Source organism: Xenopus laevis, chromosome 3S (assembly GCF_017654675.1).
Source record: "Xenopus laevis strain J_2021 chromosome 3S, Xenopus_laevis_v10.1, whole genome shotgun sequence".
In the NCBI taxonomy this organism is placed as follows: domain Eukaryota; kingdom Metazoa; phylum Chordata; class Amphibia; order Anura; family Pipidae; genus Xenopus; species Xenopus laevis.
Window position 1 is genome coordinate 90508946 of NC_054376.1, and position 138186 is coordinate 90647131.

Below are 138186 nucleotides of genomic sequence, written 5' to 3' on the forward strand. Positions count from 1 at the left end.
CTTTCTATGGGACCTTATAGCAGCCCCTCTGGCATTTGCCAGAACCCACAGATTGCCAGTCCGGGCCTGATCTTCACTGCCCTTTGCCATCAGTGCTAGTGAAGCAGAAACAGAATGATTTGGGTGTTTGGTGTGACTGAAGAGGTGAAGGCAGCGAAAGGAGAACCCAGACATTATACCACTAGATATAACCATTCCAAAAGATTTTGCAAAGCTGGTATATACTTACCCTAATGACTTGTTATTGCTGCAGTTTTTTTTCGAATTATACGTTTTATAATCCAGTGCTTTGAAAAAATTTTTTTTTTATTCATTAAATTTAATTTGTTCAGAGTTTTGCTTAATTGAGAAAGACCCTACCCATGTGTACTCAAGCACATGTCCCAGCACCGACATTGCAGTATTGCTAGAATACAATGCAAACACATACTGTAAGAGACAACACAAATCAGAGAAATAAGATAGGGGCTGACAGAACTATATCATTTATTATAAAGAAGTACTAGGAACAAACCTGTATGGATACTGAAGCCTGCAATGGTACATGCCAAAATGTACAGTACTATACATAAAAGTGCATCATCACGACAGATTAACAATACATCTTTTTTAAGGTTTTATTTTTAAACTTGAGGTTTTTTTTTTTTTCTTTGAGAATGCAACTGAATGTCATGGAAATGTAAAACTCAGAAATGAAAAAAATCTGAAGTTCCTCTAAAAGATTAAAGGCACTTTCACATGTACATACTACAGATGTACACTGACACAAAGTTAACAGTCAACAGAAAAGAACACTACAGTACTGCAGTTCATCAAGCTGACAGTAAAAGGCCAATGCTGACAATACGCTGTGCGTGAGCTTCCTCGTTCCTGGGAATTTTGAGTGTGCGCAGCACAGGATTTCCCAGCATCGGCCTCTGGGTTGCAAATGTCTGCTTCCCATTATACGAATCCACCGACAGTACTCTACATACCTAGAACCATCAAACTACGCACAAAACTTGAAGCTCATTCAGCAGATACACTGTTTTCAACATATTCTTGTACTACACTAAAATCTAATATAAGCATAACACAATCCATAACAATTATGTAAATACACTAATTCCCAACTGTTTCTGAAGATGTATACACTTTGACATGTTCAATCATAGGAAAGAACAGTACCAGGTTAGGCTTGCACTTGAATAACGGACAGCAGGTTATTCCAGTTTGTTCCTTACTTTGTTGTTACTGGGCTCAGCTTAAATGAAAGGCTCGAGACTGCAGGGAAGAGGTATAGCACTAACATGTAAACCACAGAAAATAAGAGACACATGATCTGGTTACCTTATGCTGGGAGTTCCATTAATGTGACAGTTAATGAGCCATGGGTTGATTATTGTACATGGAGACGGCTGCTGCTCGCTGCAATTGGTTGGTTAATGTTAGTGGTCTTTCTATGCCATGCTCAGTACTACAGTAGGACTGCAGAAATGCACAACTGTGTTACAAACAACTTCTCTTCTATTTAGATACAGGAAATGCCCCCTGTAAAAGAATGTTCCCAGTATTTGAGTGGCTCTGTGACTTGGTATATGCAAAGCATACATCTCAATAACATGTATACAAAAAATAAAAAGTCTTAAATGTCTTGTAAGACACAGTAACAAAATACATACATGTGGTACCAATGTATGTTTCTCAGCCTTCAAAACAATGCAAGGCCCTTGAACCTTAAGGTATGTGCTGCATAAATTTATAAAATGAATACTAGTATTTGTATCCTATAATGTTTGTTATTATGTGCCCTCACATATTTCAAGAAAGGATATAGCTTCTGTAAATATGTCCTCTGAATTCAACACGATACACACACGAAAAATAAAAGAAAGAATGAACAGATTAAATATATAATAAAATTGCAATATATATAAATATAACAATGCCAATATAACCAGCCATGCTGACAGGACTGAGATTCACTGCTAATACTGTGGCTGCATAATTTCATTTCTCTAGTACTGAGCTAACTCCAAAGGATAAGCAACTAGAAAATGATTTTCTGCTTTTGCCATCTTTATGGCAAAGGACATGCTGAGGAAGTATTTGCTCCCCCATGTACAGTGTGTACATTTGTGCCTCTTTGTATATCTATCAATATAAAAATACAGAGGTACCGTACATTGTATGCAAATTGTACATGCAGCATATACCTTATACATTTGGACCTCTCCTAGATGCAAGAAACATCTTTTCCAGGCAAAAACAAACACACACAGCTACATTTTATTAAATAATTAACTCCATTTTCATTATCCAAAACAAAAGCTTGCTTCTTTCCTTATTTTCTCTAGATGTGTAATTATTTGCAATGAGTCAATGGCTACTTTGAAATGTATAGACTGAGCAGTAAGGCCCCAGAGGAATGTTAAGAAGAGGTGCTAAAACCACAATTCGCTTTTAGGTTACCCCTCAAACCTGACAGACAGCTACAGATTCCATATTCACTATGAGTTGTAAAATAAAAACACCTATCTATGTTTCAATCCTGCTGAAATATATGCATAAGCAATGGCAACATTTGATATATTTTAGTGGGAAGTGGGAAGCCATCTGTGATCTGTGTTGCATTCTATACAAATTGTGCAGCATTAAATCTTCAAGTAATATCTATGTGTCTCTAAGGTTGTAAACAGCACATTTAAACAGTCCAGTTGGTTTCTAAATGCCCTAGTGTATTTACAGAGGTTTGACACTACTAACTAAAAAAGCATGGCAACTCCAGTTACTAACATGTTCCTCACACCTTGATCCAAAGGTTTGTAACATAAGATTACATTGTGCAGGATTTGTCTGCTGGCCCTTGTGCAGTTTGAGATGGCCCTATTCCAGGGTTAGTCTTTGGAAGAACGATCGGTTTTGGCCTTAATGCAGGAGGTTTCAGCTGGATTCCCATCCTAGGTGTCATCATGGGCTTAAATGTACTCATGGCATCACTAGAAGTACTGGTGCTGCGGCGAATTTGAGGCTCAACATTCTTTAGTACAATATTGTGTAGTGGACTTAGGGACTCTGTGGATGATGCTGTTGTAGGACAGTTCTTGACTTGATCTAATGTATCCAGCACAACGTCTGGAGCATACTTGGCAGAACTCTGACGCTCAAGCTCACGCAGGTCATTCAGGGCTGTGTTCATGGTTTCTTCAATATCCTGCTTAAGAACAAAGAACAAACACTAGCCAGCATGCCCACACAAAGAACATATACATAAAACAAAAGATCATTTATTCTTTCCAGGATAAGGCATATTTTTTCTTGTTAGGATAATTACAGGACTCGTATACTATAAATTTAGCACACAATTCTTAAATGTGCACAGAAAAAAATGCTATACATAACATGATTAGGCTCATGAATACCCTTGTATGGTGTAAACCAATAACCAATAAAATTCTTGGTGTAACTGACAAGAAACAGAGTTCAACTAATTTCTACTGTGTCCTTTTATTTATGGTACTGTGGTACAAGCTGTTTTGGACATAAGCCCTTTCTCATCTGTACAGACAAGAGGGAGCTGGACTCTGTAAACCCACAGTGATCTTTAACCCAGAATGAAATCATGCAGAGTATTTTACAAATAAAACACCCTAACAAATCCCAGAGACCCCATTATGCTCACATGAAGTTTGGACAAGTCATACAGAAGTTAAAGGGACAGCAAAATAAACTAAAAGGTGTGTCTAATATAATGCGCAATACAGCAAAGTTATCAAACATGAAAGTTTCTGGAACTTTAAAAAAAAACCTATTTGTAGGTTACTGCACATTGTGATCCAGACAATAACTTATGAGTAAATGTGAAAGCTTGCATAAATTGCATGGATTTATTCATTTATATGAAATGAGTGGTTGCTCCTGGACTGAGGCCAACTCATTGTGGTCTCCCGAAAACCACTTAAATCTCCTGTGCCCCAGGCACCAATCTACAGGGCAGCCACTCCCCATGTCTAGAACATTTGTTGTAAAATATAAAATTGGTAAAGCTGTATAATTATAGTAAACATAATTATTTATACATACTTCTTTTTACATGAAAATATCCCATCAAAATATACAGGTATGGGACCCGTTATACAGAATGCTAGGGACCTAGGGTTTTCTTAATAACAGATCTTTGGATCGTTAGACCTTAAGTGTACTATAAATTCTTGTAAACATAAAATAAACCCAATAGGCTGATAAATTATCTTAGTTTGGATCAAGTAGATACTGTTTTATTATTACAGAGAAAAGGAAATATTTTTTTTAAAATGTGGATACAATGGGGTCTATGTGAAACAGTCTTTCTGTAATTTGGAACTTTTTAGATAACAGGTTTCCGGATAACTGATCCCATACCTATACATTATAGGGCACACAAACAGACAGATAATGTATATAGGACAGTTGCTTACATAATTCAGGGCTAAAAACTTCATTTATTTTTTGTTGCCAAGCCTAAAATGCACAGCAATGCACAAGATGCAAAAAGAACTTACAAAGGAAGTTACACAATGCACAAGAATACTATTCATTGGACTGTGAACACAGACAACATTCATGGATTTTGAAAGCATGATGTCCAATATTAAACAGGAGCGCCGAGAGCTGAAGTACTTTGGACTATGAATAATAATTCCCTCTACATACCTGAGCAATAGTTTCTGGGTCAAGAGGTTTGTGATCATTAAAACTTGTATATTGCCCTGATGATGTGGATCTTCTTATTGGCGGGCTATCTATCTTTTTTAAAGACTCATGCCTACTGATGTTGGTCAAACTTCCGTGACCAGGTTTGCGTCTACGTTCTGGACTGTCAGTGTTTAAGTTGCGATTCTGCAAAAGAGCGCGTGGGCTGCAATGACTTGACAGGTTCATATTGGAAGTTCCAATTTCCACTGAAGTGTGATTGCTTACAGATTTGCCAGACTGGCTAGGGTGCACGGGACAGTGGCTCTCATTTGTCCTTCCCGAACGACGAGAAGAAGGAGGGGGGTCAGCTCTCCGTCTTTGCCTGAAATAGAGACAAAATAAATTATGATTACCAAGGTGTATACTTACTATATTAACAACATTATATATACTTTTCAGTGAAAACAGATCCGGTTGGAGTTTTGGCAATACAACAGTGCTGAATAGTTAAGATCACCATATGGAGTTTACCTTGACGTGGGATGGTGGTCTGTCAATTTTATGATCATAACTTTGTAACTGAAAAGCCATGTTTTTGTAAATGCATGCACTTGCACAGATACTACATGACTAGTGAAACAGGGAATGTGCATTGATCAAAGCCCTTCGTTTCTGTAGGTTTGTTGCTAATTTGGGCAAATCAGGACTTTCATTGTACTTGTGTATTTTATTTAGCATTGGAGTGCTCCCACAACACCGCTTTTTATATATTTTTGTTCAGTTTGTATATATGTACAGTGTAGGGTGTGCTCTTGCTCATTCCGTATATTTCTTCACTTAGAAACATGATCAGATTTGGCTTTCAGGACCAACTCTGTCTCTAAATATTCCAGTCTTTGTCTCCAGCATGGTGTCACGGCCTCTGCAGATGAACTACATGTGTTTTCAAGAACTCATTATGTGTGTAAGCAGCACCACCAACCAATATCAAAAGAGGATCGTTGCCATAATAGCTCACTAATACACACAACCCCATATAAAACTCTGTTTTTGTTAGCAATAGTTTTTCTCCAACTAGTCTGTATCCTATAATTTACTTATAAATGCTTCCTCTCAGCTTACAGAGATAGATTAGAAGTTTTCTGTCCATTAGACACAGGCTGGGCTATGTTACATTGCAAAAGGAAGAGGAAGTTTTACATTGTAGGTATCAGTCATACTGCGTCCGCTTATAATAAGCATTATTACAAATGCAACAGAAAAATATCAGTCGGCTAATATTGGCCAGTGATTTAGCAGTTATTTCTGAATTTTTAAGGATGGTAAAATGACTGTTTAAAAACAAGAAACTAAAAAGCCTTTAAAAATCAGGCCCATTCCGTCCTATTTCTTTTTATATCGGGCTTTACACAGGCATAGAAGCCAGACTTACCGGGCTACATAGAAATCAGGGTGATGGTCAGCTGGAGAAGTCAAATCTTTGGATGATGACTTATCCTCTGTTAGAGGCTCACTGCTTGCCTCGCTGTCTGCTTTCTGACTCAGCGTATCAGAAAAAGTATCATCCCTAACAATTAGAAACAGAGACAGACAAACCTTAGAATTCAGTATAAAGAAGTGAAAATATATTAAAAGAAGAGAGAAATAATATTCATATTCCACATTCCTCCACCGTGTAAACAAGAACTTGCAAAAGTATGTGTCACTCATTATAAAAGCATGTTTTTGGCATAGTCCCACTTATCAGGTTTCCAATAAAAGTAATGAAAGACAGAACAGGTTGTTTTACTGATGCAGAAAACACAGTGTGCCATAAGCCTATGCGAGGTCCATGGTCATAAACATAAGTAAACAGATGTGCCCCAGCAAAGCACTGCCCCTGTGTCAATCCTAGGCACATGTGCTGGCTGCTTGAAGGTTTATTCAGTTGTGTTATTTATAACATGTATTATATAACTAAGCCACATCTTCTATGAATTCAATTAAATTTAACAGAGACTCTATTCCTGATGCTTTCTGAATAATTCTACATAGATACATTTCAAATGTTCACAAATAATTTAATATATAGATACATATGCAATATTTGGAGCCTTATATCTGTACTACAGAAATATTACACAACAGTGCAGCTTCCTCTGCTAATATGACATACATGTCTTGCACCACAATATACTGGTGGGGTACCAAGCCATCTATCCCATTGTGCCTTCCTTCCCACCAGTCTTCGGATGCGCGGTGATACAAGAGAAGCGAGGCCCCCTTTTTAAACGACAGCTCTCTGGCAGATCTTCCAATGTAGTCAAACTTAGCAATTGCTTCAATTGGCTCACATTCTGCAAAGGACAAAGGCAGCATAGTTCAGGAAGAAAAAATGGACTAATGTGTTACAAGGACTTGCTTTCATGTTGCAAGAACAGCTTTAACAATATGCTGCAGAACAAATTAAATATATAATTAGGCGCCTGAACCACATCATCTGTTTTTATGCATAAGGTGTGAACAGAACAGCTCAGTTTATATGATATGGAAGGTAATACCACAAAAAGTAAAACTGAAAAAAAATCTCTTGGATAGGTTTGATAGAAAGGAGACAGCTTTGCCAGAGTTTGCAATATATATATTTCCCACTAACATCAATATTTGTTTAAACTTAAAATACAGACTTCCCTAAACAGATTGAATTTCTCCTGAATTCTATATAATCTGGAAACACTATAAACTTGGCATTAAAAACCTCTATAAACTGTGCAATTGCTTTTACTGAATGCAACAGTTTATTAAAGGGGTCCTCCAATATACATTAATTATAACATTTACATGTTTCAAAAGGTATTTTGAAATGTTTTTGCTGTTAAAAGCTGTGCCTGATTGGCTGTTTTTTATCCTCAACAAGCTGTCAACTCAAGTGTATGGCCACCTTTAGGGGCAAATTTACTAAAAAGCAAAGTGGCTAACGCTGGCGAAAATTCGCTAGCGTGAAGTCATTTCGGCACTTTGCTGATTTACTTATGGTAGCTGGCGTAATTTCGCCAAGGAGATAGACTCTGGCGCAACTTCGCCCTCTAACACCAGACAAATTTTCGGTAATGTTATTACGCAAATTCACTAAGTTTTTGATATTACTGAACGTTACCTCTATCGCCAGACTTGCCTTCGCCACCTCAGACCAGACGAAGTGCAAAAAAATTGAAATTTTTTCTAAGTCCCAAAAAACGCTGGCGTTTTTTCCTATTTAAAGGGTGATAGACTGAAAAAGATCCCTCCTTCCCCCCTACATTTGCTAACATATGGCACCTAAACTATACTGTGGGCACATGTGTAGGGCATTATAACAACTTTATATAATTTTATTAAGGTTCCCTGGCCTTGTGTAGTGTAGTGTATTTGATGCAGCATATACAGCCATTGTACTTTAACTGCACGCCGTATGCTAATTAGCCAGCGCTAGCATAACTACGAAGTGCTGAGCATCATTTCGCCAGCGTTCGTTACCCTGTGCACAACTTCGGATCTTCGTGAATTAGCGTTGTCCAGGCGAATTTACGCCGGTTAGTGAATTTGCCCCTTAGACTGAAGAAATTGAGGAATGAATGATCACAACTGGGAGATGATGTAGAGAAGAGTGCATTTGCCAGTGCATTGGTACTGCTCACCCAGTCCTTTCATTTTGGCCATAGTAGGCTACAAGCTCAAGAAAACAAAGTTGAGAACCTACAATGTTTTGCACAGAGACTAAACAGCCCAAGCTCAGAGCAGCACAGCAAGACATAATTAGCTCAGTATTTTCTAAACACAACATCCAGATGGTTTCATTGGCATGCTTTCTGCTTCTTGTTTAGGCTTAACTGCTTATATGAACCAGTACATAAACACTGATAAACACATACACTTGCTATTGGATATTAAAGGCTGCCCTTAAATTCTATCAAGGATATGTTTAGTGTAACTCTGAAACTGGCTTCCAAATAGAGGGTGCAGGTCTGAGCCAATCCTGAATCTGAGAAGGATATATGATGAGCCACAGGGTGGAGTTTACATTCGATGGCATGCTATGTGACTTTCTGTGCTTTTACATAGTTCAATAAGCTCATGGTCAATAGAACACTTTTTATAAAGACAGCGTACTCTGCATCTTACCAGTGAAGTATGAGGTTCACCAGGATGTGTCTAAGTTGGAATCATGTATCTCACCTGACACTAATGGGTCAATTGATTGTTTTCTTTCATTTTTTGCTCGAGTAGCTCTAAACTGTACTGCTCATTAATTCCTGATTTAACAATTAATTTTCCATGAAAGAACAAACTATTCAGTGTAGTCAAACACGGTCGTAAGAATTTACATCTTTCAGCTTTAATAAATGTGCCACTTAGTTAAAATGTTGGGGAAAAAATGCTACTGACTCTAGGGAAAATACTGTTTAATAAGAACTGCTGAGAATTCTTTTGGATTCCCCAGTCTGAACTTTCATAAATCTGCCAATAAATTGTTCACCAAAGAGCACAGGGGTGCATGGGTAATACAACCCTATTTCCAAAAATGTTGGAACACTGTTAGTTATGGGCGAATTTGCCCCGTTTCGCTTCTCCGGAAAATTCGCGAATTTCCAGTGCCCATTTTTGACGCCGGCGTTCATTTTTTTAGATGCCGGGGACATTTTTTTTGACGCCAGTGAATTTTCGCTGGTGTTTCGCCCATCACTAAACACTGTGTTAAATGGAAAGAAGAACAGAATGAGACTATTTGTAAATCATTTAAATTCTGAAGGAGGATTGCAAATTTAGGGGGTTATTTACTAAACTTAGATTTTTTTCTGGTCGGACTTTTAAAGGAAAATATCTTTTTTTTTTTACAATTCTGAATTTTCCCCACACCAGATTTTTTTGTAAAATGTATTATTATATATAAATACAGAAAAAAGTCAGCGGGAATTTGGTCAAGCAGTTTACGCAAAATAGTGAGAAAGTTTCGGAGTTTGATAAATAACCCCCTAACTGTTAAAACTGAAACAATATATAATAAAATCAATACAATTTGATTCCAGCAACACCGTGGCAATTAAATATAGGGTTTAAACATTTTAAATTATATTTTACACAGTGTCCCAAGTTTATTTATTTTTTTTAAACTGGGTTGTACTGGTGTGACGCATTACTATAACAATTAACTGAGGTGACAATGTAGCAAGTCTGACATAAACCATGAGGTAAGCTGTATATTTTGGCAAAAGGGATAAAGTGACAAGTAGGCAGCAGAAATATATTTGTAGAAAGATAAAGCGCTTTTTTGTATGTTTTCTAGTAGTCCTAGTTCTTCCATGTACTCCTTGACTTTCAAAACACGTTACACTTCAAACTGTTTTTTCGTTAAATATCCTTGTAACTCACCTACCAGTCTAGAATTACATTTGGGCTCTGGCATACCAATATGCTGTATTAGCTCCAGGTATTCCATTTGTGCAAGGCATGCTGAGCTGGGTCTTTAATACAACTGCAAGCGGTGCTCCAGAAAACAGAGTCATCCAAAGTGCAGTGTGACCGATAGATCCAGCACTTTAGCTGAAGCATACTGCTTGAGGTTAATGCAGAGCTGGTGGGTGGAGGGGTTAAAAACATATCTGCAGCAGCCCAATTCATTTCCACGCAAATTTCTCTTAAGCATTCCTTATAATAGATCCCACACCATAATAAAAACATGTGTAGTTCTAACTCTAAAAAAAATTCAGCTCCAGTGTCAATATGTGCTGACTTTATGGTCCTTACATGGTCCCTTAAACAGAAAATTGCGCATGCACCGACACGCCGGTCTCATTCCAAAGATTTTCGAACAGAAGAAGATGGCGTCTGTGAACTCTGATGCCTTAATTGGCACCGAAGGGTAAGTAAAACGTTAGGGGCATTTGCCCGGGTCAACACTTAGGCTGGGGGGAGGGGGGTCTACGTAGGGGACGGGGGTAGGGGTTTTTTTTTTTAAAGTTAGTGTTGAATTCTCCTTTAAGGCAGTGCTGTGTATATGGCACAAGGCATGTAAATACCTTCTGTTTTCAGAAAACCTTATGCTGCATATCTTGTCTTTCAGGTTTTGGTTGCCATTATAAAGTATTTGAGATCATTTTAGCCGAGAAGCCTATGATTTTCTGCACTAATTGACACCTGTTTTTTCACAGAATGAAAGACCTCACTAATTGAACTCCACGCTGCTATTATTTCGAACAAGATATTAATAATTTGAACACTGCTATTATTTCGAACAAGCCTCAATTAATGATTCAATTAATCAGAATCAGCAGCATGTCATTACTGTTGGTTTGCTATTACTCTACTACACCTACTAGTAAATGATGTGCCATGTAGAAATATAATTTATACAGAAAACAGTAATCGATCAGGTTAGGGGTGTCGGACTGCTATTACCAAGTAACATCTGGTTGTAAGGGTTACATCTTTATCATTGCTGGTCAGTTGGGATAGTATTTGCTAATGACAATGACTGATGAGAAGAAGCAAGCAGAGAAAAATCAGAGATATACAACCGTGAAAAGAGCATACCATCATCACTAGTGTGGGTTTCATTACCAGCATCCTGATCCACTTCATCCAATGTGCCATGCTCACTGTTTGGGCTATCGCTGTTAAAAAGAAAACATACATTAGGCACTTAAAAGCACTACTAACAACTATATTCCAAAACAACAGTTTGAACAGAAGTAAATAAGGGACTACAGAGTAAGCTTATTGGGCATCATTTAGCATGGGCAAACAATGTTTCTCTTTGTTCTTCCATGCAACCTGAATAACGATTGCCTGCCACAGTACGAAATCTGGTCTGCAAGGAAAACCCACTTTTCAATATGTTTTGTGCTTTAAAGCCCATTATTTTCTTGGGTTGTCTGCCTGCTAACTCTGCCAGTACAGAAACAAGCATGCCTTCACACAATAATTGAATGGATAATCAGCACCTTTTTGAAGCAGAAGTAGATTGCCAGTTCTGTAAGTTATAAGAGACTATGCATAGGCTGGCTAAGATTATAAGTGATCTCTCCAATGTAACCTCCCCTCGGTCATTGGTTCCTGTTCAGATTTGTGGCAAGTATTCTGCTAAAATTATTTGTTGTGTGTCGGTTTTGGAAAATGGAAATGAACACAGATCACAATGTGTGACTTTCTGATGATTCGGTTTTACTCTACTCAACTAATTGATGGAATTTTTGTTACATTATTCTGCCTGACTTTATCTGACTACAGGTTCAGCTTCTCTTTGATTATATATACTACAAACAAACATGTGTGGGACTAAGTTTAGGATGTGAATTTTTCTACAGTCGGTTGTGGTGCCAAAACACTGGAAAATACCACACATTACAAGGAGCATATACATATAAGAGAGAGCACCGCTTAATGCTTTAATGCCACTGAAGACAATTCACACGTAAGAAAAAGAAGTTATTTAGAGCAATTTCCTGTGGCTTTTAACCAGGAATGTGTCATGTGTGTAATACATAAATAAATATACACGTACATGAGAAGTGAGGAAAAACAAAGGGGTTGACTTCCATTGAAAGAGAGCAACATTCATTTCAACATGAACTATGAAACTAATCTTTAAAAATCATTCCTCTGATCACTTCTGATGAGAATGTGTATTGACCTATAGTGTAAAGGTGGCCATACACGGGCAGATAAAGCTGCCGATATCGGTCATTTGGACCGATTTGACAGCTTATCTGCCCGTGTATGGGGGCTTCCCGATCAATATCTGGCCACGATATTGATCGGGAAGGTTTGATTTTTAACCGACCGACCCGTCGGAGCCCCTTGGCGTATCGTAATTCAATCATTCGGCCATACGGCCGAACGTTCAAATTACCCCCGATATAGCCATGCCGTTAGTGGCATATCGGGAAAGATCCGCTCGTTTGGCGATCTCGCCAAATGAGCAGATCTTTGAGTCTATGGCCAGATTAAGACAGACAAATTACAAAAAAACTAATGGAAGCATTTAGCAACATTACAGTTATGAACCATATGAAAAAGCTTTATACTGTATACTAAATAGATGTAAGGCTTTAGTTTGAGCTTGGCTAGGCACTCTTCACTGAATCCAGGAAAGCTTATTGCTTGTGAAAACTTCAGTTTTCTTGATTTCAACAAATTGTTGAAGGGGAAACAAGTTATGATTAATTGTCTAAAATATTCATCAATGGATAACACACCATCTGCTGACAGGTCAATAAAGAGCCATTTAAAGTTAGGCTAATATTTGAAGAGCACAAGCAGTATGAAGCTACAAATGTGCTCCATTCCAGGTATGAATAGCAGCATTATTTTACAAGGCAGAAGGTATATTACCATTTATAAAATTCTGACACATAATGACATCATTTCCAGCTCTAGACTCATTTTTGTTAAAGGACTCCTTATTCAGATATCAGGTCTTTTATAACACAATAAGGTTACTTTACACTGCAAATGGCACAAATAAATTCTATATGTAAAATTTGACAATGCAAAGGGGAATGTATGATGTGGCCACCATTTGAAAAATATGGGATATACATTTGATTTAATGCTGAACAGATTTCAATTTCAATTACAAACAAATATATCTACGGAGCCCTTGGGTAGTACTAGGTAACACATTTCCCTTAAAATGCACACTCTGTTTTTATTTATCAGTTTTTTTCTCTGCTATAATTGATGTCCAAATTGGTTACAGATAGGACCAGAATAGTTGCAACAATATAAGAGGTTAAATAGTTTTAGCTCCTTACTGCGGTTTTCTGAACTTCCCAAAGTCTATATTATTATGACTGTGCTAAAAAAAAAAGATGTAAATCAGGGCTTAATTGGCAGAACTGAAGGTATACCAAACAGTTAGGCTAATGACTAGCAATATCCAGGAATAACGTTACATAAAAAAACATAAACAGGACCCTTGTAAATGTGCACATATGTCCTTGTCCTCTCCTATCACTTCATTGTGGCAAGGAACAGGACAATTTTTAGGTAATAAAATAGATTAATCTTCTTACTCTCTGTGCATTGTGATAAAGAACCCCATATCCCTTGCCTAAAACCAAAAAAAAATAAACAACAAAACTGGGGTCAATATTAATTGAAACATTCCCCTCTTAACAATAACTCCTGTGACATCTACTTATGCTAATTAATCAAACTTTAAGGGGGATTAAAGAGGGATTATCAATCAGTTCCTGAGGAGTCTAGTGGTGCCTGCTTTTTATTTTTCCCCCAGCCACAGGGCCTACTGCAAGTAGTTTATTCAGACATTCATACAACAGCTTTTATTCTACCTGCCTTCAGTTCTTGGACTGTATGATGATAAACATGCACAGCAGTACTGAAGAACAGCTGGTCCCCAAATCCCTGCTCCAGTCATTTTAAAACACTTCAATAGGATATAAGTGTTTTAAGAAACTATTTCCCTACTGATAACTTCAGCTTCAGAGCGTCTTTGAGGCATGCTGAGATCTTTCACCAAAGGAAATCAGGTCATTGGATGGTCAGAAAGAAACAAAAGCCAATGGGGCGCTACAGCTACAAAGCAATGTTGTTTCTTTTATATCCAGTGAAAACATTCTAGTAATAAATGGTTGAGTCACATGTAAAAAGTTAATTTAATACTTAAGGAAAAATACTTTACTTAGTAAGGCATAAAAGTCTGGTCCATGTGAAAAGAGGAGGTGGAAGGAGGAAATTTATGAACTTACCAGTAGTCATCTCCAGCCATGCATTTCTCATAAACTGGACCCTCCAGCTCTTTAGCATCTGGGAAAATTGTCTCATGGTGAATGATGATGGTTTTAACAATTTCATTCACATGAGCCTGACAGGACACCTGGTCTTGTATATCTGGAACAGGCATTAAAGTAGGCCCAAAGCAAATTGCCAGGTTATAGGAATCCATCATATTCTCGTCGCTGTATTGGGAAAGGCTGTGAGGAAAAAATAGAGAATGTCTGATAAAGAAATCAGGGTTCATAAGGACCATTCTGCATGAGTTTAATGACTAAACAGGATAGAATACAATTATAATACTAGAAGAGTCCACATACAGTAAACAGTCTGTACATTAATAGGTCTACAGAAAAAAATGTGAGCATAGTGAAGAATTACTACACAACAAACTACCAATATTATAAATTTAGTTAATTTTGGTAGCAAGGGCAGGCCTCTTTTACTAAGATAAGACCATCATTACATTTGGCAACTCTTTTTGTGGGGTTTGGGGGGCAGCTGTACCCTGCCTTTGTGAAACTGAGTGTTTCCAGATGTGATGCACTAAGAAGAATCAATACAGCTAATACTGTACGTACACACAAAAGCCCTGTTACTGGACACCTGCAATGAGTACAACTAGCAGCTGCATGAATGCATAAGTGCTATGTATGACACCTAGGGGTTATACACAAAGGTAAAGTAAAGCAAATCTAGGTAAAAAAGATGAATGAGTACACTGTTGTTTAAAATAATGTCATATTCAGTATATATTTAGACGCACATGTGCTGCCTTGTATTCTGAACTGCACAGACTTGGCAGTCTTGGTTTTCATGCAGAATCATGGAATTGTGGGATTTTTAAAAATAGAACTTAGCTTTTATTTTGTTTTACTCACTGCTGATCACAGAAATGGCTAAAAAAATCTGCGAACTTGATCCCAAGCATAACAAGAGCAGAGGTATGCCTCTCAATGGACACAAGTGTATTATTGTAATTGCTTGTCCTTTAATAAAGTGTTTTAGATGCTTTTGTTATAAACTGCAATTCTGAGCAACCCTTTTATGAATCTGTAGTATAATTTATATAATTCTTATATAAAACATAGCTGGCAGAACAACTTAAAAGAGAATTTAAATTAGTTACTTTTTTGATACAAACAACATCACGTTGCTGGTATTAATGTAAAATTAAATTGATGATAAAATGATGAGGATATTGGTATTCCAACTTTTTGACTTAGGCTGGTGTAATATATCTGACCTTGAAATTATGCCATGAATGAATGATACCATTTCTGGTGTAAATCAGCATTTTATTCATTTTTAAAGGTGGCAATACAAATAAAAGCTGCTGACTCTTTATTGGCCAGTGGATGGTGTCAACAGGTCTGAACAACTGATATCTGGCCAAAACGTAGGCAGATATTGATTGGTTTAATTTTCTCATTGCATCTAGGGCCACATCTGTTGACAGTATGCATAGCTGCAATTATAATGTGATCGATGGCCCAAAGGGCAAACAATTGAATAAGCATGATATAGTCCAACTCCAAAGTTCAGTAACACCTTTAGTGTTATTGCGTAAACACTCATTGATTTTAAAAAAAATTTGTAGGACTGGCATTGCAACCAGGTTAATATCATTGGGTGAAATTTAGCTATGCATATGGTAGGTCATTACAAACCCAAACCCAGTTATTCGACAGTTGCTGAAGCAAGTAATGCACCAGTACCTTAATCGCCTAAAGGAACTATCTACTCCCATTGCCATACAAAATAGTACTAAAGAGGGGGAGGTGGCTGAGTGACCTTGTGTGATTAGTAGTGCTCACATGATAGCAATGAAATCAATATTAAATGTATGCAATTTAATCCAGTCATTATTATGCTAAGGAGCAGTAAATAAAACAACAACAAAAGATAGGAGTTTTCATAAACAAGGGGGTTCACATAAAGTGGATTATGAAAAAATCCATTAAAAAAAGCTATTAAAAGAACCCCTACAAAATAAACAGAGATGAAAATCAGGGCAAAGTCTCCATACTTAAGAGCAGTACTGGTCTGCTTGCTTTGTTTCTGTATAAGCTATAGCTGTTTCATGTAGATCTGTTCTTATCATTGTGGCTCAGGCTATGTTTTTATATGTGTGCTGAAACAAAAAGCCAGGCAGGCAGGAGGAATAGAGAAAAAATGTACTCTTCGCCTCACACTATCTGACATAACCTTTGACAGGGGAGCCTGTTTATGTCTGCACTTATCTATTCCATGCAACAGCTGAATTCGCAGCAGCTGAGGTCAAGCAGGGATTCAGACTGAGTGGCAGATTTTTTTTTATCCACAAGTCAGAATTCCCCCTGTTTTTCATAGTGATCACTGCTTGAGCTAGACCTTTGATAAATTAACTTTATTTAATAATTGGCTTTGCATTTAATGAAATCCTCTCTTTTTTGTACTGACAAGCCTTAAAGACAAAACAAGTTTACACTATCTATTCTGATCAGCACTCTGTACAGTCCTTCTGGAATGGCATTTGTTCATGTAACATTATCTAAACTATGTTCATGTACTGCAACTAAATGTAGTAATAGGGTTTCAGGGTTTAAGAGCACAGAGTAAGAATAACTACATATTGTTGATAGGTTTATGACTGAATTAATACAAGTCATCGTATTTCTGTTATTGAAGAACTTAGGCACACTGCATTTATGAAATAAAAGGCTTCGATTTTTGTTTTCGGACAGCTGACCAGTAAAAACTGGCTGCTAAATGGTTGCTACTCTTGTCTTACTAGTAGCCAGCTTTGTACATTTTTTTACGTTGTGAATAAGGGCCTTTGACTCAGAAATCTGTTATATACAACCATACTTACTGGTTCAGGAAGGCAAACAAGTATCTCATGACTATAAGCACAGTCCTGGGCAATGTCAGAAGAATCTTGCGAATGTGACCAGCCCTCTCATAGAGATTTTCTACTCCTGAAGAATAAGAAAAAAGGTTTTAGACTGAAACTGATGGGGGAATAATAAAGACATATAAGGCAGAATATGGAGAAAATATGGAGAAAATATTCTTTACTGTTTATGGGCTTCTGATAAAGCTGACCCTAGTGTGAGTTAGTAGAGAGACAAAACTAAAATGTAGACTGGGGCAGGGACTGATGAGAGTGTTATACAATCTCTGTAGGCTTAAGAAATGTCCCAAGGAGGACCAAAACTTTTTTTCTATATTTTAATTCCCTTGAGTGCACAATGCCTTTATGGATAAATGTTAATTCATTTTAGTAGCACTGGGGTAGTTCCTTGTTTGAGCAGTGAACTTGTATGACAACTTATCTGTTTATGGACAACAGTGGCAAATCTGGTGGTCACATGGCATAAAATAGAACACCCCTTCATAAATTCTCCATTTATTTTAGACAGCTTTTTACACAATTTTTTTTGCGCCCAATTTATTTTTGCACAGCATAATAAATAGGCCCCACAAGATTGGTAAGTAGGACTAGGAAGAGGGCCCAGGATGGTAGGTGTAATACTTTGCTTAAAATGGACTCTATGGTAGATGGCCTTCCCATAATTTGGAGCTTTCTTGATAATAGGTTTACATGAAAGGGATCCCATACTTGAAATGCCAAAGCAAAAGCTAAAAAGTACATAAGTTATGAATGTTGTAGTTGAGGGTTGTCCAGCTGGAATGACTTGAGATAGATGTGGCACTGCAAGCGATTCAAATGCACAATGGCTTCACAGAATCCTGTGTATGATACCACCATTTCAACACAGTTTCTCCCAGTGTACTAAGCCTATATGATATACTGAATGTTTCAAACAGATTGACATTATTGCTCTTTTGCATCAAAGATTCCCTACAGTGTCCACACCTGGACTCCTCTAGCAGTTGTTGCAATGAACGTCAGCAGCTACAGAGGGCCTTTGGGGAAGGGTACTTTGGAAGGTCCAGTAATACAAGTTGCTCACTATAAAGTTTGAGAGGCTCACACACTTGTAATTGCAAACAGTGTATTTAGTGCAGGAACAAAATAAATGTTACTATTAGAGGAAACATTTACACTGCCCGACTACATTCATAAAATAAAAAATTTTAAATATTAAACTCCTTAGGTCATTTCACATAAAAGACTATCTGGCTTTATTTATTTTTATTCCTAACTTTTGTGAGAGACTTCCAATAGTGTGTAACATATGTTTTTACCTACTACAATCCCGGGCAAAAGATTCATGATTTTTTCTGTGATACGCATGCCAAGGCCCTGCTCAGTGGCAAGATAGTTAATTAAAAACAGCACAGCTCTTGATCTATGATGTGCCAAGGTTTTCTCTAGAGGCCCATTTATGTTCTTTGGCAGAGGACAACAGCATATGTGATGCAAGCAGAAACACTACTGAGCAATGGTCTCTTGTGTTGTGAACACATTTCCGGGTTACTGGAAATGTAATCTGCTTAGCTAGACATGTTACCATAGCAAAAATGTTATCATATCCCTACATATCTTCATCTCAAGTATTAAGATTTAGTTAAATACATAATTTGGCTGAAAAACATAAAAAGCATTCACAGAAACACATGAAACTCAAATGCATGTGTTGCTTACTGCACTTTATAAATCCGAGAATCTTGACAGAGACATTTTCTGTGGGTAGTTAAAGTGGTGGAAAGCAAATAACTGGTTATATGCTCAGAGGAGATCTGAGCTGCTCTCACAAATCCAATGCTTTCCTTGGTGCCTTGAACAAATGCAAATGAAGAGGCTCCTGAGAAATTAATGAACTGAACTTGAAATTAGTTTTTAGCCCTCAGCCCAATACTATAATATTACCTCCTAAATCTACCTGGACCTAAATCTACCTGGGCAAGGTGTCCAAATAATTTTGGCTATAAAGTGTCAGTTGGAAATTTATGGGGAAAAAAAGAAAATACAAATTACCTGGCAGAAGCCACATTTCCACTCAATAATTGACACACTACATGGCCAAATGTATTTGGACACCTTGCCCAACATCTGATTTCCAACCCATATTTATTAATATGAAGTTTGTTCTTCCCTTTGCTGCTAGAACAGCCTCAACCATTGTGGGAATGGTTTCTACTAGATTTTCGAATTCATTTGGAGAGATCTGCTTCAATTTAGGCACTAGAGAAACAGTAGAGCAGTGATGTTGGGGATTAGGTCTGGCACTTATTTGGCATTCCAAAGGTGCCAGTTGGCTCTGTAAAGTAAAGTTCTTGAACTCCAATTTCAGCAATTGTTTTGCCTAAACAGAAAGGATCTTTGCCCATACTTTTGCTACGAAGTAGGAAGCAAAGATTCTGAAGGATATCATTGTATGATGTAGCCTTAAAGGGGCAGAATACCCAGTGTCAACATGAATGAAATGAATAGAGCTTGGGCTCTATGAAAAAGCTATGGTTTTGTTATTTAATGAAACAGAGAAACTGAAGCTGCTCCATGTTTGGTGACATGTGAGGTAGGTAATTAGATTCTGAGTATACAGCCCTTCCCTTCATCCTTGTGTTGCAACTGTTTAAGCTCACAGATAAGCAGCAGTCCACTAGGGAATTATCTATGCATTGGAAATCAAATTATTTACTTTGCAAGCACTGGGGTAACTATAGAGGAAGCAGATGCCCGCGGTTGTGGGGGGCTGGGGAAAAGGGAGGCCCAGACTGCAGGATCTGTTAAAAGTGAGAAAGTCAGACAGGCTTGTATAGATTAATACATACAGGGGGTTATTTATCAAAATCCGAAAAGTTCTCACTATTTTCTGAAAATTACTCCAACCAAATCCGCACAGACTTCCCCCCCCCCTATTTATTAATACATTTTTACAAAAATTTCTTGTGTGGGGAAAAACCCCACAAAATCTTTGTATTATTGACATCTGGACATCTGCCACTGAATTTTACATGAACTCGGCAGGTCTGAGCTGGAGTACTTTTTTATTCTGACTTTTAATACCATCGAACTTTAATAAATCCCGAAAAATTCAAGTGTTTTTTTTTTTTTTTTTTTTCTACGAATAAATTTCGTTTTTCCCCTTTAAAAGTCTGACCATAAAAAAATGGGACTTTGATAAATAACTCCCACAATGTGTACAAACTGCAGAGAAAGCTCAACACTTATTCACGAGGCCCTAAACAAAGCCTAACAGAAGAAGTAAAACTGTAATTTTATCAAACCAGAAGCAAAACTCGAAAGGTCAAAACATTCCTTAGGGTATATTCTTTCATGACAAAAGAATGGCAGCATTGAAAAATGACCTGAACATTTGCAGGGTATGTTTAAAAGGATGCACCTCATTCTAACTCATCTTTGCCTCTTCATGCCATTGTCCCATTGAAGAGTGTAGAAGAGTGCAAAGCCATTCTGAAGAAATATTTTATATGTGTTTGTTGTCCTGGAGTAACATCCAACTATACTGCAGTAAATACAGTATAGTATATTAAATAGAGACTATCTTAATCAGAAAATGAACAATAGCTAGAAGATGTCATTTTCCTTGCTTTAAGGATGTATTAGGTATTTGGACATCTGGTGTATACACTGAAAATAGCAAACACTTGAGACATAGTGTATTCTTTATATGTATGCATGTTTTTCCCTGAAGGTTCCCCTTCTGATGCTGGTGGCCCAGGGTTAATTACCTTTCTGCTTTACCCTAAGGCCAATTTTAAAACTTACATGTTTTATTAAATTATTTGTTTATTAATGTCTTATTTCTCAAGCTAAGGATACAGTGGATTAGCAGACACATTCTGAATTAAAATCCTAATAGAACCTTCCTCTTCCTTGAGACTTTTTTCCTCAAGTCTCTGAAAATGACTTTTCTTTGCCGTCTTTATAAACAACATTTTTCAGGACTTTTCTTTGCTGTCTTCCAATGAATTGTAAAGTGCTCTGACACAGAGGAAGCTGAAAACAACAGCCAGGGACTGAATCAGCAGATTTAATTTCCTAGACAAGTTATTTTAACTGGTAAAAAATAGTGAACTGTGTGAAATCCGGGAAAAGGATGCAAGTCAAATAATATGAGGAATTGGCAGGACTGCATGCATTGTACAGGTTTATTTTTTTCCTTTTTTGTGAAATTGCTCCTTTAGTGTATATAGTACTCAAACAACAGGTCACTTGGCTGACCTTAAAAACTACTCTCTCAAACACTGTAGTTTCCTAAAGCTAACCGACATTACCATGACCTTTATCCTACCACAAGACCAGATTTTAAAAGTACAATAAAATATAAATAGGGGAAAACCCGGGAGAATCTAAAACACTATGAGACATAGAGCTAAATAGGAAAACTGACCCTGAGGAATTAAGAACATTTTGTCCTCTGGCCTGGAATTTTTAAAAGATATTCAATCCCTATTCTGTGCAGATTGCGACTTGCACTTTGCTAGCAGCTAGGGAGCACACAGTGTAAGATTTCCCTGTAGAATACATTATCAATTTTTGGTATGTCAGGATAAGTAAAGGCCTTCTATTCATCATGACACAATAGTAAATTATATTGCCCCGAGGAACACCTCTTATATTGACACTTTTTTTGAAAATACAAGAGATATTTGTAAGTTTGCACAGCTTTGTATCACAGTTGGGCCGAGGAGAAATTTTATAGTTATCATATATATCATAAATTCATAGGGGGAGACAACACATCAACATTTAACCCAAGTGCATGGGGTAAATAAGTATACACTTCAAAAAAAAGGCCAGCAACACAAGGATTTTATATTAGTCAAAAAAGTATACATGCAGCCAACATGACTTTTCTCAAGTTCAGAGTAAATCCAGCTTCCTTTCATGACAGATGTTTCAAAAAAATTACAAATACGGTGAAAATTATGATGAAGGTAACCAGATTTCTCAAATATATAAACACACTGGAATTAACCATCAGAATTCCATTAATCAAAAAGAAGATTTTGACTCTACACACAGAAACCCCTTAATAGAGAAGGAAAGTCTTCTTCCACTTGGGGGTGCCAAATGTTAGGCACCCCCAAGTGATTGTATATACTTACCTGAAACCCCAGAAGAGGGTCGCTTTGTGGTGCTCACTGGAAGAACCCCGGGCCGGTCAGTTTTCTGCTGATAGGAGCACCGGCCCGTGGTTTCAGGTAAGTATGTACAATCACTTGCAGGTGCCTAACATTTGACCCCCCCCCAAGTGGAAGAAGACTTTCCTTCTCCTTTAAGATTAAATGATTATTAAATAAGGCTTTTTGACTTTTTTGAACTACCATTTTGCTCTTCAAAGCATAACACATAGGACTTGGTCCTTGTTCACACAAAATATTTTCTGACTGTATACCACTAATTTAACAGACACTTGCTGAAGGACAGTCAAAGTCTGAGGCCTATATCTTTGGTGGTACCTTTTAAAGGAGTTCTTCTGGCTTGGAAATATATTTAGGATTTTTAATTAGTCAGAGATGGTTATTAACTTAAGAACAGGAAATTCATGATATTTGCTTCCTACTCACTTTCCCAACTGTGTTTGATATTTCATTCCAACAGCTGCAATCATAATGACCAAATACCCAGCATCTTGGGTTTCACAAAAGTCTGCAGTGATCATCCCCATTAAGCCCTTAGAGGTGTAACTGTTGTCAGAACATAACTGTGATTGGCTTCCCAGGCAAGCACAAAATATGAAACTGGATTTCACTAACATCAGTGTGCCATTGGCCTTAGCAATCAAGGTTACAAGTTACATGAGAATATTGCAAAATAATTTTGCCCCAGTAATCAGTTGATACGTCTTCCACACTGGGCAGAGCAGCCTGGATATGGATTCCTTGTATTTGTTACTGAGCTATATTTAGAGCAGCATTTCCTCAGGATTTCCATACAACAGACACTGACTAGCACACCCAGCCAACTGCTTACTAATATACAGTACACAATGCACAAAGGAAAAGATGATGGTGAGCACAACTATGAGTGATCTAGAAACCATATGATTGACTTTATCAGATAGCCCTTTATCAGTATATTTTATAAAAATAATATGAGCATAATAATAATAATAACCATAATATATAAAAAGAGAATTGCTGTGTGTACAAAATGTGTTAAATAAATGAGAAAGAAATGCTGAAACAAATAGTATGGCTGCCAGACAATGCTCCTTCTTTCCATTTTGCATGCGCACATTTTAAACTTGTGTGTGTGTATATCAAAACTTGAGTGTTCAGATCAAAATAAATACAACATTTTCTGTTATCAAACAAATTTCTTTGTGCGCACTACAATTTGTTATGTGTGCACTAGTGCACACCCTAGAGTGAACATTGCTGCCAGGAATATTTCGGGTTTTTTAAAACGAGGAAATACTAGAATTCAATAAAACTTTGGCCAAAATATCTTTAAGCTGTCTAATTAAAAATAATATGCCATCTTTTTATAGTGTGAAGTAAAGATAAAAAATAAATGTAAAAAGTATTACAAGAAGAATCAGTGGTGAAAACTAGTGATGGGCGCATCTTACCCGTTTCGCCAAACATTTGCGAAAACTGTGAAAATTTTCAAATGCATTGATGTCTATGGACGTCAATTTTTTTTGTCGCCCAACAATTTTTTTCACCCATTGAAGTCTATTTGGCTATTTGTCAATTTTGAAATTGCTTGACTTTTTGTTCAGAATAAAGTTATTCTTCTGTGTCTCATTAAAAGAGGCCCAGAGAAAATTGGCTAAAGAACTCTGAGGTGTTCAGCAGCATAATATGTGTAAGCATGTGCTTGTTATGTGCTTTAGCATTTTGTGCTGCCTGTCTGAACCTGATCTCAGCATAAAAATTAAGGCAATTACTGAAGTGTATAAAAGCCTTGATTATGTGGAGAGGAATGTTTTCCTGCTGTGGTGGAATCAAAGTGTTATGCATAATCCAGATGAACAAAAAGGGAGCGGTCACAGCTGCAAATACGAACAAACACTCTGAGCCTTAGATGTGGGACCGTTTGCCTTTGAGAATTATAGTAGTTCCTTTCTCTCCTTTTTAAGGAAGTGTATTGCAGGATAGAGCAATCCTCTCTAAAGGAAGAAGCAGTAATTCTAAAACATAAGCGAGAAAATGGGATAAATTTGCAGGGAAGACAAAAGTAACAAATATTGACTTACGGATACATGATATTAGGTCATTAAATCTTTCCTTAGGAAAGAGTGGGTTTTCTAAACCCCGGAAGTATAGCTTCAGTACTCCTGCTACCGAGTTGATGTCATGGTTGTTTTGGTCATCTGTCAAAGGATCCTCACCTGAAACAAGATACAAATCCTAAATTATTAAAATTATACAATTATTCCTAAAAAAGTTACATGAGAATGTTGCAAAAACTTGAGTTTTCTTCTAAAAAAGTGTGTGCTTACTTTATCCGGAGCCTTTGTACCACAACAACTATAGAAACATCAATAGTAAGACCCACATACAAACTATGCATTATCAAAGGCATTTAAAAATACATAAAGCCCATATAATTGCATGTTAACCAAATGAGTTATATTTGTAATACAGTATTAATAATAGAAATAAAAACAAAAATGAAAATGAGACTCAATGATATAAACGTTTGCACACATTATAATTCATGCCAATAAGTGTATTTTAGTTTTTAAAGTTTTTATTGGTTTAAAATTCCGCTTGCTTGATATACACCCTTTAAGCTGTCAAAGAGGTTGAATTAACATTAACAGTGTTGAACATATTTTCTGTGACTAACATTACTTTCCTCTTGCTTCTGTTACAAAGGCTAAACGAAAAAAAGCATAGAAAACTTCTATTATAGCAAGCATGAAGAAATAAGAGGATTTCAAATAAAATGGATGAATAGGGTCCATTCAATCAAATTTGTCTTGCCTACATTCACCAGATCTCTCCCAAGGCTGAAAATAAGTCAAGCTGGCTTTATGAAGGGGTGAAATAATACTACACAAATAATATGGTATTGAACCAACACAAAAAATTACAAAACATCTCTGTCCACTCTAGACAATAAACCATATGCTGTATAAAAGAAAATCAAAATTCTTATCACAGAATATAAAATAATCTGTTAATATAATCAACCTATTCTAGACCATTAGGGGAATGTAATTTAAGTTGCAAAGAGCAAAAGAATTCGCACCAATAAGAATAAAAATCCACATCTCCCAATGTAATATTGTTCCTTAAACAGATATTGCATTTCAAATTTTAATTGCGCTTTGAGAAATTTTAATTGAGCACTCTTAAGAAGTGCATGAAGGCGTCGTAATCTTTTGGAGGAAACATAACTTTTTCTGTAAGAAGTTTTATTACATTTACTGCGCATTGGCGCAAACTATAACATTTGCAAAGGGTCTTTCACTGTCGGAAGTGGTCTCTCAACAGTTTCCGGGTTCGCAAATGCTATATTAAATTTGCGCAAAGCAAAAATTGTTCGCACAAAGGCATAAATTTTGGCATTGCTAATAATTTTTCCGTTACCGACTTTTATTACATTCCCCCGCATATGTAAAAATATATACAACCATAAATGGCATGTTTATGCTAAAGACCAAAAAAAGCATAAAACCAATGCCTTACCTCTTTCAAAGGCATTTTTAATATCATTGACTTCTACCTGGGATCCAGATACTCTGAATATGCCCTGATGCTGAAGCCCTGATAAAGACATATAGGAAAACAGACAGAGTGAGGAGGTGCAGATGTGACAATTTAATAAACAATTGTCAAAGCATGACCACATATATACAAAGACATATATATATATATATATATATAACAAACAAGGGAAAGTTGTGCTCACCACTAGTTTTTAAAATCATTAGGTGGGGGTGCAATGAGGCTGTGACCACAAAATACATATAGACAAATACAAGATTCCTCTGCACTCAACCCATTATCAATATATTTAAGACAGAGACATTTTGTGCATACTGCTACTGAAGAATGCCTTACCCTTTAAACAAAACAGGGATTGTTTGTCCATATATTGCAATATATTTAAGCTGGCCAACTACGTCAAAGTCATCCCATATCTGGCCAGTCCTATGCTCAATTTTCATCTGATTCATTAAGAATTCTATGGTTTAATTATACATTTTATAAAAGGGACGAATACGTTTTACCTGCAACTTACTAGCTGCTTTCAAAGTAAAACTCCCAAACTTGGCTGCCCTTTTATTAGACACCAGTGGGATCACCTGACTATAGTTGGAGAGGGTGGGAGCTACAACATGGAGCTGGTCACTGCTCTTGTAGAACTATAACAAACAAGGGAAAGTTGTGCTCACCACTAGTTTTTAAAATCATTAGGTGGGGGTGCAATGAGGCTGTGACCACAAAATACATATAGACAAATACAAGATTCCTCTGCACTCAACCCATTATCAATATATTTAAGACAGAGACATTTTGTGCATACTGCTACTGAAGAATGCCTTACCCTTTAAACAAAACAGGGATTGTTTGTCCATATATTGCAATATATTTAAGCTGGCCAACTACGTCAAAGTCATCCCATATCTGGCCAGTCCTATGCTCAATTTTCATCTGATTCATTAAGAATTCTATGGTTTAATTATACATTTTATAAAAGGGACGAATACGTTTTACCTGCAACTTACTAGCTGCTTTCAAAGTGGTGAGCACAACTTTCCCTTGTTTGTTATAGTTCTACAAGAGCAGTGACCAGCTCCATGTTGTAGCTCCCACCCTCTCCAACTATAGTCAGGTGATCCCACTGGTTGGCTTGTTTGTTATAGTTCTACAAGAGCAGTGACCAGCTCCATGTTGTAGCTCCCACCCTCTCCAACTATAGTCAGGTGATTCCACTGGTGTCTAATAAAAGGGCAGCCAAGTTTGGGAGTTTTACTTTGAAAGCAGCTAGTAAGTTGCAGGTAAAACGTATTCGTCCCTTTTATAAAATGTATAATTAAACCATAGAATTCTTAATGAATCAGATGAAAATTGAGCATAGGACTGGCCAGATATGGGATGACTTTGACGTAGTTGGCCAGCTTAAATATATTGCAATATATGGACAAACAATCCCTGTTTTGTTTAAAGGGTAAGGCATTCTTCAGTAGCAGTATGCACAAAATGTCTCTGTCTTAAATATATTGATAATGGGTTGAGTGCAGAGGAATCTTGTATTTGTCTATATGTATTTTGTGGTCACAGCCTCATTGCACCCCCACCTAATGATTTTAAAAACTAGTGGTGAGCACAACTTTCCCTTGTTTGTTATAGTTCTACAAGAGCAGTGACCAGCTCCATGTTGTAGCTCCCACCCTCTCCAACTATAGTCAGGTGATCCCACTGGTGTCTAATAAAAGGGCAGCCAAGTTTGGGAGTTTTACTTTGAAAGCAGCTAGTAAGTTGCAGGTAAAACGTATTCGTCCCTTTTATAAAATGTATAATTAAACCATAGAATTCTTAATGAATCAGATGAAAATTGAGCATAGGACTGGCCAGATATGGGATGACTTTGACGTAGTTGGCCAGCTTAAATATATTGCAATATATGGACAAACAATCCCTGTTTTGTTTAAAGGGTAAGGCATTCTTCAGTAGCAGTATGCACAAAATGTCTCTGTCTTAAATATATTGATAATGGGTTGAGTGCAGAGGAATCTTGTATTTGTCTATATATATATATATATATATATATATATATATATATATAGAGGCAATAAATGTCTTACCATACAAGTTTATGAACCTGATACAGCTTTCAACGATAACAGGAATGATCTGCCCAGATTCCTGAAAAACAATGTGGTAATATCATGAATGTCTGAAGTAAACAAAGGAAAAGGAAAGTCATTTTAACTTGGGGGTGCCAAAAGTAAGTCATCCAAGTGGTTGTATTAACTTACCCGACACCCCGGACTGGTGCTGCTATCAGTAGATAACTGCACTGACTCTGGGTTCTGCCAGTGACCACCACTGAGTAATTTTCTACTTCACTCTTCAAATTTCCCAGGACAAACGCAGGTGCAATAGAATGAAATAGCCAGATTTTTCATTCAAGTTTAGCTTTTCACTCTAATGCGCATGCACAGCCACAAAAGAAATAACAAGCAAAGAAGATGATCGCTCGGTGGTGCTTGTTGGAAGAACCAGGGCTGGTGCAGTTTTCTGCTGATAGGAGCACTGGCCAAGGGTGTCAGGTAAGTAAATATAAACACTTGGGCGTGCCTAACTTTTGGCACCCCAAGGAAAAAAAAAAAAAAGACTTTCCTTCTTCTTTACCATATTTGCTTCAAATTATTTATTGAAAATGTAATATGGAGTGAAAACTTTGCTACTGGTCTAGTCACCCTAGAACCCATTCAGCAGAAAGCATTTACTGGGCAGCTGTTTAAAAACAAATTGTCTGATTGCTGTGGGTGACTATAACTAAACAAACTTTGCACCTTTTACTGCAGTCCCCTGAATGTGTCTCACAGTTTTCTTGGTCTGAAGTCTTAAATGGTTATTCCTGCTTGGAACTAAAATAACTACTGTATAACTGTATATATACTGTATATATACTGAAAATGGCATAATTTAAACAGTAATTAAGCCATCTGGTTTACATGACTTCTACTACAAACAAACTGGCTTGGGCAGTACATAGCCTTACTTAAGTCCTTAATGAGAAAAATGTAGAAACAAGACTACAATTTTATATTTTAAAAAATATTTACCCAAAGGATTTATTCTGAGGACTCTGTTTATGTGTGTGGCTAATTGAAACCCCATAATCACTACAGTCTTTGCTTTGCCAAGGCAGAATTGAAGCCAAGGGAATTTATAGTAAAGCAAGCATTTTGTGGCAGGGATATGCTTGGTTGTATCCATTTCTTTTTACTACAAGCTTGTGTGTTTTCAACCAAAGAGATCTTTTATTTTGGCTCTTCCTGTTACAGTTAGAGTTGTAGTATTTCTGGTCAGGTGATCTCTGAGGCAGCACAGAGAATATAATTATATGTGGGCTCAAGGTAAAAGATGAAAAAGGGCAATATTTACTTAAATATATATTCCAGTTTGAGAAGATTCTTTAATATGCCAATTAATTTGATATAAACTAATCTGCTGCTCAAGTATTCATTTTGGGGGTATATTTTTCATTTAAAGAGATCAGCAACAATACATGCATATGTTGGTAAGCACATGTTTAGTTCTGGTGTGTACCATTTCTCTACACAATAATCACATTTGTGTATTAAGTGTGATTGTGATCCATAGAACTGTAATGTGGTCACACCAAGTTGTGACAGCTGTATGAAAACACATTCCACGTCTGTGTCTGTGTGGGTTTATGTACACTATGCAGTTTGTGAGTATTGGGATGAAGGAACATCGGACTACAGTTCTGGTATAATCTGTGTTGCATGCAACTCTCCTTTGAACTGCAACAGTTAGAGGCCAAATGCCACATGTGCATAAATGTATAGGCAAGTCCATACACACATTTGAATTCTACAAAGCAGACATTCTTTTGCAGAGATCTTTAACGCAACGCAAACTACAAGTAACTGCAATCTGATACATACAGGCAAAATTATTAAGGACATGCTAGAAGCACCATACCTGATGCCTTGTGTGTGAATTTCTTCTTCCACGACTAGAAGCATTGTTAGAAATACAGGATGAAAAAAAAAGATAGAAAGTAAATGTAGTAAAGATATAAGACTGAGCTTAGAAATACTTTATTCCCAGTTCTATACTCCTTGAGGCACAGAAGAGGATGGAATTTCTCTTTATCAGTAGAAAATTTGAGCCCCGTCTCAAACAATTTGCAAGGGTGAACTATCTTATCTCCATGGTTTTCACTTTAGCACTGTTTTCTCATCAAAAGTGCTGCTCTCTTTATGGTTTGGGTGGGTTTATAGTATTTTTTGAAATGCAGTTAAGAAACCAACTTCACATAAAGTGTAAGCACATTTAATGCTATGCAAAGATTAATTGGCCTTCACTTGCCAATACAGCAAATGTAAGTGTGACAGCCAGGTATAGCTTGCTTAAACATGCATTTTCTTATTTTTCAGTAAAAGATCTCCATCTCTCTGTGCCTTTAGGAAAGCTTGAATCAGAAGGAAGAAATAGCCCACCACAACTAAGAGTGCAATGACCTTCCTCAGGTGTTGTGAGGTTCTGACCATTGCAGCAGAAGCATCTCATTTAGCCACCAGCATTGCAAGTGCCAGTACCTTGATGAAGGTTTCCAGTTCCCCGTTAAACAACTTAGTAATATATTGGGATTGGGGTCTGGGCTTCTTTTGTTTCTGGGGCTTAGGGGGTACATTTGGAGGCCTGGAGAAATAAATACGAGCAATGAATGAGGCAGATGCTATAAACTTTATGAGGAAAAAAAAAAAAGCAAAACAAGATATGTAGAAAGAAACTTTTGACAGGTACTTAAAATAAACCGGGAAAAAGTAATTTTGTAAATTAACATTTACAGGTGTTGTTCACCATTATTATAACTTTTATCGTAATGCCCTGTTCTTAGCAACTTTTCAATAAGTCTGTGAGGCTTCAATTTTGTTATTATTGTTACTTTTATTTACTAATCTTTCCATTTAGGCCTCTGCTATTATATTGCAGTCTCTCATTCGAACGACGTGCCTTATTACTATAATAAATTGCACCCTAGTAACCATCCAGTTCGTCAAACGAAAAGTTGTCAGCACAACAGAACTTCAATTTCTCACGTAGTGCAGGTTCCCCAATGGCCACTTTTCACTGGTATATACAAATAATTTGAACAATGAACAGCACCACCTGTCCTTTTGAATAGTAAAAAAAAAGCCTTTATTGTATAATTTTATAGGGCATTGCAGCAACGTTTTGGGCCATCCTTTGCCCTTTATTAAGCACTTGATGCAGACCAAGTGTTGCCTGAAATGTTGCTGTAATGCCCTATTAAATTATGCAATAAAGGCTTTTTTTACTATTCCAAAGGACAGGTAATTTTATACAGAGCTGCTGAATAAAAAGCTAAGTGATCAAAAAATAACAAAATTGCAAATAATTTTTTAATATGAATGTCCACATCATACCAAAAGTTAATTTAAAAGTGAACAACACTTTTAATACTTTTACTGCCAGGTACATGTTGATTTGATGAGAAGAATTATTTGCTTTCATACATACTCATACAAGCCCAGCTTTCAGGTCAAATAAGAATTGACGTGAGGTGAACATTCATTTTATATCTTAGGTAGATTAGATTTACAAATACACAATAATATTAATTGATTGATTATCAGGTGGTCGATTATACCATAATGATGATGTCACACCAAGTTATAAAGCCCATAGGCAGGAATGGATTAAGATTTTATATCTATCTTCCTAAGTATATGTAGGATGTACAAATATTATAACAAGATACTAGTCATCAGCTCAAGTCTAGCTTACCATTCTCTTTGGCATGATATGTAATGTCTGAAACAGGATATTTGAATCAATAGAAAGCATATTAAATAATGAAAGGTCACTGCCATTTTAAGAAGATGAAATGAACTGTGCAGTGATATGCAAGAAATCTGTTTTAAAGGACTCTCAGAAGACATCAGAAGACATAGTGATATGTAGAAGTATTGAAAAAAAATGACTAAATTATTAGATATAATCTAAACCTGAAACACAAATCTTTTTCTGATTTTGGGGAGATATAGTATTAGAACGGACATCCCACAGGTTAGAGATCTCTGTAACATGTATGCATCACAAATCATTGCATTCCATTCTGGGGATATAAAAATTTATTATTTCATAAAAGAAAAAAAAAAGCTCTCCATGTTTGATGAGAAAATGATCACAGCAACAAGAGAATGCAAAAAAATACAAAGTACATTATCTTACAGTTGTAATATCAGTATAATCCACAAGTAAAATATCTCAGGTTATAAAATGTTACCATGGAGTCGCCAAATCAACTAACAAAGGGTTGTGATAACACAAATAATGTTAAAGAGCAGAGTCTTACCTAGTCGTCATGTATTCTGCTCTGTGACCTGTGACAAAAATCAATGTACAAGATTTTAAATGAAAAATTCTCAGACCGTGCTTAGAAGTACAATAGATACTGTGCATTGCAAAAATATGCATATATCAAAGCAGAACTCACTGAGAAGAGAAATCAGAATATTCAATACAACTTGTAAAAATGAAAATACTGTGCAGGTATACATTAAAATGAGTTAGCAGTTGGTAGGGAATACAAGCAATTTTTGAAGGAATCAAATTAATCTTGGTGGAAAACAACAATTATCTCAATTACAATTTTGGTGTATTCATGTATTCATAGTAATAGGACAGCAGATTGGAGGGAATTCCCAAGTTTTCCTTTGGCTTTTAAAAAATAATGTAAAAAGATTGATCAATTAGTGCTTATATACATGTGTAGAAGTACATGGGTCATATCAACTGTTTGTTTTAGGAAAATCAATTTAATCCCTGCAGCAGCAAGCCTAACACAGCTTTTCACAGATCCATTGACATCTTTATGTAGTTTAGTGAACATCTTCATATAAAGATAATTTATCATTTAATCTCATGATACAATTTATAGAACAAAAGGATTATGAACACAGATGGCTGTGTCTGAAATGCCCAAAGAGGCTGCAGTCAGCCCTGTCTGGCTAGTGATTGGTTTGTAAAAAGAATTACAGTACATACCCCTATATCCAGAATTCAATGTAACACCTTATTTCCTGTTCACCTATATTTAGCTTTTCAGGGTATAATATACACTGTATCCTAACATTCATTTTCCTACGGTTACTAGTTGCTACCAGTTGCTTACAAAAAGGTTTTCATACTAAATTCACCCTTATCTAAGATCAGAAATATTCCCCTGCATGTCAAAATTTGATTTACAAATCATATTTGTCCCAGTAATCTAAAAAAGCAACGAATGTACTTATTAAACATCAGCTACAGGGAAAAAGATCTTGTGTGCCTAACAGTGGCCTATTTAGCAATGGAGTATCCCCTTGCTTACCTCCTCTTCCCTCCCCAAGAGTTCTCTGTAGTAGATCATGCTTAGCTTGAAGTTTTGTGATGAGATTGCTTCCTTCTAAATGTTCCCTGAACTTCTGCAAGAAAAGAACAGAGGGGTGACATATTTTAAACACTGCCCTGGTTGAGGCCATAAACAACAGTCATGTTTGAGATGATCTTACCATGAAATAAAACTGCTCTGTCTCTTGTTGGTTTGCTCGTCTCTTGGCTATGCTTGGTTTACTTAAATACGTTTCAGACACTGTAGATTTTACAGACTCGGTGGACCGGCTGTGATGAAAACATTCAGCTACATCATAGTCCTCAATGGTGACCATATCTTGAATAGTCTGTTGAGTGGCTTCTGTTGTTTTCTTTACCTTAAAGAACAAACCCTCACTATATTATTAGAGTATTACAACTGAGCAGGTTACATGAATTCAGCAATACTATGTAGCAATACTACAGAACTATGTTCTGCACATTACAATCGATTAGCAATTTATGTGTAATAAAACATTGTTGAAATTTTACAGCAAGGAACAGCACAAGGTGCAATTATAAGAGGTTTCATAGACCAGTAACAAAGATTTTATGATATTTGTCACTTCTGAGGATGGTAAAGGAAGAAATTAATTGACAATCACTAAAGATTTTTGAATTTAAAAAAAAAAATACAAATAGACAATTTTCAAGGCTGTAAGTTCACTGAAACTACATCTTAAAAATATACCGTTATAATCTTAATAATAAGTAACAATATAGCATATCCACATTAGAATAGAGCTCTAATATAATAATAGTATTGCTATGCTCCAATATAAATGCCTATAATAAACTGTAGGCAAGAAGAAGGCAACATGGCAGAAGAAAAAACAAAGCAGTGAATAGGCCGAATGTAATGCTTACTAGACTTGTGAATAATTTAATAGCCAAAGTAATCTGGCCACAGCTAGAAAATCAGCAGTTAATTATTCCATGCACAGCAAGCAGAACCAACAATAAAATCCAGGCTGGTATTATCGGAATAAAATGAAAATAAATTAACAAGAATAAAGGATATTATTGTGCCTTTAATCAAGATGCAGAGAAGTGAATGAATTTAGTAAAATGTGCCAGGTGAAGAAATGCCTAAATTTGCTATTTATGTGCTAGATACCCCATAGAAAGATTCATCTCGAGATATACTTAAATCAGGGATGCCACATAAAAAGTTCCCAAGCAGTTCCAAACAATAACTCCCAAGATTCTTACCCAGATAACGGCTGAATACATTGTTATGTAGCTTTTTTTTTTTTTTAATTTCCAACAACACCTGGAGGGGCTTGTGTGAATGAGTTTGACATGTGAACCAAATAACCACACAAAAAAGGAAGATTAAAAAAAGAAACAAAATGCCACATAACAAAAATAAATTATGGTTACCTCTTCATTTTCTATCTTTAGAGTCGCCAGTCTTGACTGAAGCTGCTGATAGCGCAGAATAAGTTCTCCCTGCAGTGGTTGCTGAGCACTAACCTGGCAAACCTTTGAAGAGAAACAAAATGACTTTCAGTAGTTATATCAGTAATAGGTCCCTGCATTTCAATTAACAGTCCCACTTAAATTTGCCATTTCACTTTCTACATTCTGTGATTTCCGAAAGGAGCAATTATGTTTAGGGTCTTCTGAGTTATTTAATTTATTGTAAATTGCTGGTGCCCTATGCAGAACTATAGAATAAACCCGTGAACATATTTGTTTCTGTGTAGAACTGTTTTAAGGACATCACACTTTAACCCTTTCACTGCCAGCAATCAGAACCTCTCCAGCAACATGCATTGGTTAGCAATGTATTTTCTGATAAATTTGAATGGAATGTGAGAATGTATAATTTATGTTGTGTACGCTAAGGTCAGTACTGGCCTGTGCCCCCAGGCACTGAGGTCTACATCTTGTGCCAGATGTATGTACTGTATCTGGTGTGTGGTACAGACTGCAATGAGACAGACTAGTGGAAGATGTGCTTGAGGTCTTGCACTACTAAGTGCTCTGCACTTCTTCCCTCAGCCTGTCAAAAATTATTCTTCCTTCTAAGAAGTTTACATTTGTGATCCGTAAAGCGATTTGGTAGTGTTTTACCCACCCTTCAAAACACTGGCTTTGATGGAAACCTACTTGAAGAGCGTGAGGGAAGGATTTTTATGAAGGACATATGGAAGATAAACTTGATTATTTCAGACACATTTTCAGACAAGTGTTTTCATAGTTGCTGCCCAGAAATATAAGAAGAGTTAACAAAAATCTATCCGTTAATACACTTTGTCTTGTGGAGTTACCTCATCACCAAGATGTGGCTGAAATTCATATTTCATTGGTGGACAAAAAGCAGTAGGGTACATCTCCATAAATCTTTGCTTATCGTTTCTTGGCTCCAAATTGTCTACTGCATTCTCTATAATGTCCAGTCCTTCATGTCGAGAAGTTTCAAGGTTGTACTCTGCTGAGAGATATGTTCTCAAAGCCCGGTTTAAGCTTGCATGGTAGCCAAGGTCACAACACTGCATAAATAAAAATGTATAAGCACCAAACATGTGAATGACTGATTCAAGTTATCTACCTTCAGTTACACTTGGTATGCTCAATAACACCCAGAATTCTCAATAACCCGGTTTTCTCTGTTTAGCGTTAACATCAGACTAGTGCATTTGAAGTGGCACAGTGGTCAAGCAAATATGGGCTATTGCAAATGACAGAAGAGACTCATTTTCTTATGCTCTCATACTTTTTAGCGGCGTGTACTTAAACCTTCGAATTACAGGGAGGCCAGTTCCCATAGTAATCAAGTAATTCACAAATCACATGTTTTTTCTCTGTAATAATAAAACAGTACCTTGTACTTGATCACTTGATTCTAACTAAGCTATAATTCATCCTTATTAAAGAGAAAACAATCCAAATGGGTTTATTTAAGGTTTAAATTATTGATTTAAAGCATGTGATAGAAAGAACCCTTATTCAGAAAATCTCAGGTCCTGAGAATTCTGGACAACAGGTCCCATACGTGTATATAAAAAAAAATCAGGATTGATTTCTCACTACTGAAGATCACAGGTCCTTTCCATTATTATACTTTTTAATTTGTGGTGTTGCGCCTCTAACATTTTTAAAATTTTCTACTTTTAAACCTTATGTGCTAAATATTAGCAAATTATAAAATAATGCAAATATTGCATGTACATTTATATAAAGCACATGTTCAGCTGCTTTGAGCACCTGAATATCATTCTGCTATTAAGGTACATTGAGAGATATGCTCGATTGGCGATGTCGCCAATTGATCGGATCTCTCCCCAATATGCCCATCTTGAGGTGAGCAATATCGGACTGATCCAATCACGGGACCTATCAGTCCAATAAGCTGCCGACTTGGTCTGTCAGCAGCTTTTATCGGCCCGTGTATGGCAACCTTTAGGTATTAGAACTCCAAAGAGTTGAGCTCTACCAGCCTTCTAAATCATTTAGCTCAACTGCAAATGATTAAACATTGTAAAATGTTCTCCCCACAATGAAATCAATCATGCCAGTATGGAAATGAAACAATTTGGGGATTTATTAATAAAGACAATTGTAAGACGCGTAAGCTTTCTTTTTTTGTGTTAGGCTGCACTGATAGATGGATGTTGAACATATAGGGACCAATGTGCAAATATTTTTAAAACTTGGGTTTGTGTTTACGGCATCTTGCTTGCCCAGTAGAATTCCAATTGAACAGCAGCTGTAGATGAAGATGTTTTTGCGGAGGTGGTTGATTTACAGTAGTAAAATAATGGCCAGTTTTGAATCAAAGTGACAGGCTAATTTGTAAATTCTAGCAAAGACTAACTGACTAAGAATAGGAATGGAATTCTCCATTCAATCATTGATAAATGTGCCCTTAAGTGTTACAGAGAGATAACTCTGTCATGTAAGCCATTTGTTAATTTGAACTGGCAGGAATAATTGTTTTTCACGATTTGGTCTAGACCTCTTTGGATCCAGTCAAAGCAATCGTTAATATTTCAGGATACAATTAAATTCTTAATATTCTATGCTTTTTACTTGGAACCAATTTTGGAAAGGTCCTTTTATCACACCATAATGCACAAAGCAAGGTTCATAAATAATTTGTTTGTGGAGATGGGAGTGGGGGAACTTAATGGCCCTCACAAAGTTCTGACCTCAACGCAACTGATTACCTGCAGTGTAAGCCAAAATTATACATGCCATCCAAATATGATTATCCAGCCTCACTAACGCTCTTATGACTGAATGGAAACAGTTAGTTTGCTTTGTGGCCATGCAAAGTTAGTAACAGTCTTTGCTTGAAAAATGCTTTTCATAAAGGGACTTGCTCCTTCATATAGTTGCGCTCAGTATCGCTACTTCTGTTCTTCTTCCGACTGGAATCACATGCAGCGATGTGGGAGGGAGCGATGTCTCCAATTAGATTGAGGAGTAAGGCTAGCAGATCCATTGGTATTATATAGGCTCGATTTGACTTGCCTCCACTGTTACTTTTTTCCAGTAATGTTGTATTGGGGGACATTGATATACCATGCAGAAAAAGTTAGCTGGAGAAAAACCTTGTTTGTAATGGCTGCCATTGCATCAGAAGCATCGTCAATGAGTAAAAAATGCTGCATTGTGGTTAAAAAACATGGCAACTTGTGACCGAAATTGCACTTTGAACACAGCAGCTGCAGTCATAAAAGAACAATCTAATGTACAGTCTTCCCTAAAGAACAGAGACTAGCAGTCCAATATGGGTTCCTTTACGGATTGACATGATGGTTTATAAAATGAGAGGTCTAGCATATTATGCCAGGTAACCAACAGGACTTGTGCCCAAGACCACATGAGCATTACTGAAATTAACTTGATGTAAAATATAATATTCCCCTGCAACCAAAACTAGACGTTAAGGTGCCAAATTATATACTTTACTTGTAATGTAAAACAAAAGCTGTATTTATGCAACACAGTCCTCTTTGTTGAAGACCATACACTATTAGTATTTTGTACTGCTTCTGCAAATCTATTCTGTAAGATTTCTCTTATAAAGTAATGCATAGTGCACAGGAATTCTGATTAAATCATCTGTAATATGCACTGTGCATTGTTTGCATGTAGGTCTGTTTAAATTTGAAATATTAATCCTTTAAACGGAGATCTATGTTGTTGCTAGACAATCAGTAGGAGAAATGTTGCAGAAGTATAGCTAATGTGCCTTCTCCATATATATATATATATATATATATATATATATATATATATATATATATATATATATATATATATATATATATATATATATATATATAGACAAATACAAGATTCCTCTGCACTCAACCCATTATCAATATATTTAAGACAGAGACATTTTGTGCATACTGCTACTGAAAAATGCCTTACCCTTTAAACAAAACAGGGATTGTTTGTCCATATATTGCAATATATTTAAGCTGGCCAACTACGTCAAAGTCATCCCATATCTGGCCAGTCCTATGCTCAATTTTCATCTGATTCATTAAGAATTCTATGGTTTAATTATACATTTTATAAAAGGGACGAATACGTTTTACCTGCAACTTACTAGCTGCTTTCAAAGTAAAACTCCCAAACTTGGCTGCCCTTTTATTAGACACCAGTGGGATCACCTGACTATATATATATATATATATATATATATATACAGATAAATATGTGAAGATATATAGTCATGGTTTTATATCTAACATTACATGGGGTTCATTTTTTGTAAGGAGACGAAAATGTCTTCAGAAAACTGGTAATATCTGAATGGTCACATGAATATTTTGAGATGTTTGACCTTTTGCGGTAAGCTATTTTTATTCTTTTGGGTACTGAGAATATGAACAAGCTCAGATTTCCAGCTTCAAATCTATAATATTTTCTGTCCGGATACATTTTGGAGAGAGGTGCGGGCACATTATAAGAGACTGTGATGAGTCACAGAATTTGCAGAATTAGACTACTAAGCTGGGTTTCCAAATCCTGTATCATCAAAAACTCTGCCACTTTTTGTATTACCTACTAAAAGAAACAGGAATGTTGCTCAAAAACAGCAATATAGACGTGCCTCTTACTTTTTTGACTTGTACAGGGAACATCTACACTTTTGTGGCCTGTCCTGAGCTTGGAATGGAATTAGTTTGCTTTGCGCTGTGCATTTTTTTTTTTTTTTATTTCATTGCATTTTTTTTCCTTTGCTTAATTCAGAGTTAGAAGGCCTAATCTGTAATTGCAGTGATCAATCTCTTTGCAAAAATAAAGCACTACATAATAAAAATCCCTTTTTTATTCCCTTTTGAAGTTGTGCTCACAAATAGCTTGAAATTAGTAGGCAGGCAACTTCATCAATGTGCTTTTAATATAGAATGTGCTCCCAGGGTTCCCTGTAAGTATTCTGGCAATTGTTTTTGAGTGGAACGTGCTCAACTGAAGCTGTATAATATACAGTGCATGCACGCCCCGCACCACAGCCGTGTGACATTTAAGATGGTATCAGTATAACTTATTTACCAATAGAATTACATTTTGGCAAAGCTTATAACTAGTGGCTTGTTAATAAGTTTGCAGTTAGTCTGAGAGATGCAATTACATTCAAGATTTAGGCAGAGAAGGATACTTGCTGTTTAAAATTTCATATAAAACCTTAAAGGCCTTGGGCTGTTGTAAGCATTAGTGTCTGAGGCATCTGCACTTTGTGCTGATAAGTGCAGAGTATAAACCCTCTCCTTTCCACCTGGTGGTTGGCGCTGTTATACTGTTTGGAAAGGTGCATATAGTGCAAAACATGGCTGCTCGTGCCTGTGTATTTTGTTGTTGTTGTTTTTGCATTTTGTACCCTGTGCCATAGCAATAAAAGAGAACTGTTGAGTTTTTAGAGAAAAAAAGTATTCAGTCTTTTAAGTTACAGCCTCCGTGTAACATATACATTGTTTTAATAATAAGGGTAATGTTTCTGATGGAAAGGAATGCACATTTATTTGGGGTACAAAGCACTACCTGAAGTAACATGTGAAGTGTAAAGCATGGTGGTGAGTAAAGCGTGTGGTGTTGAATCAGAGTAATAGTTAAAGGGATTCTGTCAGGATTTTTAAGGTGTAGTTTTTATTTTCTAAATTACACTGTTTATACTGCAAATAATTCACTCGACCATGTAAAATTGAATTCCTAACCCAACAAGTTTTTTTTAGTTGTTATATTGGTGTGTAGGCAGCCATTTTACCTGCTCATGTGCTTTCAGAAAGAGCCAGCACTTCAGGATATAACTGCTTTCACTCTATTGTTTCTCCTTCTCAATGTAACTGATGGTGTCTCAGTGGTATATGGATTTTTTACTATTGAGTGCTGTTTTTATACCTACAAGGGAGCTGTTATCTGGTTACCTTCCCATTGTTCTGCTGATGGGCTGATGGGAGGGAGACGGGAGGTGGGCGATATCACTCCAACTTGCAGTATAGCAGTAATGAGTGACTGTAGTTTATCGGAGCACGCCACATGACTGGGCCCACCAGGGAAACTGACAATATGTCTAGCCCCATGTCAGATTTCAAAATTAAATATAAAAAAAATCTGTTTGCTCTTTTAAAAAATTAATTCCAGTGCAGAAGTCTGCTAGAGCAGCACTATTAACTGCATTTAGAAAAAAAACTAATTTTCCTATGGCAGTAACCACATCAAGTACCACATCATTTATTTTTTAGCTGTAAGTATTTAGCCAATAAATAAGACAGTCACATAACAGTAAAATAAAGAGAAAAGACAAATAACTTACATCAATTAAATCTGAAAGGTCGTGTATGTAATACTTGAAGACTGAAGCATTTGTGGCTTCCAGTGTTAATAAGTATTCATTTCGTGATTTAATGGATTTTAACTTGTTCTCCGAGTATTTGGCTTGCCGCTGGAGAGGAAAGAAACGTGATAAATAACACAACATTTGCAGAGCCTGCACATGCATTCACCATACAGAAACGCTTAATGTAAGGGCTGTCTGCTCTTCTGCTACCAGCATAATGAAATCATTTACTGCATTACATGAACATATGCCTCATTGGTAATTTATTCTCTGAAGGCCATTTCATTATGTAGGGCAGGCTATATAAATCACTCACAGCCAGGACACTTACTGCATAGCTGAGTAGTATTACTGTGAGTACATAGTCCTCTAGGACACTAAAGAGAGCCCTTAACTTTTGATCCAAATATGGTCTCACATTTCTATGAACAAGACCAGACTTACTTTCTCCTTCATCTTCTCTATCTTCTTGACAGAACTCCGTCTTTGGTGCTTGTCCTCTAGCCGTAAATGAAACACAGGGTCTGCTGATCTTCCTATTTGTTTCTCTTCTTGCTTTTCTGCTTCTTTCAGCTTACATTCAGCATTGAGGCTCTCTGCGTGATACATGTGGTATGTTTTCATTACCTAAAAAACACAATGTATTTTGTTGTTAAATACAAAAATGGCAAATAAGTTGTTTAGAGCAGGAGTCACTTATCATTAACACTACTCACTACAAAGCATTAAGACTCTGTAATAACTGTGTGATTATAGTATCCCTATGCACACTAAATTCTTATTACTAGGTAATCATTAAGGGCAAAAAAGTGAGTTCTATACTGTACCGCAATCAGAGAAATACTGAACATGATAAACTGGCCCCTTTTTTCAGCATTTATAAGAATAATTTGTCTCTGATCGTCAATGAAAATGAGCCTGCAGGGAATATTGTTACATCCAACTGATCATCAACCGAAGGACTTAAGGTTTACAGTTAGACGGTGTTCAATTAATTTGTGATGAAAACTTATTTTAACCTATTTAAAACAATGTGGTTTTTCTCTGTCCACTGTGATGCCTGCATCCATTAAAATAATTAGTTGCTGTATTTATAAAGGGGTGTACCTCCTTTAAAATGACCTAATCACCATAACTTACACCAATATTTTACACCACTTCAGACATGGCTTACGTCTATGGGATAATACAGGCAGTAGTACGGCAATAACAATTTTTACACAGCATTTCCAATCAATTTTTACACTGGCGATCATGTAAAATCAATATGCAGCTTAATATGTTGTAGTAAGTCTAGTAGTGAAGCTGAGGAAATGGGGGTAGCCCATAACATACAAAAGCAGATGTTTTTTTATGATTTCTATAAATTTACATGACTTTAGCTACAGGCATGTATTATCAAGAAACCTAATATGCAGAAAGCTACCACAATGTCCTATTTAAACAAACAATACGTCATTTGACAGATTACTTTTTCTTTTACACAATAATACAGAATTTTGTACTTGATGCTAGTATAAATCCATGCTCATAGTAAAACCATCATATTGTTCTTCCTAAGGTTATTTTTAGTAGATATTAAATTATAGAGCTTCGCATTACAGAACATCTAATAATACATCTACACCTGCATTTTGAAGTTAAAATAAAGTTTGGTGTATTTCCTTATCTGCAAAACAGAAAGATGCCCATGGACCCACCTTGTTGAAATGTCTAATTATTTAATTGATCTAGTAAGCCTATATTAAAGATCAATTTCCAAATCAGCAACTAGAACCTCCAACTGCTATAATACATAGAACCCACTTTTTTAAGTTTTTTTGCTGTAAAATCCAGGAAAATGTAGTCCTAGTACAAGAAGTCAGAAGAGAAATTGGCCTGACATAACTTGAAGCCCTGTGCTAATAATAGGACACTTCAGTCATAGCAGCAAGTGAAATCACTTGTCAAGACACATACCTCAAATTTAGACAAATTGGACTGATAACTTGTTGTTTTTATACAAAACTGCAGACTGCAAATCTGTGTGTAATGGGGCCTAAAGCAACATATCAGAATGATAAAAGTCTCTTCTAAACATCAAAGAACCTTTTAAACCCTGAATTCCTGTATATTATATTAGGGGTAGAGTAGTGTTGTAAGGTAAAAAGATAAAAGGTAAAATATATAGAGGGCATATTGGATGGAGGAGCAGGCTTTTGTAGGAATTATGACAGGCTGGATCAAAAAATGGTGGAGACAGACATAATTTACAGAAGAATTTATCATACTTGATAAAGCCCTTAGGTCATATTTTACAGCTAGGCCATGAAAGGGGCATTATTCTTTCAACACAGTTTCAAAGAACAGGGCTTGTACTGAACATACTTTTTGCCTATTGTTTTAATCACAAAAAAATCTTTCTTGGGCTAAACAGGACAGACAGGGAAACTGAAGCTACATAATGTTTGGTCCTTGCTAGGTAGATAATACATCTATTATGCAGAGGATGGTCTGTATTCCAGTAATCTAATTACCTTGCAAGGGCCAAAAATGGAGTAGCTTGTTTGTTCTGTTTACATGTCCCATAAGAGAGCAATAGGGGTTGCTGCACTCCAAGCATAATATATACAGTAAACACAGTGGGTTCAGTAACAAAAAACACATTATTTTGTTTGATATGTAGAGGGCACCCAAGCAGGGGCGATCCTGGCCCCTCCGCCGCCTGAGGCAGCAGCAGTTGCTGCTGCCCCCCTCCCCCGGAAATTCGCTCTTAAAGGAAAACTATACCCCCAAAATGAACACTTAAGCAACAGATAGTTCATATCATATTAAGTGGCATATTAAAGAATCTTACCAAACTGGAATATATATTTAAGTAAATCTTGCCCTTTTACATCTCTTGCCTTGAGCCACCATTTCGTGATGGTCTCTGTGCTGTCTCAGAGATCACCTGACCAGAAATACTTCAACTCTAACTGTAACATGAAGAAGTGTGGAAGCAAAAGACACAACTCTGTCTGTTAATTGGCTCATGTGACCTAACATGTATGGTTTGTTGGTATGTTTGTGAGTACAGTGAATCCTACGATCCCAGGGGGCGGCCCTTATTTTTTAAAATGGCAATTTTCTATTTATGATTACCCAATGGCACATACTACTAGAAAAGTATATTATTATGAAAATGGTTTATTTACATGAAGCAGGATTTTACATATGAGCTGTTTTATGCAATATCTTTTTATAGAGACCTACATTGTTTGGGGGGTATAGTTTTCCTTTAAAGTACCAGGAGCAGCATTTTTGCTGCCCCTGGTACCTAGTGGGGTGCTGCCACCTGAGGCGACAGCCTCAACTCGCCTCATTGGCGAAGCACCCCTGCACCCAAGTAGATTATACATAGAGAAGCAGTGGGTAAAGACATTACAAGCATATTGCATGAAGTAAGACCAGTGGGAACTGGCACCCAAGAACATTTTACACTGCATTGCAGGTAAAAAAACAAACAAAAAAAAGCATGGCTACTTGAAGCTTTGCACTGTAGCTGTGGAAAATGGGCCCTATAGACTTTTATTTAAAAAATCCATTGTATTACTGTTTTAATTTTTGGATAGCAAGTATTTATTCAGTCCTCTATCAGCTTGCTGTTTTCAAAAGCTAATTCTGTCTTCTTTAGTGTTCAACAAGATGAGTAAGTTTTTCTTTTTGGTTAGCCCTTATAGCATAGAAATGTTTAGTGGTGCCACAACTAATCAAAAACTTAAATGCAGTTTTTTATGATGGATAAGTCACCTCAAAATGTCAGACCCAATGAAGAAGTGAAAAGAACATCTGTCCTATTTTGCAGTCAAAGTCAACTAATTTTCTAGTCCTTATCTGTTGATTATTTATGCTTACTGTTTGAAGTAGTTATTTTGTTTTGCCATGCAAAGGCAAAAGAAAAAAAAAGCAGTTACTAGAACTTTGCTGCATTTTAGGATTCAAAGAGTCTTTGGAAGCAGAAAAAAGTAAAATGATATTAGGTGCTTACCGTATACAGTTCATTGAGAACTTTCATTAGATCCTCATGTAGTTGAAATGCAATTTCTTTGCTCTGCAATAAAAAGAAACAAAAATAATTACATATGTCTGTCTGAGTCTTGTATACATTGTCCATCCTACTTCCAGAAATAACACAGACCTCAACTGTGCACACTCCATAAATACAAAATCAAAATATTCCGCTGGTTCTGAAGTAGCAGAATTATACACCAAATAATACTAATGGACCTGGAAAAAAATATGGCAAATGCACCATCTCAAAAATGCCATCTCCAGCAGAGTACTTGATCCCAGCAAAACAATCCTATTGGGTTTGTTTAAATGATTTCTATTAGTAGAACTGGGGTATGGTGATCCAAATTACAGAAATATCCCTTATTTGTAAAACCTCAAGTCCCAAACATTCCAGATAATAGATCCAGTACCTCTAACTATATAGCTATATAAATATATATATATATAATATACACACATACAGATATATGAGATACATAAGTCATCTGCGTAATCTTAAAAGAGATTGATAGTTCTGATGCTGATGTTTAAACTTTCCCCCTCCATATTTTTAGAGAATTTTATTCAGAAAAAAAACATTCTTTAGAGAATATTTTGGACATCAACATTAAAATTAAATACAAAAAGCGGTCAGTATTCCTTCATAAGAAAGTAGAGAGCAGAAAATGAATAAAGCAGTGTTCATTTAAATATACAGATGCAAGTACAGTACTCTGATGTTGCTTTTATGCAAAGGACAAATGCTGTACTATTCATAGATCCATTCAAACACTTACATAACTTAATAAATGTTGATGCCTGTTACCTGCCCACACACTTTATAAATAAGGTATGACGGAACTCTGAGTTCCATCGTGACTTATTCACGTAATTCGAAGAAAAACAATTTCAATATCCACAAATTATATTGTCAGTAAGGAGTTACAAAACGTCAATTAGATAATTACTTGCTTTTTAACAATCAGCTTATTTTTAGCCTGTCACAGTTTCATATATGAATTTGATCTTACTTGCTAGCCTGTAGTTATATTTACAGTTTGTAACATTGTGTACAGATTGAGGATATATATAGATTATGCCACAAGGTTGAAAGTCACGAACAAGCACTGAACAGACTACTATACAATAATTTTCGTAGTCATCTAGTCACTCATTTTGAATATTACCACTATATTTAATTTTTTTTTCTAACACTACAAGGGGAATGCAAAACATTGTTGCATGTTTAATAAAGAGCCTATATTTAGCTTTTATCATTCTTTGATTACAGATTCATGTAATCAAAGTTAAAAAATACATATGTATTTAGCCATAGATAAGAAAATCTAGTATAGCACAATAAACACTGACAGTTTATAATATAAATAATTACTCTGTAGGGTTTCCTGTCCATTTATAAACATTTCTGACTACATTAATATTATTATTGTTGTTGCTATTCTTTAACAATATAGCACCAGCATATACCACAATGATTATATTGCACAGTGATTATACATCATTCATATCAGTACCTGCTCCAGTCGAGGTTACAAACTATGGGGTCCCGATCTCATTTACACATTAGGGGCAATTTTACTGGGAGCCAGTAAACATGCCTGTAAGTTGTTGGGGTGTAAAAGGAAATTGGAGTACCAGGAAGAAACATGTGCAGATGTACGAACTCTAAAGTAAAACTCGGGGCATAAGATGTTCACAAAAATACAACGGACTAGCATCACTGCTTTATAAGTTTCTTCCAAAAGAGAACTCATGTTTTTGCTTCAGTGTATGGGGTCCACTAACAGGCCTCCCAGACCTATATTTGGCCAAAAATCAGTCAGATCTCAACTAGTGGATGTGGCCCTCGTCCCATTGGCTGGTACTCCTGTAATAGCAATGCAATCTTTGGCCCTAGGGCCAAACAACCGTATTAGCCCAATATCACTCGCCTTTGGTGGAAATAACAGGGGAAAGATCTGCCCATTGGGCAACCTCGCCAAACAAGTGGATCTTACAGTGTATGGCCACCTTCAGGGCAGGGCAAAAAGATGAACAGAAAGAAAAATATTAAAAGGAAACCAGAAGAAATGTGCAAAAGCACACATGGCATTTTGCTCAGGAAAATCACTGTGACAAATAGCAAGACATGTTTTCAAATTGCTTCCCTTTATAGGGAATTGGAACTATTGTACTTAGGCTAAGATAATAAGGGTCACCAAAAGTTGATAAAAAAAATACCTCCCTAAACTAGATTGCCCATTTATTAAGCTGTTTAGTAGACTAAACAGGAAAATTAAAACTGATTTAGGAAAATCCCATATGTTTAAACAATTACAAAACCACGTTATTTGTATATTTATAAAATAACGTCATCATTTTCCAGAATGCAAAGATTACTGCCAATATTTTGTAAACTAACATTAATGGGATAACTGGAAAAATAAATAACTGGAAAGGGATGAGGACACTACATGAAGACAACGATGCAAACAACCTTTTCTTCAATTGAAAATCACAAGCCTTGAGAAAGTCGCAATAGACGAAACGCGTCGGCTGAGCAGTGACGTCATCAGAGGGGGACCAGGATCAGCGTGTCTTACCAACAAACGCCAGGCAAATCGTAACACCTTAATGGACCGCAGGACTTGAGAAACCCTAATGCAAACTGCTTTTTATGCTTATATTAAGCACACACATGTGAGTGCAATCTATGTTTTTATCTTTTTAATCTATTAAAGAAGTTTTTACACGATTTTAGCATATGCTTTTTAGAAACCTGGAGCTTACCAAGACTGGGATAAAGGATTTTATTACATGCTGATGTTAATTTTAAACGTCTGTAAGTACCCACTGCCCCATATACTCACCAAGAATAGGACAAGGGATTTTATTATATGCTGGTGATATTTATAAACGTCTGTAAGTACCCACTGCCCCACACAGGAGGTGGCCACATTATTTATCAAAAGCACGGAAAATGGCCTTTTAACCCCTTGGTGGAAGACCCCAAAACCACATCGTTTAACTACCGCACAAGGGGTTATATATATTTCATTCGATCTAAAAACTACTACACTATATTGTGTTTGCATTTCCTTCTTGTGTCTACCCTGAGCTTTTAGCGCTGGTATATCTTCAATTGAAGAAAAGGTTGTTTGCATTTTGGTCGATCTGAGGGAGAACAGGTCATATACCGGCAAAGGGAGTGAACTGCAGAACCTTGGGATCTTGCCTTCCATTTACATGAAGACAACGGACATATCTTCTCTTTAACCAAGACTGAAACGGATAGCCGAGAAATTATCACCTTCATAGAACACAAACAAAACACAAGTTACCTCTTAATATTTGTATAAGATAAATACAAAGGGTACATGAAACAACATATAGTGGTCCTAAAATACAAACCTAAAAAAAAATTACAGGTATGGAATGAATTTTCCAAAAACCCATTACAGGTGTAGGATCAATTTACCAAAAACTCATCATACAGAATGCTGAGAAATACAGGAAAACCATTTTCCATAATGTCCCATTCAAGCAAATTATTATTTTTATGATTTCCCTTTTCTATGCAATAATAAAACTATCTACTTGATGGTAATTAAGCCAACATAAATCCATTTATAGACAGAACCAAAGCAGTATCTGTTTTTCTCTCTTTTCTACACAGCTTGTTCATAGTCAGATCTACTCCAACCAAAACTCCAGTTCCCACAATGCCTTTGCTTGTTCTGTGATTAATAGACCTGAGAAACCCAATAATAGAAGCACACAAGGCATGCTAGGAAATAGATTCTTTCAAAACTGTTTCAACACACATACAGTATGGGATGTCCTAGACATTGGGATGTCCTAGACATTATTTCCAATGGTGTTCTACCTATGATGCCCCACTAATAATACTGTTGGGTAATATTGTAAGGTGGCGACCAAAGACAGACCTGCTAAAGTGCGGTAAACCACAACAAATGTTTTCTCAATGGCCCTATTTTAAGTGAAATGGGTGGTAGGGAATATAGGAAAGTATACTGGATACAAAGGTTAAAAATTTTACAACTGGAAGGACTGAATATGGATTATGATTTATATGTTTTTCTCTTATCTTATTTTCTCAACTAGGTTTTCTAATTTCATTTATTATATGTCTGCAATATGTTTATATTTTGTCATGTATAGTAACCCTATAGGATATAATGATACTGATATTTTTCTGTGTATATTGGCGCATGGGACACAATGAAATTTAATTTTATCAAGTTATAATTCTTCTTTGTAATAGGGCTGCATTACCCTGTGATTGAATAATTGGATGTGTTAAGTGTTTAAATATCAGGTGAATCTGTGATGCTTCTGACACAGTAATTAATGTTAAAGGGGTGCGGATTATAAACACCTCAATGAGGAATTTTGCTTTACAGCAATGGTGTCTTTCTTAAACATGTATGAGACCTGTAATAAAGAAAATCTAGGTAGATATCACTTAATAAATTTGGTTCGTCATACCTTTTTAAGTCTACTAGAAAATCATGTAAACGTTAAATAAACAAAATACACTGATTTTGCTTGCAAAATGGATTAATTATATCTTAGTTTGGATCAAGTTCAAGGTACTGTTTTTTTATTATAGAGAAAAAGGAAACCATTTTTAAAAACGTGGATTTTTTGGATAAAATGGGTTCTATAGGAGCCTTTCCATAATTCGAAGCTTTCTGGATAGCAAGTTTCCGGATAATGGATCCCATACCTATATAGACTGGTATAATGATCACACACACAAGCATACATACACTTCAGCTGAAATTGCTTATGCTCTTATGCCAGTACTTGTCAGGCAAACAGCATCCTGGCAAAGCATAGTGATGCATTTGTCATTTGCTGGGCCCAACGACTTTTAAGGTCATGTTGTGGTTCAAGCAGGAGTATGGAGCAATCGGCAACAAATGGTCAATAGGGCTTTTGTTCTCCTTTAAAGCAATAAAAAAAATATTGAGTAAGTGAAATAGTATTAATATATTTGCATGTGTGCATCCATATTCAGAACCCACTCTATGTCATTTAACTGCCTGTCTATCACAGTCTTGATCATTATTCCATGTCATTCTGTGACATGCATGGAATGTGAAGTAGCAATGTTATTTTGGTCTCTATGTATGGCTGATTTATTTCACAAGCAAGCAGACCCAAGGAGTGCCCTGAAACAACTAATTAGCATGGAAATTGAAAGTTGTATGCTTATTTCTAGGCTTTTCACACACAAAAGGCCATTCACTAGGCTGGATACAGTTTGCTTACAGACAATAAAAGTGTATTCACTCTTGAAGAAAGAAATTGCCCATTTAATGGAATAAAATATCAGAATCAAACAGACAGAATTCACAATAAGTTATTTTTCTTCGCCAAGATCTAGAGCTTCTTGGTTTTGAGATCCTTGGTGAAAATTATGCCACATATTACTTTTTTTTTAATTTTTTTTTTAGCATTTCTGAGGGACCCTGCAGAAAATGTGTAGGACACTCACAAGTGATTATTTTCTAAAGATTTAAATATTTACCTTTAGAGAGGATAATCAATACAGTGAACCTTTCACAACCTATCACTGCAGTTTTTTTCGCTGTCATTTCTGATTGTTTGATGTAGTCAACTTTTTCCACAGGAAAAGTCAATTAGACATATCTCACGTGCCAATTTACTTGGAAGGGCAGCTTTCATGGAACATAAACAATGTATAAAAGGCTAAAAAGTTAAAAGCTATAATCATCATTAGTAGGGCCATCTTAAATGACACGTTACTGTAAATACAGTGGCACCAAGGTTCTGTATGCTAACAGGGTAAATAACTGCTATGGGCAGACAGCTGCTTTCTTACAACCAAATAATTATAATATGCATTTTTGACCCTGCTCTGTTATGACAATCACCCAAAGAAACGTATCAGATACATTATTCATCTGGCAATTACTGTATATAGTGTGTCAGTACAACATTCACTAGACTAGAGTCAGTCAATCTGGTCAGAAATTGGCCAACAAATCTGCCCTTGAGTACCCAGCCTAGCTCCTTTTTTCCATTTTGCCTTTATAATGTTTCCTTTTATATTTGTCCTCTTTAGGCTAATATTACATAGGAAATCTGAAGAACTTATGCTCAATAACTGGATCAGAGTCAGGACTCTATCCTTATATAAAAAGGTTAGTTCACCTTTATGTTAACTTTTTTATTGGCCTTCATTTCTTTTTTATTTGTTATAGTTATTCTTTGCCTACTCTTTCTGCCTCTTTGCCGCTTTCAAATGGGGACCACTGATGAAAAACACAAAAGACGAAGAAAATTTGCAACTAATCTCAGAATGTTACTGATTAGCATCAGTATATGGCAGTGACAAATACATTGTACCTGTTTTTAAAAAAATATAATATTGTCACTTAAAATGAAGCCCACATCAGAATCACTTAGTTGCACTGCTAAATATAGCCATTACTGTTTGTATGACTTTAACAATGCCATGGATCACGTACTTACTCCGCTATAAAACTGCACTTTTACACTTTTTCATTCAAGACTCTACATGACATCCAGAAAAGAGAAACAATATAAAATATTATCAAACTAACAAGCAACAGATCAAGGCTGCCATAAATAAATTTACTGGCAGTTTTTTATGAGTCACGGCACTCCATGCAGTGCTAATATAGTGGTAAAGGCATTCACAAAAAAAAAAAAAAACAGCAACGTTTTTATTGGAAATAACGAGCACAATGTTCCAATCTGCATGGCTTCTCACTGCAGCCACAGGAAGGGAAGACAGGTGCTCTAAAAAAAAGCTGCTGGAAGGATGTAGAGGAATTCCAAGCAAGAGAGGCTCTTGGAAACTCTACAATGAGAGTAAAACTTGCTGGATTAGTGCCTGGAGTGTGCATTGCTTTTCTAATCTCTATTCAAGACGATGCAATGTGATGTGAAAAAGAGACAAGGCAATTTAATTGAAAAGAGGTCATTTCCATTTATAAATGAAAGACCTCTAATGAGGTTTAGCAAAACAAACAGGAAAGGACACCATCCAATGCAGTATGGTAGCAGCTGAGAAGATTTTATGTAACCACTTGCTGAGCTTTTCAGCCATATGAACAAAGGTGTTAAAAAAACTGTGGAAGCTTATCAGTCCCATGAGTACCGTTATATTCACAGTGAGTTTATTCTGAGCAGTTCCATTTTGCTTGCTTTTCTGCTTTAAAAACTGGTTGATATAAGTGGTAGTTTTAATAAATCATACATACGTCCCCTTGAGGGCATACTTTATAACTTTAAAAACCTCTCCCGTAAGCAAAAGAATGTATTTTTAGCTAATTTTGTTTTAGGTGATCTAAGACCTACTACTTGCAGAGCTCTGTATATAACCTAAAAAAAATAATCTGTACTCTTAAATGGAAAAAGACAAGCCAATGCCCATGTGAGTTTTGGGCAAACACATGGATTACCATTTAGACTGATGTATAAGGCTAAAGGGTTAGCTTTGACTCTTAGGAACCATTTATCAATCCATTAAAGAAATACTATTATTATTAACATGTATTTATATAGCGCCAACATACTGTGTAAATAGTCATGACTTTTGCCATTGTGAAGTGATGGATTCTTGGACTTGAAATCCCTCTGCTTTCCATACTGTGTGGTACAATGATTCTTAAATAAGCAGAGACTAGAAGTCCCAGAATCAATCACATCCCAATTGGAAAAGGTGGCAGATGGGTTTGCAAGGTCACCAAACAAGCGATTCTTTCATAGATATGCCCACCTTAAGGTTGGGTCAGCCTGTCAGCTGGCACTATACATGGACCAATAAGTTTCCAACAAGGTCCGGAAGGATCTTTTATTGGCCTAAGACTTGAAGGGGTTGTTCACCTTTCAGTTAACGTTTAGTATGATGTGATATTCTGAGACCATTTGCAGTTGGTTTTCATTTTTTATTGTTTGTGGTTTTTAAGTTTTTTGACTTTTTATTCAGCAGCTCTTCAGTTTGCAATTTCAGCAATCTGGTTGCTAGGGTCCCAATTACCCTAGCAGCCATGCACTGATTGGAATAAGAGACTGGAATATGAAAAGGAGAGGCCTGAATAGAAAGATGAATAATAAATACAGAGCATTTGTTGTTAGATGGGGTCAGTGACTCCAATTTGAAAGCTGGAAAGAGTCAGAAGAAGGCAGCAAACAAATCAAAAACTATAAAATATAAATAATGAAGACCAACTGAAAAGCTGCTTAGAATTGTCCATTCTATAGCGTGTGTGTGTGTGTGTGTGTGTGTGTGTGTGTGTGTGTGTGTGTGTGTGTGTGTGTGTGTGTGTGTGTGTGTGTGTGTGTGTGTGTGTGTGTGTGTGTGTGTGTGTGTGTGTGTGTGTGTGTGTGTGTGTGTGTGTGTGTGTGTGTGTGTGTGTGTGTGTGTGTGTGTGTGTGTGTGTGTGTGTGTGTGTGTGTGTGTGTAAAATCCAAAAAGATAAGGTGCACACTGGGATCCTTTGTAGCTTTTAAAAAATGAATTTTATTAAATACATGTTAAAAGGAGGTATTTAATAAAATTCATTTTTTAATAGCTACAAAGGATCCCAGTGTGCACCTTATCTTTTTTGGATTTTGTATGCAGCCGTAATTGGTAGCACCTGGGTCAATTGCTTATATATTTGATCAAACATACCTTTTTGAACATTCTTGTTGAGTCTTCACTGATCTGCATAAAGCGCATTATCACATTGTTTAGGTAGATGTCACTTAATGTTGCATGATCCTTGCTCTCTCTTCTAACTTGATTCAAAAGTAAGTACCAGCAGTTCACAGGAGATAGTAGGTTTTGGTCTTTCCTATGAATTAGATATACATAAAACATATACTAAGTCAAATACAAAGCTGTAGAGAGAACATAAAAAACATGAATAAATACGTATAAATTAGGGGACATAACCAAAATTCTCTAACCATATGGACTGCAGAAACAATAGATCTCTATGGCATGATACTATCTGTCCCAGCCATTTTCACAACAGACAAAACAGACAAATACTGCTTTATTTTTCAAATAACTTTGATACCACTGAAAATCAAAAACAAATTTCAAAGTTGCTTAAAATTATAGTTTTATTAATTGTTTAAAAATATAACTAAATACATAAACCACATAAACCACTCAAAATGCCATCAATAAAAGGATATGTAGTTCTGAGATACTTTCCAATATATATTTCAATATATATTACTTACAAATTGTCATTGGTTGTAAAATTATTTATAATTATTATTGCATACCTCCCAACATTTTGGAAATAAAAAGATGGACAAAAGAGTTGGAGTGAGTAGCGCGGCAATTTTGACCATACCCATTTTTGTGGCCACACCCCCAATAAGCATGTTCATTTTACAAAGTTTGGCAGGTTATGAAAGTTTGGACATATTTCTGTGTTTTTTTCTAGTTATTATATTTTTTCTAATGAAGGTGAATTGCCCTTTAAGCTTTACCCAAGAGACCCGTTATCTTACTTTGTTACAATTAATTATTTCCTTTTCTTGAAATTGTTACAAAAGTATTTTATATGCTGCTGTGGCTGTTCTGGGCTCTCTGCCAACAGCCAATTAAGTAAGAAACTGTTTCTTTTTCTGGCTGTTCAGGCAGAGAAAAACAGGATTTTTCAGTACACATGAGGGACTGCAGGTTGAGCTGTCAAACGAGGGACTGTACCTCTAAAAACAGAACAGTTGGGAGGTATGTTATTTCTATTGAAAGATGTATGCCTGTTCCTTTATATCTTCTGCCTTGGTGGGAGAGGGAGAGGGAGATCATGAATTACTGCATTGATTGCACCTTATCGGTCTGTGCAATGCCTCTGCACCTAAAGGAAGCTAGAGGGAATACTTATGAATACATGTATAGGTTCTTACACAACAGCATTCACTTGTTCATTCCTCCATGGGGTATATTTATCAAAGAGTGAAGTTAGAGGTCGTCACAGTCGTCGAGTGAAATTCCGCCACTCTCCATTTATTTCTATGGGATTTCTAAAGAGTATTTATCAATGGGTGACATTCATCCTTTGATTAACTTCTATGCTCCCTTGTGTTAGAACTCATAAAAAAGTAAAAGCTTGTGTTTAAGAGCCAAAAGTGACTAGCAAATCAAGGCCCAGAGCCTATCAACAAATGTTATGTTGTTGTGCCTGTCAACCCCACAGTAAACATACATGCCAAATATAGCTAAGAAATGTTATTCCGTAATATACAAAGAACCAATTAACCATGAAGGGTAGATTGCTGGATTTAATGATTGGCACATGAAGGATGATTGATTGAATATTGACATTGATGGGATGAAGCACTTGCACAGGATGGGGACATTGACCATATAAAGGAATGACACAGGAGGCGAACACTCACGAGTTGGATCATTTGCACAAAAGGGAGACACTTGCAACATGAAACTTTGTTGAATTTACCAAATGGAAGACAGTGTGCAAAGTGCAAAAAGAATGATGCAACCTGCCATTTTTTTCACTTGCACGCTGCTTTACACTTTATTTGAACTGCCACTGGAGTACAGAGACCACATCAACACAGTGCTGCCTGCACTTGGCAGTGCTGTATTTATAAAGAGCAAGTGAGGGGGGGGGACAGGTAGGAGTCCCCCTGCCCGCAGTCAGCAACAGAGAGTGTGAGGTGCAGAGTGCAGCATGTCTCCTGGCTGAATGCTCTGTTAATGAGTACTAAGGGTATGCTTTGTAGATGAGCTCTATATTATAAGCTGATAACTTGGAATCATTTTGGTGTTTTGTGGTGTATGAAATAATTTGCACAACAGGTTCTACATCCCTATGTGCATTAAGTTTTTGAAGAAACTACAATTATACAATTTTAGTTATCCTATGTCTGTGTGTACTTAAATGTAAAAGCTTGTTGAATACAGGTATGGGACCTGTTATCCAGAACCTTAAGTCTACCAGAGAATCGTTTAAATATTAAATAAACTCAATAGGCTGGTTCTGCTTCCAATAAGGATTAATTATATCTTAGTTGGGATCAAGTACAAGGTACTGTTTTATTATAACAAAGAAAAAGGAAATCATTTTTTAAAAATATCGACTATTTGATTATAATGGAGTCTATAGGAGGTGGCCTTTCTGGATAATGGGTTTCCAGATAATGGATCCAAAACCTGTACTAAAAATGTGACAGAATACATTTGGCATTAAATCCCACTGCATTTTCAGTAAAAACTATTTCACACCTGAGAAAGTAATGACCTGGTTTATTTCCTTTCTACCGACAGAAACATTTTTTTTCTGCAAGTGTGAAGGAAGTCTGTGAAGTCTGTGAATGTGCCATATGGGGAGAGAAATCAAGGAGTCAGACACAACTGCTAACGGAAATAAAACACATTTACAAGCTGTTATGCCAATTCTGCAAAAAATACACTGAAAATAGAAAACTGCTCCATCTGTTAGAATAAGCCTGAACCAGAATCCAAGACTGGCAACAGTGCATTAGTACAGAAGAGAACAGAAGGACAACCAAAGTTCTTTGCTCTTTTATACACTATGGGAAACATTTATTAAAACTCTCAAAGGGCAAAACTTTGCAAATAAAAATTCGCCTGTCGCAATGTAATATTCTTTGTTAGGCTTTTATTGCATTGCCACTCTTAGTTGCGCATCGCAAACCTTCAACACCTGCTCTGGACTTTTGTTAAATATTTTGTCGCAAAAAATGGTTTGTGATTGTGAAATTTTATAACATACACTGCGAACGTTCGCAAAAGCAATTTTTGTGAGAAAGTTGTTGAGGTCTTTAATCAGTCATTGCCCCATATAAATGTAAAAGGGCTGTGCATCCTTTACCACATGCAGCAGCAGAACCATTAAAGGGGTTATTCACCTTTGAATTCACTTTTATTATGACGTGGAGAGTGATATTCAGAGTCAATATTATTTTTTTTATTTTTTTTTTTTAGTTATTTCACTTTTTATACAGCAGCTCTTCAGTTTGTAATTTCAGCAATCTGGTTCCTAGCAACCATGCATTGATCTGAATAAGAGACTGGAAAATAAATAGGAGAGGGCCTGTATAGAAAGAGGACTAAAAAAGTAGCAATAACTTTAAATGTGTAACTTTACAGAGCTTTTGTTTTTTAGATGACCGCCATTTGAAATCTGGAAACAGTCAGAAGCAAAAGGCAAATAATCAAAAACCTATAATAAATAAATAATAAAGAACAATGAAAAGTTGCTTAGAATCAGCCATTTTATAACATACTAAAGTTAATGATAAGGTGAACCACCCCTTTAAGTTATTGTTCTCGGCTACATGCAATAAAAGCAAATCACATTAAGAGAGGGCTAAAACAATCCCTGCTGGACACAAAATAATAAAGAAATAAATCTCTTAATTAAAAGGGTAAGTATACCCCCTTGCTCAACATGAGTTAATTAAATAAGACAAACACAATTTTGGTCTATTGTTGGGCCCTAGGGCCCACGGTCGGATCAGGCCAATATCGCCACCTTTAATGTGGGCATATCGTGGAGATAACTCAGGGATCAAGTGTAAGTTAATAGATCATTACTAATCTTTGACAATGAAAATCAGCTCATATCAAGAGTTTTTACATTACATTGTTAGAGTACAACTTTACTTCTCTTTTAAAATGTTTTATGAATGTATTTATTCTTGCACTTGAAATGGAATGAACAAAAGAAGAGGTATTTTAAAATATTGCCTTTGGTTCTAGCAGTGGTAATATTTCCAAATCATATTTTTAGAAATAAGAAAGATACTTTTTTGCGCACTGCTGTCCATTTTTTCAATACATTTGGCATATCATCTGAAAATAAAAATATATTTATGGAATGGCCCACACACATTAATTCATGGTTCAGCTCTATGATCTTAAAAAGGACATATATAGATCTGGTACAAAAATACAAGGACTAACCAACTAGTGCTGACATTTTCTGATGTTAAAAAACTTTAAAGATATGTTAACTAGGCCACAATAAAAGGCATTTAGATGGGTATTATCTGAAAAACCCGTTAATCCCAGCACAGCTTTTTGATTCAGCTGTTCTTGCTCCAATGAATATATTTACAATGGCAAGTCATGTGTTGGTCAACAGCTGGCCAGTGACAATCCTTTGTAGGATCCAGAGCACTATATAACTGCAACCCAGATCTCATTATCCTTCCTGTCTGGAGTTGTTCAGTAACACATGCTACAATACTGTAGCTGCCGCAGGTCTCAGCATTGCACTGGGTGTTTGCACATCAAAATAGCCACAGGGCTGAATCTTCATACACAGAACATTAGCAGATACAGTGTCTTTTTAGAAAAAAATAGAGACGTAGGGGCATATTTATCAAAGGTCGAAGTTAAAAAAAACTTCGAACTTCGAATTCAAAAACACCAATCAAATGGTGGTCGAAGTTTTTTGGGGTCGAAGTGGGCAGAAGTTTTTTTTAACTTGTAACTTAGATCTCCCAAACTCCCCCAATTGCCTCCATACAGGTTCTAGGAAGTCTAAAGGCTAAAACAGCACTTCGACAGCTTTTAGGAGACAGTACTTCAAAAAAGAAAATTCGACCTTCGAATTTCAAAATTTTTTCAAATTCGAATTGAAGTTGAACTATTCCCTAGTACCTAAAAACTTTTTGACTTCGAAAATTCACTTCGACCTTTGATAAATCTGCCCCGTAGTGTGTGTGTAGAACATGCCAACATCGACGCTCTCTTACAGAAGACTTAGTGATACACTAGAATATATATAATTTATATATATGTATAATTTATACAAACTCCATTAGTTTTCTGCTCCCAATAATGTATCTATTTTTCTTTCAAAACTATATACGTACAATCTCACACTGTGTGAGAAAACTAAAAACATATGATGGGGGTTAGGAAATTTAGATAACCAACAGAAACAAGTTTTCTCTATAAAATATCCTACTTGTATTGTTGATGGTCTTTAGTGCTTCTTGTTTTGGCCATAAATCTCTCAGCCAGTTTCTCCAAGTTCCGTGAATACTCAGTCTCTATTTCTGCTTTTTTACGAAAGAAGTCCTGCAGGTCCTGAAGGAGTTGAACTCTCATCTCTGTCTGCTGCTCCAGACATTTCTGCTGCTCCACTAGTTGGACTCGTATTTCTGAAAAACAAAACAAAACAATTTTTTTTAATTATAATTAATTTAGGAATTTTCAATGTCAATATAAAGTTTCTTTCTGAAAGCTTTGCCAAAAGACACTAAAACAGATACTTATGGAAGTTTTATGTGTAAAAAGCTAATTGCAAACTTTACTATACCTGAGCTATTTTGTAATCATGTGCTTCTAACAAGACTGTAGGTCTGACAGACATGGATGCATCTTAAAATGGCCAAGTGCATTAAAGTGGACCCATCACCCAGACAATAAAAATCTGTATAATAAAAGTCCTTCTTAAATTAAATATGAAATCCAATTTCTTTTTTTTATTAAAGCATTCATAGCTGTTGTAAACTCATTTAAAAATATCAGCTGTCAATCAAATATTGTCTGCCCCTCCTCTATGCCGGGGCAGGCAATTACTTTCACTTTCCATTCAGCACTTCCTAGATGCATTCCCCCAGCTCTCTTAATGATTTAATTGTGTAACCAGGGCATGGGGATGGACATTGGGTCCCTGTCCCCTGGTGCACAAACAAGATTCTGAGATGATACAAGGCTTGTCTTAATAACAATGTCCACAAAATGGCTCCTTCCTGGTTGCTATAATTATGAGTTCCCAGACTGATGGAAACAATATTCAAATAATGTATACAGTGTAATTAAAGTTCATTTTGCTTGACTAACATGATAAAATAGGATTTGGAATAATTTGGTTTGGGCGACGGGTCCCCTTTAAAAATGGGTACAGCAATTTAATTACTCTGTGCCCATTTCTATCCCATATATAAAGAATGAAACAAACATTTAGCGCAGATGGGGCACACAAATGTATGCAACAAATGGAAAAGCAATTTCAAGTGTTTGTGTATAAATACCTAAGGACACATTGGTGTTTTGAGCATAATATAAAAGTACAATACCATATAGATGATTTTAATAACATTACTCCAACTGGACTGATCACTTGAACTCATCACATCCATTTATAGACATTCTGTTTTATACATTAACTTCCTGAGGTCCAAATAAAATCACCTATTAGAAAGATCACTTGAAAGGAGTTCAGTTGCAAGCAAAATCACAAATAACTGGCCATTTATCTAGGCTTGTTGCCTCATTTGTTTAGATTTTTTGTAAACAAATAAACTAGAAAATGACTTGCTGATTTAGGAGTGCACCAAATACTGCATCCATGATTCATCTAATTTTATCCATTAGATCATTTTTATAACCAAAGGAATATAAAAGTCACATACTGTACACTTAGCATAGATCATGAAATTATAGTTTGCCTTAAAAGATACAATAAGGGGTGCATGCGTGGCTACATCAGGAGCAGACACCCCTGATGTGAACTCAGCATCAGCAGCTGCCAATCTTTGCATGTTCAGTGTTGTGGAGCTTTAGAATAACCTTTGATTGCCAGAGTCTTGCTTTTAGAATTTACCATATTATGCCTTCAAAGCAGAAAAGCTTTTTCTGATAAAAGAAACACAAATAATACATATAGTAAATCTTTTCAGGATTCTAGCAAACCAACATCTCAACGTGTCATCGATATTCGAAATCCTGCTTCCATGATCCGGCTTGTCTGAACAACTGAATGAACTGAATGCGACTAAATAATTTTCTGATTTTTGCAGATTAGGACTTGGATTTGGCTGAATCTTTTGTGTAGGATTCGGTATTATTATACCAAAAATTTGATTTTCTGTATCCCTATTTAACATACCACACAAAGTTTGTGGTCAAATGTCCAGGCCCCACGTTGGCCCCCTAGTAATAGTAGTAGTTTTAAAAGAAACAATTTCTGTGCAGCAGGCGTATGATTTGAAGATTTTCACGTCTTTGATTGCACTAATGTATACTGGGACACAGACAGAACCATGGCAGGCGTAACTTCCATTGTGCTGTATCTACTGTAGCTGAATATTTTTCCCCTGAAAGCAATTGCTCTTGCTTTTGTTAAGGACATCTAGACACAGAGACACAACCAACTGAGTTTTCCTTCCGCACTGTACAATAACATAACTTTCATACAAAAACATTCCCTTTCCCTTGCCTCGATTTCCTGAAATACAACACTAGTCTCATAACTACAAGGTGATAGGCATAAAGCATGGACAAATAGCTGTATTGTATCAAAAAAAAGGAAATGCCTTACCAGCATTCAGCTGAACAGCTGCAGGTTTTTTGTGTGCATGATATAGGCATGTGGAAAGCTCTATCTGAGCAAATGTGACACTATTTTACTAATTTTTTTAAAGAAGTTTAAATCTAGAAGATTGGCATATTTCTTCTAGCAGGTCTAAGCTAGCAAATTATGAGAGCCGTATATAAAATTGGTTAATGTTTGTTACAGCCTAAAATTAATATTTATCCTTTTTAGGGCCACTTACATGGCTGTTTACTAACGGAAAAATAGCATAGCAATCGTAAGAAAACTGTTGTTCACCCATGTTCAGTCACTGGTATAGATTACAAATACAAATCCAGTGTGTTCCCCTACTTTTACTCAAGTGCAAATACCCCCATCCTTTCAAAAACATCATAAAAAAATACACATTAAATGATTCTGGCACACCAGCAATAAACACTGCTGGCATTTTTCATCCAGCTATCATTAGCGGTGAGGCAGATTTTAGCCATAAACATTAATGTCCATCTTCATTTGTTTCGTTTCTTTTAACTAATTTAGGCCATATATCTTAAATGTATACCGTTTAATCACAATGTTATAAACATCAGGCTTAGCATATTGATTTAGCAATTTTTTTTTCTAATTCCAAATCCAACTTGGCAAAACAAAATCAATGATTCATTCTGAGGTAACATAATGAGATTAAAGCTTTACAGATTTTCAAGCAAAGGTTTTTAAGTAAAATAAGTACACATTACACATCTTACAGATGTTTTTAATTGAGCTGTGGTTTATGTCCACAGCATAGGAGTTAAATGAACCCATACTTCTCTATGGAGAATGCTTGAAGATAAAATATGGTATACAGCATTTCATCTGCATTCTAGTTTGTTTGCTCCAGTGGCTACAGGTGCTCAATCAACGTTTTTTTTATTTTGTTCTCTTATACGGTGGTGGAACTACAATGGGGCCAGGGGCTACAACTGCACCAGACTGCTGGGGGAACCAGCTTTATCTTATCTTACAATGTATGGCCAGTGTGAGTGTCTCTGTGTGGATAGATAGATAGATAGATAGATAGATAGATAGATAGATAGATAGATAGATAGATAGATAGATAGATAGATAGATAGATAGATAGATAGATAGATAAATACAATGGTACTTACACAGTGTTAAAAGAATTTGGATAAAAAAAATGTAACCATAGGGTATGTATATGTATATAAGTTAATAAATGTACAAACTGTAGTGCCAATGTTGTGCATTTCTGCAGCTGGAACATGTGTAATAAAAAGTTAGAGATGCCAATGAGCGTGTATACTATATTTATTTACACTCTGCTAAATCAAATCAGAACCCTTAATGGCATATGGTTTCCAAATGATGCCGCCATCTGAATTTAAAAATAATGTGCCCAGTTCAGTTTAAAAACATACAAAAAATAAATCAATAAAAAGATCAATGGAAGAATATTTACCCTTCAAAACCCTCTACCTCAAAAGGCAGATCTTTATTTACTGTACTATTGCATATGGAACTAGGTAGATTCAGACATTTTAAAAATGATTGTAAATGTCTATTAACTCTCCTAAAATTGTTGTAAATCTTTTTTGTCAAGGATATTTTAATATAAGCACTTCTACAATAAAACCTTAAGGTCTTTAAAACCTTAAAAACCTTAAGATAAATCAATGTTATTGTTTCTAAGGCAACGGCAGAGAATGACTAGTCCAGACTTAATGAAGAAGCCATTTCATTCATTAATATTGACTTGCCTTCCATTAGGTCACAAATTCAAATTAACAAGATATCACTAGAGGATAACTAGTAGCACAAAGTTTAATTTCACTATTACTTTCTGACTACCTGCATCTGGTAAAAAAAATTCTGTAATAAAACATATAAAATGACCTTCTGAAGAGGTGTGGCGCAACACGCAAAACGCGCTATTAGGAGTAGTGGCAATTGTCCTGTTTTAATTGTAGAAGGTTCTCATTTTCCTGTTATTTTGTGAGTATACCCAGTTGTTAGGGCACATTAATTTTAAATAAATACATCTGCTCTATTAAATATTTTTTCTTTTAATGAATATTGGGTGAAAATTTGCGGACACCTTGGTCTTAGCATGAGATTGCTTGATGTGTAGTTACTTTGAAAGTCTGGTGAGTAGGTAATTTTCACATAGGGTGGCTGATTTATCATCCTTGGTCTAACTCACCTGAAGGGTCTATAGCACATGGCACTTTTTAAACAAGCCTCACAAAATTAACACAGCACAGTGTGTTGCACTTGGCACTTTATTATATGTAATTAAGGGTACTACACTATAGTATCCATTTTGTGCTTCCCTACACAGATTTATATAAAATGACTTGGTTTTAATTTTAATTCTGCAACATAGATGCAGAGAAAGATAGGTAAAAAAAAAAAAAAAAAAAAAAAAAAAAGGAAAGAATGACTAAACTACATTCCTTCATATGTATTGAGCTTTTGCACTCAAAACAAAAGCTTTTCTATTATAACTTGTATGCATGTGATACCAGTTTCCCAAAAGCACATTAACACTGCAGTTGGAAGTGGCATTAGTGGCTGCTGGGTTCTCAAGGTCTTATACAGTTATATTGACTGTTAACACACTTGCAAGAGCCAATATTCAAAAATCCCTCTCATAATACCTGTTCCATTACAGCACATACAAGTAACAAACCCAGTTAAAAGCCATCTGGTCACCAAATGCAAAAGTTATAAGTCAACTCTTTCGTAAACAAGATCTATATAGATTATACACAAATCCAGCAGCAAATTATATGCAAATGTATATACCGGTATGTAAATCCTCACTGTAGGCAACTGAATCCTTTGCGTGTTTAGCATATATATACACATACATATGCAGCCTTTTCAGAGGACAACTCTGAATGTGTGTCACAATGGTGTGGATACTGTCCAGAATGAGTGAAAGTAAACAATTCCATATATTCTGCTGACACTACTTAGGTAGATGTTAAAGTCCCATTACACTGCAGCCCTTATATCCCAACGCACAAAGCAGCCATGCCTACTCATTTTATAAACTTTGCTTATTTGATAAAACGGCATTTTTTAAACCATGAAAATTCCTACTGCAATATATAAAATATTTGCTATGCTTTTACTAGAAGTAAGAATTTCTAGTTTTAGACTGATCATTTTAAACGGTTTTGCACACCAGTACGTGATCATTTCATATCTGCATTTTTGTTATGCTTAACAACATTGTGTTTACTAATCATAATGCATTTCATTTGTTAACTACAACTTTGAAGGCATTATTTTGAAATTCCCAGTGGAGAGTTGGTTTCCAAATGTCATTGTGACACTACCACCCCCACCCCCACCCTTCATGGTTTCAGACTAAACTTGTAAAAGAACAGCTGAATCAATAGGTGGATGAGTAATTTTGACATGCTGACAGGTTATCGCCTGCTTCTCTTCCAGGAGTATGAAAAGATGCATTGCTGGAGATCTCCTGAGGGCATATCTAGAAACTAATGGTATAGTGAGAAGCAACTGTGCTCATCAGGAAAGCAATACCACAAAAATAACAAACCTTTTTGTGATCATATAGAAGCTAGGAAAAGGTAATAATATTAACAATTTACTTGAAGAATTTAGCACTACCTTTTAAGTCTCAATATTTTAGCTTTATGGAGATAACCTCCCAAAAACTATTTTGTTTTGGGTTTTTTTTGTATAATGAAATAAAATGTAACTCTAAACAGTTCTCCGATATATTTTGTTTAAACAATCACTGTTTATATTAAAACATGGCTGTTTATAATCTTAGTGCAGTGGAACACGTGAAGATTTGTCGCACAAACGACAAATCTCCCGAAAATGTCTCTCCATTGCAAGTAATAGGAATCGCTAGCGGTATATCCAACTGATCGCTAAATTGCCAGAAGTTTCCTCTGGAGGCATCTTCACACGATTTAGCAATCAGTTGGGCATATCCACCAGTGATTTCAATTACTGGAATTGGAGAAGAATTTTTGGGAGATTTGCTGCCCACAGTCGTGTCTAAAGAAATTGCGGGTGACTAATGCCCCTGCCCTTACCACTTCTGAAAAACATAATCCCTGCTGATTTACAGACCAGGACAAAAATATCTGCAGAGAAATGGAAAGACAAATAAAAATAGCAACTACTATGACATTCGCAACTTAAACAGTAAATAATGTTATTCATATACATGGTAAAGCAGTTCCAAATTACATTTTCTTTTACTATGCAAAAATGTTTGTTTAGAAGAAAAGGGATTCAAAGTGTTTTGCCCCCCCCAAGTAAAAATATACTTTTCAATTCAAACGCCCCCCCATCATTTTTATGGCACATGCCTATACCTCTATCCTTTTCTACATAGCTGTACAAGGGAAAATAGAAAATGTTAACTAGATCGCCATGCTTCTCAAAAAAAAAAAAAAAAAACAACAAGTAAATGCTGTTAGATATGGGTAGAATAATATTCGCAAATCATATAAATATGCAATTTCCAACAATGAAATAGAAATGTAGCAAGGTTTACCAAAGGGTGAGTTGTGTTTTCTGGCCTGAGCATTACAGAGAGTTTTCCCTACACTATGCAACAAAACTCATTAACAGCTGAGATGCAAAATCTGACAGCTGCTGTTGAAAGCTGTTAAGATTTGGGTTTTGGAGAGATTTATTATATTTTTACAGACGAGTTCACAGAGAACCCTTTCATCCCTTACCAATTGACCAATTGACCAAGATAGGAAAATATGTTATCTCCCTGTTCCCTTAACAAATGACGTAGCACCTTAGCACCCCAATGCTTGGCACAAATATATTGTTTGGCACAAATACTGGACTTCATCTTTATGTACTGCATATAGGACATTTCCAGCCAGTCTGTACTATTGCTTCCTCCTTGGTCCTGACTCCAAACTGGATAAGGGCCACTAGGTCCTGACAAAGGACCTCCAAATACAGTCGTATGAAAAAGTTTGGGAACCTCTCTTAATTCTTTGGAGTTTTGTTTATCATCGGCTGAGCTTTCAAAGTAGCAACTTCCTTTTAATATATAGTTACATAGTTAGTTACATAGTTAAATTGGGTTGAAAAAAGACTAAATCCATCAAGTTCAACCCCTCCAAATGAAAACCCAGCATCCATACACACACCCGTCCCTACTTTCACATGAATTCTATATACCCATACCTATACTAACTATAGAGCTTAGTATCACAATAGCCTTTGATATTATGCATGCTTATGGAAACAGTAGTATTTCGGCAGTGACATAAAGTTTATTGGATTAACAGAAAATATGCAATATGCATCATATCAGAATTTAACAGGTGCATACATGTGGGCACCCCAACAGAGATATTACATCAATGCTTAGTTGAGCCTCCTTTTGCAAATGTAACAGCCTCTAGACGCCTCCTATAGCCTTTGATGAGTGTCTGGATTCTGGATGGCAGTATTTTTGACCATTCATCCATACAAAATCTCTTCAGTTCAGTTAAATTTGATGGCTGCCGAGCATGGACAGCCTGCTTCAAATTATCACATAGATTTTCGATGATAAACAAAAATATAGTTCACTTGTAATTAATAGTCACTTACTTGTATTACCCAATTTCAGGCTGTGTAGAGGTATATAAACCAGAATAGGGATACTAAAAACAAGAGAAAGCAGTAAAACCCCACACTACCTTACTAAAATTAATTGAGATCTAATTATATAAGTGCTTAGTGCTATTATGTTTATAATAGCACTAAGCACTTATATAATTAGATCTCAATTAATTTTAGTAAGGTAGGGTGGGGTTTTACCGCTTTCTCTTGTTTTTAGATTTTCAATGATATTCAAATCGGGGGACTTTGACAGCCATGCAAAAATATTGTACTTCTTCCTCTGTAGATTTCTAAGTGTGTTTAGGGTCATTGTCTTGTTGGAATATCCAACCCCTGCGTAACTTCAACGTTGTGACTGATGCTTGAACATTATCCTGAAGATTTAACAAGGGCCCCTTGTCCCTGAACTAGTCACACAGCATGATAGAACCTCCACCAAATTTGAAGTAGGTATCATGTGTTTTTCTTGGAATGCAGTGTTCTTCTTCCACCATGCAAAACGTTTTTGTTAAGACCAAATAACTCAGTCTCATCAGTCCAAAGCACTCTGTTCCAAAATGACAGTGGCTTGTTTAAATGAGCTTTTGCATACAACAAGCAACTCTGTTTGTGGCGTGAGTGCAGAAAGGGCTTCTTTCTCATCACCCTGCCATACAGATATTCTTTATGCAAATTGCGCTGAATTGTAGAACGATGTACAGATACACCATCTGCAGCAAGATGTTCTTGCAGGTCTTTGGAGGTGATCTTTGGGTTGTCTGTAACCACTCTCACAATCCTCTGCATATGCTTGGGTTTTACATCAACTGTGCCTGTGGCCTTCCATTTCCTGATTACATTCCTTACAGTTGAAACTGACAGTTTAAACCTCTGAGATAGCTTTCTGTAGCCTTTCCCTAAACCATGATACTGAACAATCTTTGTTTTCAGATCTTTTGAGAGTTGCTTTGAGGATCCCATGCTGTCACTCTTCAGAGGAGCATCAAACAGAAGCCCAACTTGCAATTGGCCACCTTAAATACCTTTTCTCATGATTGGACACACCTGCCTATGAAGTTCAAGGCTTAACAAGCTAATCCAACCAATTTGGTGTTGCCAGTAATCAGTATTGAGCTACATTAGCAAAATTACACATTTTTTCATACAACAGCAACTGAATGCTGCTTCACTAAAAATCTTTGTTCAGAAAACACCGCAGTACTCAGATGTTCCTGGGAAATGAAAGCCATACCACTGTTATCTTTTTGTTGAAAGTGGAGTAAATTATTATGAAGGCTGAGAGGGTTTCCCAAACTTTTTCATATGACTGCATAAGAATTTCTGGTTTAGTTACTTGATTGCAATAATGACCTCATTGTTTTACTATGAATTAAAAAAAAATCTCACCATGAAAAACACACCAACAAAAATGACCTAAACTAGAATAAAATAAGTGAAAGGAAAACTACAAGTGGAGAAAAATGTTGTTGTGATGAAGTGACAAGTGATGAAGTGATGAAATGATGAAATGGTGAAGTGACAAGTTACCACACATGTATATCCACCAAAAAGAAAGCACTGCAAAATAACCATGCAAAGTCGAGATATAAGCAGTAACTAACACCAAATCACAACTAGAACTGATGAATTCAAGCACAACTCTGTCGTTCCACCCTCCAATATGAGGAGCAGCGTCATATGAAAACAATTAGAAGAGATGGTTTCCCAGTATCTATTTCTTCAGCTGAATAGAGGTTCAGGCTCAAGGCTCCATTAAATCTATTCTGCAAGGGATATTGATAGGTTTTTCTGCATAATAATTACCCAGCTGACATTCTGATAGAGCCAAGAAATAGAAATCGCAAATATTACATGTTTTAAACAATAACTAAGAAAATATTGGGACTAGTATCTGAAGGAACAGGTCTAGAAACTGGAGGCAGACAGCCTTCCAAATAAGTTTTTTGCTGGCATCATGAAAGAGACAGAAAATATCCATGTGAAATATTTAGGGAATTCATTATTGGTGCGCATGGACTTCGCCAAACAAGCAAATCTTAATGTATGGCCACTTTTATAATGCCACATAATGACATTGCATATGTGGTGGGCATATTTCTTTTCTGCTGTCTTGTTTCATTTCTCAATCAAACAAATGTGTATACTTCCAGGAAAATATGCACAAGGGATCAGCGCCTGTGGCCTCTGATGAAGCTGTGAGTAACAGCGAAACGCGTTGGGCGACGGAGAATTCTTACCAGTTCAGTACGAGTACCACAAGGAGGTCTAAATCCGGCTGGAAACCACCATCCTTGGGGACTTTTGAAAAATCACAACAAATTGGACTGAATGCGATTTTAATGAGAACAAAATGTGAGTGTATTTATTGTTTTTAAGAATTTTTAAAATAAAACGTTATTATACTATTTCCGGTTTTTCTATCCCTCCCCTGGAACTCATGGAGGATGCAAGGTTAAATTAAGACCACTCAGGAGGAGTTAATGAACACGCTTGACCACGAGAGTGGTTTGTAAGTAGGCAATTCTTCCAAATGGTGGAGGTGTGGTTTTAAAACTGTGTTGACCCATCGCTGCACTGAAGAAAATTGCTATTGCTTTTACTGTGCACCCCTCCAACACCTGTTCCCTTTAACCAATTACATATAAGAGAAATTGGAGCACTTACGGAATAAGCTAAACTAAAAAAAGGGGAGCACTTATAGAATAAGTAAACTAAAAGCACATGGTGACATTTACCATCTACATTGAACGTATTACGCTATGGGAGTTCCTTATTTCTGTTGCCACAGGCGCTGATCCCTTGTGCATATTTTCCTGGAAGTATACACATTTGTTTGGATTCTTTTTCTCTACAGCTGAGAGACTGTGAGGTGATCGGCAAGAAATAACCTAAGGGACTGACATTTTTTTCATTAATTGTATATATAAAACAATTGATTTGTCATTGTGATATATTCTTTCAGTTTCTCATTACAACAGGTAAAATCCAATTAAGACTTAAGCTTTTGCAAACTTTACGGTATATATATTTTGAGATAAAATATATCTAATCTATATAATATATAAATCTGACCTTTTACAGTTGCAGGACAATGACTTTAACTTTACCAGCTGTGACTAAATATCAACTCATCTGAAACATGATGTAATCAGTTTTGACAGCAACATTATGAAAACTGTAATGAGCCACAACTAACTTGTCCCCCATGACAGGCCAGCACTAATTGTGCCTTATGTCACTGAGGCCTAGCATGCTATCAGACATCCTGATTGTCAAAGTTAGAGAGAGGACAGTGCAAAGCCTTTCTAAAACAGTTTATTTGCCAAAATGTAATGGATACATATATTATTTATTGTGCACACAGGCCAATCAGCAAATTAAGTGGCAGTAGGGCTTGACAACAGAGAGCTGAATACCCTTTTTCAAAAGCTGCCATGGAATAGCATATTCCATCCATTTCTTTACTCTCTATCTCAAACCAAAAACTGTTACAGTTTGTGAACTTAATACAACACACAATCTATCTTAAACGGGCCTTGGCCTCCAAACTGTTATTTTCATTTTCTTTAGCGTAAATACAGTAAATGTAGTTCTAACCAACTTTACCATATCTAAAGAACATTTTCAGCAAATGTAGTTAGTAAATATAACAGCTACTGAAAGCTGTATGTCTGATCAGGTTCAACGTTACTCATTTATATGTTTTATTCTCAAAGTTAGGCACTTCGTTTTCTAAAGTCGCCCAAAGTTTCCTTATGAGGCAACTTTGGAAAGTAAAGTGCTACATATGTTTTACCACTTTTTGTGAGATTTGCCACTCGTGGTAGCACAGATTAACCTGCGGGCAACACTTCTACGCATCTGCCAAATGCATTTCAATATTAGATATTTTCTAAAATAATATTAGTATGTATTTATAAAGCACCAAGAGTTTATGTACTGTTGTACACTGAATGGATGTTTAACTCAAATACAAACATACTACAGAAAAAAGGCTTTGTTCATTAGAGTTTATAATCTATACTATGATTTTATTTTTTTTTAACTTTTTTTTTTTAATTTAGCATCACATCTACTTGATTTTTTATATTAAAACATATATGAGCGTGGATTGATCACTGATCATATCAGCCAGTATATACAGTCACTGGACTGTCAGTCTGAGAGGGCACCAAGTGATTCAAAGATAAATTTGTTGGTTTGGCCTGTACAAGTGTTAAGGTCCCCATAGATGCAAAGATTTTTCTTGAACGACCGATTTTAGTGCAATCCGACAAATCCGTCAAATTATCTAACGATTTTTCGTCCGACATCGGTCAGAAAATTGAGCAGCCAGGTTAGAAAATTTTATTCGGTCACAGTGAAATGTATCCATTGTCCAATTGTTTGCAGGGCCAAGCAGGCAGCTACTCTCGGTTTTCCTGGCTTCAACTAGACAACATCACTTTAAATGGTCTTTTTAGTTGATGGACAAATCGTACATTTAAACGATCGTTTCAAGATAACCTTGGTCTAACGATAACGAAAAGATCTTTTAAAAATCTTTATATCTATGGCCAGCTAAGAACTAACAGGCGTTTGCTGTTGATGCTAATGCAGCAATGGTAGTGTAGCTGTTGAGGATCTAAAACAGGGGTGTCCAACCTGCGGCCCAGGATGAATATAAATGCGGCCCAGCTTGAACATCCACTAATCCAGGAAACGTCATGTTGCAATGTCACTCACAGAGAGCTAATTGTGTGCATGTGTGCTTTAAATTTTACATGGGGTGTACGGTGTGTGGCTTCCTAGAGCTGGAAAAGCATTTAACAAGTGAGCTTTCGGATATTTACAAAGGCAGGTAAGCATTCTTCAGCAGTATTGCCCGCTATGCTAAGGATATATGTAGCGCCTACATTTGTGAGCAACTTTTTTCAAGAATTAACACACTAGGGGGCCCATTCGCTAAGTTCAAGTGAAGGAATAGAATAAAAAATACTTCGAATTTCGAAGTGTTTTTTTGGCTACTTCGACCTTAGACTATGACTTCGAATGATTCGAACTAAAAATCTTTGACTATTCGACCATTCGATAGTCGAAGTACTGTCTCTTTAAGAAAAAACTTCGACCCCCCCTAGTTCGCCACCTAAAAGCTACCGAAGTCAATGTTAGCCTATGGGGAAGGTCCCCATAGGCTTTGCAAGTTTTTTCTGATCGAAGGATAATCCTTCGATCGATGGATTAAAATCCATTTGAATCGTTCAATCGGACGAATTGCGCAAAATCCTTCGACTTCGATATTTGAAGTCGAAGGATTTTAATTCGCCAGTCGAATATCGAGAGTTAATTAACCCTCGATATTCGACCCTTAACACATCTGCCCCTAAGAGTAAAATTAGAACCAAATTATCTGATGAGCACCTTGAGAATTCACTGAAAATTGCAACTACTGCCATTCAACCAGATATTGATACATTAGTTTCTCAAACACAATGTCAAAAATCCCCCTCTTTTCTTTTACTTTTACAATGAAATAAATCAAAAGTTATGAGATTGTGTGTATTTCGAGTGTGGCCCCAGTACATTTTTCTTCTTCCAATGTGGCCCAGGGAAGCCAAAAGGTTGGACACCCCTGATCTAAAAGGTGCTACATCTAGAATATGCCACAATTTGCTGGGGATTAATGAAACCGGAACTGAATACCTGCTGGATGACTGGAAGCCTAAACACATTTTTAATGGGTTATTATATTATAGGTTAATCCTGGGCTGAAATAAAAATATATATCATAGTGTGCTTAAAATGATTTCATAGATGTAAGAGGTGCAAACCGCTTTATCTGCTCTGTATAAGCAGTGATATACCACTGGTGTTTCTGGGGCTCTGATGAACTTGTTCAATTTCAGAACTGGAAAATATTTCTTACTCGTGAAGTTTCATTGCAGACAGCAAAGCACGATTTAGGCTCATATACATGTTTCTGCATCAATTTTTATGTGGCTAAGCAATAATTGTGCTGGTAGACTTTGGTAAACTTTGCAAAACAGTTTATATTAGGTGGATTTGATAATAAAGTGAAAATATATTTGTAAATCAATAAACACTGTTGTTACCAAATTCATTTAGTAAAAATTTAGGCTATGATCACTGTTGCTATTTCTAGTACAAGTCATTATCGTCCTCTGTCTCAGTTTTATACAAGTCAATATATGAAGAATGGGGAATACATTGGGAAATTCTTGTTGTAAAGAAGTAGGATACAAATTGTTCAGTGCCTCATGTAAAACAGATACTCAAGATACTTTGAAATGGGGACTCCCTCGCTCATGCCCAATCAGCTTTAGGTCAGGTGAGCCAGGGGTAGGCAAAAGAGGAATGTGCATAAATCCCCGCACTTGGCATATGCCCCTAGTTCTAGCCCTGGCTCCCATACTGTTACCTCACACCAGGAAGCACTGGTACTACACCGTTGCCAGTATGTAAATTCCTCTGCCGATGATTCAGTACTTACACTGTTGGCAAGAGAAAGGGTTAAAACAATGGAACAGGAGTCATGTCTCTATAGGGTTTTTTAATTAGCTTTTATCAGCGGACTTGATGTGCACAAAATGTGAACACACAGTTACTGCTTTAATAATAATTTGACTTACAAATAACTTTAAAACCACTAATTGTGTAGTTAAAGTTGAAAAGTTGCTTAGAATTACATTTTCCTTTACTATGGGGAAAAAACATTTAGGTAGAGCAACCATTTAATAATTCTGTGCCTGTTCTGGAATATATCTCTGCATAAACAAAAAAAAAAAGAAATCCCTTTTTTTGGCACTAGTGTGCCTTCGGGCTGGATTTATTCTTGATATAATGATGGTACATTCTGATTTTATTTAACAGCAAGACTCTTCCTGAGTACTGCTTTAATGAGCTTTTTCCAAGGATTGCCAGCCCTAGGGCAGTCATGTTGAAAGATGAACTTTATATGTAAACAGGAAATTATTTTGAGCCCAGACACCAATGTTCAGTCACTGCTGTTCATATAACATGAGCAGCGCATAAGGACAAAACACTTCCAAGCCACTGAGCAAACTATTAACCCCGCATGGCAAAGAGAAAAAAAGAAAGGTGGTCAGAGTTTCTCGTTATTTTTTTTAGGACACCTAAACTCTAAAAATTAATATGGCTAAAAATGCCATATTTCATATACTGCACCAGCTTTAAGGTTCACCATCTCTATAACAGTAATTATTCAGTCCTTCAAAGCTGTCATGGGAGCTTACAGCTCAGTGTGCTCTGGGCGACAGTTGAGAAGCTAAAAGCGAACTATCGCGTCCGCATACTGAAATAAGAAACTTTGTAAATACAAATACAATCAATTAAATATTCTTCATCATTTCTGAAATTATCAAGTTTACTGTATGTTCACTATCTCTCAGCGTCTGTTTCTCTTCATTCTTTCTTCATGCAGCAGTTGGGTGTCCCTCATTAACAGTTAGATCCAATATATCTTATAGGGGGCCTTCATTTCCAAGCAGATGTATTAGAGCTCATTCAAATAACTGATTCCAGTACAAACAAAATAACTGCCTTTTGCACAAATTATGTATGTATAGAGACCGAATTCCTGGTGATTTCAATAGAGTGAGCTCTAAAGCATCTTCTAGGCAAAAGGAGCCCCCTATAAGATATATTGGATCTAACTGTCAATGATTATCTGACACTCAACTCCTGCATGAAGAGAGAATGAAGACAGAATGAAGAGAAACAGATGCTGAGAGAGGAAAAGTAAAGCTTGATTATTTCAGAAACGGTACAGAATATTTGATTGATTTTAATGTAGAAAGTTTCTTATTTCAGTTTGGTGAAGCGTATATTCAATTTTCAGTGTCGTGATCGTTCCCCTTAAGCTTAGGGGTCCTCGCAAATCAGCAAGCAGAAGATGACATTTTACCTGTCACATAAGCTGATGCTACAGGGCTGATTGTTATATATATATTCTATAATTAAAGTAAATTATGCATTGGTCCCTAAGCTTAGTAACTGAAATCAGCACAGAACATGTTCACAGAGGAAATACAATGTAGAGCTACTAGGGGCTGTGTGGCTTGAGCTGGTAGAGAAGCCCAAAAAATTTACATCAGGAAACCAATTATCCAAAAAGCTCAGAATGACTGGAAGGTTACAAAGACTTCATTTTGAAGTAAATCGAATAATTTAAATTCAAAATGATACCCCCTTTTCTCTTTGTAATATAATTAATCCTTATTTAATTATTTATATGAAGATCCAAATCACATAAAGACACCTTGTCTGGAAAACCCCAAGTCACAAGCATTCTGGATAACAGGTCACACAGCTGTATTGTACAACATTTTTGCCCTACTTCTTCAGTTAAGCTTTAGTTCTCCTTTAAAAACAGTAAGCAGTATTCTGTATCATTCTGCTCCATGTCTTTTCTGAAATGAGTTATTGTCCCAATAACAAAATTAATTTACTTTTATATCTGATACGATTTGGAAGCAGTTGCAGCGAGAGTCCTCCCTAATGAAGTTTTCTGTATGGCAAACGTCAAAGTGAAATAGTGCTTCTGGAGACTGAGCTTTCCACTGATAAAAAGCCTTATTTCCAGCAATGAAATTCTCTATATTCTTTGTACAGGAAACTGAAGAAGCATCCAAATCAATTCCTTTGTAAACCATTCTGCTGTAATAAGACAACCTTTTCATGTAGTATACTGGATTCATATGGCACAACTCATTACAAGTATAGGACCGGTTATCCAGAATACTCGGGACCTGGGGATTTCCGGATAACGGATCTTTCTGTAATTTGGATCTTCATACCCTAAGTTTACTAGAAAATCATGTAAACATTAAATAAACCCAATAGGCTGGTTCTGCTTACAAAAAGGATTAATTATATCAAAGTTTGGACAAGGTACAAGGTACTGTTTTATTATTACAGAGAAAAAGGAAATACTTTTTAAAGATTTGGATTATTTGATTATAATGGAGTATATGGGAGACGGCCTTTCTGTAATTCTGAACTTTCTGGATAACGGGTTTCCGGATAACGGATCCCATACCTGTATTATGCAAAAGTGTAGGACTCCAGGCAAAATCACATAACGTTGGAGCAGTGGGCACTGTTACCAGAATTATTTAATTTGCAGTATGTGTACATTTGTTAGTTACTGGGTTCAACTGAACTCGCTAATGTGAATGCAGTAGTGTGCAATATGGACAAAATGCTTTCTGCTGTAAATGATCAGCTACAAGCTGGGTACAATTACAGGATGCAGCCATTAAAAGCTCTCACACGGACAACTCATCATGTTTTGAGAGAGTGGATGCCCAGTTCTGCAATATGGAGTAACAAAGCAATAATCGATAACAGGACACCAGGTGAATGTGACCTTGGTTACAGAGTTTCTTTCTGTGCCTCAGGCTCAGACATTGAAGGTAATCATTTCAGAGTTGTAACAACCAATACACAAAATTTATTTTGTGCAGTCTACTTAATGGGGGATTGTAAGTGTTTTGCATGCTCTGTCTGTTGGGTGTTGAGTGCCCTAATCTTATTCTTTCAACTCCATGCAGTAATCAATTTCAACTTTCCATAAATGGAAACCACAACAAGCACGCCTCCTACAGAGTGTAGCCAAATGTTTGCTTTTTATAGCAGGAACCAGCTGTTTGGAAGGGTTAGTATTGCAAGACTGTAAGAGGTGAATAGGGCAGCTTAATGTTAGGCAGCCGCCCCTTTTGCCTGCAGTGAGGGCCCCAGCAGATGCTTGTGTTTCTACACTTAAGGGAACATTACAGGCTAAATCCACTTCCCTTGCAGATGTCAGATTTAGAGAAAAGCTGGAAAACCACTACAGCGTCCTTTCCCCCTGGTTTTTCAAGCAGAAGGCTGTTAAGCATTATGTTGAAATGTATTTAAGTACAGCTCTGTGTGTTCTGCAGTAGGGAAAATATATTCCCCTGAGATCATTCAGTTGGGGTTACATAAAAAAAAAAAAAAAAAAAAAAAAATAATTCATGAACACTATGTAAACTTCAAATATAAAATTTTTAACACATCCAATTCCATAGATTGAAAGGAAAACTATTATAGTCTGCATGTGCCGCAGGGAACAGTTCCACACCTACCCTGTAGTCTCACAGAGTAATGCAACCCATGCTTCAGCTTGTACCATTGTGAAGTGTTTGATTCGGGAAATTCGGGAAGTCCCTGCACACACCCAAACACTTGCATGAGCATGCCTATTAATGAAGAGGAACCCAAGGTAACAGTAATTACTGGGTTCCCACTGCAGGATGTATCAATAAGCACAGAAACCTTGGACCTAGAAGCACATGCAGACATCTTTAACAGTGAGCTTTAGCGTTAACAATCCCCACTTTAAAGGGCACCTGTTGGGCAAAAATATTAGTGCTGGCGGGGGCCATTTAAAAAAAAAAATCTGTTACCCCCAACAGGAGCAGGCTATATTAGCCCACACCTTTGGTTGGGGATAATATTTTTGTAGAGACCAAAAGATGTGATTTAAATAGACAGCAATTAAAAAAATACAAAAAGGTTTATTAGGACATATTAGGACATATTTTTTTGCCCAACAGGTGCCCTTTAAGCACCATAATGTCTACTTTGTAAGAACAAGCAAGCTCAGTTGTCTTTGTTTTAATGCAATGGATGCAACTCCACTGATCGCAAATCAACACAGCAGAACTTATATCTATTGGAAAGATTCTACATTATGGGTAAAAAGCATGGCAAGCCGAGTCCAAAATTGCACTTTACTTGCAAGGCATGGAATATGATAACGAGCTGCTGTGGCTCCCTTGGGCAGAATTTGAAACGGCCCAATCAGAAACAACGTGATTTGTGGGACAGACCCCTCGGTAATTACTCATTAGATCCCACCAACCCATTTTACTGGTTTCCCCCCATAATTTACATAGCACACAATTAACATAATGGATAGTTCCAACAACAAAAGTAGGACTATATGATGCCTATCAGCAATATAAACGATACAAAAATATATGTGATGGACTATGTATATGGAACTGAACCACTATTGTGTACTTGCTACATTATAACTTTTGTTTAAAATACATTGGATTGTAACTGGCATGTAAAAACAAATAAAAACGTAAATTAACACTTTGGACTTGGATTTGTAAATGAGTCCTAATATGTTAGCTGGCCAGTGATGCCAATTCCTTTGTGTTTCATAAGTATACGGACAGCTAATGGCATGTTATTTCTCTTTAACCTTCTGTTATGGAGTTATTTACCCTGGTATGGTATTTTGCCTTGTATTAGCATAACAATCCAAACAATTATATAATATGTAAAAGTCAAATCATTCAAGCCGAATAAAAGCAGAAACTTGGAAATGCTTATATAAAGTTTGCTACAAATGAGTGTCAGGTATGCAACCTACCCAAATATTAAAGATGACCTGGGCGTGGAAACCCAGGGCCCGTTGTGAAGATTATGTAACAGGAAAAGTAAATTATCACTTAATTATAGCAGCTCACCATTGCTGAAAGGTGATTTGGGTGCATAAAGCCCCAAATCTGTAGAGTCACGGAGCAGAAGGCATAAATCTCCAAACAGCCTTCATTTACCAGTTGACCACTGGGATGTCCTTTAAAACTTTTGTTTGACCATTTGAAGCTACCACACTTTTGCTTTAACACAGCCGCAACAGATCTTTTCTTCTCCAATAGCACTCCTGTACTTTTACAAGCCAAGGAGGATTGTGAACAGTCAAAACTGATAGTAATCAAGCCATAACCATAGGAATTTTAATATGAAGCACAACTAAAAATGCTAAACATAGCAAGGAAAAAAACACATAACTTGTACTGATTTAAGTGCCTGGTCCAGTTAATTAGCTTGGCAAGAAATCCGGGTGCAGAACTTATTGGCTTCACAATCCTCTGCATATTTCTTGACAGTCACAGTCACCTTGGTGATAGTTGCTACGCTCGACAGTACTATGGGGCTCAGCCATCCTAGAAATTCAAATGTTTTCCTCTAATGTCTGCATTGCAGATAGAGCAGACCTAGAACATGTAATGTTAGAATCTAGTTTAGGTTGGATCATATACCTACTGTCTCCTCTGCTTGTACTCGCTTTTCAAACATCCTGGTAATGTCTTAATTTGAGCAAAATGATTATATATATTTGGGAGATTTCTTTGGCAGTACAAATTACAATTACAGGCTTTGCCATCACCTTTCTCTTCTAGCCCCTACCTGATTGAATCTACAGCACTAGAAAATCCACTATTCACATGCCATGGTAATTGATAATTATGAGTTGCAGTTTGCCAATTTAGATGTTATAAAGGATTGGCTGACATTTGTGTTTCCCCAGGAACTGTTCCAGTAATTTAAGTGTACTGAGGTTTACATTACAGTCAGACATTGAGCATAACAGCTCCATGAATATAATATAGGACATGCTACCATAGCAAGTTTCATTTAATTCTATTTTCACTTCTATTTAGCAAGATACACCTTAGTGATTAGTTAGGGGAAACTCGTTTAAACCCACTCAGCTAGAGTAGCCACTCCCAGTTGTTTTGGGCAATAATGCCAAACACAAGTCCTTTTTTTAGATATGGGAATTTTATATTTCTAAATGTATTTTTTTGTTCATCCTTTGTGGCTTGTAGTTGAATTGTCCTAGATGAGAATCATTCCCGGCACTGTTGTCATTAAACTTAATTTATATAGCACTGGCATATTCTGCAGTGCTCTACAGACTTATTTCATCATTCAAATCAGGCTGTGGCACAGAGGGCTTAAGGTTGCCATAGACTCAAAGATACGCTCGTTTGGCGACATCGCCAAACGAGCGGATCTTTCCCCGATATGCCACTAAACTGCATGGCTATATCGGGGGTAATTCGAACGTTCGGCCATGTGGCCGAACGATCGAATTACGATGCGCTAAGCGGCTCCGACGGGTCAGTCGGGTAAAAATCCAACCTTCCCAATCGATATCGTGGCCAGATATCGATCGGGAAGACCCGTCGGAAGCCCCCATACACGGGCAGATAAGCTGTCAAATCGGTCCAAACGACCGATATTGGCAGCTTTATCTGCCCGTGTATGGCCACCTTTAGGTCTGTAGAACACACTCTGGTCAATTTTTATCTGGAGCCAATTAATCTGTCTGTCGGGAGTATGAAAGAAACCAGACTAACCAAAGAAAATCCATTCAAGCACAGGGACAACATTACAAACCTGTTAGAAACAGTGCACTGACTGGATGAAAGGCAGCAGTCCTAACCACTACACAAAAGCTTTTTATTGCCCACAATGACAAGCAACAAGGGAAATTTTTGGTGCATCTCAAATGCTGCAGAATGCTGCAGAATAATGTGTCAAGAGTAAACATAACCCTTAGGATTATGCCTCATACACTAGGCTGCACTGTGTTGTGCATGTAACTATATATATATATATATATATATATATATATATATATATATATATATATATATATATATATATATATATACACATATATATATTATATTATACACACACATTATATATATACACACACACGTGTGTCGCTAACATTTCGGCTGGAACACCAGCCTTTCTCAAAGTGTCTAAGTGAGAAAAAAGTATTATTGTTTATTTAAATTATATATTATGGGGAGGTGGCACTCTCCTTAAATGCCTGCTCTCCCAACCCCGCTTAATGGTGTCTTTGGAAGAGATCATGCTAAACAAAGAGAAAAGCAGGTATGGTCTTTCTCCCCCCAAAGATACCATAATACTTTTTTCTCACTTAGATAGGACTGACACATGGACACTGCCTTGATTGGGCGCGTCAGCTTATGCATAATTTGTACAAACTTAGTAACTAAAAGTATCTTTTTTATCATTAGAGTTACAGTTCAGTTGTGCAAAACAGGTTTTCCCAGGGGGTTATATGTTGGAGTGCTGGGGTAAATTTTGTAGTTTGTGTATATGTATGTATACACACACACACAGACATATATATATATATAGCAATGAACACCTCCTTTTGCCACATTCTGTGCCACACCTGTTTGAGCCAATATGCTGAGGTCAGGGCCAGAAGGACTATTTCTTGGTACAGATGTTTAGGCTTTCTTTAAAATTGCAAAATGCAGTTAATAATCATTATTCAAGCATAACTAGTTTCCTTATGTGGCACATTTTCCCTAAGTTTATCACAGGCAGACCAATAATTTTTCTCTTATTCAGGCATTATGCTGAGCAACTTGGATAAAATGTGTTTGCTTGCCAGCACATTAAAAATACTGAGTGAGCAATAAGTAGCAATCTTTGCAGAGACATGTATTTCTATAAAATTGGGCACTAAAGCAAACAGACAAAAAAAAATAGATCTCCAACTTGCAGCCTTCTGGATGATGGGGTCCTACCAGCTTAAGGGTCCTGTAGCTGTAACAACTTCTGGATGGTTGGAGACTGCACATCATGGCTGTGTAGGTTCTTTAGCCACTTTTTCCCAGAAACTCTTTGTGTGTTTACTTCTCATGTCATTAACCTTAGACCGTAAGCTCCACTGAGGCAGAGACTCGTGCATGATGTATATTTTCTGTGAAGGACTACAGAATGCGTCAGTGCTGTATAAATTATAGATAATAATATGGGCAGGGATTCTACATATACTGCATGCTCAGAAAGGTGATAAGCACTTGTGTCAGGCTAGCTGGCAGGGGGATATCAAGTGCCAAGATCACACAGTGCTCAAGTGCATTTGTAATTAAAGTGATGTGCGTTGGCATCGCTCCATTTACTAGAACAAACTGTTTTTCTTGTGTACAGTCAACATGATCCACCTGAATGAAGTCAGTTGTAAAGCTTTGATCAACAAAATTATCAGGCAGCATATATATTTGTACCTAAGAATGGCATATTACTAATCCCAAAATGTTAGAAGCCAAGACTTTGCCCTTAGCATTTATATCAAACCAACCCATCAGTCATTGTGCTTGAATGATATCCAGGGAATGACAGTTTAACACTGATGTAAAAAGCATATCACTCTGTATATCTTAAAGGAATTGTGTTGTCAAGGTAAATGATGGTGCAGGGACCATCTGTTAGGGAGGAATTCTTTGATGACATAATGCACAGAAAGAGGGCGGTAAGTATGAACAAACCTATAAGTCCTGCAGAGTCTTTCATACCCTTTCAGGGCTGAATGAGCAAAGGTCTTTACAGGCTTGACCCCTGGCATAGAACAATAGGCCTGTTAAGTACAGGCATGGCTCAATAGATAAATTAGATACAATAGGGTCAAGCAGTCATTTTTTCACTGATGATCTGTGAACTAATTTGGCACTTTTATCATCCAATGCAAGTGAAAATACCTGCAACTACAGACTCCTGACAGTTGTATGCACATGTTTTTACTATAATAATAATGAAATAAAGTTTTTTATGAGAAATCAGGTTCCATAGCTATTAATGTGTAAATATTTTTTAGCAGACTAAAGGCCCCCATAGACGCAAAGATTTTTCTTTGATGAACGAATGATTTTAGTGCAATCCAACCAATCTGTCAAATTATCGTGAGGTTAGTGGCAATCGAACGATTGTGCATCCAACGATTTTTCGTCCGACATTGGTCAGAAAATTGATCGGCCAGGTTAGAAAATTTTCATCAGTCACAGTGAAATCTATCTATTGTCCAACTGTTTGCACGGCCAAGCAGGCAGCTACCCTCAGTTTCCTGGCTTCTACTAGACAACATTGCTTGAAATGGTCTTTTTAGTTGATGGACAAATCATACATTTAAATGATCGTTTCAAGATGAGCTTGGTCTACGATAATGAAAAGATCTTTCAAAAATCTTTACATCTATGGCCAGCTTTAAGGTATGAAGATCTAAACTATGGAGAGAATCCTTATCTGGAAAACCCCCAGGTTGCACAGCTTTTTAGCAGTTTATTTAATTTAAAAAAAAAAATCGAAAGTGTGCCACATGCAAAAATGTGTAGCAATGTCATATTATCTTTAGGTTTAAATTTGCAACTTAAATTGTTAATGTAACCTGGGTCTTTCAGATATAGGATAATTAGCCTTGCCAGGATTTTTGTAAGACTGCTGCCCTGATTTTCATTCTTTAGCTATAAGCCCAGCCAGGACTGTTTTGTTGTGAGGTCTTTTCCAGGACTACCAGGAAATAAACTAGTCACATTCACTATAGAGCTAAGGTCGCATGTATCCTTATCTTTGCTGGCAGCTTTGCATGGGGAAGTGCAGTTGGGAGAGTTTTCCACCTGAAAACACACAAGAGCAATTTAAGATCAAAAAAGTCCTCAATCCTGCAAGTTTTGAAGTCAGTGGGAGAACCAGGAACTGAGACAGATCATTCCCCACCAATGGAAATAATTAGAAGCAGGTCTTATCTTTATATAAAAGAAATGCCAAATAACTTTTTTTTGTACAACTAGATTAGTAATATCAATAAAAAAGAAAATTGGTATAGGTTCCTAAAGCAAATTCTGAAACTCCTGCTTAATGAGCAACATGGCAGCAAAAATAGGATTCTCAATTCATGATGAGCACTGAGAAACAGATGTGGGGGTGGTAGAATCAGCACACGTACATCAATTACATTTCAAGTCCTATTTACTGGGCTCAAGTTAAACTGAAGCACCTAACTATTGCCTAGAGCAAAAACAAGGGGAAAACCTTAAAGCATAGCTTCTAAAGCTTTGTAAACATAACCTAATTACTGGGCCATGTATGCCTGCAGCAAGACACTTTTATATCATGCTTACATCAGCACATTAAAAGGGTTTGTAAATGTATGAGTAGGCCTTATTTTTTTGAGTAAACGCCTAATCTCACAAAATCCTTCTTTGATTTCATTAGAAACAAAACACATTCTTTTAGAATAGTTTGCTTAGTTTTAAACACCCTCGCTTTTGGCTTCTGGAATCCCTTTACAATTGAAAAGCCTTGTATAACGGACATGCAGAAGAAGATGACAGATCAGCAGACTCATCATTTTCTCCTGCAGAACCAACCAATTTCACAGTAAGAAAGGCTCAGTATTTTTTTTTCCAACCTATTTTAAGGTAAGTGAGCAACCTTGCTTCCTTGTCCTACATTGAGCTCTGTGTACAACTTATATTGCAAACATGGCAGTGGTTACACATTTCCATGTGACGTTTGGTGTTGTAGATGTGCTATCAGTAGGTAATTTGGTTGTAACCTTCACTCAAATATGGACCTGGCAAAGAAATTATGGTTATAAAGTCAGTATGAGAAATGAGACAAGGATGAATGCTAACGTAGCTTTCCTCTTCAACATCGTACAAAAAACAGTAATGCTTAATTGCATTGTTTTCTTATGCACAGGTTATTTATTTAAAAAAATCTAGATAAGAAGGAAAAAGATAAAATTAATTTGTTTTGCGGGTTCTGATTGCTCTATTTCTTGAAATACATCAGCCGTCTCTTTATATAATGTAGTGCACATTGTTTCACTCTCTGCTATTCAATTAGTTTCAGCTCTATAGTTTCCAGAATTCACCAATAGACAATGCTAGGATGTTATTATTATCCTTTGTTTTTATGGTGACAGCATATCATTCAACAAAAGTATTGAGAAGATCATTCACGGGGCTAAACTACAAGAGAGACTTTCTTTTCGTCTAAAAATAAAAGTAAATTATATTAAATTCAAATCTGTAATGTACATAAAGATTTGCCATCCAACATAATTCAGATAAGTCTGTCTAAAAAGATAAGCCTCTGTATTGGACATACCGGCATCAAAACTTAAATATTAGTAGTATATTATCTAATCAGAATTTACATTACATCATGCAGGATCGGATTTAATAACATCCGACAAAATCTTGGGCTGTTGCCTCATATGGAGGCTGATTTCAGGCTGCTGAAAATTGTAGGCCGAAATATCCTTTCAGTTAAAATCTCAATCCCATCCCTTTCAATTGTAAGAGCTATTAGAGATGTACATAAGTTGACTCTTTCTAGACAAAACAGATTTAGTTGCACACTTTTGCAACTAAAATCAGACATTTCTAGTTACACTAAACAGTTATGCACCAAGCAGAATCTCTTACAAGCAGTGTACTGATCAGAATTTCTGGAAAACCCCTTTTCTGCATATGATGGCATTTTCAGAGGAAGTATCTTAATATTCAGAGTCAAAGAAAAGGCATTGGGTGAGGAAGATGGCATCAGCCAGTACAACAGAATTCCTTTTCCTTTAAAGATTGTTACTTTGGAGGGGAATATTTCTTCCATTCAGAAAAGTCACTTTAGTTAAATATAGCAAAAGTTAATCAAATGTTGATGTCCTTTGCTTTGTTTTAGGCTTTATAAGTGAGGGTCTAAAGACTGTATCAACAAACATTCCAACGACAATGGTCATAAATCCTTCTACTTAGATATACTTTTACTATTACATTAAGACGTGAAGAAGCTTATGTTCCTGGGTGAGGCCCCAGTCCGACTGTATCTACTTTCCGGGAAGCGAATTCTTCGCCATTCTGAACAACTGCAGTTGGCAGAAAGCGGTCGCACTCAGGCCGCAAGTGTGGGTGGCGCTTCCGTTCCCCCCCCCAGTTTCCGGTACCTCAAGAGTAGTTTCTGTGGGCATTAGGCTTGGGAACCAGAGGCAGCAGCAGTGGCGAGTCTGCTACTGCCTGGCCTGAAGGTAACAAAGGAAGAAGGAAAATCCTGGGGAGCCGATCCATTGGACTGGGACTCTCAAACCAGGTGGGCCATAGCCTAGGGTGCCTTGTGGGAACGATCCTTCTCGAGTCTGCTGTTACGGCGGATCCTGTTTGTTGGTGCACAAGGTCTGTTGCGGCCAAGGAGGGAGCGCACCGATCTTTGACTCGAGTATAAGCCGAGGTAGATTTTTTCAGCATATTTTGGGGGCTGAAAAACTCGGCTTATACTCGAGTATATACGGTAATCGTATCTAAAGGTGGCCATACATGGGTCGATAAAAGCTGCAGACAGACCGAGTAGGCAGCTTATTGGCCCGTGTATGGGGCCCCAGATCTCGATTGGATAGGACTAAAAATCCCGTCTGATCCCGTCAGTGCTTTACTGATAAGATCCTCACTCCATACAGAATATCATCTGGGTATTGTTGTAAAATGGGTATATATAATATATACTCAAAATGACCTTATGTTGACTATTTATAATTCATTTCACATAAAAAAGCCAGAGAATATAAACTAGAAACAAAAGAAAGAAGAAGAGCAACTGAAGCAACTGTTCAACAGTATTTCTAAAAATGAAAAAACGGTATAGCACTGCTGGTCTATTTTTACAGACCAGACATTTTAAAGTACGCACATTATTCCATCACTACCTACGTAGACTGATATATAGTCTGGCACATGAGGCTGTATCAGTTTGGCAATGAAACGTCTCATTATCACATGATTGCAAGGGCAGCTCAATATTCACGGACTAAAAGCAATGGCTTAACAACTAAATCAAGTGCATCTGTGATATTCCATTAATTCTGTCAACTGCTCATCAGACTGTGAAATGTAGTGACTCTTAGAAGCCTGCGGCACAGAATAGCTATTTATGATGGTACTTAGCAGGCCTTTAACGGTTAAAAGTACAGGTGAAGACACTACTAAACTACTAATCCCAGTACTAAAACTACTAATCCCAAATCTCTGAAGGTAAAAAAATATTCCTGTCTCAAAGGGTGGTTCGCCTTTAAGTTACATTTTTGCTAAGCAACTTTTCAATTGGCCTTTTTTTTTTTTTTTTTTAGATCGTTCAGATATTTGCCGCCTTCTTCGGACTCTTTACAGCTTTCAAATTGGAATCACTGACCCCATTTTAAAAAAACAAATTCTCTGTAAATCTAAAAATGTATTGTTATTGGTACTTTTGATTACTTGTCTTTCTACTCAGGTCCTCTCTTATTTATATTCCAGTCTCTTATTCAAATCAGTGCACGGTTAATTTGGACCCTACCAACCAGATTTCTAAATAAAAAGCTATATAACTTGAAAAACCACAAATAAGAAAAAAAAGCAACTGCAAATTGTCTCAGAATATCATAGTGTCTAAAGCTGGCCATAGACGCAACGATCCGATCATACGAATTGTGGATTTGTACAATTTTCGGACAGTGTGTGGAGAGTCCCGACATTTTTTGTCTGGCCGAGATCAGTCGTTTGGTCGATCGGAGAGGTTAGAACATTTCTGTTGCCTGCCGATATCTCTGCATGTATTACCGATCGTACGATTTTCAGTGGGAGACTGTCACTAGCTTTGTCAGACATAACTATCGTACGAAAGCAGAACATTGCCTGATCTGTTCTTTTACTACTTTATTTGATCGGAATGGTAAGACTTTGATCTGAATGGTTAGTGGAGGATCGGGAGATGGGAAAGTCTGATCGTACGTTGATTCGTACGATCGGATCTTTGTGTCTATGGCCGTCTTGAAGCATCCTATACAACCCAGGGTCTATTTGGTGGTGCCACTTCCGCTCCACGAATTAGTATCAAAAGTGTCTCTCTCTATGTGTACCCCTTATAAAAATTAGAGTTGTGTAGTGGGTAAGGCAGGCATCTTAAAGAGAAAGAACACCTGCTTTTGAGACAAATGGTTGACAATTGGAGAGGGCAAGGTGAATGGCCCTTTAATAAAGCCTGTTCTGTGAAAGAGGATTTTGGTCATCTCTAAAATGCACCAACAACTGGGAACATTTCAATAGACAGCTTCAATGACTTAACAAACAGACCATAAAGGCTTCAGTACAGAACTAGACAAATTCCTAGCACTTTGGTGCACACTGTTAACCTTGTTGACACCTGGGTGCCCTAAAGAGAGAGATTTGCATTTATGGTCTTTTTGTAGTATTTATACTGTAATTTACCATGCACCTGAGGTAGGTTTTATTGTAGTATGCTACTCAAGGGTGATATATCACATATATATTACATATACACAGTTATTTTAGGATTTCTTGCTGTATGAAATAGGCACTGATCCATATAAGCACTTTTGCTAAGTTCTGGAAGAAGTAGCATAGTTAGATATAAATTTACACTCTGGCATTAAAAAACATTTGGTTGGCATTAAAATTGCTGAGTATAGGATCATTTACCTTTTTCCATCGGTGCAGGCTCTGTTTATAAGTCACCCTGACCTTAAATGGTATTCTAATCAGACTTTAAAATCTACTTTAAAGGACCTCCATGCACTTGTCTTCAATTTGCCATTGGATTTTAACTAGATGTGGGAACACCTATGACATATGAATAGTTCAGGCTTTACAAAAATCTAGGGGGGGGGGTGGAAGCACTCTTAAGGCGAATACAAAATATATTTAAGTATAAGGGAAGTGCTACTTACAATGCACTTCCCTGGGCCCTGTTTACCTTGACGTGGTATGGTGGCTTTTCAACTTTATGATCATAACTTTGTAACTAAAAACCCCTGTTTTGTAAACATATGCATTTGCATTTATATTGAATTACTTATGAGACAGGGGCCCAGGGAAGTGCATTGTAAGTAGCACTTCCCTTATACTTAAAAAAAAATTTTATTAGCCTTAAGAGTGCTTCCACCACCCCCCCTAGATTTTTGTTTGTTCAGGCTTTAAGCAAATATAGGGGTAGTTCCTGCTCTACCTATGCAGTAATATATTGTCAGGTTTTAGCTGATCATTGGCACAAAGATGTCAGACGATGCCCCTTGGTCAAAAGGGTATGCAACAGTAAATGCATTATAACAATACAGGAGGGATATTAAAGTTGAAAAGATTAGGTGTCCAACTAAGCCATTAAAACCTTCAAATATAGGAAAACCAAAGAAAGATGGCATAATGACAATATATTTAAAGAGGGAAAAAAGTATAGAGTCTTAAATAGAATGTGTTTCTGTTCACTTCATTTGCCGTGTGCACTGATCTATAAGCCAAAGAATCCTTATTTGAATTCTCATGATACCCCTTGCATAACGTGTAGAAATAATGCCCTAATTCAGGTTTTAATTGTTTTAATTGATACCTTATACCACAAGTACTTAGAAATTCTATTCTTGCCATTAATACAGAAATCATAGCCTGCCCCAAAAGAAACTCCCCTCTCCCAGCTGGCAAAGCAGGAAGGCCCACTAGCCATATGTTTAACAGAGAGGCAAAACCATTCTTTAAGCCTGAATGAGTCATCATTTCAAAGGCTATTCATTCCCTACTCGTTAAACCAGAGTTTTATTTGCTTTCAGCGTAATTGTATTTCAGTATCTTGTTGGCAGAACATGTTGAGTAAAACACAAATATTAATGACATAAACAAACATTCCGTGCAGATTTGCCAGAATCGAATCCATTCTAAAAGCCTCTAAATGTTAGCAGAAATATAAAAACTGACTTAACTGGATCATATCAGCCAAATGTTTCAGGCAAGTGCTGAATAAGAAAACAGAAATGTAAACTTCAACTTGTGTTACACTGGGTACACCGTTTCACTGAAATATGTAAATCAATATCATTTTAAACATGTATCCATGCTTCACAATGTTGTAGTTAAAGATAGCTTTATAGTTTAATTGGTGACGTATTATCTGCACTTATTGTTCTGTACAGTCCTGAGATATTTAATTAATATTCTTGTTTCATAACAATGGACTCATGCCAAAATCAAGGGTTATTAATCAAGAGTTCTACTATTTGCAACACAGACGAGGGGTGAAGGGGTTGTTAACCTTTAAATTAAATTAATCATAGAGATTGATATTCTGAAACAAGTTGCAATTGGTTTTATTTTTTTATTATATGTGTTTTTTGAGTTATATAGCTTTTTATTTACCAGCTTTCCAGTTTGAAATTTCGGCAATCTGGTTGCTAGGGTCCAAATCAGCCTAGCAACCATGCCCTGATTTGAATAAGGGACTGGAATATTAATAGGAGAGGGCCTGAATAAAATGATGAATAATAAAAAGTAGCAATAACAATATGTAGCCATATAGACCACTTCTTTCTTAGATGGAGTCAGTGACCCTCATTTGAAAGCTGGGAAGAGTCAGAAGAAAAAGGCAAATAGTTATAAAAATACTACACAAAATAAAAAATGAAGACCAATTGAAAAGTTGCTTAGTTTTGGCCTTTCTATAGCATACCAAAAGTTAACTTTAAGGTGAGCCAACCCGTTAACAGAAATTCAATCCAGACTGTCAGCCAATGGAAGACACCTATATGGAAATATATAGCAGACAATATTTAGTGGAGTAACACAGCTGCTGTGCTTTCACACAGCTGGAACTGCACAGGAAGTGCCTATAAATTCATGGACACGTCAAAGAAAAATAAATGGAGTTGTAACACCTTGCACCTTTTGTGCATCCACACAAGTTCAACTATATTGAAAGTTCCTACAAGTGTGACATTTTGGTGTGGCTAGTTGTATTTACTTTACCATTTCTCCAACAAGTTTTGAGTGTGAACCAAGACTTTTATGATGCACATTTTTTCTTACAACTAACCCAATATATTACCAAGCTATTACTAATCTTGATGTCAACATCTCAAATGATCTGAACATATGCAGATTTGTTAGGGGCATTTCTTGCTAGCTGTTCATCCTTTCAGTATGGATTATGTCAAAATGCATGAACCCAATGCTACATGAATATTTATTATATATTAGAAAACCATAGGAGGCAGGCAACTTCAACCTCTAGTATGGTCCTTATTTGACAAGGCGTCCCAAAAATGTTCGCCTGTCCACACATGGCCTTTTCAACATTTTGTGCTCTATTAAAGCTTGGAACCCACAGACAGACAGCATTGGCCATATTCAAGTAGACCGTTAACACTTGCCTGTGTTTGCCATGAAATTAATTGTGATGAAAGTTCAGCAGAGTGTGATGAAACTGACCAACTGAAATCTGTTTAGCTGGTCAGTGAAAGGGTGTTTGGAAATGATCAACTGTCAAACAGACATTGTGGAATCTATGATGCCTGTAAGAGTTGCTGTTGGTAATTATTCACTGTGGAAACATTGATCAGAACTGATCCTATCTCACATATTTAAACTCATACTCAGCAGATTTATCAAATCTTTCATACATTATAAAATATAGCATACCTCCCAACTGTCCCGTTTTGAGCGAGACAGTCCCGATTTTGACAGCTCAACCTGCAGACCCAGATTGTTACTGAAATGTACCAACAAACATACAAATTAGAAGTGACTGATACAGAAGGTAAATAGGGTCCTTATACCTTCTGTATCAGTCACTTCTAATTTGTATGTTTGTTGGAAAGTCAAGGAAATATCATATAAGTCATATGAAATATCCTTACCTTGTGTCTCCGTCTTGTTTTAGATTGTAAAGTCTGTTGAACGGAGACACAAGGTAAGGATATTTCATATGACTTATATGATATTTCCTTGACTTTTAACCAGAGTGAATTAAAACACTTCAATATAAAAAGTATTCCCTCACTACCTTCATTGTTTATTGGCTTTTTGACAGCCAAAAGGCAAATGTTTTTAGAAAACTTGCATAACTGAATGACTTATTTTTCCCCATATGTTTTTAATCACAAGATGATATGAAATCTGCCCATTTGGGGTATCTGGGTTATTCTCCTTATGGTATGGAGGTCACCAACCTTTTATCCTTGGTGTTGTAGGAAATGCCCTATATCAAGTGGGCTAAGGTGTATTTTGTATGTACATTCAAGAGGATACTGGAGAGATACCGATGAATCACTGGGCTGTAAGTGTTCCCAGCTTTCTAATTATTTATTAATGAAACTAAAGTTTTCATTGACTTCATCTGTCATTACATAAGGGTAAGTCCACACAGGGCGTTTTGTGGAGAATTGGTTGCCTGGTGACTAATCGCCTCATTCTTGCGATGACCAATCTCCCCAAACGCCTTCCCTGACTCTGCGCCGGCTAAAATGAAAAAACGCCTCATGAGGCAACTTCGGACGACTTCGGAAAACGAACCTCCGCGTGTGATTAGCGCCCTATGTGACCTGACCCTAAAGGCATCGCTAAGATTTCAAAAGCTGGTAGAATTATGGGTGTCGATTTTGGTTCAATAGAAAAGATAGTTACGATTTAGTTAAAGCTTATTTTGAAGGGAAAAAAAAACTACAAAGTAAGACCACCCTGTGTTCTTCTGCCAGATTTCCTCCAAGATTATTCATTTATTTTTCCCCAAATGCTGTAAAAAATACAGTTTGTGGTTTTTCAAAAGCCAAGATGGAAACTTTTTAAAAAATGTGCAACACTATTATTAAACAGCAACCAATCCCATACATTCCATTACAAATCTCTTCAACCAGTCTTGTTTTATCATTAACAGCACCAATTTATTCCTTAGAAAAGTCCATATGTATTTGAAAAGATTACAAGCAGCATCCAACAGGACCCGAAACTTCATATATATTTTTGTCTGCTTTTTTTTAACCTTTTCAATACAAATGGACTTTTGTATTTTCAAGGAGTGCTGGTGACTTTTATTTTGTATGTGGTTCACCCTTGGCGAGAGTTTGACACCTTGAGGGTGTGTGTGTGTGTATATATATAATCATTACATTATTTTAATTCATTATATTATTACAAATCAATTGACTGTTAGCAGGAATGGCTGCTGTGCCACCAGAACATATTCATTACACAGATCCTGCAAGTTCCTTCTGAAACTGTACTGCACCTTTATGCAACACAAATTCCAATAATCAATGGTCTGGTGATGAAATACAGGGTCTATGACACATAGCGACTTGGAGGACACAGCTACATCCATGTACACTTGACACAGGTGCAATCACAGGTGAAAGCCTGTGCTTGCCGCAAGTTTATGTACTCAAACACACACTTTGTAGGATTCCTTATACAGTAAAACAGTGACAAAACCATATAAATGGTGAAAATGGGTGAAAAAATTGTTGTGCGTCAAAAAAAATTTGGCAAATTTTTCGCCATTTCGCAAACTTTCTGGGAAGCAAAATAGGTCAGATTCGCCCATCACTAATCCCAAGTCCAAAACTATCAAGTGAATTAAAAAATAAAATCTTCAGTGAATCAGATAATTCATGTGACACATGCAAAAGGCATACTGTGAATGTGGGCTAAAACTGTATTTTAGACAGTATGGCCAATTAACCATTCATGCCAAAGCATTTTAGATAATCTGTGATGAGCAATTACTCTGTGTAAGAATAATGTGGAGTGTGATACTACTAGTAGCTCTTCAGCTCGTGAACAGTAGAGCTCCACTGCATTGTCCACAAACAGCATGCCATATGCTTGCAGGCCACAATACACGGATATACAATAGAGCCCTAATTTTAGGGTTTCCGAGATGACCATTCCCGGAAAATATTAAATCCGGGAAAGAATAAATGCAGCTAGCCTGAATGGGACACCAACAAAACAGTGTCAGTTTGGGGTTAGACATAAAACAAAGGTTCTACTGTAATTTATTACATGGATATTAGTCTAGATTACGGTTGCTACGTCACCACTTTAATACCGGCCACATATTGAATCCACATCTTGCATGGCTAATTAGCAATTAATTTAGATGTGTGCTGTAGCCTGAACTGATAATGTTCATTCATGAATCGATATTATTTGCTAACTAGACATGCAGGATGTGTATTAAATATGTGGCCAGTATTAAAGGGCTGATAGTCCAGATCAGCAGGCCTCCACATAAGTATAGATAATTGTATGTAACTATTTCATCTGTGCATCTATGGCAGGATGGTCTCACCCCTGAGGCCCATAAATATCCAGATGATCAAAACAGTGTGGTCCAAATTAGCCAAACTGCCCAACTGTATGTGGTCATGTATGGCCTGCTGGTTGCTTCATATTATTATTCAACAGCAGAACAAGTATGTGGGGCCAGTGGGCCAACGCTAAAACGTAGGTCCCTGTTGGGCAAGGACCACATCAATGCACCAGTACAGTTCTTGCCCAACAGGATTTTCGTGGTGATATATTGGTATTGTTGCCTTTTGGGAGGCCCCCATGCACAGGCCAATAAGCTCCCGAGACAGCACAGGGGCCAAGTCATCCACTTTCATCACCCTGTGTATGGTTAGTTTAAGTTACTCAATATAGTCTGGGCACAAACACCAGGAGGTACTTTAGTTTAATTAAATACTATTACAATTGAAAGAGGAATTGAAAAAAACCCACCACCATTGTACTGATCTAAATAATGGGGTAACTTTTCACATAGCATGCATATATTTGGTGAGGAAGAAAAAAACATTGGGTTTAAATAGAGTTTAGGTATCTGTGCCAACATTCACTCATTTTCATCTGATAGAATGCTCCTTATAAGTTTACCCAACATAGCCCTGAGCTACTCTTTCTCAGACATGAACCAGCTGACCTATGCCAGCGCATATAATGAATTATTGCAGCTTGTCATTTCAGATCTCAGGACAATAAAGATAACCCACAACTTTGGAGATCACAAATCCATACATGAAGTTCTTGACCACTCTGCATTTATGAATCCTTCTGTGTTTAGTATGCTTATTATTCATGTACCTGTATTTCTTACCATTTCCATTCCACTTGGACCACACACACACACAACACACATTAAAGTACAATCATTTCTGAAGTGGCAACAGAAACTAAAAATAGTCAGTGCCTTTTTTTGAAGGTAATTCATTCAGTCCAGTCCAACAAAGAGCCTATGTCACACTCCATTAAATGTTTGGAATGGTTGGAACAAAGCCAAAGCAAAAAATTAAAGAAATGTTTCTTTATTATTCACACATTAAAAGACAATTTGAAGCGAAGGCTTTCAATTCAGAAAAATATATGTTGCTTAATCATTTCAATCTGAATAGCAAATACTGCATAATTATTTGATTTATTTGCTATCAACAAAGAAAGGGTTGCAAAAGTGATATCTAATTATTTAGCAGGTTAATCAATAAATAATACCATATACAAAATTGCAAATTTCTAGAAACACTGCACTGTTGCCTAGAATGTAATCCTTAAAGTACAGAAGGGTAAGTAAATACTAGACATACTGTCTTCTGCAGTTGACCTACAGCTCCCAACATTCCTTGATGGCCACAGGCAGCTGGGAGATGTAGTCAAGGAATGCTACAGGCTTGGCATGCATGATCAGAACCATGAGCAGCAATTGGTTCCTTACCTTTTACTTGGCTTTCATATTCTCCTATGATTTCTTTGTCTTTCTTGAACCTGTTTGGAGTTGACATTTTCCCAACGATTCACTTATCTCCAGCCACAATTTATAACTAGCTGAAACTAAACGAGTATATCCTGCCCGCGTAGAGGAGGCAATTGCCTAAGGCGGTTATTTTCCTGACATCAATCTGTTGAAGTTTCCAAGAAAGCAAAGCTTGAGGTTAGCACAGGAGCCATCCTAGGGGCAAAAAGGCACAGCAGCCAGAATATAGGTATGTCATCCAGAGTGGGTCTGGGGGAATGGTGCAGAATGAAGGGGTGCACCACAGACAAAACTAAGGGGGTGCGAATGTCAAACAGAGAAAGATGTCAGACCACTGCTAGGTGTGTATAAATATATATATATATATATATATATATATAGAACAATGGACAGAAACAAAGGAAAGGAAGGTGGGGGTAGGAAAGAAGCCCTGGTGCACAGGGAAGCCAGAAGTAATTCCAAAGGAGACTGGCTTTATTTTACAGTCACCAGAGCAGTGAATGGCAGAGCAGTGAATGGCAGAGCAGGGTAGCAGAGAAGTCTTGCTGGGGACAGGAAAGGAAAGTCCTCAGGCTGCCTACAGTGGAGGGGAAAGAATAGGGCAGCAGGTTGAATGAATGGAGCAGCCCGGAATTGAGCAGCAGCACAGAATGAACGGACAGAGCAGCAGCAACAGCAGCGCAGGAAGAGACCTGGGAAAGGGACAGGAGCACAGGTGTGGCCGGCAGCTTGTACAAGTGTAAGTGTAGGAGCAGCGGTGTATCCGCCGGTGTCAGGCCGGGTCTAAGTGCTCACGTTGCTTGTCGTGCGGCGGCCAGTGTGGGTGTACGATTGCTCTCGCAGTCTCCTCCTTCTACCCCTCTCCAAACAGCAGGGAACACACAAAGGCAGCTCCGCGGGACAGAACTCGAACAAATGCTACAGACAGAGCCGAGTCTGGCTGCGGAAATTCCTAGCCCGGGGCATATCGGCCATCACTCGTCCCTTATCAGCCGGCAGCGTACAAAGTTCTTCTCTACGGCCGTAGCACAGCACTGCGCACAGCAGCCAGACCCTGGGATACACGGCGGGTGGGACAGGGGCGGAGCTAAAGAATACCACGGCCGCCTCCTTACGCAGTTCTGCCGGACCCTTTCTTCCCATGACTGATAGCTCAGCAAACCAATCAACTTGGATCTCTCGTGGCCGACACACTCGATGGGCCAATCAAAGATCTTTCTCTCCGTTGCCGTGGCAGGATGGGTTATTATCCCTGCTGCACTGGATTTGGAATGAAAGTGATGGAGAGAGAGAGAGTGTGCGATTAGTTGGTAGCGCCCCTGCCACCACCCTGAACACATTGTTAGTGCAACCGGAACTTCTTCCATGCCAAAGCACATTGGGACGTTTTATTCTTTTTTTAGTTGTTATTCCAATGACAAAAAAGAAAGGGAAACAATTATTATGATAGTAGAATGCCTGGGGCAGGATCCGTCTTTCATCATAGCCGAGCCATTGCCTGTGAAGGAAGCCTTTATAATCACTACATGAAAAGTACTCATGTGGTGCCAGGTCTCATTTTCAAAATCAGTTACAAAACCTGCCCAACACTAGTTAAGAGTCACTTTAAAAGTAGCCCCAAAACTACCACAATATGTGCAGTGAAAAAAAATCTAAAAAAAATATATGAAAATACGCCTTTTTCAATTTTTCACTGATTTGCAAATTTTTTCATGAAGTAAAATGGGACAGATTTGACCATCACAGGGTTGTAACTATAGAGGGGGCCCAGGAGGTATAGGGGTCCCATTACTGTTGCCACCTGTCCAGTTTTTACCCGGACAGCCCGGTATTTTGAAGGGCTGCACGGGTCAAAACTTCCTGCCCGGTCTTCCCAATGAGGATTCATACAATGATCGGCCAATCGCAGAGTCATAGCCCTGCCCCTGTTGTCACAGCCACTCCCATCTATGTTGTGGCCCCACCCATTGATGTCACAGCCCCGCCCCTGCCCAGTCTCAGCCGTATGGAAAGGTGGCAACCCTAGGCCCCATAAGGCTCCAATACATATAGAATTTTAATAAATATTGGTGAAACAGGTCAACCTATAGACATTTTGGTGGCAAGTAGATTTTGGCCAAAAATTGTCTGAAATTGAGAAAAGTCAACAGAAAACGTGAGAATGCTTTAGAGGGATGGGAGACTTGGGTACAGAGCCCATAATCTGGTAACTCCCAACTTCTACACAAGTCAGTCCCAATACTTGCTGGGCATTGTAGTCTTACATTACACTTACATTAAACTTGGCAGTTGGCAAATTGTTAAACAAAAACTACATTACCCAACCTGCATTGGGAGACACAGGCTTGGCACATTAGGGCAAAAAAAAAAACTGGTTTCCAAAATACAAACCAGCCAAAGGCCAAAAAAGTAGCCCAAATCCATACCATGGCTAGTTTTTACTTTCAAAACCCGCCTGGGCTTTAAATTAGAAAGTCAATTTGTCTGTAAAACCACCAACCTGGCAACTCTGAAAGTGGTTGATGGTGTATGGCACTGGAGCGTCTGGTGGGAGAGCTTGGCAGAGGGGCAGGAATCATAATGTCACAGGGCAGTGCATTGACTTGGAGTCAGTCAATAGAGCAACTAGGCACCCACCGTGAAATAAAAGGGTAATAGAAGCAATATTCCACCCAAGATTTTAGGTCAACATAAAAGGCCTGCTCCAGCATATATTTGGTGCACACCCATCCCCCCACAGTAGGATTGATCAGTTTAGAAATGACCCTCTGTATCACAGCAGCTGCAGGGTCTGCCCCTTTTATTACCTTCCTGCTGTAAACATGACAAGAAATTTGTTTTAATCATTGTGTGAGCAATTGTAAAGAGGAGTAACTACTAACTAGAGGCTGCCAGCTATGGCACTGTGCTACACGACAAAACCACACATTTCTGCAGTAATTACATTTAGCTGTTTTTTTGTGGCTGCTAAAAGCTCTAAAATCCAGATAAAAGAGTCAGCTTTGTGTGGAAATCAATGTTGTGGTTTGCTAGGGCTAGATGTTCCTCCCTACCTAGATCAGTGTTAAAACTCACAATTTTGATTTGTGTATTTCCAGTTCTCAGCTCTCACCACTTGTTTGGCCAGAGCTTGAGGGGACCTTCTAACAGGGAGATCGTTATATAAAGGTATTACATTGTAAATGTATTTATCAGTGGCGTAACTAGATGTTACTGGCCCCACAGCAAATTAATTTTAGGGCTCCCAACATATACAGAGATTGCTTTGTTTTACCAATAAATGTTGAAATTGCTCATTATTTGGCCCTCATGGACCAAACCAGATCTAATCCTATATAATGCTGCGGCAGTAATTATGCTTGACTCACTTAGCTCTGAATGTTTGTGGTGGTTAAAATAGGGCTATCAGTACAAGCCAGTCCCAAGTAAATCATTACTGGCCATTTCCACCTGTCTTTTTACAACAGTATCCACTTAAAACTCAGTATGACTTGACTCATTAGGCAGTATGATTAAATATTCAATGGCGGAGCTACCAGGGGGTGCGCAGGGCGGGTTTAGGGCCCGTACCCCCTTGGGGCCCGCAGGATGCTTGCGCTAACTGGAATCCAGCGTCAGCTCTAGTTAGGTTATTGAAAATATTGATCACTGCATAGGAGTTGGAACCGGGGGTCCCCTTAGAATTATGCCCTGTTTCTAGAAGTTGATAGAGAATGGCAGGGAGTTGGGTAGGCTAGAAACGTTTCACACAGAGGCGAAACCTACCCCCGGCCCAGTCTTCTCATCCCGCCCAAAAATGATCTTCTGCAGCACCTGGATCATTGTAGTGCATAAATATTAGGTATGCTTATACATAGAGCTTATTTGCTTTGCATTCAGAGATGGAATAGCAAGCAGGTTATGTAGCTTTAGTGTTGACATGCATTTTCTCTCAACAGGCTTTTTTGTGCTCATAATAACAGATAAGCCCCTTCATATTTTAAAATCTCATAATTATTATGTGTATAGACTGTGTCTCATGATTCTTAATGGGTCCACATTTCTTAAAATATACCATAAAAGGAAATACTTAACCAACAGATCATTTGGATCATAGAAACCTACTAAAGCATGCTACCAAATTGATATTCACATCTATACACATAATTTCTTACCCATCTACATCTTTTTCCTTGGGCTACCATTCTTGGGATGCTCTGTGTTCACTAAACATCTGTCAGGGAAAATGCAGGTTTTTACTGTGACAAGAAGAAGTGTGGGAATAAAGGACACAGTTCTATCCACTCATTGGCTAATGTAACCAAGCTTGTTTGTTAGTCAACCAGAGCACATAATTATATGGGTTTATACAATGGCACACACTCATTCCTGCAAGTATACTTTTGATAAAAATACTTTATGTGAAAACATTAATGGGATATTTTGTGTGACATATTTTTACAGAGACATGGAATTATTTGTGATGTAGCATTACTTTAATCTCATTCTCATAGGACCCAAATTAAGTTTATATCAACTTCAAAACCCCAAAATAGGGTTAAAACCAATCATGCACTGTGTTTTGTGTACTATTTCTATTGCATGAAGAAACTTCATTTAAGTCAAGGGGATCCACCCTAACAGACTGGGGAACCATTTTTGGGTTGCTACCCATAGGTTTAGAATTCCTGCAAAAATGGCTATGCCTAGTTTTACAGTAATAGTGAATGTGCTTGTGTTTATTTATATGAGACGAATATAAGATACCACACACCCCCTACTGGACATATCAAGCACAATCATGTTTTGCAATATTTTCTTGTGTATTCTGTTTGCAGCGGCTGTATACATTTCTGCCCTTGTTTAAAATTCACTGTAGGACGACTGTAATAAAGTCATTAAAATACAACTAACTAAAATACAAGGCATGTTGGAGTTGTTGCAAACATTTTGAAAAGAACAGTAAAGCAGGCATTTTCTGGCCAGTCTCTGTTCTGTGTAGCTGTATTCATGCCAACACTGTTCCTATTGGTGGAGCTACACACAAGAGTGGATCTGCTACACTTTTTGTATAAAGCACTGGTTCCAAGTATGCCTTGTATGCACCTGCTGCTCTGCCTTTATCCATAAAAGGTTGAAACGTCAAATGAGGAATAATAGAGCCAGGCACTCGCAGATTAACTGCAAAACATTTATTAACAAAACATGTTTCAGGCAAAGCCCTTTTTCTGGAAAAAGGGCTTTGCCAGAAACATGTCATGTTAATAAATGTTTTGCAGTTAATCTGTGAGTGCCCTGCTCTACTATTTCTCATCTGCTATACTCTGCCTGAATACAAAACACAGATGGAAAGAAGTGGACCATATGCCCTGTGTGTCCTCAGCCTAATGTTTTCTACCTGTTTGGAATTTACACTCTACAAAAACACAACTAAGGCCCATGTGGTTAGACAGAAAGTTCAGCAGCCATGCACAAGTCATTGTGCACTCCTTATCCAGGGGCGATCCGTGAGCTGCTGCCGCCTGAGGCAGCAACCCCGATGCCGCCCCCCTCTCCCGTTCCGTGCTTAAAAGTTTAGCGTCAGAGCGGGTCAAAAGGGGCGGTATCGCTAGTGCAATGAACGCGTACTGCGCTTTCTGCACTAGCAGAGCCAAATTTCTGGTTTAAAACCGTAAATCGTCTCTTAAAGTTACAGGAAGTAGTTTTTCGCCGCCCCTTGTAACTGCCCGTTCAATGCTGCCTGAGGCAAGCTCACCTTGCCTCATGGCAGGAACGGCCCTGTCCTTATCTCTATAAAAATACAAATGCCCACCCATTTGTGCCTCTTACAAAAGGCATAAGCACAAAGACCCTACATTTCCAGCACTGTAAGAGGAGTGAACCTCACAATCTCTACAAGAATTCCCATAGGGAGGAAGCACACCAAACAATTGGCTTTGCCTTTTTAGAACATTTATTCAGCAGAGTTGGCACAAGCTTTCGGGGTCAACCCCTTCCTCAGGTGCAATAAAAATCAAGTGAACACAATTGCATTAAATACCTTTAACACCATGTGAGCTATCATGTGACACAATTAACTGTTTAGTGCTTGATCCCATTCATCTTTATATAGTGATTTATATGTATCCCATAAATCATGAAGGAAGAATCCCTTTACGAAAATTCATTGCCTGCAATATAACAATAAATACTATAAATAACTCATTTAAGACATACTTGTATCAAACATTATTTGCAACAATATTAAAACCTTTACAAAACAATTTATAAATTACCCTTCAATCAGTAACGCTACAATTGTAGTCTATTAGAAACTTGTTACATATTATAAAAAACATCTCATATTAAAACTTTCATTCAATCCCATAGGTGTTAGGGAATCCAATCTTTTTATCCACACTGCTTCTCGCTGCAGCAACCGTTTTCTTATATTACCTCCCCTCTCAGTAGTTACTTGTTCCAATATATTCCATCTTAATTGGGCAACCGTATGTTTATTGTGAAAAAAATGTTTTGCCACCGACATTTCAGACAAATTTTCCTTCTTATTTTCCTGTTTCTCTATATCTGGTGTATAATTTCGAATACTGCTTTTATGTTCATTTAGTCTAGTTTTTATAGATCTACTCGTCTGTCCTACATAGGTAAATCCGCATGGGCATTTTATCATGCAAATGACTCCCGTACTATTACAGGTAAAATGCCCATTTAATTTTATTGGAAAGCCCTTAGATGGATGTGCTATACTGTCGCTTTTCAAGATGCCATTACAGTGTGCACATTCACCACACCTAAATGTGCCATTTTTTAAAGGAGCTAGCAGTCCCAAATTTTTATCTTTTTTTAAAATTTTCTTAGTCACTGTCTGTCCTATAGATTTTCCTCTTCTATACGAGAATAATGGAGGGTCTTTAAACAATTTACCCATTTCTCTATCTTTCTGTAATATCCTCCAATGTTTCAAAATTATTCGCCTAACATATCTCACAATCTCTAGTCTGTTTACAATAAAATACAATCCTTGGTAAAGTCACAAAGGACTTATGACCAAGGCAAAGTCAGAGCTCTATAGATGAGCATTGTTTAAATCAGAAATCATAGCTGGTGTTTTTTAATACTTTTCATAGTATTACTTTATTGAAAAGGAAGATATTAGGGATACAGAAGAAAAATAGAGGGGGGGGGAATGAATGACCAATTTGAAAAACTGAAAAATGACAAAAACAATTTGAAATAAACTAAATACATATATACACTAGATATCTGAAAAAAAAAATAACCCAAACGCAGAACACAAAATACCAAAACAACCAGATATATCATGGTTAAAATTTCCTCTTTGTTATTAGTAAAGTATCCCCACCAGAAACTAGTATAAACAACTTGAATCATGCTTTGCCTATTACTCTTTAGTTATGAAACATGACTAACCCGATCTTTCTTAGATCCATTTTTCTCACATATATCCCATTGGCCATAATGGTGTTTTTTGGGTTACAAATTAGTGCAGATATTTATTGTAGGATATTTATTGTAGGAAAACTCATGAGAAATTCAAGCTATACGTAACACAGACCAATAGCACCGAGTAATTCAGATATTCTATTGCTCATCCAGGCATCAAGGCATGATTATTTTATCATTCTTAATTTGAAGTGATGCAAAGCTAATGGAATGTGAAATTCAGGGATGTGTTCTACATTGAACTGAGATCACCAGCATTATTCAGCCTTGTTTCTAACCCTGAGCCACACATTCCATTGCACTGACCCACTCCTCTTGCTTTGCCATTTGTTTCTGAGAACTTCAGGCTTCTTTTCTAAGGATGTGTTGGAAGCCTGACACCCTCATAATGGCATTATTGAAAGCAGACAAAGTATTCTTAAAGGGGACCTGACAAACAAAAAACATTATTCAAAATCCTATTTTTTCACATTAGTCAAGCAAAATGAACATTAATTACACAATTTAAATTATTTGAACCTTGTTTCCTTCAGTCTGGTAAAATTATAGCAAGAAGGCAGGAGCCATTTTGTGGACACTGTTATTAAGACAAGCCTTCCATCATCTCAGAATATTGTTTGTGCACCAGAATGGGGGACCCGATGTCCATCCCCATGTACTGGCTGCACAATTAAATGGTGAAGAGAACGGGGGAATGTGTGGAGAGCAGTGACATGTAGGAAGTGCTGAATGGAAAGTGAAAGTAATTGCTTGCCCCGCCTCTATGCCTAAGTCATAGAGGAGGGGCAGACAATATTTGATTGACAGCTGAGGTTTTTAAATTACTTTACAACAGTTTTGATTGCTTTAATAAAAAAATAGAAATTGGATTTCATGTTTAATTTGAAAAGGATTTTATTATACCGATTTTTGTGTCAGGGTGACAGGTCCACTTTAAGGGATGATGGGATATCACATATTTTTTTTTGCAAATAGCAAAAGAAAAAAAGTAAATTTCTCACATGAAATAGATGAAACAATGGATCCAGGGCATATGCTATATTTGCTCTTGATAAGTCAAACACTGTCAGTCTAGCCTAGTTCTACTCTCAGCCCCAGCATGTAGTGTCAGGGTCAGACTGGGGGGGCATAGGGCCTACTGGGTTTTTCCAGGGTCCCACCAGTCCAGCCCTGTGCAGTGCTTGGTTACTGAGTTAGCATCACACTGCACCTTGATTTCTCCAGCAGCTATCACTTCTGGACAGTGGTGTAACTAGATGATAGTGGGCCCCACAGCAAATTAATTTTAAGGCCCCGAACATATCCAGAGGTTGACCTGTTTTACCAATATATGTTGAAATTGCTCATTAATTGGGACCCCTGGTCCTCCCTGCAGCTGCAGGGACTGCTTCCTCTGTAGTTACGCCCCCGCTTCTGGACTGGTGATGTTTGTGTTCAGTCTGTTCTTTTGGCTCTCTGACCCTGCTAACTGCCATCCTCTGCTGTGTACCTGCATAGAAAGAGCCTTTGTTTATTAAAGGAAACTGTTTTTAGGTCTCTATAAATATATATTGCATAAAACAGCTCATATATATAACCCTGCTTCATCTAAAACCATTTTCATAAGGGCATTACTTACTGCTATCTATATTCCAGTTTGCATTCTTTAATGATGCCATTTAATATGATATAAACTCTCTGTTAGTTAAGTATTCATTGATGGGGTATAGTTTTCCTTTAAGCACTTCTATTTGTGTTGTGGAACTCTTCTTACATTCCACTTGCCAGTAATGCTGTTTCTCTGTCCAACCATTGTCTTTCCATCTGCTTTTTTTTCCAGCTGTTTACCTGCAAAGAGGGAGTAAGATTTAATTACTGCACTTAGGAGAAGTCAACCCCTTTGGCGCTAAAATCCCTCACTTCTCCCCCCCCGGCCTACCTCCCCCTGGGCAAATGCCCCAAACTTGTTAGTCACCCTCCATGCAGGTGCTCTCTTGCCGAGTTCACGGGCGACATCTTTGTCCGATCGTTCTTCTTCCTGTATTTGGTGGCGCATACGCAATAGGAGGCATTTGCCGGTTGGATCTACTGCACATGCGCCGAAAGTCACAAAGTTTCTGAAAAAAGAAATCGGAAACTTTGTGAAATTCGGGCGCATGCGCAGTAGATCTAACCAGCAAATGCCTCCTACTGCGCTGCCAAACGCCAGTACAGGAAAAAGAGCGCTCGGACGAAGATGGTGCCCATGAACTCGCCAAGAGAGGACCTGCACGGAGGGGTGACTAACAAGTTTGGGGCATTTGCCCGGGGGGGAGGGATTTTAGCGCCAAATGGGTTGACTTCTCCTTTAAAAACTGGAAATTCGGCTCTTAAAGTTACCAGGAGTGGCTTTTTGCCGCCCCTGGTAACTTCTGGGGAGCTGCCGTCTGAGGCAAGCTGCTCATCTTGCCTCATGGCAGAAACACCCCTGTTTGAGCTCTACTGATCACCAGCTAAAGGTCTACTGGTAGATCGCGATCTACCTTTTGGGCACCCCTCGCATAGGGGATGGGTAGGTGATAAGCAAACTGGGTTGCAATTGGGTAGTCTTGTAGACAGCTAGGAATCTTTCCCCTCTCCCCTTTGCCCGCAGTAAGATGGTGCCTTGTGGTAAGCCTTCTTTAACAATTTTGTATGACTACAACTCTAAACATATTTGATTGGAACGTTTTGGTGTATTACTGCGATCAGAACAATTGCCTCATTCTGTAACAGGACATGGTACTGAGTCACTCATAATATTTTCTGCCCAAAAAATATTTTCAGGGCACTGGAAACTTGGCTGTGGTGCTCACACTGTATGGCTTTAGCTAGATAGTGGTTGAGTAGGTGATAAGTACACGGGTGCAATTTGGTAGTTTCAAACACACTCCCTTTCCCTCCTCTCTGTGATGGTGCTTTTATATAAATCAGTGTTGCAAACTATGTGAGATTATAATTTACATCTTTTTCTCTGAAAAACTGATACAAAGTTAGGATTTTACAATTCTGTCCAATGTTGTCCTATTTTATGTACTTACCTGGTTTTGGGATTCATTTTGATATATTCTTACTCTCCTATCTGATTGTTGGAATCATGGTGCATGGTGCATCTTTTTTTAACTTCTGCTCATTTCCAGTCATATTCCCACTGGATTGATATTATTGAGGGACAAGATATTTTCAGCCATAAAAGCCCCATTTTGAAGATAAATGATTATGATTAAGGGTTTTAACCTGAAACGTGGCAGGCCCCAACTTCCCAATGAGGCACCTATGTTTTTAATTTACTAATAAACTACAGCAGGGGTGCCCAAAAGGTAGATCGGGATCTACCAGTAGACCTTTAGCTAGTGATCAGTAGATCTCAAGCAGGGGCGTTTCTACAATGAGGCAGGGTGAGCACCTTGCCTCAGGCGGCAGCTCCCCAGAAGTTACATGGGACGGCAAAAAGCCGCTCCTGGTAACTTTAAGAGCCAAATTTACGGCTTTTTAACCAGAAATTCAGCTTTTCTTTTTCAGTTTGGCTCTCTGCACTAGCGATGCGCCCCCTCCGGACCTCTGTCAGCGATTTTAAGGTAAGTGCAACATGCAGTCGGACGGCATTTTCAACGCAGACTCAGGCGGCATCACGTGCTGAAACGCGCCTGATCTCAAGACACTGTTACAAGACACAGCTTGTCTAAATCACCCTCCTGTTTCATTCAGATATTTATTATGTTACAGTTACATAAGAAATAGTTGCTTGTTAAATATAACAATATACATTCTCTCATAAATCAATATAATATTTAAGTAATATTTTCCATGGAAGAGAATGCTTGTATGGATGTAGATTATAATGGGACAACATCACTAAAAGCAGACCTCACACTAGTAAAGTATGGGCACTCCTGAACTACAGCTTTACATCTGACAATATAGTGCAGAGTTTTTCCCTTTCTTTGTTTTGACATTTATAAGAAGTGGAGTGCTGCTTTGGATTGAACTGCACCCAGGAGTTACTTACTGTTCCCCAAGTTTGGGTTCGGCCAACCAGGGCCGGGTACTAGGGGTAGGCAGAGTAGGCACGTGCCTAGGGCGCAAAGCTGGGGGGGCACTAGTCACATACCTTCTCTGCCGCCTACCCCTAGTACGGTCCCCTCTCTCTCCGTCCATTTTTGCTTTTACTTGTAAAAGACCCGTTTTCAAAGATGCCAACTGCCCCTAATTTGAAAGAACGGTCTCTGGTTTTGGCTCTTTATCTTTTTTAAAAATGAAAGTGCACAGAAGAACTTTAGTACTTAGTTGTAAGTGTGCATACTCATTCAGTAGGTTCTGAAAATACAAATACATGAACAATAAATACATCAATAAACAAATATTAAATGAAAAAAGATAAATGAAAAAAAAACTAATTTTATAGGCAATAATTAATCATGTATTATGCTAGTTTCACTCTGGGCTACAAATTATCATTATCTTTAATTATGCTCCCACTATAGATCTGCTATAGTCCCTGTCTGTCTTTCAAATGAGGGGTGGATGTGTCCCAACAGTCCCTGGTACAGTAGGAGAGGGAGAGCCAATAACAGCCCTGCAGTCACACAGGCAAAGACAGACTTCAGTTTGCTATCAGGTTAGCCTAGCTGTTGATTTTCTTTTGTTTTATTCTATTGTCATGTCAATTGGGTGTGGCAGTTTATACCCACTTTTGACACAGTTCTCATACAAGCCAAACGTACTAAGACTTAAAGGGGCAATGTAGCCTTTTTATGTGTAAAGATCAGATAATGAAAATAACAATACTGCCATTGAACACATATTTTTTTCCAAGCATTTACTGTTATGACTGCTTTATTCATAACTGGTGCAGCTATTTTATTGCAGTCTGGAAAAGATTTGCCTCATTCCAAAAGAGATGGACAATGATACAGCAAACAATACATTGATCAAAAGAAAATTTTAACTGCAATAGTAGTTAAAAAAAACAAAGCATCTCCCATTTCATGGGAAAAATTATATATTTTTTATAAAAACCATACTTCCCTTTTAACTGGAAAAAAAAGACCTGGTAAGGGGCAGTACAGGGTCGGATTGGGCTAGCTGGAAAAATCCCCTGAGGCTGCAGGCGTGGTGGGCCCTGTCTTTTCCCGCACCAGAATTTTTTTTTAGAGTAAATTTATTGATAAATACTGTAAAAATGTGCAAGGGAGTTTGGTCAAAGTGGTTTTAAGAAAATAATGAGAAATTGTCAGATGTTAGTAATTAACACCCTAAATAAACCCAATAGACTGGTTCTGCTTCCAATAAGGATTAATTATATCTTTGTTTGGATCAAGTAAAATCTACTGTTTTATTATTACAGAAAAAAAGGAAATTATTTTTAAAAATTTTGATTATTTGAATAAAATGGAGTCTATGGGAGGCATACTTTCCGTAATTTGAAGCTTTCTGGATAACGGGTCTCTGGATAAAACATCAAATACCTGTACAGATAATCCCTCTACATATTAGATTTCTGCAGATTTCTGCATTGGTACAGGTTTTCCTAATTAAAACCTTAAAAAACAGGCAAAAAGTATGATCAGCACAAGCCCTATTTATTGCGCTCATGTTTAAAAGGAGGTATATTGCCCCTTTAAAAAATGAAGATTTTGTTTTCACTGACAATTTATCTAACACACTGATGACGATAATCTTTTTCACTTGTAAGTGAAGTGAAGTGAGGGGGAGTGGGCTGTCTATTGGGTCATATTTGAGAGGACTCATATTAATGAAAATGGCACAGCATTCAAGAGAGTATAATGTAAAATAAACCGTGCTGTTCATTAAAACATTTTGGGGTTCATTTACTAAGGGGGGGACAACATTCTGCCAGTAATATATATCATGGGGAAAAAATATGTTTTTGCAGTGTTTTTGCTGTTATTTACACTAATCCCTTTATGTGTACTATATAAATCTGAAGATCAGGGGTCGGAGGAAGATTGTGAACTACTTGGCTGAGGTAATTCACGTAACTATATTTTAAAAATGTAAATATATAAAACATAAGACACATACAATTTAAAGAGAATTTAATAAATTTAAAGATGCAAAGACAAATATAGAAGCAATTAAAACCAATAGAGTCAATAAGCAAATAAAACCAAGAGCAAACAAGTGTTCTCTTACATAACTAGAAGTAGTTTAAGTATGACAAATATTCCTGTCCTGCAGTGCATTTTTTTTGACATTCTTTGTTTTTGTCCTCCAAATGGTTCCCAAGTGTTTTGCTTCTGACAAATCTCATTCTACTTGAAAGCAACTTCCTTCTTTTTATTTCTTGACTTGTTTTGTGAAAGGTTTCAAAGCAAACTGGTTCTTTGTACCAAACCACAGATGGCCTTGTACTGCAAATACCACCGTGTTAAAAGGTAGAAATGGACAAATCATGTATTTTTCCACAAGCAATTGGTTCTCTGTGCCAAATAATAAGTTCCAAGAGTGGCAATGTAGAATTTAAGCTTTTTTTGTTTTACACTATGAAGAAAAACAGTAATACTGAAAGCATGAAAAAGTAACTTACTGATGGCTGGGAAATGCTTCAAGTTGTGTATTGCTGTTGTCCTTTTAATCATAAACAATTATGTGTGGTTTTCTGTGTGTTGACACTAAAGTGACCCCCAAAAAAAGCAGAATAACCAATGTTCGCCTCTGTTTACAGAACTTTGGTTTCCATCTTGTAGCTGACTTAAATGGTACCTGTCGCCTAGACATAAAAAGCTGTGTAATAAAGGCCCTTTTCAAACACAAAACCCTTTTTTTAATTAATTATTTTTTTAATTAAAATATCCATACCTGTGTTAAATGTACTTAAAAATCTCAGCTGTCAGTCATATATTGCCTGAACCACCTCTATACCTTAGACAGATATACTGGGCAGGCAGTTACATTCACTTTCCATTCTGCACATTTACTGCACTGCAGCTTTTATTAAACGTTTATTATACATTTCCAATGTATATTTTCTATAGATAAATGATTTTCTTTACTAGAGGGTATTATAATATTACCTTATTAACATAGGCCAAGGTTATAAAAACACTGCTATTAGATTACAGGCAATAAAAGCTATTGAAAAATGTCTGAGAATTAAATTTCTGTGTCAAGAAGCTGCCTTATCTTCTAGAGCCTGCGAGCCTTTAATACAGGATTATTAGCTGGCTAGCATATTCTGAAAGCTAATAGAAATTTATGTCTGTGGTTATGGGCACAACATTGCATTATGGAGTATTTCTGTCCTATTGAGTATTAATGTAATGCATATCTATTGCAGAATTCATTGTACCTTATGAAAAAATTTGGAATCCCCCCTTTCTATTCTGATATTATTTTTTAGAAAATCACATTTATACAATTTGCTTAATTCCTGCAGTCATTAACTTGGTCATCAATAAAATGTAATTGTCAATGGATATATTAACACTGTTAGAGAACATCAGTCAACCAAATATAAAAGGGGATGGTTAACTCTGCAAAAGGACATTACTGACATATTTAGTATAGACAGTTTGTTATGAGGTTCAGGAACATCAAATGCTGGCATAGACACACACACACACAAATATTATCCACTCTGCTGCAAGTATGCTTAACTCTACAGGGTACATTTAGCATAGGATAAAAATAGAGCTGACTACAGTTCAACAGAGGGAGATTTCACAGCACCTTGCTCACTATATATAAGATTTTAGAGGCATGTTGAATGTAAACAATATATATATATATATATATATATATATATATATATATATATATATATGTATATATATATATATATATATATATATATATATATATATATACATACAGGTATGGGACCGGTTATCCAGAATGCTCGGGACCTGGGGTTTTCCGCATAACGGATCCGTAATTTGGGTCTTCATGCCTTAAGTCTACTAGAAATTCATTTAAACATTAAATAAACCCAATAGGCTGGTTTTGCTTCCAATAAGGATTAATTATATCTTAGTCGGGATCAAGTACAAGCTACTGTTTTATTATTACAGAGAAAAAGGAAATCATTTTTAAAAATGTGGATTATTTGGATAAAATGGAGTCTATGGGAGATAGCCATTCCGTAATTCGGGGCTTTCTGGATATCGGGTTTCTGGATAAGGGATCCTATACATATATATACAGTATATATATATATATATATATATATATATATATATATATATATATATATATATATATATATATATATATATATATATATATACACACACACATTAACTTTAAGGTGTTTCTGATCCTTTAAAGGACGGGTGCTTTTATGCACAGAGGGCTCTGCTGCTATCTTGCCCCAAAATTTCCCCTGTGTGCATTAATTCTTGGCACATGTGCAGTACAGTACAGAACTTTCCCTAAGATTTCTGTACTGGGCTTCAACTCTCTCAGGGAATGCCTGGCAGTCTGGTGCAGAACAAGATGGTTGGAAGGTTAATGTTGTACTGGTAATACAGCGACACCTACTGGAGGAATGTCAAATGATTACAAATATTAGACTATTTAACAGAAATGTGTATATTATTAGGCAGATACACACCTTGTGACACAAATACTTGTTTTCCTACTGCATCATTACCCTTTCTTATTACAGCTAGAGAAGCTGCTTTGTGGGGCAGATATACTGCTGGTGCCAATAACACACTTTAGGCTAGGTTTGGTTATGAACATTACCAGAAAAGCTCAGTGCTGGTGCAGTTGATTTTGTGCAACAAAGACCTGGCCACACACAAGCAGCAAGATGCAATAGAAGTATCTATTTCAAGCATGGCCTTTCTTCATGTTACTGAGGAATAGAATGCTGTGTATGCAGATTCCTCCGGGATCCCTCCTGACTCTGCTTTCAAGCTATCTTGGATATACTTTAAGTACCTTGACCTTGAGGAGGAACCATCTCTTTGAATATATGAGCAGTTCTTTATTTTTCTGTGCTCTCACATCGCTAATGCCCTTCAGATTTGGACTTGGGGGCCCACCAAGCCTGCAGCCTCAAGCCCCCCCACACCATCCGCTTCCCAAGTAGCATGATAAAATACTACCAATCTGAAGTGAAAATGTTATTACTTAAGACTTAAGGGATACAATTGCATATCTTTTCATTTCAAATAAAAATATTACATTCACTGCTTAACTTAGATGCAAGTGCTGTTAACAGGGCAAATTTTGCTTATTAGCACATCATTTGATTGGAGCCAGTGCATGGCATGCTAGTAATGGGTGTACATGGACCCCCCTTGTGAAAGTGCAAATTGTGGCATTGGGGTATAAAAATCTTGGTACCTCCACAAATGAGTCCAAAGATTTGGTAATTGGACAGCAATTAAAACAGTCAGGGGAACAAGCTACATTTTGGGCAAACTACATGGTTTAGGTGACATTTTTGTTGCACCTTGCTCCTTTTTTTATTAAATGTGCCCTTATATCCCCTGCAAATGCAAAATTTCAGCATCTGAAAGCTTGCAAGTTCATGTAGAAGTCAAGGGGCGTTGTCCTAGGTTTGTAGGCCCATTGCAAAGTATAATACGAATTTGGTGCATTCAAGTTTTTTTCATGGTTTTAGTCAATTCAGTTTTTTATATCCAGATCTTTTGATAAATAGTCTGTGGTCCTTATAGGTGTTTACAAATAGGTCTAAACGCTACAGGATTTAGTGTTGTCTGGCAAGTTGTTCCAGGACTTGGGGGCACAGTAAAAGAATAAGGACTGACCAGCATTAATTTTGTTGCTTGGAATTTTAAGTTGCATGGGGAAATAACAAAGGTTGGTGTTATAAGTATTTATATGGGTTTAAATGTTATCCAGACAGTAGGACAGTCTAGAAATAAAACACTTAAACATGAGTGGTAAACACCATTCAACAATTCATATTCAGGGTCCTCATACGGTGATTTACCAACTTACCTTGTATATCACACCAAAACAACAGCTAGTGGGTTAAAATCATATCCAGAGACTAAAAAGTGGAGGCAATGGCCAGGAAGTCCTTAACAGTTAGCACCTCATAAACAGTGTCATCCTGATGCATGGGAAAGTTATTCAACAATTCACTATTCAAAAAATGATATTACAGAGGGTATAAAATACAGATTTACAGATTTTTTTTACAGAAAGCTACATAAAAAAAGGATAATCTACCAGGAAACACTACTAAAAAACATACATTCACATCAAAACCACATTTTTCTTATTGATTCATCAAAGATGGTCTTTTCAGAATGAGGAAAGATAATTTCAGGTGGAAACTTCCATGGGGAATATTCAGCAAAGGTATAGAGATGTTTAGCTTATTTTATCAAATGACCCACTCACTGTGATATAATCATTATGTTTTTTTCCCTTTAAGGCTTTGGATTACCTTGCTATTGGGGTGAATGAACTTGCTGCCATCAGTGAATGGAGGATTGAAATACTGTGTAACCCTTCACTTAGTGAGCTGCCAGCATTTTAAGTGACAGAAGGAGGCTTAAACTCTGGCTTCATGATCGCTCACTGCACTGCTGCTGCTCTTGGAAACTGCTTTTATCTTTTATCCCAAGATGTAGCGCCTTAGATGTAGACAACCCTGATACCAAAGATATACGTACTGTATAGTGGTATATGTTTATAATAGGGCATAGTCTGATTTTATGGGTGAAAGCAATTTTTACAGTTTCTTATATTGTTTCCTCCATGTGTAGCTTTCCTGGGAATGTAAAAGTAGGGGGCACATTTACTATTGGTCGAATATCGAGGGTTAATTAACCCTATTAATTAAGTTTTTTTTAAAGAGACAGTACTTCGACTATCGAATGGTCGAATAGTTGAACGATTTTTAGTTCGAATCGTTCGATTCGAAGTTGAAGTCGTAGTCGAAGTAGCCAATTCGATGGTCGAAAGTAGGTTTTTTATTCTAATCCTTCACTCAAGCTAAGTAAATGTGCCCCTAACTGTCCAGGTAAATGTACACACTATGCTGTATGTGCCAAGATACAGAACTAGGCTTTCTTCTAACAGAATCATTGCATTTTCCTTTAGGGGTAGAACTACACGGACCTGATACTGGGCGACAAAACGACCGCGTCAGGTCGGATGTGACGGGAAACAAGGTAAGTAATACAAAAGTCGGATGTTGTCCGGCACGACAAGACTGTTGGATGCAGGTGCGTTAGCATCTGACAGTCGTGTCGCGTTGGACGAACAATGTGTCACCATCAGACTTTTGTATTACTTACCTTGTTTCCCATTGCATCTGACTTGATGCAGGCGTTTTATCGCTCAGCAACAGATCCGACACAAGCACACGGAAATGTCCGTGTAGTTCTACCCTTATGTGTCCAAATATCAACCCAAATTGTAATATGTGGAACTGGCAAAGTGAATGTCTAATAATTTTCACTTTGAGTTGCTTTCTGCTTGTCAGGGGATGGAGTATCGGCACCCACTTCAAACCACAACTCCATTAGAAAAAGTGTATGACCTTGTGCGATCAGCTGAGGTAAAAACATCATTGTCCTAGCATTTAGCGTTAGCATGATGCCTTATGGTGTTGACCAATTTGTATTATTTACTTTGCTTCAGGCCTTGGATAAAAGACAGTTTTATAGCTCCAGATATAGAGAGTGTGCACAGATTGCTTGTGGACCAAAAGGCAAGTGTTTTCTTTTTCCATTTGCATTTAAAATGGCTTTTTTTTTTTACTATTTGTTAGATCTACCTTTTCAAACGTTGGGGTTGAGTATTATCCTCCAGCTCTAAGAAAACTGACCTATAGGTGTAAGTACCTGTCTCATATGTATGGAACCCATTGATCCTAATATTTAAGTGGACAAAATAAGAATTTCACTTGAGTGCTCCATTATGTTGGGAGGTGCAGCTGAAAAATCTTAAAACACATATTGATTGTTCCTTTAACACACAAGCGACACATTTTAAAGATTTATCCGAATGACAAATCATACTTTGTCAATTTGGTTAAGAACAGCAGGTATTACACTACGGTCTTCGTGACATGGCCACAAGGAAACTTTTTTTAAAATGCCATTACCTTCTTTCAACAAACATGGCTGCTCATACTGCTAAAGCATGTATGGTAGAACACCGATTCTACATTTAAACAGCTTAAATTCCAGGAAAACTTAAAATCAAGAGGCATAAAAACAGGATTCTATTGTAAAAAACAAGTTAATCCAATTGAATCCTTAGATCCCACTTGGAAATAGTATATTTTCCCACTAAACACTGCAATCTGAGGAGTGCAATTTTCACAGCTGTGCAGTTAAATGCATGATCCTGTCAGCTTACTGTATATGGTCACAGCCTGTGGATCACAGTGTGGTCTGGGTAAGATAAAAGTAGAACAAACATTTTACTGCTTCATACGTTGATTTTAAAGTTGAATGACAGAATACAACCTTCTCTTAAAAACAATATTCTAGAGTGCAGGGCTTTCCATTATCCCCAGTATAAGTATACTGTACTGTCCCTAGCTTTATGCCTAGAGCATCTATGGCAAGTGTGACACTCCTGTAAATTAATTCTTTATAATTCAGATGTGTATAAAGTAACCCTTCCCTTCTTTCATTCGTGCTGTTTACAGATTAGCAGTTGTAATGAACAACCTATGTATGTTCTCAGAGAAGGGTATCAAGCCAAAATAGATTTGCAATCAGACTACCTGAAGTCTTCTATTTCATTTTTGAACATTATTATATTTTTTAATGATTTCCTTGCTTTGTTCCATAGGTTTGAGAGGTAGCAGTACCCTATATTAAAAAATACAGAAAAAAAGGAGTCCTGCATCAAGATCTCTCTTTTCCCTCGCTTCTCTCACTGAGTAATTTCAATCTACATGATCATAATGAGTCGTCATGAGAACTTTATAGACAATATTTTGAATGGGAACTATTGTATGCGCCTCAACTTGCTGAAGTCTCTATCATTAGAAAATGTATAGGCAGCACAGTGTATAATATTTAGATTATATTGGCATTCAGTTATCCTGCATTCTTACTAAGCTTCACTTTATTTGAAGAGGAAAGAGGGATGTCCAATCCAGCTGTCGTTTCACGGCGACTCCCAGAAAACCGCAGACAGAGAAGGGCTAAGAGGGAATTATAGGCAATTTAACGCAACAACTGAAGGATCACAGATTGGACATCCCTGTGCTAAAAAGTAGTTGTGTCATGTAATGGACAAGGTCCAGAAGCTACTATAATATGATGCTATCTGTAAATAACTAAGAATTCACAGCAATAAATGAATGGGAAAATATAAATACTATGATCTAAAAACAATACTGTTGAAAAATATAAATTAGTGCAAAGTAATGTTTAAAAAAACAAACTAAAAAAAACTGTCTTCTTATTTACAGGAACCTTCCGTCTAGATTTTGGTTAAAAGCTTTTGTCCATGTTTAGCGGAGTACACAGGAATATTTACTTACCAATCCAATTTTTTCACCTCAGGACAATGATCATATCATAAGCACTCTGCGAAATCCAGCAGCTCCGGACAAAATCCATGGCTCATCCCAGTAGGACAATCTACCCTCAAGTACATGAATATGTTTCATGCAAAAAGCAATAGATTGAAGACTGCATTTTCTTTTAATGGTTACCACAGTGAATCAAAGCCTCGGCATATATTCCATTCATAATTTAAAAAAAAAAAAAAAAAGTGCAATTCCAGGGAAATTGCAGACTGAATTGTAGCCAGAGTACGTAGTTTAGCTGTGATTTTTGGTCACTAACATATAGACAGCTTTCTTTTTTGTATATTTTTCCAAACAATATATTTTTTTGCAAATTACTGAAAAGCTGTAATTTATATCATTTAGGACTTCACTCAATTCAATTTTTTTCATATTTTTATTCTATACATGAGCACAAACAAAGCCATCATTGGTCTATTTCAAAATGCCCCAACCAGCAGGGAATGCAAAACACAAAGCTTATAAATACAATACAAAACAGCAGTTTATACTCTGGAAAAGCCAATGGATTGTCTGGGTGACATTGTTAAATGGGCAACCTAAAAATTCACTTCTAGTATTAATCCATTCCTATGGTAATAGCTTACACCTGTGAGTGCACTTATGGCTGAGGCAATTATCATTCGAAAATAAATTAGTGAGGGATGCACACACACACATACCACCTGTCTGTACTGACATAAGAGAGAAAGTGATGGGGCATTACATGGAGACTTCTTACAAAGCCTGGATATCCCAGCTGGTCTTCCAGAGATGGTCATTTTTGTTGAAGTGGTGTTTCAGTTACAATCAGATTCTGAGTCATGCTTTAATACACACCCTGTCCAGTTACAGCCTCTTTCAAATCCTACATTTAAGAGTCTGGTCCAAGTCTGTTAATACATATTACTGGATATTTTGATCTCTGTGCAAAAATCTTTCTTTAAGTATGCGCAGAAATTTTTCCTTTAGCTGTATTCTGAACATCTGATACCATTTTATAACTGTTGCTCTACGTTGAACCTTTTCCTGGTAGGTCATACTTTTCTCTTGCTCTAAAATAGCAGGAAGTTCTGTCCATGATTTAATAAAAATAAATGGCGCTCCCATAGATTTTAGTAGATTCAAAGGGGCATTTGTGCTCATAGAGGAGTTCCCACAATTTCCTGGTGTCATTACATCCTCCACAACAGGAACAGATCCATAAGAACAGGCCTCATAAATTCGGTAGCATTCTGTATTGATGCCAACTGGGCTTAAAGTCAAGTCACTTTGAAGTAATGCATCATGATAAAACTTAAAACTCTCATTTGTTTCTAGCGGCTGCCACCTGTGGAAAAAAATGCAACAGCTGTAACATCCACTCATTTTAAAGGACAGATTGTTAAAAAGAGAAAAGGAGAGACTGACATACAATAACCTTTATTAAAGGAAAACTATACCCCCCAAACAATGAAGGTCTCTATTAAAAGATACTGAGTAAAACAGCTCATGTGTAAAACTCTGCTTCATGTAAATGAACCATTATCATAATAATATACTTTTTTAGTAGTATGTGCCATTGGGTAATCATAAATAGAAAATTGCCATTTCAAAAAGATAAGGGCCGCCCCCTGAGATCGTAAGATTCACTGTGTACACATACAAACCACATGTAAGGTCACATGAGCCAATTAACAGACAGAGTTCTGCCTTTTTCCTCACTTCTTCCTGTTACAGTTAGTGTTGTAGTATTTCTGGTCAGGTGATCTCTGAGACAGCACAGATAGAGTCACGAAATGGTGGTTCAAGGCAAGAGATGTAAAAGGGCAATATTTATGTAAATATATATTCCAGTTTGGTAAGATTCTTTAATATGTCATTCAATTTGATATAAACTGTTGCTTAAGTATTCATTTTGGGGGTATAGTTTTCCTTTAAATGGTGACATTATACTTTAAACATATTTTAAATTATACAAAGTGATTTTTGTAATATATTTTATTTACCTTAATTTCATACCTTCCCTATGTCCTCTTCTTAAACAGAATAGTGCAGGAAGGCCAGGGACCAAACAGAGTGTAGCCATCCTTCTAGCACACGGTGGAAAGACACTGGTATACCCTATGCAGCAACATAACTAAGCTACAGCAGACCTCCTTTCTCAGGGCAGGGCCCATTCCACACTCCTGCACAGCCCAATGGATGGGTGCACATGGACAAGTGGTAGGCCAATCAGAGGTAACGAGTAAAAATATTTTTGCATTGGGCCCAGGCAAGCCATCTCACACCACTGCCCCTATGTGTATGCTGTGCAGTTCCTTGCCTGGCTCTCTACCATATCCTCACTTTTGGAAACACTACCACACTCAGCATATCACAAAATGGTTGCCTGCCATTTGGTAGCATGGATCTAAGAGTAAATAATCAAAGTGATTGTGGGTTATAAATAAAGACTAGTGTAATTTGATTTCATACTGTCTGCTTCTGAAAAAACAGAAGCAGGCTTTGCCATTTTCCATATTAATTTATCCAGAAATTACACATTGCTTGCCAAATTGCAGAAAACTGGAAAGTGTCAAGTATTCAGATAATAGTTAATCCTGCAATTATGGTTTTCTAAAGATAAAGATTCTAGAATATAAAGACACATAAGACTTACTGTTCTCTGGGTAAGATCCAGCAAATTTGACCAAGTTTATCTTTTTTAACAACATCCATAAGTATCTCTCTGGATGAATTTTGATACACCGTTCCTAAAAAGTTGCACGAGTATGGCCGCGAATCTTGAACCAATAACCAATTTGGTTCGACAACTGGAAAATCTCTGTATCTGTAAAAAATGGATTTAATAGGCACATTTACTTAAATAAGGAAAGGGCACTAAATGTGCAGAGATTCATTTTCTATTTTGTAAAGTCTACATGAATAAAAAACTTCAATGGGGCAGTTTACCTTCAAATTTACTTTTAGAATGATATAGACTGACAAGGTTTTTGAATTACTTCTTCAGCTCTGTTCATCTCAGTTAAGTGGTGCCAGCCTTAGCGGAGGGCACAAAAAGTGTTGGCTCTGTTGCCCAGCTCCAATACTTAACAGTATCACTTCCATTTGCGTGCAGCCCTAAGTTGGCCAGAAAACACAAAAACAGGCATTTTCAGGTGTACCTTTGCTCAGTGTGCCCGTACAAAAGCGTAATCAGAAAATGTAGCTGAGCAATGGAGAGGATCCACTATGATTAGTATGGCTGATAAGTAGGCTGAGGGTACAGGATCCAACAGTCAGTGTGGCCCTTGTTCTGCTGGTGTCATACTAAATTTTAGCTTAAAATGGAAAAATACAACAGAGATTCATATAGGTTATTTTAATTTATAAACAGGAACAGACAAAGAAAAAAATTAATTCAATGGCTCTTACAGCTAAACAGTTGGTCAAAAAAATCCAGGGGTAGCCAATATTACATAAAAAAATTAAATATATATTTATTAGGGATAAAAAAAAATTATATATATATATTTAACATTTTGTTAAAACAGAGACATAGTGTCTGTTTTCGATTGACACTTCGTAATATAACATTAGCGTCGAGTAGAGTAACTATCTTGAGCGCATACAGTTGGTAGAGCGGCTCTGAATTTTGCTTATTATAACTATCATTTATTGTTGCAGCCCTTTTTTTAAAAATTCTTGATTTATTTATTTGTTCGTTCCACTTGATTTTTGTTCCCATTCATTTGTTACTTTTTTTGTAGCTGTTGTATCAGCCGAAACGTCAGCGATTGTCCACAATAAAAATCTTTTTACTACACTTAAGTGCGATCTCTAACATTTCCATTGAGATCTATATATATCTATATATATATATATATATATATATATATATATATATATATATATATATATATATATATATATATATCTATATATATCTATATATATCTAGATAGATAGATAGATAGATAGATAGATAGATAGATAGATAGATAGATAGATAGATAGATAGATAGATAGATAGATAGATAGATAGATAGATAGATAGATAGATAGATAGATAGATAGATAGATAGATAGATAGATAGATAGATAGATAGATAGATAGATAGATAGATATATATATATATATAGATATATATATATAGATATATATTTATAGATATATATATATATATATAGATATAGATATATATAGATATAGATATATATATATATATATATAGATAGATATATATATATATAGATATATATATATATATAGATAGATATATATATATAGATATATATATATATATATATATATAGATATATATATATATATATATATATATTTGCTTTAAAATACTTACGTAGCAACTCCCAGAGGCCACTGGTACACATCGTCCTCATTGACCCAAGTACTGTCATATACAACAAATAGGAGATCCACAATCCCTCCGCTCTTCTTTAGGTAGGGACGGATCCAGTCATTATTGCACTGTTCATTTCCCAGCAGCACAACAGCTAAGTGCTTAAGCTTGTGGCCTTCTATCAGGGTCTTCGTGTATTGAAGCCATTGGGTAGCAAAGGAAATCTTTGCTTCTTCTCGTCCATTAAGAACAAGAACCACATTCTCTGTTTCAACAGAGAAGTAACCAGGAACAACCGCAGGGCCAGTAATAAAACTGCAAACGAACAACATGAATAAACAAAGATGATGAAAATTCACCAGGATAGAAAAATGTATAGAATTTTCAAAACAAATAAGTTTGGTATTAGCCATAGTGAGCATTATACATTTTTTTAAGGCAGTGCTGTCCAACTTCTGTGGTACCGAGGGCTGGAAATTTTCTGAACTACATGGCAGAGCGCTGATAATGGAAGCTATTGTTGACCACTACCTATTTTTTAAACCACACTCACATTACCACAAGACCATGTCCACATTAATGGAAGGTGAACAATGTGGGCACTTACAGTCTGGGTCGGAAGTGTGAACAGTGCAGGGTTTTACATGTGTGAATAATCCAGGGGGATTACATATGCGAAGAAAACATGGGATTACAAATGAACAATATAGCGATCAATAAATCGTAGTAGTGATACCTTTTAAATCTTACACAAGGTAAGGAATCACAGCAGGCAGACTTTCATGTGGGGGGCCACACAAGTTGGACAGCACTGTCTTAAAGTATTTTCATTGCCTGAGGTTACTGATCCTTTAGGGACACTATCATATAATAGTTTCCCCCTTTAAGTAGCAGTAATACAGTGAACTGTTTTTCAATAAAGAAGTCGTTCACGTTTAAATAACTTTTAACATGCACTTTTAGAGTGATATTCTCGGACAATTTGCAATGGGTTTTAATTGTTTTATTATTTGTTGCTTTTGAGTTATTTAGCTTTTTATTCAGCAGCTCTCCAGGTTGCAATTTCAGCTATCCGGTTGCTAGGATTCAAATTACCCAAATTTTTGTCTAATAAAAGAAAACAATTCTAAGATACTTTGCAATATACATCCATTACCAATTGTCTATGGGTTTTAAGTTATTTGTACATGTATTGCTATTGAAAGCAGTGTTTGTCCATTTCTATTATCTGATCTGGTGGCTCTGGCTTTTGAAACAATATAACACAAGCCAATAGATTGACAGACCTGTCGTGCAGGAGGAGACTGGCTTTTGCAACATTGTTTAAGGAGTAACAACCAGGAGTCAAGCAAATGCTGCTTTTAATAGCAATTACATTTACAAATAACTTGTAAAGCACTAACAATTTTTAATAAATTCATATTGGAAAGTTGTTGATAACTGTGTTTTCTTTTATTCTGCAAAAAACTGTTTTTGGGGTTGATATGTCCTTTAAACCACACACAATATATATTTTTGCAACTAACAGTAGCAGTATTTTTCTAGCTTTAATATGCAAGGTTAGAACTACAGGATGCTTTTGCTATTACATCCAATGATCTATCTACGTAGCTGTGTAAAACAGACTACAGCAGTGATCCCCAAACAGTAGCTTGTGAGCAACATGTTGCTCTCCAACCCCTTGGATTTTGCTCCCAGTGGCCTCAAAGCAGGAGCTTATTTTTTAATTCCAGGCTTGGAGGCAAGTTTTGGTTGTATAAAAACCAGGTAAACTGCCAAACAGAGCCTCAATGTAGGTTGACAATCCACATACGGGCTACTAAATGGCCAATCACAGCCCTTATTTGGCACCCCAGGAACATTTTTCATGCATGTGTTGCTCCCCAACTCCTTTTCCTTCTGAATGTTGATCACTGGTTCAAAAGGTTGGAGATCCCTGGACTACAGAGTGAATGAAATCACCTTAAATCAATACTTCCTTCCTTTATCTTCCCTTCCCTCCATGGAGCTGTAACATCAACAGGCTCAAGAGGTCCTCCCAAAATATGCTCCCAAAGGTAAAGTCCTGTAGAGAGCAAAATATAATAGGGGAGTGTTATTAAAAATACAGCAAGAGACTATTATATTTCTTGAAAGCAAGTCTTCTGATAATTGGGAGTCAGTTGGTGTGTTAATGATGAAACAAAGAAATTAAAGTTTTCCATTAAAAGGATAAGCAATTGTCAGTACACAACCAATATTGATCTATTGTGTATATCGCCCTTTCCAAGTGGCTCTCACTGTTGCTGTGTATAAAAGATTTCTACGCTGCTATACATAAAATATAATTTTAGAAATTGTGGGTGACTTATGAACTTATCGTAACTTATCATCCTCTCCCCCAAAACTTTTAAAATCTTTTTCTAAATAAAATGTGCACAGCAACAAAACAATAGAAATAATAAAAGAAATAAAGATAATACTGTATGTTGCAGACACTCACCAATGGCTGCCTTGCCCCAAATTTGTACTTTCAGCTCAGTTGATGGAGGTGAAGATGCCAGATTTTTTTGTAAACTTTTTCTGTATTCATCTGCGATCTTCACACGTAAATCCTGTGCACTCTTTTCATCCTCCTCCCAAGGGTTCCATTCTTTTTCATTTACGTTAGCCGATACTAATTTTCCAGAAAAAGAAAGTCAGGGGGTTTCTTTATATAAAGAACTGCACTCAAATGACTTGCAAACATAGAGGTACTGCTTGAGTAACTGTTCACAGCTATTTAAATTCATTATGGATATGCCGTTACTTCTACCACAGAAGTCACTCCGGGGGCCACATTTTGCTGGACAAATATAAAAAAGTTGTCAAATCTTTTTGGTTGTTGCTAACAAAAAGGCCAAGGTTATTTACATTTAAAGAAACCTCAGGCCTGAGAACTGTAACCTGTTTGGTACAAAGATTTGACATATTGTGCATCCATAAGGATACCTTTTTCCTGGAACGAATCCTCCAGCAATACTTAAAGGGGTGGTTCACATTTAAGTTAATTATAAGCAACTTTTAAATTGGTCTTCATTATTTATTTTTTAGTTTTTAATTATGCGCCTTCTTCTTCTTCTGACTCTTTCAAATGGGGGGTCACTGACCCCAACTAAAAACAAATGCTCTGTAAGGCTACACATTCATAGTGATTGATACTTTTTATTACTCATCTTTGTATGCAATCTCTCTCCTATTCTTATTTCAGTCTCTTATCTAAATCAATGCATGGTTGCTATGGTAACTTGTACCCTAGCAACCAGATTGCTGAAACTGCAAACTGGAGATCTGCTGGATAGAAAGCCAAATAACTCAAAAATCACAAATAAAATAAAATGAAAACCAATTGCAAAATCTCTCTCAACATCATAGTAAAAGTTAATTTGAAGGTGAACAACCATAATTGTAATAACATATTAATAACTGAAGCACATATATTTTTGTTGATTGTGGCCCAGTAAAATAGAAGCCAGGCAGCAACTCAATACATCAAGTTTGTCCAGCAACATTTTCCAAATGGATAGAGATTTATCTAATGTAGCGATCATGTGAATGATTTAGACATCAGCTGAGCCCCAACAAAAATGCTGATGTCGATACCAAACCAACACCTACCTCTATTGCCTCCTGCACTATGCGATATTTGCAGCTGCGAGGATTTAATCGCCTTCGCCTTGTGAACATGGGTCGCCTTCGAGGGCCGAAAGAAAACACTGTATAAGGCATAGCAAGAGAAAAGACAATACAGGAATATCGCAAAGTAACAGAAGCGCTTGTATGTAATTCTCATGCTGCCTCTGTTTCTCTCTACCCCATTGCCTCCTATATGATCGCTCTAGTTCTGCACCCCGACATGATCAAATGGCAGACATAATGAAAGGAGCCATCTGATTGGTCAAGGGCACTTCCTGTTAGCAAATCACATGTACGGTGTCCATTTTAAGACATACTTGAGCCCTGCGGCTTTTGTTTCGTCAAAGTTAGTCGTCTTGTCGCCTCTTAAACCTCTTGTTTTAACAAACGTACGTCCTCCTGGTATTCATTACTCCAGGCTGTCTCATACCGCTTCTGTCCTTATACTCGCCATTGCCCTGCGCCGTCTACTCGTAATCATCCCTAACGTGACGTCAGATTTATTCCGTCATCCATCTGTCTCAAATGGGAAATTCTAATAGTATTTATGTGGTGGAAGTTCAAAGAGGCGCACACACCTGATTAATTTTCTCAATTGTTTGGGTGCACCTCCTGCAGTGTCATTCCCCACTGGAATACAGGAATCAGAGACGAAATGGGTAGCACTCCAGGATAAAGTTAAAAAATTGCCTTTATTTACCAACAGCAGGGCAGCATAGCAACGTTTCGAGCCTCGCATGGCTCTTTTTCAGCTTGAACTGGAGTGCTGCCCATTTAGTCTCTGATTTATGTGGCGGAAGAACATAAATCTCAAATGTTGAAGCATTTACCTCCTTCCAAATCTCACTGATCCCCCAAAATCGGGTTAGGGGGTGAGGAGAGCAGATAATCTTGTTCCATGAATCTCATGCTGGCATTCTGGCTTGGGCAAGCATTAATGGCAGCCAAAGGTCCACCTAGGGTTGTCACATTTACTATATTTTTATGCATTTCCCCTGTTACTAACATTGGGATCAAGCTTAATTTTTACAGGCCAGTAAATTGCCGGTATTTTACCGGCCTGGCCGGTAAAAATAATGGTTGATCCCAATGTTATTAAAAGGGAAAAACGATAAATATATAGGAAGGCCGGTATTTTTTTTCCAGAAAAGGTGGCAACCCTACTCTAGGCCCACCTACATGGAATCGGCATAATAGTTTGAAAACCATTGGCATTATAGAATTAGTTACATAATCCCTAGTGTTTCAGGCCTTTCCAGCTAGTTAAGATAGAACACAGGGCACACTGGACTCTCTTGCTCTGGAAGGACAGGCATTTAACTATAAAGGAAGCAGACCTTCGGGGGGGATGTGATGCATGGTCTGCTGCACATAGGCTTTCTACCCGGCCGGTATTACAAATTTACAACAATGTAGTTGCCGGTAATTTGTAATACCCTTCAAAAAAAAAAGCCCTTGGCCTTCTGTGGAAACTTACCTTTTCTTCATCTTCTGGGCATCGTGCAAGGTGGCCCGCCCCTTCTTGCAGCACAATCCCTCGGCTCTGCCCCTTTTTGCATCACGACCCTCCCTCGGCTCTGCCCCTTTTTGCATCACAACCCGCCCCTTCAGTTCCGCCCCCACCACTGGCTGGTGGCAACCCTAGCTGCACAGAACCCACCCACTCCCAGATCAGGCAAGGGGGGATGGGGTTGATGTGTGTGCTGGGCCCTTTAAGAAGATTTTTTGCAGGCTACACCTCTCTTGCTGTTGTGTCAAAATAAAGATAGTGGAAGCCAGAGGTTCTTGCAAGTAAAACAGAACAAATTATTGTAGCATCACAGGGTTAAAATCACATCTCAAAGCACATGAGGCAGTATTTGTAAGCTGCTGATGGCAGTTACAGTCATCAGTAGAGTAGGGTTCAGTCACAGCACTGTAGCGACAGCCTGGTAGATTAATGTTTCACCTTTAGGGTTTTTAGAGAATGTGGTCCAAATCCCGTAGAGCAGAAATGCATCAGGAAGAAGAATATAACCAGGGGTGTAACTACAGAGGAAGCAGAACCTGCGACTGCAGGGGGTATAGGGGCTCCATGACTCATGTACCGTTTCAATAAATATTGGTAAAACAGGTCAACCTCTAGACATTTTGGGGCCTGAGAAATAATTTGCTGTGGGGCCCAGTAATATCTAGTTACGCCACAGAATATAACTTGAATCCCTCTTCAGTACTGCAGTTTCTTCACTTAGGCAAGCTAGGGCAGCTTTCTGGTATTTATACAAATGGCCTGTAGGTGTCACAGTGCACCAGAGTTATACTGTGCATTCACAGTACTTTCTATACAGCTTAAAGTGTTAGAGTTGAAGGTAATGTTGAAGTGTAATGGCTGCATAAACCTGCTAATAAAGCACTGTTATACTCTACTCATCCTTGGCTACCTAAAACATAACAAATTGGCGACGAGATGTCTCTTTTACCTCTGCAGCAGCCTGCACCTTTTCTCCCAAACCCTGGTGAGCCTACCAAACTTTTTACTGCTTGGATCCGTATGTTTGAAATTTACATTATTGCTGCTGACCAAGGGAAGATTTCTGCTGCTAGAAAACGTGCTTTACTTATTCATTGCCTGGAAGCAGAGGGACAGTGTATATTCTATACATTACCATTAGCTGTTGAGACTTATGAAACTGCTCTTACTGCTATAAAGAACTTTTTCGTGGCAAGAGTAAATGTGGTGGCTGAAAGATATAAATTCCGCCAATGTGGACACGTAATGGTGAATCCACAGAACAATTTGTAGTAGCTTTGAGAGAGCTGGTTGTTACCTGTGACTTTGGGAATCTAACAGATGAAATGCTAAGAGAACAAATAGCAGGAAAAAAAACTCACCTTGCATTAGAGCTGGGAATGTACAGACTGTAAATCCGGCAATGTGGCCTAATAATGTACAGTCACAGGCAAAATAGAGTGCTAAGGAAAGTGATTCACCTACACTGCAAAACCATACAGCAAATACAAATAAAAAATACTGCTTTCGCTGTGGTTCAACACAACACACTGCAAATTATGCTACATGTGCTGCAAATGCAAAAAAGTAGGACATTTTGCTAAGATCTGCCGTAGTTCTGCTAAAGATGTTCATGAAGTCACTGCTTCAGATGTTACTGCTGATTGTTTGTCACGTTTACCTTCATCTGCAGCTTCTGATACACTGGATGTGGACATAGAAGTTGTAGCACTAACTGATTTGTCTACAGTTACAGCTGCTGAATTACAATGGCCAAATGCTGAGAAGAAACTCAGTCCTGATCTTCAACCTTACTACAGGATTAGACATGAACTGTCCTTAGTAGATGGCTATGTTGTCCATGGAGCTCACCACTTACTGGTACCAGAGACCTTGCGAGAAAAGCTTGTACAACTCGCACATTCGAGTCATCAAGGAATTGTTCGTACAAAACAAAGACTATGAGAACTATACTGGTAGCGAGCAATGGATGCCGATGTGGTAACTGCCATTCATTCTTGTGTTACTTGTCAGAATCATGACAAAACAGCTACACATACACAGCGATGATTCTGGGGCTGCTGCTGCCTGAGGCAGCAGCCCAAATGCCGCCCCCTCCTCTCCCGCTCTGCGCTTAAAAATTAGCGTCGGAGCGGGTCTAAGGGGGCAGTATCGCTAGTGCCATAAGCGCAATGGCGCTCTCTGCACTAGTGGAGCAAAATTCCATGTTAAAACCTGGAAGTTTGGCTCTTAAAGTTTCTCATATAAAATCAGCTACAGTAATAGCATTTCTGTCTACATTTTTCAGCAGAGAAGGTAATCCAAAGGAGTTAATATGAGACAACGGACCACAGTTTGTCTCACCTGAGTTTGAATTCTTTCTGAAAGAGAGGAATATTGTGCATAGGAAATCTTCAGTGTATTACCCACAAGCAAATGGAGAAATCTAGCGATTCAACAGAAGTTTGAAAGAAGCACTACTGAAATCTTGGAAAGTATTCCTACATAACTATAGAGCAATGCACCATGCAACAACCCAATCATCTCCAGCTGAATTATTACATGGCAGACAGATGTGCACTGTTTCATGTTGCAGACATCAAACTTCCACAAAATACTGTGCCTACAAAATAATTTACTGCGGACATTGTCAAACGTCAACAAGCCAATGCAAAGCTTATACTGACAGAAAATGTGGTGCAAGAGGAGTGCACTTTCAGCCTGGATCTTTAGTCAGAATTAAGAAACCAGGAATACTGAAACAAGGACAATCTAAATTTACTACACCACTTGAAGTGAAACGCCAGCGAGGACCATACACATATGAACTGTCTGATGGACGCATATGGAATGCAAGTCGTCTTGCTTCTGTTAGATATGACTTTGGAAAAGCTCCATTTGATGAAGGACATTTTCCTACTCTTGATGCCAACTGCAATAGACCTGAAGAAAGTGAACCTATAAGGCGTACTGAGAGAATCAGAAAACTACCTGCATGGACCAAGCACTATGTGATGTAAATAATGCATAATATTGCTTTAAAATGCATACTGTTTAATTGTTGTTTTTTATTACAGTTGTCCAAATGCTTTCCTACTATAGGGGGAATATGTGGTGTTTATACAAATGGCCTGTAGGTGTCACTGTGCACAAGAGTTATATATGTGCATACACAGTACCACGCCTCTCCAATCACTTTATTCAGGTGTGACAGGAAGTGGTCACTATCTCTAAGAACCAATAATATGGATGCTAATTGAAGAAATGAGATACATGGGCTTCCATCTAGTAACTGTTGAAATTAACAAGTAGACATTTAAAGCCCTAGGGGCTATAAACCTTATGGGTCCCTACAGCACTTAAGATAGACATTTTCTATTTAAAATTATTGAATGGCTCATATTACTAGAAAAGTATATTTTTATGAAATGGTTAATTTAGATGAAGTAGTGTTTTATATATGAGCTCTTTTATGCAATGTATTTTAGAGACACTTGAAGTGTTCATAGGTATAGTTTTCCTTTAATGAGTACAAGAATGTCTAGGCATGTATTCAGTGCAGTTAACAGAAGCATTAAACCATGCATATTATATAGATTTTACAGATAAATATTATTGCTGATGGATATATGATTTTGATATAATATGCTATAGTAACTCCAGGGGCGCTGCGCAAATGAGGCAAGTCGAAAAACTCACCTAAGGTGACAGTGCCAAGCATAGTGCCAGGGGCGGCAAAAAAAAAACGCTCCTGGTATCTTTATGAGACAAATTTCTGTTTTTTTAAACTGAAAATTCTGCTTTCTAGTGCAAAAGAATGCAATTGCACTCTCTGGACTATCAATGCACCCCTTCCAACTCCCTCCGGCACAGATAAAAGTTAAGCGTTGAGGGGCAAGGAGGGTGGCATTGCAGGGTCCACCTCAAGAGGCTCCTGCATTAGAAACGGTGCTGGGAAACACAGGCAGTGTGAATCCACAGTACTCACAGGCAATATTGTGTAACTTGTCATTTATGATAATGCCAGCAGGGTGCATAACATGTCAGCTAATTCATATAATCAAGTGTAGAGTTCAGTTGTTTTGTACTTAAAAAAATGCTTACTAAAGAAAAATGCATATTCCTTTGCTGGTGACAATATTCTTGCTGAAATACTTCCTGGATTTTGATTTGGCCATGGACATTTCCACCTCCAAGCTTTTAATTCACTTATTTAGTGGCAATAGTATTGTACACACTCAACCTAAACATATATCCACAAATGCTGGGCATGCCTACCCATTCACATAAAAAGAGGGAAATAAGAAAATTATTAGAAGAATAAGAAATCAAATAGGCTGAAGGAAAAAGGAATACATGGTAGTTGGACAGAAAGTGAAGCAACCAAAAGGCAGAACGTAAACAAGAGAGGGAACAGAAACTGTAAGCCATGAGCAAGGGGCCCATTTACTAAGGGTCAAAGTGAATTCAAAGTGAATTTTGTAATTCAAAAACTTTGAATTTCAAAGTAATTTTTGGGTACTTCGACCATCGAATAGGTCAAGATTCAATTTGAATTGAAAAAACTTTGACTTCGACACTTCGCCACTTTAAACCTGGCCAATTGCTATGTTAGCCGATGGGGACCTCCTAGAACCTATAGTGAGTATTTGGCTAAGTTCTTAGAAGTCAAAGTTTTTTTTAAAAAAATTGTTCGATTCAAATGATTTCTACAATCAAACGATTTGAATTTGATCGAAAACGGCTAAATTCACTAAAAAAATCTTTGACTATCGAATTTCTACAATTCGATGTTCGAATTTCGAAGTTTTACCACTTCGAAATTTGACCCTTAGTAAATGTGCCCCTAAATGTGCTGAAGACAGAGACAGAGAGCAGAAGGAAAAAGGACATAACAAGGGCTCATAGAATGGGAATCAGAATAGGGAAAGCATCTGTGGAGATGGAAAATTAAGAGGGTAGAGAATAGCAGTGTATGATAAAAAAAAAATTGGTAAATAAAATTGAAAAGAAATTTGGTACTTTAAAAAAAAGTAAATATAATGAGATAACGGTGGACCAAAATGTATGATGAATACCTGCTAATTAGTTGTAGACCATACCTCAGTAGCCCCATGAAATGGGGGCAGTTAGCTAGTAAGTTAGCTTTCATTCATACAAACCTTTAGCTGCAATATCTGCCTTAAACTGTAAATTGTTTTGTTTTGTGAAATTTTGTTTTGCTTTGAAATTTGTAAATTCCATAAGTACATTCATGATTATTCAGCAGTTTTAAGACTATTTTAAAAACAACAACAACAACAGTGAAGGGAGCCACATGACTTCACTTAAAGGTTATTCATGCTTCATATGGTTTAAGATATGCTTCTTTTAATATATTAGTTAAAAAACATCCCAGGTGGAACTAATCTATGGAAAGTTTTATCCTCATTGGTTAAATTATCTACTTAAAAAATAAGTCTGTATATCAGTACAGGTATGGGACCTGTTATCCAGAATGCTCGGGACCTGGGGCTTTCCAGATAATAGATCTTTCCGCGATTTGGATCTTTGTACCTTAAGGGTAAGGCCACACTGGGCGTTTTGGGGAGATTTGGTCGACCTGGCGACTAATCGCCTCGTCTTTGCGGCAACAAATCTCCCCAAACGCCTTCCCTCACTCTGCGCCGGCTAAAATGAAAAACCGCCGGCGCTAATCAGACGCGGCGATTCGTTTTCCGAAGTCGCCCGCTTCGGCCACTTTGGCCTTACCCTAAGTCTACTTGAAAATCATTTAAAAATGAAATAGGGTGGTTTTGCTTCCAATAAGGATTAATTACAACATAGTTTGGTATAGTACAAGGTACTATTTTATTATTACAGAGAAAAGGGAAATCATTTTTAAAAATCTGGATTATTTGAATAAAATGGAGTCTATGGGAGACAACCATCCCGTATTTCTGAGCTTCCTGGATAACAGGTCCCATACTTGCATAAGTGAATAAAGCAATTAGGAAGTTATTGAATCAGATATAAATGATTTAAGATGGCCATAGACACAAAGATAAAGTCCCATCAAAATGTGTAAGATTTTCGGACCGTGCGAGGATCATCCCGATTTTTTTTGTACCATGGCGATCGGTCGTTTACTCGATTGGACAGGTTGGCTAATGATAATATTGCTGCACGTATTGCCTGTCTGACGACATGAATGGGTGTCTGTCACTACAATTTGTCAGACGTAACTTTCATACGATTGCTGTCATAGCAAGAACATTTGATTTGTTCTTTTACTACTTTATTTAATCTGAATGGTTAGTTGCAGGTAAGGAGATTGCAATTTCCGATCGTTCGTCAGATACGAGTCTAAAATCTGCATGTCTATGGTCAGCTTTATACATGCCAGGATTCCCCAGGAAATAAGTAGCTGCAGCTCAAGATGACCAAAAACAATTATTCCATTGCGTTGGTATCAGGTCTCAAAACTACAATTTTATATACGTTTTATAAGATTTCCAAATGCAAAGGTATAAATATGTGGGGAATTCCACACTTTGCATCAAGGTTTCAACTGGCTTCCTTACGTTGCATTCTGTTCTTAATTATATATACCACACACATATTTGTAGTGTATAAAACAGGGGTAGGTAACCTGCAGCTCAGGAGCCTTATGTGGCCCTTTATCCTGCTTGCTGCGGCTCAGTTTTGCGGCTTTGAACATAGCCATACAAAGGAAGATCTGCTATTCTGGTAAAGATCCCAAACAATATTATCATTGCTTAATTTGTCTGCCCAGGTGATGGGCCGACTGCTGTTCCCAGGGCAGTATTTGGAGCTTATTGTTAATCTGTGCAGACATGCTCGACAAGGACACAAATACAGCAAAACTGCATTCTTGGCCAATGGGATTACTAGACTTAAAATCATTTGAACAATATTTTAAGGCATAATTTTGACTTCCTTAAATGGAAAAAAAAACATTCCAACTTAGTCAAATGCAGGCAATGCTTTTGAATTTGAAAATGATCTTAAACATCTAATATAAAAATTCTAAATGGGTCCCATCATTAAGCTTCTAAGCTGATGCCCTAGAGTGTGAGTAAGAGCAGCAGAGTTAGTTTGCTTCACCCTCAAAGTCCAAAGTTTTGCCTAAAGCAGGTTCTATTCCAGCATACTCATTTTTGAGAAAAAAAAAGACATGTCCGGGGGGTGGGGGTTTTGAGGGGGAAATCACATTTCTGCAATTACAGCATTTGGGCCATATTTTTTCAGGGATTTATTTAGACTAAATAAACAAACTAATAGTACATTGTGCTAACAAACAAAGACTTTGGACCAAGTTTGTTTAAGGGTTATCCCATTCCAAATATTGTACATGGGCCACAGCAGTTAGCTTAACCTCACTGTTTGTTTAAACACAGTGGGCAGGAATTGCAATGACATGTCAACAGTCCTCTGTTTCTTAACTTTAAGGGTCTGGCCACACGGGCAGATTCGGGGAGATTAGTCGCCAGGCGACAAATCTCCACTTCTTCGCGGCGACTAATTTCCCTGATCTGCCTTCTGCAGGCTAAAATGTCAATCGCCTGAGTGCAGGCACACGGAGCACTTCGGTTTCCGAAGTCGCCCGAAGTTTCCTCGTGAGGCAATTACGGGCGACTTCGGAAAATGAAGCATTCCATGTGCCTGCCCCCAGGCAATTTACATTTTAGCTGGCGGAAGGCAGATCGGGGAGATTAGTCGCCGCGAAGAAGAGGAGATTTGTCGCCTGGCGACTAATCTCCCCGAATCTGCCCGTGTGGCTAGACCCTTAAAGTTAAGAAACAGAGGACTGTTGACATGTCATTGCAATTCCTCGAATCTGCCCTTGTGGCCAGACCCTAAAGCAGGTTTGGCCAGACCCTAAAGCAGGTTTATCCAAAGCAAGGGGGGCTTCAGGTATGTGAATAATTGAAGTAAAAGGGCCATACACGGGCAGATAAAGCTGCCGATATGGGTCCTTTAGACCAATTCGGCAATTTATCTGCCCGTGTATGGAGGCTTCTGACGGGTCTTACCGATCGATATCTCGCCACGATATCGATCGGGAAGGTTTAACTTTTCCACCGACCTGTCTGAGCCCATTGCTCCTCTTTGTAATCAGATTGTTCGGCCCTAGGGCCAAATATTTGGATTACCCCGATATAGCCCTACCATATCGGTGAAAGCTCTTGTTTGGCAATGTTGCCAGACGAGCGGATCTCTTCATGTATGGCCAGCTTAAGATCTCCGAAGGAAAACCTTTTTCTGATCAGCCTTTAAGGTGCCGTGACTGCGGTAGACCTACAATGGTTTGATCTGGTCTCTGCCAGATGAGAATTTCAGATCTGCTCATTAACTAACTGAGTCGGCAGTTAATATCAGCCTGTGAGTGGCCATCTGGCCACATCTCACCATTGTCAGTCTGTAATTAATTTCACTATAACTGAAAAAAGTATTTGTCTATGGTGAACAATCTAGAAACAACTCAAATTCAAAAAAGTGTTTGGAAGGTGAACAACCCCTTTAAAATTAAAAGCGGAATGCAGTCTATCACATCTGTGTGTTGTAAGTCTGAGAAGCTGAAATTGCACAGTATTGCTTGTAGGAATTAATTATACATAGAGCCTCTGGAATCAAAAGTATGTTCAGTTAGGATTTTTCACACCAAGGCTGATGTTGCACAGATTCCCTGTAGCAGTGTGGTGCAGGCACCTTTGATATACACTAAAGTATTTATTATCAGGCTAGTTTATACTTTTGGAATTGTTTCACACTGTATTACATGTTTCTGATTAACTGCAACATGAATTGCGACCTCAGGTAACCTGTCTGGTTGGACTCTTTGCTGTCTTGTCATGAAGTTAATGATTACCATTGCTCTCTTTACTAAAGGAACATCATACAGAATTCTACAGTTGTTCGGTGTATTTAGTTAAGAGGTCTGTATCAATTCTATGGATAGAATTTTAGGGGTCATTCATCTGTCCCTGGGACAAAAGTGTTAGGATGCTAGGGTGTGCAAAAGCATGTTCCTTACTGCGCACTAAATAAGCACTTTTGTCCTGGTGAATTCTGTACCAGGACACAATTTGAAGTATCTGATTTTATTGCTATTGCTGCCATTGTTTACGGTCAGGGCCAGTCAGCCAGACTGCTAGAAACACAGCATAGATGAAATCTCTGTAGACTAGATATATTGGCAACATCCAGCTTGCAGCCGTACCAGCAAGCAGTGGCATAACTATTAGGCACTCCCCCAAAAAAACTAGAGGGGCCCGACACGCACAACGCCAACCCAGCTACCTTTGTGCATCACTTTTGTGCCCTTGCTGGCACTGGCACTATTGAAGAAGCAGACTCTGCAGCTGTGTGTGGGGGGTCTGACCACGGATCTACTTCCTCTATTGATAAGAAAATCCCTCCTCTCAACTGCTTTTATGTATTTCCCCCAAAATGTTTCTCGTGACACCTGCTGGCACTGGCATAACTATAGACGAAGCAGACCCATTGGATGCCAAGGGGAGCCTGGGGGTCTGGACCACAGGGTCTCATCCTCTATAGTTACTCAAAGTTAGGATAGCAGCGAGGTGGGGTGGCAATGGAGCCTCTTTTGTGTGCCCTGGCTGGGTAGTTTAGAGAACTAAACTCTAAAAATGAATATGGATAAAAATGCCATATTTTACATACTGAATTTATATTCAGCAATGATCCAGGGCTTCAAACTTGTCACAGGGGTCATCATCTGTCTGTGACACTCACATGCTCAGTGGGCTCTGAGCAGCTGTTGAGAAGCTAAATTTAGGGATCGTTGCAAAATATCAAGCAGAAAATGAGAATAACCGGTAATATAAACTGATGCTACAAGGCTGATCATTAAATTCCATTTATAGTCGCACTGGTTTCTGTGCTGCCATGTAGTCATTATCTGTATTAATTACCAATTAGACATATTGTGACATTTATATTTTATGTGTACTGTATATTGTGAGTCAGTCCCTAAGCTCAGAAAGTGTCTGCAGCACAAAGCATATGCAGTGAATCAGCAGAAAAAAAGATGGGGAGCTACTGGGGCATCTTTGAAGACTACTGCTAAAGGGCTGTGATTTCCTTAACACAGGAGTACCCATACTTTACTAATGAGAGGTCTACTTTTAGTGATGTTGTCCGATTAAGATCTACATCCATAAAAACATTGTTAGCATTCTGTTTCATGGAAAATATTACTTAAATATGGATTTATGAGAGAATTTATATTGCTATATTTTACAAACAACTATTTCTTATGTAACCTTAAAATAATAAATATCTGAATGAAAAGTATGAAGTAGAAGGGTAATTTAGACAAGCTGTTTGTTGACAGTGTCTTGAGATCTACTAATCCCCAGCTAAAGGTCTACTGGTAGATCTACCTTTTGGGCACCCCTGCCTTAACGCATACGAGTGATATCCCTGCAGTGAGCACCAACCATTTGGTTTTTTGGTGTGCTACAATTAATATGGACATGGTCTTGTGGTAACATTGGTGTGGTTTAATGTGGGTGTGGTTTAAAAACAGGGAGTGGCTAACAATGGCTTCCATTATCGGCCCCCCACCATGTAAGTCAGAAAAATTCAGGCCCTCTATACCACAGAAGTTGGACAGCAGTGTAAAGAGGAAGGAGATCCCATGATCTGGACCCCGTGCTCCTTCAACCCACTAGTGCCCCGGGGGGTCTGCTTCCTACTGTTATGCCAGTGCCAGCAGGTGTCACCAGAAACACTTTGGGGGGGATTGCAGAAAAGTGATGTCACCCTATGATAAATATATTCCAATATAAAATATAACAAACTGCCTTTTTAACAAACTTGAATAAGGGTTTTGTGAACTTGACTCTCTTATAAAAACAAATTATGCCATGGTTTTCATTGTTTTTGTGATGCAGAGTGATATTTTGCAATGCAACCTATGTCTCAAAAGCCACCTTTAGAACAGTGTTGATACTTGCCCTTTAACCGCTCCTGCCTACTTCCAAACGCATCAGTTATGTAATGTTGTTCCTCAACTTGTCATGTTTTTCATTGGTGTTTCAACTTAAAAGGAGTTGACCAGATTGCCCCTGTTACTGGAGACAATAATTAATAATGTATCCTGTATGGGAGCAATGATTATACTCTATAGCTACTATATTTCATAAGTGTTGCTGCCCAGCCTATTTACTTGTGAATATTGGAGCCTGTATATACTGAAACTAACTCAATGTCATTAGTGTGTTAATCATTCAGGGCATTTTTGAGGGATTTAAAGAAATCCAGGAATGGATCATTATCATCCTAATCACATAAGGTTAGCTGTTATGAGAAAATGTTGCCACAGAAGAAAACCACCAAGTGTCTGTCTGTGAACTGAATATTATTTGGTTTTGACTAAATATTTCATAATATGTTCTGTAGCAAATGGGCAAAAGGCAGTGACAGGGTTAAATCTGTTGGCAGGTAAGAACACCTGCCTTCTTCCTGAATGTATCTTGGTTAGAGGATATCAGAAAAGCTTATTATCAGTACAGCTGCTACTTCCCAAATTCCTCTGTTACTTAAATTAAACAATAAATTCCTGTTAGGGAAATAAATATTAAAAAAATAACTCAAACACTAACAGGATGGGGCTCACAATCCAAATATATTCTATTTATTTTCCTGGACTTGGCTGCAACATTCATGTTAAAGGTAAGTACAGGAGGAAGGAGGTAAAAAATAGCATCATACTAAAACATATAGCATAAGTTTTTCTGCCTGGAGAAAAAGTTTTCTGCAGGGCTGCGTATCCAGCAATCCAACCCTGCCTTGTGTTAGAGTCCTGTGCGGAACCAATTTGTTAAACCCGACCTGCGACCCACAACCCGCACCCGCAACCAGCATACTTACCCGCTACCCGAACCCGCAAGTACCTTATCCGCAACACGTTCCGCGATCCGCTGCAGTCATGCAGCATGCATCTTAACTAATAGCTCACTAGCCATTCAGCATAATAACTGAAATGTTCCTTGTTTTATGGTTAGGTGGGTAAACTTATATAAGGGATAATTAATGCTTCATGGACACTTTGCCCTTTTTTGTGTTTGACGTGCTTTGGATTTTTATACTTTCTAATGTTTACATAATTAATATGGGTCCGTACCCACATGGGACAAAAAAAAAAAGACACATTGGGCAGACAGAGATTAACACTAGTTGCGGTAAGCATACAAGGTAATCCACCAGACATCACCCATAACAATTCTTGCTTGTATGAAGCTCAACATTGTATATGGATTTGTTTAAAAAGCTTATGTATTCCATAATCACCCCTGTAGCAGAGGCTGATAAGGGCAATTCCC

General features: G+C 37.3%; 2 protein-coding genes across 7 annotated transcripts; both read right to left on the reverse strand.

Moving 5' to 3' along the window:
* Positions 1-469: 469 nt before the first annotated feature.
* LOC108713165 (SLIT-ROBO Rho GTPase-activating protein 1) lies at positions 470-96569 on the reverse strand. Of its 6 annotated transcripts, none has more exons than XM_018256002.2 (23): positions 95407-96569; positions 59233-59428; positions 53943-54105; positions 45243-45305; positions 41678-41860; positions 41210-41338; positions 35706-35927; positions 34813-34914; positions 33570-33767; positions 33389-33482; positions 32372-32399; positions 30588-30690; positions 28095-28155; positions 25972-26049; positions 24531-24665; positions 17261-17366; positions 14382-14606; positions 11203-11282; positions 6809-6989; positions 6086-6220; positions 4939-5035; positions 4672-4857; positions 470-3196 (listed from the first exon to the last, which is right to left on the reverse strand). In XM_018256002.2, exons 1-23 carry the CDS (start codon positions 95471-95473, stop codon positions 2816-2818), a joined length of 3213 nt encoding a protein of 1070 aa, XP_018111491.1. In that variant the 5' UTR covers positions 95474-96569; the 3' UTR covers positions 470-2815. The 6 variants fall into 6 exon arrangements, with proteins under 6 accessions (XP_018111491.1, XP_018111486.1, XP_018111487.1 ...); XM_018255997.2 differs by having other exon boundaries at positions 4672-5035; positions 95407-95590; positions 96241-96568; XM_018255998.2 differs by having other exon boundaries at positions 4672-5035; positions 95407-95640; positions 96241-96568.
* Positions 96570-116751: 20182 nt separating this feature from the next.
* On the reverse strand, positions 116752-124578 carry rxylt1.S (ribitol xylosyltransferase 1 S homeolog). The gene is given in 6 exon segments (NM_001093516.1): positions 116752-117698; positions 119010-119180; positions 120691-121005; positions 122653-122755; positions 123173-123346; positions 124327-124578. Coding segments are annotated over 6 exon segments (1362 nt in total). The 5' UTR covers positions 124502-124578; the 3' UTR covers positions 116752-117274.
* Positions 124579-138186: the final 13608 nt, after the last annotated feature.

Bases quoted from the DNA above. Each gene is read 5' to 3' on its own strand.
- LOC108713165 (XM_018255997.2), bottom strand. From the start codon at position 95,473: ATGTCAACTCCAAACAGGTTCAAGAAAGACAAAGAAATCATAGGAGAA. The intron at 33,483-33,569 runs GTAAGATCATCT...CTTTTCTTGCAG, and splicing joins CAGAGCAGTTTTATTTCATG to AAGTTCAGGGAACATTTAGA. The intron at 28,156-30,587 runs GTACTGGCACTT...ATTGTTTTTCAG, and splicing joins AACTGGAAACCTTCATCAAG to GAATCTGGGCAGATCATTCC.